Raw genomic sequence first — 144,179 nt, forward strand, 5'->3', positions numbered from 1 at the left:
AATCAAGGACCTAGGGAACGAAAGAAGGACATCGATAGAGATTCGTATCGACTAAATTTTACTATGTTTAACTATGAAAATAAACTATATGGTGACTGTTTTTGAATTTAAAATTTGATCTCCTGCTAAGTCTCTTTAAAGACGAATAAGATAGCAAAATCGATTATATTTATAAGTTTCAACATGACGTAATTTGGATATAGGTGCTATGATGAAGGTACAACTGATTTTCGTTATCCATTTCACAGATGATGTCGGATATGTCCGAATGTCTTTTAAAAAATCCCGTCCCCTTTCTACGAATGTGAACTACTTTTTTAGGCAATGGCATTATCAGTTTATTTTTTATCTATGAGTTTGAATGTCGCTCTGGAATATTTTGCTTATTTGCCTAGCTAAATTTTATGACATAGATAGTAGTCCAAAAAGAGATCATAATTATTTTACAGAATTGAGTAACGGAATGTAAAATGTTTAAATTGTAAAAAAATAACCTTTAATGAAACAAAGCCGTCAGAATGATAAATGATTTTGGTTGATTGAGTGTGTACACCATACGATTAAAGAGAATCAACTCTTGTTCAAAGTTTATCTATGTAATATACAAAGCGCTGTTTCGTGATTATCATCGTTACCATAAGGGGACATACATATCTTATGTGGATATTGATTTTGATCTAGGTGCTTTTTGTGATTTTTCTTTTTATGGTTAATTAGAAAATAAAACATTGTTATGATTTTTTGATTGATGTATTTTTACTGATAAACTTTTTACAATGTTGTATTCATTTTTAAATTAGATTTACGCCTTTAAATGAAGTAAACTCTCATTAATGACTCATTGAACCGTGATAATGTGTGTATTTTGTTGGATTTTATTGTGTTCATACATTTAACACCTGGCCTATACATTTTTCTACACAAGACATGCATTGTGTCTATGCAACACTCATCAGTGAAGCTTGAATTAAAATAATTGAACGGCCAAATTAATCAATAGAAAGTTAGGGAGCATACGCTCTATTTGAATTGTTTTGCATTGTCATTTTATGGCCTTTTATACATTGTAGCTGACTATGCGGTATTGAATTTGCGAATTGTTGAAGGCCGTATGGTGACGGTATGTGGTTGTTAATTTCTGTGTCATCTGGTCTCTTGTGGAAAGTTGTCTCCTTGGCAATCATGCTACATCTTTTTTTTAATACTTAAAGATTTACAAAATGTATGTACTGAAGAATCGTCAAATCAGTGTCAGATTTTAATAAAGCTAAAATTCATGACTTTGTATATTTATTTTGTAGAAGTATATGTTGAAGTTGAACTAAAAGTGAAGTTCTGGTCGGGTTAACAATCTACTGATGATGTCAATTACCAAACTGTAGACAGATGCAAAAGTGGACCTCCGAGAAAACTTTCAAAATTCCATGAATACATTTTCACTTACATGAAGCTACGTCTTGCTATCTCATCATTTGTTTTGGGTGACTTATTTAGTGTATCAGAATATCGAGTATCTCAGATATTTACCACATGGATAAATCTAATGCATATGGTGTTACACCTTTCACTAAGTGGCCATCAAGACGTAACATAAGGAAGTATATGTCTAGATAATTTCAGACCAGCTTTCCCAAAACTACTGAAATAATTGACTGCACAGAAATGTAATTCAAAAGCCAAAATAACCTACAAAAATAGAACCTACAAATCACATTACACTTTTAAATGTCTAGTTTGTATAACTCTCTCAGGAGCTTTTTCATTTATCTCTGATTTGTGGGCTAGTAACACTTCAGACAAATGCATCACAGAGCACAGTGGCTTTCTTGACTCAAATAAACCTGATGACGAAATAATGGCTGACAGAGGATTCACTATTCGTGATTTTTTGACTGATCGAAGGGCAACACAAGTGATTCCTTCCTTTACAAAGAAATATAAATTGGGAAAAGGGTAACCACTTTCTGCAGCAGATGTTATTAATAGAATCCATGTGGAACGATCAATCAGAACGCTAAAACCGTTTCGTATGTTGACTCTGGTGATGGACAAAAAATTAAAAGCCATAGCCAATCAAATGGTCAAAGTGAGTGGATTCATTTGCAACTTGGATAAGCCACAAGTAGTAACTAATTAAATGAAAATTGAAAGATTTTTACTTTTTAACTCTGAAAAAAAAGACAAAGTACATTAAAACATGAACGTGACAAAGTAAAAATTCAGTTTTATATGTTCACAGTCACATTGCAACTATTTATTACATAGTATTTTCTCAATTTATTTTTGGAAAACATTTTAAATTTGGCAACAATTGAAGCAAAAAAAATCTTCATTAAAGTAAATTATTTCACAATTTCACAAATTAACGATTTGTAAGACGTGTAAAAAATAATGTCACACCATTTTATATTGCACACTCCCATTTGTCCCTGAATCTGTGTGTACCATGGCGAACTTTGTTATAGGCATACATTTTGATTTTTATAGAAAAATATGTGATATTTTTTGTCCATATGTCTACATATTTCTTATGGAGTTGAATCTTTAAAAGAAGAGCCACATTTGATTTCAATCAAGCCTTTTCCACAACATTTACAATTAATTATTCCATCAGGTGATGCTCCAAAAATGGTTTAGCTTTTGATACATGAAAACCACATAAAGTTATTTTAGCACATTTATGTTCTTTTTTTATAATTCTGAAAATATAAATGTCTGGCAATTGGTTTATTGATTATTCCATATTCCATTGCTGGTGTGTTTATTTTGTTGTTTTGCTGTAAAATATTTCTTGAAATGAAATTGTCTTTTTCATCTCCAAATTTAAAATGTAAAACGGAATGAAGTAAAGATGCTGTAATTCTTCCAATTTTGTACAAAAACCACTCAGAATTTTCAGCCTTCCTACATGTTCTTGCTTGAATTTGGGTGATAATGTCATCATCATGATACAATTTATCAAAATCTAAAAAGATACTACCATTATCTTTGCACTAATCATCTAATTGTTTCATGGACATAGGGATTTCACCTTCCCCGTCACTTTCGTCACTGGAATTTTCTAATGTGTGTGAAAAAAATCAGATTTATTTATTTTACACAAATTATAAACACTCTTTTCTATCTCATGTTCTGAAAGTTTTAATCCTTTTGGTATGATTGCAAAGAATATGAAGGGTTATTTTTGATATTGATTTTAATAATTGTCAGTGGTTCTTACAATTTTCTTGCTCGATCCCAAGTAGATAGCACATCAGTATCTACTTCTGTATTTTTCTGTGTCTACTTGAACAATTTTCTAATGAGAACAGGAGAGCAGAATATGCTTGCATGTCCAATTATCACTGAAAAAATACAGTACATGTACGTTTACAATCTTACATATAGGATTACTAATGCAAATTCATAAATAATTGGGTGCATTTATTATTGGCATATTGCGATTGTGTAATTTCAGACTAAAATTTGATTTAATTGGTTATCAAAGATACCAGGATTATATTTTAGTACGCCAGACGCGCGTTTCGTCCACATAAGACTCAGCAGTGACGCTCATATCAAAATATTTATAAAGCCAAACAAGTACAAAGTTGAAGAGCATGGAATATCCAAAATTCCAAAAAGTTGTGCCAAATACGGCTAAAGTAATCTATGTCTGGGATAAGAAAATACTCATTTTTTTGGGAAAATTCCACATTATTGATATTCATGTCAACACTTAATCGCTTAAGTATTGACTACTGGGCTGGTTATACCCTCGGGGACGAAACGTCCAGCAGCAGGGGCATCGACCCAGTGGTGTTAATAGTTATCAAAGGTACCAGGATTATAATTTAGTACGCCAGACGTGCGTTTTGTCTACACAAGACTCATCAGTGACGCTCATATCAAACTATTTATAAAGCCAAACAAGTACAAAGTTGAAGAGCATGGCAGATCAAAAATCCAAACAAGTCGTGCCAAATACGGCTAGGGTAATCTATGCATGGGCTAAGAAAATCTTTAGTTTTTTTCGGAAAATTCAAAGTTTTGAAACAGAAATTTATCAAATGACCACATTATTGATATTCATGTCAACACGTAATAGCTTAAGTATTGACTACTTGGCTGGTGATAGCCTCGGGGACCGAAACGTCCACCAGCAGTGGCATCGACCCAGTGGTGTAAATAGTAATCAAAGGTACCAGGATTATAATTTAGTACGCCAAACGCGCGTTTCGTCTACACAAGACTCAGCAGTGACGCTCATATCAAACTATTTATCAAGCCAAACAAGTACAAAGTTGAAGAGCATGGCAGATCGAAAATTCAAAAAAGTTGTGCCAAATACGGCTAAGGTAATCAATGCATGGGCTAAGAAAATCTTTAGTTTTTTTCGGAAAATTCAAAGTTTTGAAACAGAAATTTATCAAATGACCACATTATTGATATTCATGTCAACACGTAATAGCTTAAGTATTGACTACTTGGCTGGTGATAGCCTCGGGGACCGAAACGTCCACCAGCAGTGGCATCGACCCAGTGGTGTAAATAGTATTCAAAGGTACCAGGATTATAATTTAGTACGCCAAACGCGCGTTTCGTCTACACAAGACTCAGCAGTGACGCTCATATAAAAATATTTATAAAGCCAAACAAGTACAAAGTTGAAAAGCATGGAAGATCCAAAACTCCCAAAAGTAGTGCTACATACGCATGATACGGCTAAGGTAATCTATGCCTGGAATAAGGAAATCCTTATTTTTTTTCGGAAAATTCAAAGTTTTGTAAACAGGAAATTTATAACATGACCACATTATTGATATTCATGTCAACACTTAATCACTTAAGTGTTGCCTACTGGGCTGTTGATACCCTTTGGGACGAAACGTCCACCAGCAGTGGCATCGACCCAGTGGTATAAATAGTTATCAAAGGTACCAGGATTATAATTTAGTACGCCAGACGCGCGTTTCGTCTACATAAGACTCATCAGTGACGCTCATATCAAAATATTTATAAAGCCAAACAAAGACAAATTTGAAGAGCATGGAAGATCCAAAATTCCAAAGAGTTGTGCCAAATACGGCTAAGGTATTTTATGCCTGGGTTTAGAAAATCCTTAGTTTTTTCGAAAAATTCAAAGTTTTGTAAACAGGAAATTTATAAAATGACCACATTATTGATATGCATGTCAACACTAAATCGATTAAGTGTTGACTACTAGGCTGGTGATACCCTCGGGGACGAAAAAAGTTTTGCGATATTGAGAAAAACTCTGTTTAATTCATATGAAAAAAAAAAATATACAAAATGCAAGTAAAAGTTACTGCGGTTGTGTATCATGTTGTATTTTAGCAATAAAAACAACACAATAACTACTAAATTTATAGTATTCTATATTTCCAACAAAGCTGTTTTTAAATAACTGAAAATCTTTTCATTTTACATATATGATATTAGTGTAAGGGTTAGAGTTTGAAAATATTTTGTTAAATTCTGTGTTAACTATTACCCTTAAACAGATTAAAAACTATGTGTTTTAATGCTGAACAATATATTTATCAAGTTAACTATTTGTAGTTTCAAATTTCTTGTCAATCAACATCTTTATGAATAATAAGATGTGGAATAAGCACTGAACCCTTTATAAAGCATGTGATGTCCAATTTACAGAGGTATATATATTTGTATTGATATGAAGAAAGGTAATTAAAGCTGCACATGGTTTTGTTAATTTCTTATAATTGTATGACGGTAATAAAAAAATAATATTGGTTGAATGCAGTACCTGATATGATACCAGCTATTTAAGGTAACGCTAATCAGATTTACACAATACAATTGCATCCACCACTTCTGAAATGGCCTTTTGTTCTAACAATAATCCAGGGGTTGTAAGGTTTTTTTTTACTATCTGGTCTCGGGAACACTTGCTGTTCTCACATAGAAATATTCAGTATTTATGATTCTGTGCAATTTAACATCATGAATGTGATTGGATGTTTAAAAATTAAATCCATTATATCTCCTTTAATTTGATAAATGTGACTCATTCAATTGACCAACTTTCATCAGATAGATCAAAATGTCGTATGATTCTATTAAAGGTAAATCACGCAAATCTAAATTCCAGTTCAACTCCGTGCTAACTTCTGGTAAAACACATTTAGCCCCATTCACTTCCACTGTTCTTTGAAACGAGTCCATAACTTTGTAGTCGTCCTGTGTTTGCGTAGCTCCCAACTTCAATTCAATAGCAATTTCACATAGCCTAACCAACTGTTGCTTCCAATAAAGACTACATGTTATTCTTCGTTTTGAAAGGAATGTCTTGAGATCCGGTATGTGCATTCTTTTGAACTGGGAAACATTATTATCCATTACAGCTGACAATATTGATATTGACAACGAAAAACGGGAAATGACACTGTGGAATTTTCTACGTCAGCTATGCTTATCACACCGCCACATACGTATACGAGAGTTAGACTAACCTGAAACACTATATTAACTTATAAATATTATTTTGTAACATTTAAATATTCCGACCGTACAAGATCGTGATGGATGGGCATGGTCATCTCATCTACATTAAGTTTCTAAATCTGATGGAACAAATTATTCTAAAATCATAGATAGAGCATCTTCTCCCAAGATATCATGAAATTATTCCTTTGAAAGCCGTATTCTGGTAATAATTTAAGAAAAAGTCTACTTTTAATTTGAGAAACACTATGGAGATAATTCATTTTGCTGGCAAGAATACACTGATTCATGTTGTGGTTTGCATCATATAGTCTAGAACAGTATTAAGCCTGATACTTGTTACATCATTTGTTGCTTTTTAATATAGTGTATAGAATTATGTCAGAAGTCAAATGAAGCAGCCATGCTATCTTAATTTATCTGAATTGCTCGATCCCGAAAGACAAATATATGAAAGAATTGTAACACCCCCTACCACAACAAACACATACACACAAATACAATAACAGAACACCAGAGCCACAGCTTTATTCAAGAAAAATTTAAAATATGTCAAATGCTTTAGTGAAAAGTTATAATTGGAACCAGCATAAAACATTTTTTACTTTAAAAAAAAGACTATCAATGAAAACTTTATTGAGTTATCTCCCAATAATGATAGATGATTTTGTCATTGTTATTTTTATTAGGGTTATCTTACATTAATCACAGAGAGAAGCTAGCAAACAATTGTACAGCTTGGTTAACGTTAAAACAAGTTTCAACTAAACAATAATGATACCTTATTCATGTATAAGAACTTTGTTAGCTACATCTACTTATCTTATATGATATTGAGATTTTTTATGACAAAAGATGAACTTTTTAATACATCCCCGTCTAAGCCTTTCTGCGGAAAAGCATACTATTATCTGATAAGGTGCATTGAAAATATTCAGTTTGAATCCGGCAACTATTTTGATTTACATAGTAAGAGCCTATAATCATAATAAACTTACAATGACATTGGTTATCTGAAACACTTATTCACGTCCTGCTTATTGCTTAGGAATAATGTATCTGAATCAAATCATTTATTTTCATTTGACTTTGAAGAATTAAAAATTTATTGATTTTTATTTACATCCCTCCAGAAACGAATTAATGGTAACCTTTACATTACGTTTGAACATCAGACAAACGAGAACAATGTACCACATTAAGCTCTACGCAATTTTCATTAACATATGTATGATTCTTATCTCATGACAATCAAGGTCATCCTAAAATAAACTTAAGTAGCTAATTTGCTTGTTTTAGTTATTCTTAGTGAATACATTTTTTACAATGTATGACTATAAAACTTTAACTTTGTCGATAGTCATTGAGGGACAAAAAGCTGGTTTTCATTGGCTCATTAGCTGAGTTAGTTTAATGGGTTCATAGACCCGATTCATAAGTTTGACATGGTACATAAGTATAATATACACTCTTGTCAAACTGCTTATTCATGAGGGCTTATTTCATACGGCATGGAAACTTATAGATTTCATTTGATTATTTTCAGCTCTTGAGACTACTTTCTTATACACAATTATAAAAACTAACGTTTTAACCATTTTGATTTATATATATAAAAAAAAATCTAAGTTATGATAAACATTGAACGCATCTTTTGCAGCTATGGGAAGAACAAAATATTCTTAAATGTATTTAACAGGCTTTTTTTTAATAGTTAAGTCAAGTGCAATATTGACTCTTCTTTGTATTGTTTATTGTTCTGAGTGGAGTCTTTTTTGAAATTCTTGATTGTTTTAATAAATAGCTCTTCACATGGCATTAATGAGTCAAACATATTAAATCTTGAGTTAACTTATATTTCACCGGGTTTGTCACAACCAATTTATTATACAATTTGTTAGTAAAAATGTATTTATAAATAAATAGACGAACTGTAAATGACCGACACAATAACTCATATCATTTAAAGGAAAACTGTCAAAAACAAGATGACTCGCATTGTTTAATACTAAGGTACACATTTTCTTTCATTTAATCACACCACCGTTTAGAGCGAGTTGTAATAATTATTAACTTCGCTCTTCTTCAATACTACATGCTGACCTATAGATGTTTTTTTTTTGTATTTTTTTCGTTGATGTCATGCTGTTTATCATATTTGTTTGTTTGTTTGTTTGTAGTTTTGTATATAAATCAGATCTTCCATACCAAATATTAATGATTTATAATAGTAACAGAGAAAAAGACTAAACATCCACTCCAGGAAAATTAGTTCATTGTCAGATGAAACCGGCCAATCAAACATGGAAACGTTACACTCATTCCATATGCCAAAATAAGTGATCCTATACTATAGTACATGTACAATGTAGCTTATAAATAAAAATAGACAGAACTACAAAATCTCTACACAATGTTCCACGAACCCATTACATTTAGGTGAATGTCCGATGAACCCTGCCAGTCAGACATAGACATTTCAATTGCAATAAAACAAATATAAAACACTAGCTATTAAAATGTCCCAAAACAGATATAATTGTGATAGTTAAACGTGTTCGTAAAAAAAAGTAATGTTAAGAAAATATTTTTGACAAACACTGAATGGCTGTATTTTCGTTCTATTTACTTATTTGGTATGATAATATGACATGTTACTTAATGTGTATATTAATGCAAATTTCTGAACACATCAACAACAAACTTAAGATATTTTGCTTTACTATCCGGTAATTCTAAATGTAAAAAAATATGAGAGAATTGTGCATATGACAGTGAAAACAGATAATACTAGATGTACTTAAAATACACAACCTTTCAACTTTTTACATGTCATACATTCTATTGCTGAATATACTAAAAATACACAAAAGCAGGTTAATCCGTGGGATGTGCTTTTCTTATTGATTCTTTTGCTATTTCATCTCAGATATAAAATGGCACAGTATTTGTTGTTGAAATGTTAAAATCGTGCAAATGAAATTCAATAGAACAAAACCATTATCATAATTATTTGTCAACAACCTGCCATAAATAACAATTTTCTACTTTTCTTAATTGTTATATTTCAGTAAGTAACATGTAAGGAGACAAACATCAACAATTATTGTCATTTATGTGACGAAACGAAAAGGCCAGTCATAAAAATACGGTATTATATACTAATTGCATGTATATATAGCAAGTACTTACATATTTTTTTTCTCCATTTTTAATCATTATGGTTAATTTTATATATAATAACCTGAACAAATGGTATATATAAACATCTGAAAATGTAATTGAAAATTGAAGCTTGGTCAGCCCAAGCAAAAAGGTAAGTTCTTTTTCTCGTACATATATTTTCATAATTACAAATGTATAAGTGTAGTCCAGGACAAATAATTAATTCGACAAAAAACAAATGATACCTGATGAATTTTATTCTTGAAACAGTAGTACTTGTCTTGCGCTTTGTAATGATATAGAACCCGCCACATTCTTTATTTATGTGCCTGTCCCAATTCAGGAGCCTTTTATTTAGTGGTTGTCGTTTATTGATGTGTTACATATTTGTTTTTCGTTCATTTTTTTGTACATAAATGAGGCCGTAAGTTTTTCTCATTTGAATTGTTCTACATTTGTCATTTCGGGGCTTTTATAGCTAACTATGCGATATGGGCTTAACTCATTGTTGAAGGCCGTACGGTGACCAGCAGTTGTTAATTTCTGAGTCATTTAGTCTCTTGTGGAGAGGTGTCTCATTGCCAATCATACCACATCTTCTTTTATTTATATCATTAAAGATACTAGAATTACAATTTGGTATTTGCGCCATACGCCCATTTCGTCTACAAAAGACTCGTACGTCAGTTACGCCCGAATGAAATTTTTTTTTTTTTAAAAAGGCGACATCAAGTAAGAAGTTGTAAACCATTGAGGGCCAAAATTTTCTAAAAGATTTGCCAAATACAGCATTGTACAGCTACGGTAAAATGTTCCTGAGGTAGAAAAGCTTTTGCAATTCAGAAAATTCTAAGTTTTGTTAAAAGTTAATTTTACAATTATGACCATATCAATGATTATTAATGTCAACACAGAAGAAATCACTAAATAAAAACATTTGTAAGGTATCTAAAATCTTGTGAATCCTCAATGCTCTTCGATATCGTACATTATTATTGCCTATATACCTTTTTTTATTTGAATGTTATTGATAAGTCATTTTTGAGACAAAACACGGGTCTTATTTAAGTTCATTTAATTTAATTAAGCGTTCCTGACGAAGACAAATACGCATTCAGTAATGTGCACACACGAAATAAAAATATATAAAAAAGTAAAATCACAAAAATACTGAACTCCGAGAAATATTCAAAACGGAAAGTCCCTAATCAAATGGCAAAATCAAATGATAAAACAAATCAAACGAATTTTCCAAAACTGTCATATTCCTGACTTGGTACAGGCATTTTCCAATGTAGAAAATGGTGGATTGAACCTAGTTTTATAGCGCCTAACCTAGCACTTGTATGACAGTCAAATTCCATTATATTTACAACGATGCGTGAACAAAACAGACATAATAGGTAAAATAGTAATAATATGGGCACAGCAGTCATCACTGTGTCACAATCTCATAAAATGTAAACGTCACATAAGAAAAAATATAAAATAATTTTGTTGTTCAAAGTATTAAAAAAAAATCACATGGGGAATGGTGGTATACAGGGTTAAAAAAATCAAAAGTATGTAAAAAAAATAATATCAGAAACAGACCGAGATTTAAAATTATCTAGAAGTTCTTAAGTATTTTAAAGAATCCATATATGATTATTACCACTACGCGAGTAAAAAAAAATTGTCTTTCAAAGTATTTTCAACTTGATGATAGAACAATAACATAATAAAGTATTAATTAGTTTCTAGAGGGTACTTTTTTGCAAAATGTCTTCTGAATTCAGGAAGAAAATTATTACCACAGGGTTAGCTGCTATTAATTGTTCGATGTGTCGTTACCGATACAAACCAACAAAAGTCTGAAATTGCCCATATATGTACTCAAAAGTTTCGACTTATACTCGACCAGTCTAAACAGATTTACACTGGTGTGTATTGTAAATGTACGTCTCTGTCACATCTGTAATGACTTTAATTTAGTTAACACTGAACTTATGAACGGACTGTTACATGTCATGCATAACAGCGTATGACTTAAGTTTGCTTCACTGTTTACCCGTGCAGACCAACTTTTAATGTAATTGATGTTATTCAATTTTCACTGGAATAGTGTTTTAGTATCTGTTGTTTGTATTGGTTATTTTCTTTTTCTATTCACAAATTTCGATAAGAGACCTTAAGCATTATTGAATCAATGAGCCAACTAATCAATTCAACAACCCCTTTTGTATTACCATACTATTTCACGAATATATTAGAGGAGTCTCAATGTCCGATTGGTCTAATTAGTAACTACTGTTTTCACCAGTCAGTCAACACGAGGTTGTGAGTTCGAACCCCGCTCGTGCGTTTGCACTGGACTCCAATCTTAAATGACTAGGACTGTCATTTTTTTTTCTATCGAAGGTCGTGGGTGTTCTCTTGGCACTCCGGCTTCCACAACTAATACGTGTACCCATGTATTCAAATAATCTATTCAAATTAAATACTTAAAGAAATTTCCTGGCTTCGGTAAACTTTTTTTGTGTTGTTCTTCTGTTTCGAATATTGTTATACTATATAGTTTTTTTTCTATTTCAGAAAAGTAATAACAATGAAGGCTGTAGTACTATTAAGGTGTCTGTTCATGACAGTCAGTGGTAAGAATATTATGTTAATACATATACCAAACTGTTGTACAAACAGTTTTAAGAAACATTCCACAAAGTATTTACGCGGTTAATTTACAATGTGTTTAATGAAAGTATCATATATTCTCTCGTCAATGACTTCAAATGAAGGTATATGTATGATAACGCATTAATTCAATTTATAATATATCTTCTTGCCTAATATATCACGTAGTGTGTTTTCAACTCCATATTTTACTGACAAAGAAAGGTAACAAAAGGCCAGCGAAAGCTGAATTAATAGTTCAGTCTAGGTGGCTGAGTGGTTTAGAGCGCTCGACAGAGTGCAGACGATGTAGTATCGATGTGCGAATAGTGTGAGTTCGAATTCCAGTGAGGGATGAACAAACAATTGCTTCTGCAAATTTGCAGATTTAACACTGTTGTGTTGATATTCAACGTTATTATAGAATATACCAATCAATAAAATTAGGGCGGAAAATTGACGAAATACATGTTCATGAACTCATACTAGCGTTGAAAAGACATCTCAGTTGCGTAGGGTTTAATGCAAATAGTTCATTATGCCTTTGGTATAATACAAAGTGAACGACGTTTCTGAAAACAAAAAAATAGCGGGTGCACATATCGACTAATCAGATTTAGTCATACTTTTCAATCTGAATAACATGCTATCTTCATAAATTGACTAAGCCCTTAAAATCTCTTTTTCTCGGCCAAACTTGACTTTAAAGACAATAACTCTTTATCCAGGTGAGACCAACATGGATGTATCTTGGCAATCATGCCACTTTTTTTTTCATATTGGCAAAATGAAAAAAACTAATAACTTTTTATTAAATTCATTTTGACCCAATAGTAACTTCAGCTGTCAATTTGATTAAAAACATAAAAGGTTAACATATGTATGAGTTATATGATAAGGTATGAATTTTTTTTTTGTAAGATTTTACAGAATATTAATTTGAATTTAAAGGTTGGAAAATGTTACTAAATTTTTACTAAGATGAGCAATGTCAATCACTCAAGCCGGTGACACTTCTGAAGAGTATTTTAGTGTGTGCTTAAATGACATAATAAATTTAATACTTTTACACAAAATCTCTGCAAAACTTTTAACTTGGTTAACATTTTTTTAAATGAATACCAAAATACAACTTTTCTGGGGTTTTTTTTAGGACAGAGCATTCAAAACAGAAATGCAGATCTTGGAGAAATAAATGATGACAATGATGATTTTGCCATTGATACTGTTATGAATTATCTCAGGTAAAACCAAAGTAGTAGTATTTTTTATTCAGCGTGTTTTAAAAATTCATAGCTTAGAATCATTTTAGTTTTCTTACTATGATGCTTTAAACAAAAATTTTGAAACTCTCGTATAGGCTATATATTTGTTTTACATAAAAAGCCAAAAAAGATCAATCTTGTTAATATGGTTTTGGTTTAGTTTCTCAACTCACTGAGTTTTATATACTGAATACTAAATAATACATACAAAATAAAACGATAATGAAAACAATATCGCTTCCGAGTGTGTCATTTTTCTCGACATTGACAATTTCTGCCTAACGTGTCATTCAATTTTAGGAAGTTTTCCTGACACATATATGAGTTTTAATGTCCCCCTTTTATCTTTCGTCTCTCTTTTTTAAAAGACATTAATGTGATACCTTTCATTCAACCTTAGTTGTCTGTTTTATAACGGGCCGTATGAACATAACTATTTTCATTCTTCATCAGGAAACGTGACTGGAACCTTGGAAGTGGGAACAACGGAAATGGTAACAATGAAAACGGGAACGAAAACGTTGGTAATTCGAATACAAAAAATAAAAAAGAAACAAATGTCGGAGGAATAGGAAATATCGGAAGTTATGGATGGAAACGTGACTGGAACCTTGGAAGTGGGAAATACGGAAATGGTAACAATGGAAATGAGAACGAAAACGTTGGTAACTCAAATACAGAAAATAATAAAGAAACAAATGTCGGAGGAATAAGATATTTCGGAGGCCGTGGATGGAAACGTGACTGCAACCTTGGAAGTGGGAACTACGAAAATGGTAACAATGGAAACGAGAACGAAAACGTTGGTAATTCGAATACAGAAAATAATAAAGAAACAAATGTCGGAAGAATAGGATATTTCGGAGGCCGTGGATGGAAACGTGACTGGAACCTTGGAAGTTGGAACTACGGTAATGGTAACAATGGAAACGAGAACGAAAACGTTGGTAATTCGAATACAGAAAATAATTAAAAAACAAATGTCGGAAGAATAGGAAATATCGGAGGCAGTAAATGGAAACGTAACTGGAACCTTGGAAGTGGGAACAACGGAAATGGTAACAATGGGAACGAGAACGAAAACGTTGGTAATTCGAATACAAAAAATAATAAAGAAACAAATGTCGGAGGAATAGGAAATATCGGAAGTTATGGATGGACACGTGACTGGAACCTTGGAAGTGGGAACAACGGAACTGGTAACAATGGAAACGAGAACGAAAACGTTGGTAATTCGAATACAGAAAATAATAAAAAAAACAAATGTCGGAAGAATAGGAAATATCGGAGGCAGTAAATGGAAACGTAACTGGAACCTTGGAAGTGGGAACAACGGAAATGGTAACAATGGGAACGAGAACGAAAACGTTGGTAATTCGAGTACAGAAAATAATAAAGAAACAAATGTCGGAGGAATAGGATATTTCGGAGGACGTGGATGGAAACGTGACTGGAACCTTGGAAGTGGAAACTACGGAAATGGTAACAATGGAAACGAGAACGAAAACGTTGGTAATTCGAATACAGAAAATAATAAAGAAACAAATGTCGGAAGAATAGGAAATATCGGAGGCAGTAAATGGAAACGTAACTGGAACCTTGGAAGTGGGAACAACGGAAATGGTAACAATGGGAACGAGAACGAAAACGTTGGTAATTCGAATACAAAAAATAATAAAGAAACAAATGTCGGAGGAATAGGAAATATCGGAAGTTATGGATGGAAACGTGACTGGAACCTTGGAAGTGGGAACAACGGAAATGGTAACAATGGAAACGAGAACGAAAACGTTGGTAATTCGAATACAGAAAATAATAAAAAAAACAAATGTCGGAAGAATAGGAAATATCGGAGGCAGTAAATGGAAACGTAACTGGAACCTTGGAAGTGGGAACTACGGAAATGGTAACAATGAAAACGAGAACGAAAACGTTGGTAATTCGAATACAGAAAATAATAAAGAAACAAATGTCGGAGGAATAGGATATTTCGGAGGACGTGGATGGAAACGTGACTGGAACCTTGGAAGTGGGAACTACGGAAATGGTAACAATGGAAACGAGAACGAAAACGTTGGTAATTCGAATACAGAAAATAATAAAGAAACAAATGTCGGAAGAATAGGAAATATCGGAGGCAGTAAATGGAAACGGAACTGGAACCTTGGAAGTGGGAACAACGGAAATGGTAACAATGGGAACGAGAACGAAAACGTTGGTAATTCGAATACAAAAAATAATAAAGAAACAAATGCTAGAAGAATAGGAAACGTTGAATGGAAAATGGGTGGCAAAAGATAAATAAGGTAACTTGTCGCAAAATAATGATTTATATATCGATCCAATCACAATTGAGAAGTCGACTTTATCAGTTTGATATCCCTCATAAACCAATTGTTAACAGCGAAACAAAAACTTGGTATCTAATGATAAACTGGATATTTGTATCATTCCAAGCATCTCGCTTTTTGTTTCGGATCTTTTTAAACAGTTTCAATTGAGTTAAGCCTTCCAATTGATATTTTATCGTGTGTTTTTATATGTTGTGATGTTATACTATTGTTTCAAAAAAGGGAGAAGGTTTGGTACATCAAAACGTTTAATCCCGCTGCAAATGTTTGAACCTCGTAAGTCAGGAATCTGATGTACCGTAGTTGTCGTTTGTTTATGTAATTTATACGTGTTTCTCGTTTCTCGATTTTTATATAGATTAGACCGTTGGTTTTCCAGTTTGAATGGTTTTACACTAGTAATTTTGGGGCCCTTTATAGCGAGTTGTTCGGTGTGAGCCAAGGCTCCATGTTGAAGGCCGTACATTGACCGAAAAGGGTTTGCTTTAATAAATTGTTATTTGGATTGATAGTTGTTTCATTGGTTCGTTTTCGACAAACATGTATGAGATTGTTTCTACCTTTGGAAAAATTCTCCTCTCACTTTAGGGTCATTTTGCCTGTTTCATCCCGATTTTTTATAAGGTTCGTTTTGCCAAGTCGGATTTTGTCTTTTTGTATATTTTGTACTGTTGTTTGTCTTTTAATGTTCTTTTTTCCTGTTTTGCTATGGCGTTGTCAGTTTACTGTCGATTTATGAGTTTGAATCTCCCGTCGGTATATTTTTACTCTATTGTTGAGTTATCAAGTTATATTTGTTTGTCTTACTTATCCAGTCTTTGTAGAGTCATTTCAGTAGTTGTTTACCTGTACGAACAACACATCACGAACGTGTCTAAAAATTTACGAAACAGTCCTTGGTTGTCTGCTAGGAAATGCATGAACAGTACTGTGTCAACAACAAGAAAATATCTACAAAATACTTTCAAATCCTAACAAGACTAAACGTTTTAAATTTCAGTCTTTACAGATGATGTAAAGACCAAAAATAATTCATTTACTGTATAGATTATATATAATCCATGTATAGTTGAACATGAATACCAAAAACCGGTACAATATCGTTTTGTAAATCTAAGTGAATGATATAAAACTTTTAACACGACTAAATCCTTTATATTTATAATTCCTACTATATATTTTGTCAACTAAAGAACAAATCAGAAAACAATTGTTTAGTTATTAAATATGAGAACATTTAAACGTTTTGTAAAACTAAAAATACAATATTGGATTCTATTTTTTTTTTTGGTGTTTTACAGGAAAAGAAAAGAAGTTAGGACATTTAACGCCAGTCATCACTTTTTTGTACTTGCGATGCAGATATAGCACATATAACTGAACAGTATACTCGTTTTGTTTATACACTTCTTTGAAATTGTTGTTTGCAAGTAAAATATGATCAACAATTTCACCATATTTAGATAATTTTACGAATATATATTTAGATTGTTTTTTATCAATATGTATAATTTCAGCAAATGACTATTTATTGTAAGTGTTGGTTTTGCTGTAATCGATTTGTCTTCATAAAAATATACTACTTAATTTTTCAACACATGTTCAATGTATTTACGATGTTTGATTGTGTCTTGTTCTTACACAAACAAAAGTAACTTCCCCAATCAAAAACATATTGAGCCTGATGTTTAAAATTATGAAACATTTCTTTCAAAGGCAATTCATGGAAAGGGCAGCTGCAATCCATTTTTACGTAATTTGAAATTTTCAAATTCTAAGAGAGAGAGAATAATCCAAGGGACCTCAAAAAGTCTTAGAAACATTCAATATGACATTCAGATAATACTCAGAGAAATAAAGACCAATACACTAATTTATTTTAATAATTTATTTTGTATAACATATACCCCTATATTATCTTAGTAGTTTTGTCACATATTAATAGAAATGCATAATTTGTGTTATTTCTTTGGCTGAATACTTGCTTTATTTGAATAAATTTGAATTTCAAATAGTATAGTTTATGATGTTTAAGGTTGTTATTGCACAAATACAACGCTTACGGTTTATGTATGTGTCTTCCTTCGATTGTGGTGGGTTTTTTTTCTCCATTTGTTTTAGCAGTTGTACAGCTTGCTACCTTTCTTTTGTCAACAATATTCTACCAAATGTGTAAGCTAAAAGAACGTGAAGAATATCAAAAGTTGATCATGTTTCTAGCTATAAACCAGGTTAAACCTACCTCTTCTAAGGAAATTGAGTGTACTAATAGATATAAGAAGATTTGATATGAGTTCTAATGAGACAACTATCCAAGAAGTCAAAATATGTATAAATAAACTTTTAAAGGTCAAAGAATGGTCTTCAACACGAAGCCCTGGCTCACAATAAACAGCAAGCTATACAAGACACCAAACACGACTGGTATAAACCATTCAAACAAGAAAACCAACGGTCTTATCTATATAGAAAATAGAAACCAGAAACACGTATGAACCACATCAACAAACAACAACCACTGGAGATCAGGTTTCTTACTAACAACAGGTGCAAATAAATGCATCGTGTTTAAATCTTTTGATAGGTATCAACCTTCACCCTTACCTGAAACAATAATTCCAATGAAACAACTTTCATCAAAGTGCCAATTTGTAAAAGTAAACCTTTAAAGTCGAAATGAAGTCGTCAACACGGAGCCCTGGCTCACATGTGCACTGACCAGCAGCTATAGAGGAAACCACACACGACTAGTTTAAATCATTCAAACCGAAAAACTAACTTTCTAATATATATATATACAACAAAACAAGAAACAAGAAAAACTTATGAATCACATCAACAAACAATAACCACACTGAACTAATAAGTCTTCAAAGAAATGCAGCGGGTTTAAGCGTTGTAAGGTAGATGCAAGGTATACCTCCATCTTTGATTGTACAATCCAATTACAAAATCCCTTCAAGTGAATAATTCATCAGCGATGTGTTGTTGCTTTTTTGACATTTCAAAAACCAAAGTGGCTGCTAATAACAAATTATTATTTCATGATTTTACTTTGATAAATGATTGAACCAAAAAAAATCACGTTCAAATTTTGTTCATATCTCTTAGCTTATGCCCCTTCAGTATATGTTTGTGCAAAATTCGTAATCTTCATAACCATAAAAGTAATGAAAAATAATTGAATTTGGAAATGGTAAAAGCTCTACTGGACAAAAACGAATCCTCAAAAATAAATGATGTACCGTGTAAGGTTAACAATACATGGGTTAACAGTGTTGCTAATAGTTTTGATTTGAAATATATGACTTTTCAATGGTGTTCAGCAATGTAAGCTGTTTGCCTGTGTGTGGTTTTTTTTGCCTTGAGCTAACTGATTTTCTGTCATGGACGGATTTTCAATGTTCATCTTTTATTTGTTTTGACACTCTATCAATTTCAATAACAGTTAAGGTTGAGATACAACAATTGTATAAAAATAGTTTTGCATTATCCAGTTTTATTCTCTCTTTTCATGCTCAAATAAAATAAACATTCGATGATAAGGGTTTTGCTACGAACCATTGAATAAAAGTAGAAACTACTATAATCTGCTGGACAATAAAACAAATCTGGACGGAGACAACACGTAATCCTTTTTTATTTCATTGCTTATTGGTATTTAAGGTGTTTTTTACCATTCCCGTCCACGATTTTGATCAACGACAGTTGTTTCTATGTACATGCAGTTCGATACGCCATTGTTTGCAACATGTTAATCAAATTGTACGAATACTACAGTCCTCTCGTGTGCACTTGTGAGAAACGAATAGATATAAGTAATAATTTATGCTGCATTAATAATGAAATAAGTAATTCATGTCGATGTCTATTCAACAATTGAAATGCGTATATCATTAAACTGTGCATTAAATTTTAGCATACTTAAAAAAATTATCAACATGTGATCTGACAGCTACCGACGACCAAACAGCAAATCCGCTGAATCATGAATATTTCAGTAAATCTGAAACAACTCGACTATAACTACATCTGCTTATATACAGGACCTTGTTGATTCGTAAACACCTTTTACTTCTTGGAACCTTCATACTGTCGCATTTAGAAAATGAACACTCTTGAATTATTGAAATGACTGTATAGCTAATAATACTTTGACAGCTGTTTTGAATACCCAGTCCTTAAAATTTTACAGGAAATTGTATTTGGTATTAGTTTTTGAAAAATGTAAAACAAGTTAGAAGTTCTGCAGACATTTGTGTAAGAGTACTAAGTTTGTTTTGTCATTAACACACACACTAAAACTCTCTGAAGTGTCACAGGGCTTTAGTGATTGACATTGCTCACATTAGTAAATATTTGGTAACATTTCCAAACCATATAATTCTAATTGTTATTCTGTAAAATCTTACAAAAAAATTGAACTTATGTCTTATCATATAACTCATACATGTGTTAATTCTGAATGATTTTGTAAAGAATAGATAATACTTTTATATGGACACATTGTAAATTAACCGTGTAACTACTTAGTGTTATGTTTCTAAAAACTGCTTTTATTACAGTTTGGTATACGTATTAACATAATATTCTTACCACATACTGCCATGAAAAGACAGCTAAATGTAATTATAGCCTTCATTATTACTAGCTTTCTGAAATAGAAAAAAAGTACAATATAGTATAGCATTGTCGTTAAGATTGCATGTTATCTAAACACCATTCATATGGCTGTTAAAACATGTTGTTTTTGAGTATATGTGCAAGCTCGTATACAACACTACACGAAATCCCGGTTTTGAAGAGGTATGCAAATGTTAAGTAAATGTATTTAGATACCGACATTTACATATATTTACAAACCGCTGCATTTAGTTTATCATGTCTTTACATGTTGTAAATATCAACATTTCTTGTGATATACTCTTTATGGGCTGTTATAAGAGACCGCGGTTTATAGAATAAATTAACACATAATCAACAAACTCATCATAGATACCATATATTTACGCCAGACGCGCGTTTCGTCTACAAAAGACTCATCCGTGACTCTCAATTAAAATATGTTAAAAAGTCCAAATAAAGTACGAAGTTGAAGAGTATTAAGGATACAAAAATCCTAACAGTTTTGCCAAACACAGCTAAGTTAATCTATTCCTGAGGTATGAAAGCCTTAATAATTTAAAATATAAGTTCTCTTAACAGTTAATTTATAATCAATGATAAATCACGTCAACACAGAAGTGCTGACCATTGAGCTAGTGAGACCCCCGTGGAATTAAAACTCCACCAGCAGTGGCTTCGACCCAGCGGTTGTAAATAAACTGATCATAGATACCAGGATTGAAATTTTATATGTACTCCAGACTCGCGTTTCGTCTACTTATGTATTTGTATTACTCTGAAAATGGAAATCTTTTTCATGTATTTTTCTATGTCGTAAACTCATTAATTTGTTTCTAGAATAAAATTCATCAGGTAACATTTGTTTTTGTCAAATTAATTATTTGTCTAGGACTATATATTTATAATAATTTGTTAAGAAGTTATACGTACAAGAAAAATAGCTTACATTTTTGTTTGGAATGACTGAGCTTCAATTTTCAAACTACATACTCGGATGTTGATATTTACCATTTGGTCTGGTTATTATATACAAAATTAACCTTAATAATTATAAATGAAATAATATGTAACATGTGTAAGTACTTGCTATATATACATTGAATTAGTATGTGATACAGTATTTTTATGAGTGGCATTTTCGTTTCGTCACATAAATGACAATAATTGATGATGTTTGTCTCCGTACGTGTTACTTACTGAAGTATAACAATTAAGAAAATGCGAAAATTGTTATCTATGACAAGTTGTTGACAAATAATTATGATAATGTTTGGGTTCTGTTGATTTTCATTTGCACGATGTTGACATTCCAACATCAAACACTGTGTGTTTTTCCATTTGTTACAGATTCATAATTTAGATATTATCTCAACTATCAACACTACAGGAATATACACAACAGTAAAACAGATGTTCATGAAGGCCATTTAAAATAACCACAATAATACACTTTACTCATCAAAATATCTGAAAAACAAATTAAGGTGGTACCCAACACCTTAACTAAAATAGTTTGGCTCGTTTAATTTTCATAAAATTTTGACCAAGTATTTACTTTGACCCTTCGACAAAGACATAAAAATTTCAAAACATTTGAACCAACCAATTTATCGGAAAAATTACACTGGTTATATAGCAGTTTGGCAAACACTAATTTTGATCATTGAGATGCTTAATAATCCCTTTACAACACAACGTTATTAAAACGTTTAGCTAATTTGACAGAGTTATCTCCCTGTAGTGTTAGGTACCACCTTAATGAACTTTGCAAGGTGATTTTTCTTTTTGTCATTAGAAGGTTCTGAATGATTTCTACTTCATACAAGTATAAAACAAAGTCGATAAAAAGGCGTGCACAATAAATCATTACCCACTACACTACCGAAGACTGTCTGTTTAAAAATTAGTCCTCCAACATGTCCAAACTCAACAAATATATTGTCGATTAAAAAGTCCAGCTCTTTAATAGTATCATATTCACTGTATTTTCTGATAGAATCAGTGTGGCTCTTCACAAAATAATAATACTGTATAACACGAACACGTAATGTATATCCACAATTTATGTTTTAAATGAAAAAGCTTTGTGTAATGTGATGGTGAAGCGGAGCTTTTAAATGAGCAAAGGGAATAGTAATATAAAGCGTAGAACAATCAAAGGCTTTCATGGTGAAATTGCAGTTTGTGATCTGAGATTAAGCAGTAGATCTTTTGAATTTTTAAAAATCCACATCTGATTGGCACCACTGGATGAATGAATATTATCACAATGTTTTGAAGGCCTTATTTCACTGTAGAAAGTATAGAAATCAACATTGAAGAAACATGTTTAGTAAGACTTCCTGACAATCCAGTTATGTATCGTTCTTTATACGGAGTTTTACAAAATTTTGCTATCTAGTATTATATCGGTATATATTTTCGTTTTCTTTATTATGAAAGGAGGACAAATATTTGATTTTGTAAAATTTCATCCTTTAAAAAGGGTGTTTAAGAATATGCATGATTACATTTTTGTACAAGTTGTGCTGTTTATTCCAAGGTCGTTTAAAAGGCATTGCAAATAATGGTTGTTACATACGAAGATAATATTATTGGAGGTTGTGTCTGCTGGAACAACGACAATTTGTCATGCAAAGAGGATTAGGCTTCATTGAATTCTGATCAAATTCATAATGGTAAATCTGAATAATCGAATTTGTGTTTACTAAGCATATGATTACCTTATTTGATCCTTCGGTTATTCATGTTATTGTCGTTTTCCCCAATATTTATTTATTCAAATTTAAAAAAAATTATTTTCATTACGTTAGTGTTTATTCCATATTCATTCCGAGTTTTATAGCATATTTAGATTTCTCTCTTTTTAATTGTGTTAGTTTTTTTTATTAGTCGCAGATGTACACATTATGTTAAAATAGAACGATTTTGGAAAATTGCAAATTACAGTTAAGAAATCAATATTTATCATGTTTATATATAGAAAATAAGTTTTCTTTTTTTCTTCAAAAAGTAAATTTTATATCATGTTTCTCGGAAAATTTTATATGTTTATTATATTAGAAGACACACCTCCAATGATAGTAATTTTGATAAAATATTAACGTTAATTGATAACTCTACTCTAGTAATTGTACTGTACTATACATTGTTCTTAAACATGTTTAACAATGCTTGATTGATAATGTCTTGCACATTATACACATGGTATCAGTGGCCATACAGGTAATAATAAATTATAGAGTAATTTTGTAGATGACCCCGATATCATATTGTATTAATCTTCCATCCAACACGAACGCCAACTCAATAAGCAAGAGTTTAGGTACTTGTGCTTTTGTTTCAATAATCGAGTGGAAATGGTAGTGAAACAAATATGCCAACCCTTCCTGTTTTTAATTTGAAAAAAAACATTTCGTTTAAAAAAAAAATGAAGTTAAATTTCATATAACTGCGATGGCATTCTATTAAATCACAACTAATCAGGCGTCACTCCTTAGGTACTTTTTGAGTAAATATTAGCTTTGATGACACTAATATAGTTTATTAAACAAAATACTGATTTGGTAATATGAAGTAATCTAAACAATGTGTTTAGGAAAACTATAATTACATTACCCTTTGTATAAAAAACTGTAATAACAACCAATTCACACCATATTTGAGCTTAGAAAAACACTGCTTCATATATTTGTTTAAGGTCATATTATGATTAAAGCATATGATACTGTGTTAACATCTTCATTTTTTTTTTTATATATATTATTACAATTGAGAATCGAAATGGGGAATATAGAGAATACATGTATGTCAAAAAGACAACGACTCGACCAAAGAGCAGAAAATAGCCAAAGGTTACCAATGAACTTCAACACAGAGAGAAAATCCTTCTTCGGAGGTGAACTGCAGCTATGAAAATATATACTAGTTCAAATAACATGAATAAAGGGGTTTATCGCACTCTTTCCATGATAAGTAATCACAAAAACCGAGTCCATATGAATGTAATGAATAACATTTAAACTTACTTGTGCTACGGAGTTTAACGATATTATGTTACCACAATTGCAGGCGATACATTTAATAAATGTAATTTGTGTAGTTTTGTTGATACAGTTGTTTTGTTTTGTCTAGTTTGAAAAATAAAAGAAATAGGAGTATACCAATTCAAAAGTCACCAACATACTAAGCAAAAATAAATCCGTTACACAAACAACACACGAGAGAAACACATCAACTACAATTATTAGACGAAAAACAACGGATCAACAGAATCACTGAGTTACAACAAAAACAAACGCCAACATATATGCAACGCACTATTTGGTAACAACTTTCATTTGCTAAACTTGGTTATAGATATTTTTAAGAAAAATGGTGGATTGAACCTTGTTTTATAGCTTACATGGTTACTTGCACACCGATGAAAAAAAGGATGGAAAATATGATTGGTAAAATTCCTTTGATGTGTATTGTCTTACATGCAATGACATGTTATGTGAAATGTACTAAACAGGATAAAACTTAATTTGTGCCAAGTATTTCTTTATTTGAAACAAAGATAAACTTTGCAGAAGCTTTTTTTTTATAAGATTAAATTAAACAAAGATTAATAGAAGAGAATCAATGGTGAAATCACAACTTCTACAAAATCCATCGCTTAAGTTAGATGGGGTGTCTAAATTATAATTTGCCAAAATGTAGTTTATATCATGCTTTTTTTAAATAAGATAATTAAAAGAATAGGTCATGGGGCTTATTTTCACGCTACACGGTTTTCAAAATTAACAGATTTTGCATAGATTATGCCTGGAAAACCTAATTTTCTGCAATAAGGCGTAAACTACACCATACAATTTTGAGATAACTTATGAGAAGATAGCTTTAATAGTATGCTTCCGGTAAAAAAAAGAAAATAATGAGGTCACCGGACCCGTTTTCTTGCTACTTTATAAAATAGGTAAATTCCTAACACATTCTTTTGTAAAATTACCTTAATCTGAATCATATGCCCTCGTATTTGAGTTGCCACCCCTTATGTGGCAAAGTTGGAAAAAAGTGTTCTGTTTTTTGTAAAATACAACCATAAATATGATAAAACATATCATTTTCTATATTGAAGTGAAAGTTCTTACACATGAGTTATATACTGCTCTAAAATGTTGCTCATTTTATAAAAGACCTAGACCTTGTTTTCTGGTATTTCCAAATCCATAATTGAGGAAGACACCCTATCTACCTTAATAGAAACCTTTTAACGGTTTTTCGTACCCAAATAGAATCAAACAAAAGTAGGACAAACCATTGGTGCTATATTTTCTTGATTTCTATCTCGTTTCTTTTACGTGTTTATGTTTAACGAGAGATAATCCAGTTTAAAACATGAAACGTGTCGTTCATTCTCCGTAGATCAAAATGTGTTGTTGTATGTCATACGATTACTTTCAAATAGAGATAAGAAGGTTTTATTCATAGAAAATTATATAAAACAATCAATCGATACATTCTAACCCCTGTTGAACTTGAAAAAAAATACACATCGGTAGTCTATCGGGTAGTTACCTTTGTTGATTGACTATTTTATGTAACGTACAATCGTTTGAAAATAAAACATGTTTGCCCATAACGTTATTTGTGAAATGAATTTTAAAAAGGAGATTTAGTCTGTAAAAGTATAACAAAAAAAAAACAAGCCGCAGATTATATTCAAAAAGGGGAAGTATGTAAACTTAATTAACCACACATGCATATTTTATATCAATCCTAATAGAATTTGACCTTCTATCTATTTGAACTTAGCTCTGCGTTCGCCATAAAAATATATATTGAGGTATATAACCCAAGAAGATACTTTTTATGTTAACATAAATAAAAAAATCTAAGTGCATTGAAGTATCTGTCCCTTGGCGCCATTTTTAAAGTATTAATAGTGCCACACAAAAACAAAGCGCAGTTTTATAGAAATATGTCAAATGCCGTCCAAAATACTCTACTTTGAAAGCAACAACGACGGGTGCCACATGTGAAGCCATCTATTGAGCAGGATCTGCTTACCCTTCCGGAGCACGTGAGATCACCCCTATTTTTTGGTGGGGTTTGTGTTGCTTATTCTTCAGTTTTTTTATGTTGTGTCATGTGTCCTATTGTTTGTCTGTTTGTCTTTTTCAGTTTTATCCATGGTATTGTCAGTTTATCTTCGATTTATGATAAAATTGAGAATGGAAATGGGGAATGTGTCAAAGAGACAACAACCCGACCAAATAAAAAACAACAGCAGAGGGTCACCAACAGGTCTTCAATGTAGCGAGAAATTCCCGCACCCGGAGGCGTCCCTCAGCTGGCCTATAAACAAATATATACTAGTCCAGTGATAATGAACGCCATACTAATTTCCAAATTGTACACAAGAAACTAAAATTAAAATAATACAAGACTAACAAAGGCCAGAGGCTCCTGACTTGGGACAGGCGCATAAATGCGGCGGGGTTAAACATGTTTGTGAGATCTCAACCCTCCCCCTATACCTCTATGAGTTTGAATGTCCCTCTGGTATCTTTAGTCCCTCTTTTATTTTTACGAATATAAATAAGATAACATTTTAATCAAACTTTGTAGCCAAACTGTTTATAAATGTATGTTATCATTAACATCTGCTGATCATCTGCTATAGTATGATTAATGGGATTATTAAAATAATGGACGTTTTCACTTTGTTTTTTTAAGAGTATGTCAAAAAGACAAATTTCAAAATTCCTTTATATGTTTTTTCTATATTTTTTTTGTGACTTCGTTGTCCCTTTGTTCTGCAATTATATGGCTTGTGTATTGTATTGTTCAATATCAATTGACGTTTATTATCTACAGGGGAGATACAAATATTAACCTAATATTACAACTAACCTCTGTTCTCTTTTTGTTAGTCTGTTAGTTATTAATTTCGGATATTTTGAAAGAAAAGAAATCCAAGTAAAGCCAATCCATATAAAGGCTTCAGTAGTACATTGCTGTTCAAAAGTCAAAAATCAGGAAAACTGAGGGAAATATATCATCTATTACAGGAAAACAACAAGACAGCAGAACACTGTAGTGCCAAAGAAATAAAAACGACAATGCAATATACATTTTTGTTGTACTTAGAAACGAACTTTTCGATAGCAACTGCCTTATTCCTGATTTGGAACCGGACATTTATTAGAAATAATGATTGGTTGAACCTGAGTTTGAAGCTATCCCAACCTCCCGCTTTAATGCAATGTTAAATCTACCACTGAAGAGACAACATTACATGACGGGAATAAAGCATGTAAAGTTAAAATAAATGCAAGAATACCCAATACAGAAAAAAAACATAAATAAATAATATAATGGTACAAATCGAAATGTTAAGCTTGAAATTCGTTTGAAATAATATTTTAAAACAAAATAATCAAAAGATAACAAAACTGAAATAAACTAATGCATCGTATTGACTTTCTATAATCAAATGAGCTGCAATACAACTTCTTTGATATAAGTTATAATAATGATAATTCATTATACTGATTACATGTAGCTTATGGTATGTATTCACTAACACATACCTTCATATATTGAACAACTTCGTTTTACCAACGGTATTTTGAGGATAATTTATGTTTAGAAATAACGATTAATTACGTGAGAGTATTTACAAGTTTCTACATTAAGAGAAGCCTTTAATAGGCCAGGAATATTACTTTTTTTTCAATTCGTTTGATGTGTTTGTGTTTAAAATTTTGCAATTTGATAAAGTAATTATCTTTTTGAATTTATTTTTGGGAAGTCGGTATTTGTTATTTGCATGTTTATATGTTTTACATAATCAAACTTTAAAAATACAACAACGGCTGGTCAGCGCTCAATTCGTTAGAAAGCTTTGAGGCACACATACTATCCCATATTGTGTTTGAGGTTTGTGTCAGTCTTTTATATTAAAAATAGAGGTCTGCTATGAAACATGTTGATAACCTGGATAGAAATTTAGTAGAAATTATAATTAACAAGGAATAATGAATCAATATTTGTAAACACAGTTTATCCACATTCCACATTTAGACAAAACAGTCCTTATTGAAGCAGTTGTTCCATTTACAAAACATTATCTAAGATTTAATAGTAGTTTAACAGTAATTTTATAATAGCAACAAGAATGCTAAATGTTCTAAATTTTATAATTTATTCTTGGTTACTGTTGAACATTAATTCAAACAACCGCCTCAAACGCATTGAATCATATATGTCGTATTACTGAATTGGACAGGCGTTTTCTTAAGTAGACAAAATGGTGAATTAAACCTGGTTTTATAGCTAGGCAAACCACTTACGTGTATGCCATTTGCATAATTACTTCTATATTTTCTATCTTTTAACCTGTACATAACTGTGTATGGCTATTTCAATTTGATGGGAGTAAAAATAATTCGAGACCATACCAGAAGCGAAACTCACGATCACACAACCAGGAAAAAGGAGAATACAAATTAAAAAAAAAAAATAATCGCAGAAGAAAAACAACACTATTTAAAGGATTCTTCAAAACGCATGTTTGTGATACATATGCCTTAGCAAACAGTCATCTATTCAAAGTAAATTATATTCTTTTCTTTACTATAGACATTATACTAAAATATGAATTGATAGAAATCAGTACTTGTCAAATAGTCAGTGTTAATCCGTTGTGTAAAGTTTTATTTCTCCTTGACCGGTTACATTGCAATAGTTTTTATAACAATACATACTTATAAATAAGGTAGGTTATCACGTACAAAGCACACGTTTGTTTTTAAATACGAATGTATTCTCCATAGAAGACATTTAGAGCAAAACGCTTCCGTAATATTATACATGTCAAAATTAAAAGTGGTCGATTTATATGTCATTTCTATTTCTAAATATATATATAGTAATAATGATAATATATTTTAAAAGAAAACCAATGACAGTTAAATGATTTAAATTTTCCTAACTGAACATATTGAAATAACAACAGTTATAATTGAACAGCACTAGGTATATATCAATTAATACAAATCAGTTATAGGGAAAAACTGTTGCTGCAATCAGATTTTTTTATTTGTCAGAATTATGAGACAAAACACATTATCTGATATTTGTGCTATCGTAAGCTTCCTTAGTGGTGTGAGAAAAATATTTTTCACCACTGTTGATATATCTGTTTTCAGGAAATGATTGGTCGAAATTTAATTATGACATTACATTTTCTTGATTTCATCTAAATATCCAATTGTTACCCCTATTTAAAGGCGACCATGTCTGATGACGTAATATTAAACGAAGAAAACTTTCTGAAAGTATTTAAAAAAAGAAAGATAAAAATCATTATATATTACGACAGTTCTTGAATCTCAACAGTTACATTTTCATTTTTTTAAACAACTCGCGAGTCTTTCGCTTTAAAATTTTAAAAAGATTACGACACCGAGTGGAGAAATATTGTTACGTACTTATTGCAGTGATTGAATCTATATTTACATATGATAAATCTTTAAGAGTATGATCTAAAGAGCTAAATGGCAAAAATGCTCTCCCAGATTATGAAATGAAAAAAGACCTGAAGTAATTTACGGCATCAATGTTTTTAAAGAATACCATTAGGGAAATAACATATCCCATTTTTTACAGAAAGTGTTACGAAACATAACTCAAACACAAAAGACATGACAGCACAAAACTAAGCACAAGACTTAAGACATGACTATAAACATTTAACAAAATTAAGAAAGCAGTACGAATAATAAAGCATGCAGACAAAAAGTTATCCGAGAACAATAATAAAGATATAAGGTATTTTGTGATAACTTAAAATAAGATTTGAATTATGTAAAATCATTTGTAACAAAATGAACTTTGGCAAAATTCTTATTTATTATTGCTACATATAGACAAATCCTTTGAGGCCTTTACAATCAAGATTTATTTTTAAACATTGTTTAAGTCGGTATCCAACACCTTCACTTAAATTATTTTGGCTCGTTTAGTTTTCATAAAATTTTGACAAGGTATTTACTTAGACCCTTTGACAAAAATATAAAGATTTCAAAATAATTTGAACCAACCAATTCATCAGAAAAGATACACTGGTTATATAGCAGTTTGACAAACACTTATTTTGATCATTGAGAAGCTTAATATTTCATTAATATTTCATTAACTACACATCGTTATTAAAACCTTAAGCTGATTTTAAAGAGTTATCTCCCTGTAGTGTAAGGTACCACCTTAAACAATCGATCGTGCTTCGCACATCATTGAAAAGATACATACGCCAATGATGAAATAATATAAAACCATGAATGTAAGACCTAACTGATTCAAAATCTAATTTTGTTTTTCTTTAAAATGTGATATTTTTCTTTTTAAGTCTGAAACAGAAAAAGTCGCGTATATTACTTAAAAATTTACAATGCATAGAATCAGATATTTTACTTATCATAAAATAGTTCGATACCTATCGTCACTATTTCTTAATGAATCATATACTGTATTTCAAATATAATTAAAAGAATAGCTGTATCGGGAATTATATTTCAGTCACAAAATGAATATGCGACAATTGATACATATAAAAAAGAAGATGTCGTATAATTTCCAATGAGACAACACTCAACAAATGACCAAAATGACACAGAAATATACAACTTTAGGTCACCATCCGGCCTTCACAAAGCCCATGCCACATAGTCAGATATGAAAGGCCCCCGAAAGGACAATGTAAAACGATTCAAACGAGAAAACTTATAGCCTCATTTATGTAAAAAAAAAATAAAGAAAAGAAAATATTTAACTGAAGAACCCGTTGTCGTGTTTTATCATTTTCAAGGATATTCTTATAACATGTTTAAGATCACGATCAAAAGTATTGCACACAAATTTTATGTAGATTGTTTCTTGGTATAAATTAAATTCAAAACTTAAACTGATATATCTAGACTTGCTAAACTTTCTTGTTTTGTTCATTTTGTTTTATTTAACAATAGCAAAATATCTACTTGTGTGTGTCAATAGGAATAATTAGACCAAGAACATTCGAAATATGTTATTGGTTTGTTTAAGAACATAACAGACTATTATATTGATATCGATATATCTATAAGTATATGTAATGTCAAAACAGTCAACTCAAGTTTCATATAATATAATTTTTGTTTAACAAAATGTTGTCCATTTATGTGTATTCTTTTCTAATTTTGATGTACATTTGTTTCTTTTCAAAAGGATTAGCAGATAATGGTAAGTATCAATAGATTGTAATAACAAATGTTAAATGGATATGATAAAAAGTGTTCATCTTGTTTGTTTGTGATTAACAACTATTTATAATTATAATTTAATTGATTACAATTCTGATAGTTGTATTGCAGCTTTGTGTATTTTTGATCAACTACAGGAAAATGTTTTAAGTATTCTCTTTTTTTTATATATATATAGATAACACGTTATTGCTTATATCGGATTCACACACTATTAGTATAATTGACACATCTACCTTGAAAGAGACTATTGTTGCAGAAGGAAATGCACATGCCTTTTATTTAGACTTCCATTACAGAAAAGGGTTAATATTTTGGTCTGATTATTCTGCAGGAACTATATCCAGGTATGTTATTATTAAAAATTTAACTGAGAAGAGAGACAGAGACAGAGAGAGCTATACAGAGACATACAGTAAAATATTTTTTTAAAGGACGTCGAGAGTTCAATTGAGAATAGAAAAAATAATTTAAAAAAAAAATGTCAAAAACTTTTCTTTGAATGCGTAAATAGTTATCAAAGGTACCAGGATCATAATATAGTACGCCAGACACGTGTTTCGTCTACATAATACATAAGGCTTTTTTTAGTGATGGACCGTTTTATTAATAATGATATGACTAAACCTCGGAGAGATTCTGGGACTTGCAGATATTCTCCTGATTTTCGTTTTTGTAACACATATTGTTCTGTCTATAATGATGATGGTGTATACAAATGTATGAATTCTTTTCGATACAGTAACAATTGATTACATCAATATTAATAATTGCATTATCATTTTTTTGTGTAGAATAAGATACCCTTCTAATAAAAGTACCACTGCAGAAGTAATCATTCACAGTCAAACTCCTGCAGGAGTTGCAGTAGATACAGATAACGACGTTTTATATTGGGCAGATCGGAATTTGCATACAATATCAAGATCAAATCTAGATGGATCAAACACTGTACTCCTTGTTTCTACAAATAGACCAGAAGATATAGAACTGGATATCGCGAATGGGTAACAGTATAATATAACATTAAACAAGTTTCACAGTTTTTTATAATGCATTTGTGACAATATATAATATGCATATAAAGTAAACCTTGATATACCTGAAAATAGAAATGATAAACAATAGATATACATATACAACTGAAAAGGATAAATTGGTTTTTAGAGTTTTGCTTAAATGTGTGCATGTACTGCTTACAACAGCCGCGTTCAATTATCTGCTTTATATCATTTACATATTGATCAATCTTTACTATTTCATTAATTTGTTTCTTTCAAACGTTTGGTTTTCTGACATTTATAATCTACGTACAAGATCAGTTGCAGTGCCGAAGTCCTCTTTAGATTAGAGATAAACAATATACAAGAGAGTTATCCGTCAACGGTCCGAAATATTGATTTCCCAGACAAATCAAATGAAGGAAAACGAGGGTACAGGTAAATACATAATCGCATCCAAGACTTACTAGAACTGGACACTTTATCTGCAGGGATAAAAGCGTATTTTTCACTTATTGAGACGCACATTTAAAATGTACTTCATATAATGATCACACTGGTAATTATCTCTTTTAAGCAAACTACAGGTTAAAGATTCTGTCTAAGATAAAAATGTCAGTGTTCCAGCAGACAATGTTATATTTTGAATTATTACTTGAAATTACTAAACCCACAAGTGACATATTCTTACAGTTAACGATCATTAGTATTTCTAAACATGTGCTATAATACATCAAGTTTACCCACCTTCAAAAGATGCCTGCATCAAGTCAATACTATGATATTTGTTGATCATTGGTTCCGTTGGTTTGTGCATACTAACTGGAATTGTTTAGTTATATCAAGTGTATGTTTCGTTTTGAATTCATGCGTCTGTTTTAATTGATTTTAAATTTATTGATTTTTCTTCTTCACAATCTCTGAGATTTGAAGATCGCTAAATTTCTCATAATTAAATTTACCCGTACATTTATATCTTCTATTTGTGCGTTATACAATCATGTGTATATCATTCGTATAACATGACTATGACTTATTCTCTGCCTTTGTTCGTATAAAGATATACTGCTCGATATTGATTTTTCAGACGAAAGTTGTACTTAATATACAGTTGCAGAGAAATGTTACATCGACTGACTATTTCCGTCTTTTGTGTTTACACTATGAAGACTATATCAACAAAATTTTTATTAAGAATTTAAACAAATCGCTATAAATTCCATGCGTTCTAAGCACTTTTTGAGATTTTCACAAAGAACGATCACAGCCGAATATATAAAAGCAAAGGATTATAAGTACCGATACAGTAAGAAAGCTATATGAACATAAAGTACACAAACATAGCCAAATCTAACGGACTTAATACTTTTATGATAAAGTTTGCTTGAGTGAGTTGAAAACTTAGTTTCTTTATAATTTAAATATTTATAAACAGACAATTTGAGAATGGTTTGTTATAAATCATGTCAGTTCGGATGTATTGTTTACTAAGCTGAAAATACCTTAGGGGAGAGACTGGTGTTGTCGACCGGTTTTAAAAAGTGAAAACAACACGTTATAACGTGTATGCATCCAATGTCACGCATTGTCATGTTTTTGCTAAGTTTATTTTAATTTTGAAGCAGAAAAAGATACTAGCATCTTTAATTGGTGAAACCTTATAAACAGTTGGTAAAGTGTTAATATTAATAGGTTTGAAATTTCACAAGATAATACCGCAAAAATTCAGGTCTTTAGGTTTAACTTTAAACAATACATATGTAAATTGGCATTTATTTTTAAAACAGGTGGATATATTATACATTCAACGGTTATGATGCAATAGGCAAAATCAGAGTGAATGGAAGTGAAATACAGACGATCGTAGACAATATTGGTACAACTCAAAATTTGGCATTGGGTACATAAATATATTATGATATTATTACGTAAGTATTTCTGTATTGGCCTTGTTATTGGTGCGAGGCTTGCTGTATTGGCCTGAGGCGAAGCCAAAGGCCAATACAGCTGGCCGAGGACCAATAAAAAGGCCAATACAGAAATACACGTAATAATATCTTTCTTAATTAACTACAGTGTTACAATATTTTTTAATTTCATTTCAAAAGAGATAAATATTTTTACCTTGAAGTGGAACTATCCAAATCTCAGTTTGTTTCTTTTTATTAGATGCAATACATAATGATCTGGTGCTGTTTCCAGGTGTCTTCAGCATTTTCTCATCTGATGAATTTTTCTACCCTTTTCAGTCACTATAAAGTGTTACAACTTAAATTTAGACGCAACACATAAATAGTAATTGGAAAGGTACTGCCATTGCATGTGTTATGCAGAAACTAATTTTAAAATCGATGTGTACAATCGTGAAATGACAAGGTCGTCAAGAAATGAACTTTGTGATAATCTACTCGTTCCCCAAACCTGAAATAGTTCTATAGTCTGCTTTCAAAATACATTTCAAATGAATGTGACCGTCTTTCGCCTGAAATGTATGCCATACTGACATTTTCAGCATGTTTAAGAGAACTAAATGACAACTGCGTCTTTAAAACAACTGTTTACTTTCAGTTTGTGTTTATCGTTACTTTTGATGTAAAATCTAGAGACGTTCCGAAATCCTGCACTTGTGTCAACTCGGCCAATACAGAAAAAAATCTATATTGGCCGAGTTATTCTGTATTGGCCTAGTTTACACATTATATTGCATAGGCAGTTTTCATCATATTAAGTCCAATAACAGTCTAGTTAATTAATAATATACTATAATGACATTTACTCACTACACGCAACACCATGTTATTGAGTTCAAATATATAATTTGCTTTCATTATACAAGCCAACACCAAGATTAGTAGAGAACTCGTACATTGTATTTCAATCGTTTAAATTGATACATAGTAATTATAATGATTTTCTATTGAAGTGATAATAAGATACTATTAATACAATTTATAATGTGAATGAATCAATTGAAGGAATCAGTGGAAGGAATATTTAAACGTTATCTGTTTTTTTAAATTAGTAAATTTACTAATTGTTGCAAACAATTTTGTTTACTTTAAATAGTTGTTGTTATATTATTTCCATTGGAACACATATATAAAAAATAATTATTGTTCCTTGCGGAATAAATGGTATACTAGAACACACCCGCGAAATCGCGGGCTTTTAAAGCGTAGTTTAAAGTATGTAAAGTGTTGTTGGAAGAATTTTGTAAAATATTTAATGACTGGAGAATTTCAGCAAAAGTATCATAAGTCATAGGTTATTGGGGACAGGAAAATGCTTTTTTTTTTATCCCTCCTCCTTTATTTCCAATATTCCCTTTTTTTGGTTTTCTATCAATTTCAATATGAACATACATTTAGTATGTTATGAACATTCAAGTAAGGAGCCTGTAATTCAGTGGTTGTTGTTTGTTTATGTGTTACATATTTGTTTTTCGTTCATTTTTTTGTACATAAATAAGGCCGCTATTTTTCTGGTTTGAATTGTTTTACATTGTCAGTTCGGGGCCTTTTAAAGCTGAGTATGGGCTTTGCTCGTTGTTGAAGGTCGTACGGTAACCTATAATTGTTAATATCTGTGTCATATTGGTCTCTTGTGGAGAGTTGTCTCAACATGGCAATCATACCACATCTTCTTTTTTTGTAATCAATGAATTTTGTAAAAGATTTAATGACTGGAGTATATATCAGAAAAGGTATCAAAAGTTCACATGAATATTTTTAGCGCTTATCTGTATATTATGAACATTCATTACTATATAAATATAGTGTATTTACTTTCAATTCTAAGTTTACTAATCGATCCATAGTGGTCATTGATATAGTATACAGACCCTCTCTATTTAATAAACTCTGTGACTGCCGTGGATAGTAAACTTGAAAATGATAACAGATAGAATTCTGAAAATACACTTTATTCTTTGTTTATGTACGTTCAAAGTATACAGAAAAACCCAAACCGGAAGTCTAATCTTACTTAAAATTTCGTCCAATGACGGGATAATATCCGGATGCCTTTTTTCTCGTTTTTCTCCAAAAATAACTCAATCTGAATAATCATATGAATGGATGACAAATGGCACTATGCACTGTACCTATAGGACACAGAGGCGTGTTGATCAATTAATTGTGGAAAGAAGAGAAGCGACACCCAAAATGAGGTCTTCTCGTTTAATAGTATAGATAGTATTAGTTCCAACAGGAACAGCTATTATGACAATGTTTAAAACAAAGTTTCAAGGGGAACAAAATGCAGTTAGGCGGAACAAATATTTATTGACATATTCTGTCATTTTTAAAACTTTATTTCAGACTTTTATGAAGATCGAATATATTGGACAGAAAATGGTAATCGCATAGTAAGATCAGCATTTTTCGATGGATCTGATTCTAAAATAATAATAGATGGCATATCTGATGGTTATCCATTCGGAATAGCAACCACGAAGAGTAACGTTTACTTTTCTACTTGGAACAAGGGAGAATTATTTCAACTTTTTAAGAACAATGCATCAGCTAGTAATCGTCTTATCTATACAACTGGAACGACGAGCCTTATGAGTATCAAAATCTTCCAATCAACAGGTAAATATAACTGAAAATATATTTTCTTCCTTTGTAATTTATTACTGAATATACATGTATCATTATTTTGTTAAACAAATCAAGATATTATCAATTTATATGTTTCTATTTATGAGCGAATTATATAACTATATTGCCCAGTGAAAGCAATTTTTGACAGAAGTCAAGGTTTACCACAATCACTTTGACACATATTCAAATTGAGAAAAAAAAGTAGAATGAATTTATTACTGAAAAAACGGGATATAAACTTTGTAATGAACTCTATTTAGTTAATTGGTACACACAGTAATTAACCAATGTGGAACTAGAACTGTCATGTAGAATTGAACAGCTCCTTATCGATTGAAAAATAAATTTTCAAATCATGTTTAGTCTTTAAATTATTTCAGACTTATTCAATATCCTATATCCGGTAAATTCAGTTGTGTTCAAATCAATGTACTTGTACCATGTGTACTGTCAATTTCGATATGTTATGCCTTTTATTGTAATGTACACGTACAAAGGACAAACCTTCTGTATTCTCCTTAAAGGTATTAAATAGTACTAGAAAGACTACAAATGGCATGTCTAAATTGCGCTGAATTAACTACAGGAAAATAAACAAACGATGAATAAGACTTTACGTTTTTATAAAAAATGGTTAATTTGCTGCAGTTGATTAGTTGATTAGTCTAAAAAATTGATAGAAAAAAATGTTCAGTCTTTCAATTGGGATAAGATGGAAATGGCCATGAAGCTTAAAATTGTATAAGCGTAGTCATTTTTCTGGTTTTTATTAAAAAAAAGTAAAGTTTCATAATATTACTAGCCATTTTATTTGAAATCAAACCAAACTGTTTTATAACGCGATATTCTCCTCTATTGAAAGTTTGAAACCTAAACCCAAACAGTTTTAAAACATACTATAGAAGTATACTTTAATGCTCGGATTGTATGACAAAGCGGCATGTGTCATACATAACACAAATTACAAACACTTGCATGGGGCAATCACCCATAATAGAGTGAAGATTTCGACTGAATTATCTTCTCTTGCATATATAAACATACAGAGAATTATAACTGATTATGTTTGTATTTTGAATTCATTTTAAACTATTTGTACTCTTCAACCTCTAAAACTGAGAAATATTGAAGAATTTAAAGATTAAACTCTCAACCTTTATTATGGACAAACGGTTAAATTGAATGAAAAGTGTCAAAATTTAAGTATAGATATCGGCTAAGCATAATAATGATACATAATACAATTACAGATTTTACCTGTACGGTCATTAGTAAATGCAGTTGTCCGTACATGGTTTGTTTTCCCATGCACATCCAGAATTGTTTTGTTTCTGTTAATGTATCGTTCAAGCCTTGTGTGTGCATCGTTTGTGCATCGTTTGTATAAATTTTGATATAAAAATAAGACGAATGGATAATACTCGTCCCATTAACTTCATCTACAGACATTTATACATAAACAACATTGTACAAACAAATCCAAAATGTAAATACTACATTGGTCCGTGTACCTTACAATCTTTACGTATATGATGCAATAAGTCTATTTTTGGGCAATGCGAAAAGCAAAAAAAAAAGAGTCTTTGGAACCTGTATTCTAATAGCACCACACATAGAAAAAAAGTTAGTGGCTTTGAACTAGCTGTCAGTGAACTGCAAGAACTCTCAGATCTGTATCTAGTGTCTTTTTGTTGTTAGGATGTACAAGTACCCAGCCATGTCTACTTGTATGTTTGTCCATCTGATGAGTTAAGCATATTTCAACTGATTTTTATAGTTCGTTCTTATTTTGTCTTGTTATTTGATGTACTGTTTCACATGGCCATAAAAGCGGGAGTTTTGCCATGCCACAAAATCAGGTTCAACCCACTTTTTTTTCTAAAAAATCCTGTACCAATTCAATCTCAATCTATTCATGATTTTCGAACAGTGTTACACTACTGTTGCCTTTATATATCACTGTCCCAGGTTAAGGGAGGGTTGGGATCCCGCTAACATGTTCAACTCCGCCACAACCTTTTCCTACATTGAGGATCCTAAAACAGTTATCTGTAATTAAAAACATTATTTTTGATTTAATTAACTAATCCAATTCAAATTACCCCTTTGGACAAAATTTTAAAATGCTAAACGTTATTACATGTTCTATTTATATAAAGAACAGATTAGTAAAGTATAAGTTTCATATATGATCTATCATTTTTTTGAAAACTGAAACCTGTTTTCTTACTTTGGATATTCTGTGAATGACTTATAAATCAGAAAACAACAGGGGAAAAGGGGGCAGGGAGAACATTCAAATTATAATAATATTTTAAGAAATATCAGAAGGAGTCTTTAAGGTGATACATAACATTACAGGGAGATAACTCGGTAACAATCTAATGAACGTTTGAATTTTGTTCTATTGTTAAGCATGTTAAGGTTATATGACAATTCTCATTGATGAAAGTTAGTGTTTGCCAAACTGCTATATACCAAGTGAAATTTTTCCGATGAAGTTTGTGGTTTAATTTAATTGATTTTTTTATATATTTTATCAAAGGATAAAATTAAATATTTTGTGAATATTAAATGAAAATTAAACTATCCAAATTAGTTTAAGTCAAGGTGTAAGGTACCACCTTAATTGGCAAAAGTCGGTGCATTAAGCCCCGGTCACAACAGATCGTACGATGTTTTGTCGTGGAAGATTTTTTTAAATAGTTGGCGTGGCACTGTCGTGCAAAATGTCGAAACAATGTTTCGAGTGATCACATCAGCTACGACACGTCCACTATGATTCCACCAGAACAAAATGTTATTGTACTGTCATGGGTTTGTCGCAAGTTGGTCGTGAGACAGTCGTACGACAATCGTGAGTTATTTTAGGCTATGTTTATAGGTTTGCAATGGATGCGTGTGTTATTGTCGTGTCACTATCGTACGACTGTCGCAAAACAGTCGTGGGTCACTCGTGCATTTGACTCCAAACATTGGGTTAGTGATGTGAGGAGCGACTTTCAGCAAAAGTTCTTGAAACCTGCCAGGCTCCATCCGCATGAGTCCAACGAAATCATCGCCAGCTTCCCGCTTCAACTCTTGCATCAGTGTACTATACTGCCCAAACATCAGGCTCAGTTGGATCCATGGCTTAACCCACCAATGTTGGGCGTTTCGTTGATTCCTATGCTGATCGTGTGCTCGAATCAACGCTAACAGGCTAGGACCATATTTTACTCTTGTTGGATTCCGGCAAGGTGACTATTAGGGCCAAGCGTAATCGTTCTGATGGAATAAATATCCTCTTTAAACGACAGACGGTATGATTTTTTCCAAACGTTCATTCCCGCAGAATTGAATTCTTCTAAATGAAACGAAAATATGTTGCACGACTAACGTACCACTGTCGTACGACTTGCGACAGTCGTGAGATTGTCTTACGACCGTTGTGCGACAGTCGTTTGATTTTTTTTTTTATTAAAATGTTATTTGTTGGCACCCACGACAATGTGTTTATCGCACGACAGTCCCACAACTGTGGTAAGACATTCTCACGATAGCCACAAGACAGTGACACGACAAAAAAGTCGTAGAGCAAAAAAGGGGCATGTCCAATTTTCGTCCCACGACACACGACAGTGCCACGATGCTCAAAATATCGGGACTCTGTCGTACGACGATCAAGAATGACCTGGGATTTGACAAAAATTTATGTCGTGGGGCTGCAAAGATGTGTCGTAGGTTCGTTTTGGCCAGGGCTTTATTTACCCTATATATAGCTAGTTAATAATGAAACGTAAAATTTTGTAAATAGATAGAACCAGAGAACTAGACTTTTTCAGATATTGTCTCAAATATAGATTGGGAAATTTGTTTTCTTACGATACAAGCCTCGTTGGAAGTCTAAACATATTTTTGGTAAACAAAATAAACCGAACGTTTCAGGTCTACTTGATGTAAGATCACAACATTCAAAAATACTACATTTTATGTTATAGAAAGTGAATGTAACAGTTATGTGGAAATACAAAATGGAGAAAAACGATCAACAGGATACCATACTGACCTAGAAATTGACATCCCCATAAGTGATGACAAAATAGATTGAGGTTGGTACAGAATACTGACTGACAACGGTGATGAAATACCTTCTTATCCACCCGGAGTATCTCATTGTGGGACATTTTACCCTATCTGGCTGAATGGTATGTTATAATATTGTTTTGCCTCTAGAGACCTTGTTGATAACGTAGATACATATCTTAAAAAATAAAAAAAGTAATCATAACTATTGTACGATATAAATTAGTGTTATTATGGTTAATGTGTTATTTTCAAATGTTAGGTAATTATGGGAGATAAACATTTGAATCTACTACTTGGTTTTTTTTATAGAATGTTGTTCTCAATTAGATTTTTGCCATCTTTTTAAAACAAATTCAAGATGTGTTCTTATGTTTATTACTATGACTTGTATTTCAAGTCATAACATTGTTAGGAAAAACTGATAGTTTGCCGGTCTTGCCCTTTGAACTAAACATGATACATCGTCGCCTAAAAATGATAACGATTCGAAATTGTATGTAAAACAAATTCTTGAAAAATCATGAATCAGTCTATTTCTATATGTCACATTCCAAGAAAAAAGGTTACAATCAATGGAATATATATGAACTTCTGTGAAACATATACTCTATAACGGTACTTTTATTTCTCCCATAAACATTAAATTGACGGGATGACCTTAACTTTTCCATTTGGATATCTTGGTTTACTTTTTCATTCAATGCAGAAACCGTTTAAAAGTAAGCGCATGACACCAAAATATAAGAATATCGTATCAACTAAAATATATAAGTCAGGAATATGGCAGTTGTTATCCATTCGTTTAATGTGTTTGAACTTTCGATTTTTTAGCCATTTTATTAGGGCCTTTCCTTTCTGAATTTCCCTAGGAGTTCAGTATTTTTGTGATTTTACTTTTTTTTTCATATGCATATTCGAATTCTTAGCCGACTCTCATCGTTACAATCAAGATATATGTCAAGATATGAGGAAGACTTGACTGTATAAGTGGTATCATGTTCGAAGGGAGACATCAACATTAAACTAAACTTTGCAGTGAAATAACATTTTCTACACAACGTAGCGTGAAAACCGCTACACCATAGTCCGTAGACCCTTAAACCATTGACTTTCTTAACACCAGTCTCATTGCCTGCGTCCCTTTTGTATAGCATTCACTATATCTCCTTTGAAAACTATCTACATCCAAAACATTGAAAGACAAAATTAATTTGCATGACATTCCTTATAAAACGAACTATATCTCCCTTGAAAACTATCTACATCCAAAACATTGAAAGACAAAATTAATTTGCATGACATTCCTTATAAAACGAACTTGAATAATAAAACAAATAACAGCACATTAAACATTGTTTATCGAGAATCATTAAAACATACACGTTTATATGCATATTAATTACACCTTATATAAGAATGCTAAATTTTGATTGGTTGATAGCCAGTGTCTTTTTCGCATATTCTAATATTTTTTTTCCTTATTTCAAACGAATTTGCCTGTTTTTCACCATTGCCGGTGAATTAGCCTCAAATACCATGGTATTTGCAAATTTTGAATATTCCCTTTTTACCCTCGCGCGCGTCTTCCCGCAAAAATTATTCGGAACCTTTCTAACTTGATCATGTTCATTAAAAGACAACATGGTTAAGCACTATTGATTGAGTTAAACCGAAAACTTTTACAACAAAAATGTCAGATATAAAGTAGAAAAAAAGACCTCTATACAAATGAACGACTTAATGATGGAATAACCACGGTTTTACACATAGATACCATAACGCTACAAAAATACAGCACTAACGCGTTTATAATTACATGTATAACTCCAGCTTTCACTGACTACGATTTTCCTTTTCTGTACAGACAGGTTCAATTAAAATCTAATCGGTGTAATTAAACAGATATATCTTGTTTTGGAGGGGTATTAGCGGCTTGTGAAATTTTTCAGTCCCTCGACTTGTATTTTTCGCAATTAACTCTCCAGAACATGATATATCTGTGCATTATCTTATTCATTTGTTGTAATCGATTTATTACGATCAAATCAAAAATAGATACGATTATTTGAATTGCTTTTATTGTTGCTTGTTTGACTTCCAATGACAAATATCTCATAGGATCATGATTTGTACGAATAGAGCCTCTGTGGTCAAGTGTTTTTCTGGTTCTATATTATTAGCCTGTTAACACTGAGTTTGGAATTGAAACACTGCACATGGCGTGTTCTTAACTAGGATTGTTAGATGTATTGTTGAATGTCACTCTGATTTCAATGACTAAATGAACACTGACCTATAATATATAGCAAATAGTGTTTAAATGACCTCACACAATAAAAATCAATAAATGAACTAATCGCATGAACAAAATGCCAGATGCAACTGTTGTAGTAGGAGTTCGGTACCATTTGTTTTATTTGTGGTGTTGGTGTTGCTCGTTTCTCGGTTTTCCCTGAGGTTTGTCTATTTAAATAAATGTCATCTGTTTCAGCTTTAAGAATTTTAAGCGCATGGTTTTTGAAAAATTAAATATCTATAAACTGTGTATATGGAGATGGAATATTTTTTAAAAGACAAAACATACATTTTATATAAATCTAATGCAAAAATTTTGTAGAATTAGCGCAGAACGGGAATTGGAAATACTAGTGTAGTATCATATTTCCATTACAAGTAATGTTAATATTTCGTTATGATGTTCTTATTTTCGATCTACGATACTCGTCGTTTAACTTTCATTTACATATAAATAAAGGGTATGTGTGTATACATTGTACGACAATAAGACAGTAATCAAACACTAAGATACTCATAAGATATCGACAGGGTAGTATAGAGACCCGAACAACAGAAAAAAATACAAAAGTACTGCCAATTGTTAAAAAGTATAATAGTTTGGACTTAAATTTGTCAATAAGTTTTTATGTTTTTGATTCACTTCGACAAGGCCACAGTATAATTTTCGATTAGAGTATGGTCAAACAATGGACGTCGATTTAAAAAGACAACTAAAGGAAAGTCGATCAGATGGGCATACATCTTGACGTTGATTTGAAATTTACTTTACGATTCCAGGAACGGACGTGTTTTCAGCACCGGACATCTTTGAGTCCTACATTTTAAGTAGATAACTTTTTCAGTTTCGCATGTTTTACTCATTATTTTATCTGTAGTTTGTAAACTTAAACTGAGTTGTTGAATTTAACCTTCTACATAATCTAAAATTTATATTTCAAGGAAGTTTACCTGCATCGCGGAAAACAAATTCCGTTGAAGCATGTCAACAGACAGCCACTGATATTTGTGAGACATCTTTGAACATTACAATTTCCAACTGCGGATCATATTATGTTTATTTCCTCGACGTTACACCTGAAAATTCTTCGTATTGTTTTGGTAAGGCAGTCATAGACTAAATAGCGAATAACGTCAATCATTAAAAATGTCATTAATTAGAATGAAAGAACAATGTATCATTGATATTCCCTCATTGACAATGTTGTGAATTCAATATATAATGTTGAACATGTCCTCTGATAAATTCAAACCAGAAGATGTCTGAAATTGCCTAAATCTGTACTCGACTGTATTGATTTTTTCTCGACCAGTCTGAATTGGTTAGAAATTTACCTGAGATAACTCGACTGTAACTTACTTAACAGTATGAACTTGTACTCTCCCTTTCCGCGACCAGTACTTCGATATTTGATAAAGGTTTAAATCATACTCAACCTTGGCGTAGACATCCAAGTATGTACTACACAGAAACTTACTGGAAGTGAACAAGTATGTACGAAAAAGGTAAGGTAGTCCTGCTCCAAATGAGACAGTCGTCGGTTGTATTCACGTTGTTTTAGCAAGATATAGTCCAATAACAACTCGCATTCTATAATTTCACAAACGAAAAAAAGAAGATATTGTGGTTACTGCAAGTGAAATGTGACACAGATATTATCATTAATCGAATATTTTTGAAATATAAATCTTTTATCATGTATTTTTCTTACATACAACCGATGCAAATGAAATAATCTATATCTTCTTTTTCATATTTATCGGACGCTCTTAAATTAATTTAGAAGCCTTACATAATGCTCTATTATCTTTATTGTTAAAAAGATTAGATAAACTTTTCCGTGTAACCATGGTTTAAGTTTAAACAAACGAAAACTATTTTTTAAAACATGTCATTACAGTAAAGTACAACTTGTTGCTGTTCAATGGAACTTTTGTAACTGTCATACAAGTGAGAGATTTAGCTAGATATAAATCCAAATTTAATCCACCATTTTCTACCTGGGGAAATGCCTGTACCAAGTCAGGTATATGACAATTAATATCCATTCATTTGGTGTGTTTGTTCTTTTTTTTCTTATTTTGGCATTTAATACATACTCTTCGAATATCAAATTTTGTTAAATTGTATTTTACAGGTGATGGACCTGTTGCCTGTCCAGCTAACACATCGTCAGAGAGTGGATACTTTCCAGGATGTAGTTGTAAGTGTTAACGAACATAAAACATGTATTTCCAGGTTTTGTTTACCGAGTGGGTTTGCCTTCAAATATGTATTTAACATAATGTTGGAAGAGATACCATTATATTACCTCACCTTTCTCTCTCTTTCTTCCAGCTATAATCATACAGTGACATTTCAACGTAATTTTCAAATCAAATGTTTTGAAAATAATGATTAATCGCGAAGTATTCTTATTGTCAACTTTTTAAACACGTAAAACGTTTTAAAAAGTAGTTTCTCACATGCTTGAAAGTTCTAGTATATACAGTCGCAACACATAAGCAATTGTTTGTAGTAGATCAACCGTAGACATACTGTTGTCTACTAATTTTCCAATGTGAATTGACTAAAAACATTGGGATGTCACTTTTATATACCAAAAAGGGAGAAGAACATTATTTGGTTCTACAAGGATCTGAGTACGAACCATAACTAACTTCAATTCGTTTATATGACTATTAGTTAATATAACTACCTTGACAGTGATATCCTAACAAGATGTTCCTGTTGTGGGACACTCGCAAAAATGTGGCGTGGTTTAAGAGATTTCAACCCTCCACCTATACATTTCGCCAATGTAGAATAAACAAACACAAACAGCAATACGCACAGTTGAACTCAGTTTAAAAGAAGTAAGAGTGCGATGCCAAATCAGGTAACACAAAAAAACTAACACACATAACAAAGATATATAAATTAGCAAAGGACTAACAGCAGTTACTAACATGCCAAGTCCAGACCGCAATTAAACTGTATTCAAGATTAATATAAAAAAGAAGACGTGGTATGATTGCCAATGAGACAACTGTCCACAAGACACCAAAATGACACAGACATTAACAACTATAGGTCACCGTACGGCCTTCAACAATGAGCAAAGCCCATACTGCATAGTCAGCTATAAAATGCCCAGATAAGACAATGTAAAACAATTCAAACGAGAAAACTAACGGCCTTATTCATATAAAAAAATTAACGAAAAACATATATGTAACACATAAACAAACGACAACCACTAAATTACAGGTTTCCTAACTTGGGATCGGCACATATTTAAATAGTGTGGCGGGGTTAAACATGTTAGCAGTCTACATGATATGAAAATACTTTACGATTCCAGGAACGGACGTGTTTTCAGCACCGGACATCTTTGAGTCCTACATTTTAAGTAGATAACTTTTTCAGTTTCGCATGTTTTACTCATTATTTTATCTGTAGTTTGTAAACTTAAACTGAGTTGTTGAATTTAACCTTCTACATAATCTAAAATTTATATTTCAAGGAAGTTTACCTGCATCGCGGAAAACAAATTCCGTGGAAGCATGTCAACAGACAGCCACTGATATTTGTGAGACATCTTTGAACATTACAATTTCCAACTGCGGATCATATTATGTTTATTTCCTCGACGTTACACCTGAAAATTCTTCGTATTGTTTTGGTAAGGCAGTCATAGACTAAATAGCGAATAACGTCAATCATTAAAAATGTCATTAATTAGAATGAAAGAACAATGTATCATTGATATTCCCTCATTGACAATGTTGTGAATTCAATATATAATGTTGAACATGTCCTCTGATAAATTCAAACCAGAAGATGTCTGAAATTGCCTAAATCTGTACTCGACTGTATTGATTTTTTCTCGACCAGTCTGAATTGGTTAGAAATTTACCTGAGATAACTCGACTGTAACTTACTTAACAGTATGAACTTGTACTCTCCCTTTCCGCGACCAGTACTTCGATATTTGATAAAGGTTTAAATCATACTCAACCTTGGCGTAGACATCCAAGTATATACTACACAGAAACTTACTGGAAGTGAACAAGTATGTACGAAAAAGGTAAGGTAGTCCTGCTCCAAATGAGACAGTCGTCGGTTGTATTCACGTTGTTTTAGCAAGATATAGTCCAATAACAACTCGCATTCTATAATTTCACAAACGAAAAAAAGAAGATATTGTGGTTACTGCAAGTGAAATGTGACACAGATATTATCATTAATCGAATATTTTTGAAATATAAATCTTTTATCATGTATTTTTCTTACATACAACCGATGCAAATGAAATAATCTATATCTTCTTTTTCATATTTATCGGACGCTCTTAAATTAATTTAGAAGCCTTACATAATGCTCTATTATCTTTATTGTTAAAAAGATTAGATAAACTTTTCCGTGTAACCATGGTTTAAGTTTAAACAAACGAAAACTATTTTTTAAAACATGTCATTACAGTAAAGTACAACTTGTTGCTGTTCAATGGAACTTTTGTAACTGTCATACAAGTGAGAGATTTAGCTAGATATAAATCCAAATTTAATCCACCATTTTCTACCTGGGGAAATGCCTGTACCAAGTCAGGTATATGACAATTAATATCCATTCATTTGGTGTGTTTGTTCTTTTTTTTCTTATTTTGGCATTTAATACATACTCTTCGAATATCAAATTTTGTTAAATTGTATTTTACAGGTGATGGACCTGTTGCCTGTCCAGCTAACACATCGTCAGAGAGTGGATACTTTCCAGGATGTAGTTGTAAGTGTTAACGAACATAAAACATGTATTTCCAGGTTTTGTTTACCGAGTGGGTTTGCCTTCAAATATGTATTTAACATAATGTTGGAAGAGATACCATTATATTACCTCACCTTTCTCTCTCTTTCTTCCAGCTATAATCATACAGTGACATTTCAACGTAATTTTCAAATCAAATGTTTTGAAAATAATGATTAATCGCGAAGTATTCTTATTGTCAACTTTTTAAACACGTAAAACGTTTTAAAAAGTAGTTTCTCACATGCTTGAAAGTTCTAGTATATACAGTCGCAACACATAAGCAATTGTTTGTAGTAGATCAACCGTAGACATACTGTTGTCTACTAATTTTCCAATGTGAATTGACTAAAAACATTGGGATGTCACTTTTATATACCAAAAAGGGAGAAGAACATTATTTGGTTCTACAAGGATCTGAGTACGAACCATAACTAACTTCAATTCGTTTATATGACTATTAGTTAATATAACTACCTTGACAGTGATATCCTAACAAGATGTTCCTGTTGTGGGACACTCGCAAAAATGTGGCGTGGTTTAAGAGATTTCAACCCTCCACCTATACATTTCGCCAATGTAGAATAAACAAACACAAACAGCAATACGCACAGTTGAACTCAGTTTAAAAGAAGTAAGAGTGCGATGCCAAATCAGGTAACACAAAAAAACTAACACACATAACAAAGATATATAAATTAGCAAAGGACTAACAGCAGTTACTAACATGCCAAGTCCAGACCGCAATTAAACTGTATTCAAGATTAATATAAAAAAGAAGACGTGGTATGATTGCCAATGAGACAACTGTCCACAAGACACCAAAATGACACAGACATTAACAACTATAGGTCACCGTACGGCCTTCAACAATGAGCAAAGCCCATACTGCATAGTCAGCTATAAAATGCCCAGATAAGACAATGTAAAACAATTCAAACGAGAAAACTAACGGCCTTATTCATATAAAAAAATTAACGAAAAACATATATGTAACACATAAACAAACGACAACCACTAAATTACAGGTTTCCTAACTTGGGATCGGCACATATTTAAATAGTGTGGCGGGGTTAAACATGTTAGCAGTCTACATGATATGAAAATCTAGCACTTCCTCCCGTTAGGTGTTTAGTACCATACCATCATAAAATATATGAGGACGAATATAACCCGTATTATCAAACAACTGGTTTTAGAACAAATGTGTTTAATCCTCTGAGTGAATCAATATAAATTCAAAAATATTTAATCTTTAATGACCTGATACCATTATCGTAATTATATCCTATCGGTCAGGTTTAGCTGAAGGTTTAATTAGATTTTGAGGTGAATAACGACATCTTTGTGCTTTTTATGCCCCACTTACGATAGCAGAGGGGCATTATGTTTTCTGGTTTGTGCCTCCGTTCGTCTGTGCGTACGTCTGTGCGTCCGTCTGTGCATCCGCCTGTGCGTCCGTCCGTCCGTTCGCTTCAGGTTAAAGTGTTTGGTCGAGGTAGTTTTTGATGAAGCTGAAGTCCAATCAACATGAAACTTAATACACATGTTACCCATGATATGATCTTTCTAATTTTAATGCCAAATTATAGGTTTGACCCCAATTTCATGGTCTACTGAACATAGAAAATAATAGTGCAAAGTTCAGGTTAAAATTTTTGGTCAAGGTAGTTTTTGATGAAGTTAAAGTTACATCAACTTGAAACTTAGTACACATGTTTCATATGATATGATCTTTCTAATTTTAATTCCAAATTAAAGTTTTGACCCCCATTTCACGGTCCACTGAACATAGAAAATGATAGTGGGAGTGGGGCATCCGTGTACTATGGACACATTCTTGTTTATGGATATTACCATATACAATTGGATGTGAAATACCTGAACGTATAAGATGACCGTGTACCGATTACAAAATTTAGTGTATGTTTTGACCACATTTGTAGTTTGTGATATCGAAAATCTTGGTGTAATAATTTTTCAGTAAAACAGATATTTGTTTCGTTAAAATTAAATACGTTGTTACATACACGAGGGTGTTGTGATATGTCAACATCATAAAATGGCGAAAAGGGAAGGTCACCCTCTAAGAAAGGGATAATAGGAAATGAAATGACATCTTTTGAATTAAGGTTCCCTTGAAAAATGTAAATTAAGAAAAGAGGCGTGTCCATTGTAAGTATTCGATTAATCTTAACAGTTCACCAGGATAAATATCTTTAGTCTGAATACTGAAGTCGTCATTATTGAAAGCCAATATTTCATCCAAATGTATAAACATGTTATTCAATGTTTTTGTCAGATGTTGTTTCTAATGGTTATTTATTGATTTAAGTCATAAATGTAATTCGAGGTCCATAAAAAGTCATCCACAGTAAATTCCAATTTGAGTTTCGATATCCTGACTATAACAAAAATATTCTAAAGTACAAATTCTAGTGCCATTATCGTTCTAAAGCAGGTCAAATAAGCATAGTTTTTTTGTCTGTGAGTACCTTAAATAGTTTAAAAATTGATATACACATTCGCTCACTGACTATTACATACCCATTTAGCCATAGATTTGTGCATGTTTTCTTAATAAGATGATTAAGCAAAGTAGTAAATCAGGTAAACAAATCAAAACTTTGAACAGATTCGAAATCACTAATTTAAACATGCAATTAATTCTGCAACAATTTTCAACGAATATTTTACAACTCAAAAATAATGAATACCACTATATGCAAACCCCTTATTTGACAGGCTTTTTATTTTTAATCATAACTAAAATTGTGTATTTGAATAGCAAATTGGAAAATCAATCCAACCATAAATGAGTTGTTAACAATTTTCTGAACAGTATATAAGCAGTTCTGGTATTCATTTTTGGTGTTTTATTATCTACTTTTATAACCCTTTTTTCAAACAGCAACTTTTCCAAAGGAATTTGTTCAAGTTATAGTAAAGCCAGAGTTAGTAAAGGGACCTAGCTTCAAAATTCCAGGATATGATAGAACTCCAAGTTTATTGTCTGTCTTTAGATGTTACTTCGAAGATATATCAAATGGAACCTACGTATACGATATTTTCTGGTATATAAATGGAAATAATGTTACATCAAAGCTGAATGTCCCATTTGAAAACATTGACTCTACATTACTGAGAGGAAATGATTGGGTTGGTCTTTATACAATGAACATGGAGGTAATATTCTTATCAACTGTACTTTGGAACGAGATATACATAAAAAAAAAATGTTAAGACATTTTTTAACAAGTTAATGATGTTATTAAATATAAAGGTAGTTTTCAAAAATGAGATTAGCCGAAAAATAGAAACGAATAATTTTCCACAAAACTTAATGACTACATTAATGAGTTAAAGTCGAAAAACGGCCAATAAAAAAGGTTATTGGTATTTCTATATAGTTATATTGAGTATGTGGCGCAACAATTGAAGACCATGAAAGCTTTCTGTTTTTGGTTCCTGTTTGTGCGTAATGAAATTTTTGTGGAATATTTAATGAGTCACTATACGTTAATCGTTTCTTCCTGTGGGAATTTGGCTTTTTGCTACTAGTGTTTTAAATGTGCTCAATACTGGAATTTCATATTTGTAGAGTGATTCAAATAAAATATAGTAAAGATTTTTATTTCATAAAGGTAAAATGTTCAATAAGAATGAGATATTCTACCAATGCAATACCAGGAAAATTCATTGAAAGTCAAAACTTCCTAGCCGGTTTATTTGTAAGTATCCAGGATATGTATACTCAATTAAAAAAAAAAAACAAAAAAAAAAAACACCACCAAACAAAATTATTTTTGATTTGTCCCTTTCTCTCATATTTCGTTTACTACCTTGTACATTCAATTTGAAATTGTGAACATGAATAAACAGAATTAATTTTTACATACATAAACACCACTCTTGTATACGAGGGTCTTAGCCTTATATAGTCATTTTGATCATAACATCATCTGAAAGTCTGATACTTTAAATATAAAGTCTTGTTTAGATTTTTACTTATTTTTCAGATATTTTTCTTCAAGTGAAATTAGTATAAGTACGACATTATGTGTGTAGTCAATTTTGCAGTCAAATATATATTGTATGTATCAATAATTGTTCATTTTGTTCAAGGTGATTTTTGTTTTATAGTTGTCTTTGTAAATTTTTCATTCAGCCAGAAAAATATGATTACACAGTTATTGAAGGAGAAAAAATTGAAATACAGTTCACGGCAACTGTTCCCGTCAGCTGTATTGCATCACACGAAGGCCTCAAAGTTCATTGTGATCAAAAGTTTTATATATTTCAACCGGAATTCGATCAACAATCATTTTCATGCTTGAATAATATTGTCAGCAGAGATGTCGTGTTTCAATCCAAATTCTGTGGAATTAGTATAGGAACAAATGATTGGCAAGAAACTAAAACACTAGACGTGTATGGATTCAGTGATGGACTATACAACTTTAAGGATAGATCAACAAACATTCGTATTTCCACGGGTACTATTTCAACCTTCAATGACATTTGGAAGAACATCAACATTCATGACATTAAGGTTTGCAAATAATTGTTTTCCTTTTATTCAAATTGATAATCATGTTAATTCTAGTTTTTTGGGATTGTTACTTCGCGTTATCTTCATGCATTTTTTGATAACCATGTTATATGACAAAGGCTACCATGATGGACACTTTCTGATTTTTTATTCTTTTTAATCGCGTTAGGCAGATTATTTTTTTCCCTTTCATATCTATAGTATCCCATAAACAATACTATGAAATGCCATTAAACTGATATTGATTATAACTGTAAATGTATTATATCTACATTGTTCTGAATAATTTCATTACATTTTAAGGTAACTGTACTAGATAAAGATACAGTTTTAACAAATAGACTTTGCCAGTCTGTAAATGATCCGCACATCAGTACCTTTGATGGAAGGTACTACCATTTTATGGACGTCGGCGAATTTGTCATGTACAAAAATGACAGAGGACCTTATTGGGTATTTATTCTTGTTTTCTTATTCTTTAAAAGATAATTGAAATATGATAATAAAAACAAATCGTATCCAGGGCTCAGTGCGGTAATTGACTGGCTCATATTTCCATATATCAAAGAAAGGCAAACCTAAATACTGATGAAAGACATGCAAGGTCACAAACCAATGAAATCGCTAAAGACAGGTGCTCCGAAGCAGTCTACAGCTCCTATTTAATGGGTGACAACCATTATGAGGATCACACAGTGTTCAAGTTCGTTGATCAATTTCTTGCGATTGACAAATAAAGGCAAAAATATGTCGTGGTTTGTATACAATCCCGTCGGCAATGAAGAGCGTACGGTGACATATAGTTGCTAATGTCTGAGTCAATTGGTCTCTTATATATCAACTCTTTATCAATGTTCACTTCGTTAAACGCTTCAATCCATTGTAAATGTGTAAGTACTTTTACTGAGAAAGAATAAAATTTGTTTGTTTGGGATATTTATTATATGAGTTATTTCACTTGACTTGGCGAAGCATAAGCGGTTCGCTTATAATTGACACGTCCATCTAAAGATAGGTGTTTGAAACAAACTTATCAATGAAGTGTCCTTTATGGTAATTAATCCGATAAAAATATGTAACCACCATATGCGTATTCGCAACGTAAAAAGTGAGACACATTATTTGATTTTCTTTTGTAGAGTGTAAAGAATGTCATAATTGTCACATTTCTGAAACTGTCGATTCAAAAGTATAACATATAAAATATGACAACGACAAGAAAAATATATCCTGTAGCGTTATGATATTCTATTTTTTGCTCATTATCTGCCGAAAGTGATTTTTCTGTTAGAATAGCAGATATGAGGAAGGGCTAAACTATGGTTCCTTGACCTTATAAAATTCCTTAACTGTACAGCAAGAATAATTTTCATTATAGGCTTTTAATTGCATTGTCATTGGTTGCTGAATTTTTGACTTTGCAGATTATTTCTTCTGATGTAAAGGAAAGTATCTTCTTTCATTCTGCAGTGATTCGTTACTTAGAAAGAAATACCGGAATTAACAAATGTGCTTTAATATTAAATCTAAAAAACGGGGGAAACTACAAGCTTAAATCGGGATTTCTTTTTTTTAAAGCTGTATATTATGTTCATATTTAATAAAGAGTATGGTATATTTAGAAAGCACTTTTGATTTAAATCACATATTTAGAAATGTTTCAAACAGAATAGTAAAATAGACGATACTTAAACATACTTAGCTATAGTGTATATAAATGTTATGAGTTTTGAACTATACTTTTCTCTACATTCCAAACACTCAGTTCTGTTGTTTATCCTTTTCATTTCCTTGTATAGAAACAGTCATCCTTTTTCGTTTGAGCACATACCCATTTGAAAAGCAAAATAATCAAGACATAAAGTAAAATAGAAATAATTAAAATTTAAACAGTTTTTTACCTTTTTCGTTTGTAGGTTCATGCTTTGTTTACAAATTGTGGTTTTGGATGGGAGGGGTCATCATGTCATTGTGGTATAGCGATAAGAAGTCGAAACTCTCGTTTTGTAATTCGTACATGTAAAACAATTTCACGAACCAGCAAGTCTTTACTTGATGCACCAATCACGCAACTTGACTCTTGCAATGACAACGACTTTTTAATCGAGCACACCGGGAACAAGTACAAGGTATTTATAAGTACATATATCATTTTTAAAATGCTACAGTTAACCAAATAAATATTGTTTAATCTAACTTTCAGACATATCGATTATGTCATGTATCTCATTGTCTTATTATAAAGTGAATTGATGTATTCCAAACTTAAGATCAAAGGTACCGGACCTATATATGTTGCTTGATATCTAGATCATTCCCCAGATATTAACACAGTTAAATGAATTCAAACTTGAATATAAAAAAAGGTATAATGTCAAACTTTTTGGTTTTCCACTTCAAGCTTTTCAACGGTTGCATAACCAAAGGTCATCCTAGGAAATGTATCCTGAATCGTTCTGCACGATTAGTAATTAGTTTATACAAAATTCACTAGCAGGGACATTTGTACATTTTAACAAAACTGATAACCGTGTATTTGGATCATTTATACAAAAAACACATGTTCTTTAAATAGAAAAAAGTGAAAAATGGTGTAAACGATTTAATCGTGAATATATCAGAAGTTGGTGTGTTTGGCTTTTACCTGGTTTCAAGTGATCATGACTATCAGTACTGTTATATTGATTTTTGTTGTATGTTGTATGTATAATGTAAATTGTGTTTCGTGCTGATCTGATTTCAAACTGGTAACGTGCTTTCACTTCTTTGTCTAGGTAAAATGAGAATACAGCACCGTCAAGCATGTCTTAATCCGCAATATTCTATATGTCACATCAAAAGTCATACCACATCCCTTTTGTATTACGATAATTGAAATACAGATTAATCGATTAAATTTCAGATCACCATTCCCTCTGGCACGGAAATTACGATAACTATATCTAGATGGTCAAGATTCATCGGATCCGTTACTATTAAACCTTCTGTGTATGATATTGATAGAGTGAAAGGTCTTTGTGGAGTTCCCAGTATTACAATGGACCCTTCAGATGACTACACTCACCGTACAAATGGTCCAGTTAATGATGATCAAGATTTTGCTCGTTCCTGGAGGTTTGTACACAGGCAGTTATAGTTCTGTTTATTATTTAAACTTTATTATTCTGTCATTTTGTAAAACCAGGTATATTATACAACACAGTAATCACTGTTGCTTCTCGAAAAATATCAGCATTCTGTATTTTGAACAATATAGTCGATTGTCTACACATGATACACTGACTTCAAAATTATAGATTTGAAAAACATGCACCGAAAAGGAATTGAACTTATTACAAATGCAAACTTTTTTGTGTATCTGTTGCCCATTTAAAACTCAGGCACACCAACAACATGTAACACTAAATTGAAACACATAATATCCGTTCTACAATTTACAAGAAAAGTGCATTTTAAATCTTATTTTAAATAATTGTTACGTCGCATCCTACCGTTTAAGACATTTTCAGTTTTTGCCGTAATTGTGTAAACACGTGTCATTATATTCCCTTCATTAATATACAAGTGCTTTTCTTGTACATATTTTCTTACCACATCGAGATACAAAAAAAGATAAAAGGGTCTTGATCATGGATCGAATCGTTTTAACCTTTCTAACATTGTTCAACTTAAAACATCGATTGTCTTTATGTGCTGGTTAAAAATATCGATGAAGACATTCTTTTCTAATAATAATGATGAATATAGATATAGGAAGATGTGGTGTGAGTGCCAATGAGACAACTCTCCATCCAAATAATAATTTATAAAAGTAAATCATTATAAGTCAATGTACGGCCTTCAACACGGAACCTTGGCTCACACCGAACAAAAGCTATAAAGGGCCCTAAAATTACTAGTGTAAAACCCTTCAAACCGGTAAACCAACGGTCTAATCTATATAAAAAACGACAAACGAGAAACACGTATAAATTACATAAACAAACAACTTCTGTACATCATTTGCAGCAAGATTAAACGTTTTAATGGTACCAAACCTTTTTCTTTTTTCTAAACAATAGCATAACATCACAACATAGAAAAACACACGATAAAATATCAATTGGAAGGTTTAACTTAATCAAAAAACATTTGATCTGCCATACCTGAATGCAAATGCACAGTTAAAAAAAAAATATTAGGGACAAACATTCAACTCCAAAAAGCAAACATGTAAGTACAAACAAAGACATGGCAAGTCACCACCGCGAAAAATTGAACCCTTCGAAAATAAACACTTTTGAAAAAAAAACGGTTTTAATAATATCTGCAGGTTAATGAAAAATAACTCTGTCGTTTTATGTATACTACTTATGTGTATAAAATTCTTCCATTAATTAAATGAATTAGGAATACAAAGAAAATTCATATACATTTTGTAAATATATAATTTAACACTAGATACAAATTGGGGTGAATATCAACAATACCACTATACAATAAGAGATAGCTAAAACTTCCCTGTGCAGATTTAAGGAGAATTATCTTTATGTTCATACAAATGCAGTATGAAGAAGTGAAAATTAGTAGATATTCTAAATAATCAATGCTGGCATATGGACAATATCATAATAATATAAAATAACAAAAAAACATTGTAAACAGTATCAACAGGTAAAAAGAAAATACGATTTGAGAGTACTCGCAGTTACTGAAAGCTAGTTAAAAGCCAAAAACAATATTAATACAAAAAAAATCATGCATCAGAGACTAAAATCAACTAAAACACATCCCAGGGATTTAGTATTTTAACGTTATGAACAGTCAGAGAAGACATGACTTGTGCAATGCCAAACAATTAATGTATTGACATGTAGTATGATAGTGAGTAACGACTACTTTAGAGATACAAATTAACGTTTGTGTGTCTCTTTACATCCCTCCTAAACAAAATATAATTTAGTTATGTTTTAATTTGCTAATGACAAAATCGATATTAGTGCTAATGTAAACTATATTCAGAGATCTAATTACAATATTGGTATATCCTATATATGTATGTTATTTTTTTTTATCTCAGAATTACAACTGACATGACAGATGAACAGATGTTTGTGGAAACACCGACATTTATCAGCAATAGTTATACTATTGACACTTACAGCAGTGAATATATTAACAATGCAGGTTCAACGTACTGTGCTTGCGAGAAACAAGCCAAAAGCACTGATTCATTTGACGAGTTTTATACTGTACACTGCAATCTTACTGAGAGAACTGAGTATTGTCCATCAAAATCGTTAGACAACACCGTGAATGCTTATCAAACATCCTGTTCTGTATCAAAAACGACGAAACGATCGACTGCTTCCCGTGAAATTGTCAGAAGGAGTACTAATGACAATGATGATGTGATCGAGTTTCTATCACTGACATTTGATGAAGATGTTAACAATACAGACAAAGTTGTATGTATTAATATATAATGTGTATACTTTGTTATAATTTTGCTTGTAACATGAAAGTATCTAAGATTTCTGTAAGGGTTAATTGTTTAATCGTTATTAGATTGATTTTTTATCACAATACTACAGATTTATTTTTCATTATCTGACCAACAAATAAGATTGAGAAAGAAAATGGGGAATTGTCAAAGCGACAACAACCCGACCATAGAGCAGACAACAGCTGAAGGCCACCAATGGGTCTTCAATGTAGCGAGAATTCCCGCACCCGTAGGTGGCCCCTAAAAATATGTATACTAATACAGTGATAATGGACGTCATACTTAACTCCGAATTATACACAAGAAACAAAAATTAAAAATCAAACAAGACGAACAAAGGCCAGAGGCTCCTGCCTTGGGACAGGCGCAAAATTGCGGCGGGGTTAAACATGTTTATGAGATCTCAACCCTCCCCCTATACCTCTAGCCAATGTAGAAAAGTAAACGCATAACAATAAGCTATATAACAAACAGCTTGTTTTAGTCTATAGCTCCTTTTCTATTCACTTTCGTTGTTTCACATCACAATACGAACAGGGACCTGGAAATATTAAGTTTTAGCGGTGTATTAATAGATCAATAATGTCAATGGCTTTACGTTTATATCTGTAAAATTATTCTCTAGGTTCAACAAACATTCAGAAATGGATGGACAGAAATACATGCTTATCAGGAATGTCTTGCTGTTATTAATAACACATTACCTTCTGATTTATACGGCGATTTTGCAGACTTACAGCGGGCTAATTACATTATTGGTTGTGTGAAAGACATTGAGGTAATATTAATAATTAATGTCGGACGTATGATACAAGCACAGAAAAAATAACATATTCAACCGAACGTTTAAACTATTCTATTTAATCTTATTGTCTTTCTTACTTTTGAATGACTTTTTTTATTTATGTTTAAGTGTTGTTAATTGATGAGACGATTCGCTGTATTTTGCAACTTTCGTTAATGGTAGTATGTAACATACGCGGTGATACCTTACCATTTTTATATGCTAACCTCCAATGTAACAATGGAAATTCTTCTTGACTAGTACATTTATCCCAGTTTTGTTACGGAATGTGTACTCATTATCAATAACAATTGTATGCAAGCTATCAATTTGCTAGATTATTAAGGTCACATTCAAATTTTTTATAATTAACACACAACTCTAAACATAAAAATAATGTGGTAGTATAGCCAATTAGACAAATTTCTCATACATGAATGTCATGTGTGTAAGCATTATTTTCAACACATTGGAAAGAATATCACAACCCATTTTTTTTCATCTGTGTTTGTGTGTTTTTCACACAAGGCTTCATAGGTAACCATTTTCTTAATATTCAAACGCTAAGAAGGATTAACACAAATATCCTTGAAACATATTCTATATCTCAAATTACTGATCTGCAATCTCATATATAATTCATATAAACGAATTAGGTATAGACAATTCACTTGGAAACTCAACATATACCCTCACGACACTTACCAAAGAGGAAATCCTGGATAATCATAGGTCTGTTCTTTGTTCCTTTGGTATTTCAACCAAAGATCAAGAACGGGATCTTCCATCACTGTATTGGATACCTAAACTACATAAGTGTCCTTACAAACAACGGTATATTGCTGGGTCTTCCAAGTGCTCCACGAAACTTCTTTCTAAATTATTAACATCTATTTTATCAGCAATCAAAGACGGGCTTCAAAATTATTGTGAAACTGCCTATTCTAGAGGTGGCGTGAATCAGATGTGGATACTTCAAAAATTCCAAAGATCTTTTAGAGTACATACAATCTAACTCTCTTTCATCTTGTTACAGTATTGAAACATTTGACTTTTCTCTGATTCAAACAAAAAATTCTCTGAAACCGATATTATCAAAATGCTTGATTTCTTGATTGACAACATATTTGTAACGTTTGGAGGACGTGTTTTTCAACAGACTGTCGGCATCCCAATGGGAACAAACTGTGCCCCTCTACTTGCCGACTTGTTTCTTTATTATTATGAGGCTGACTTCATGCAGGAACTTCTTAGGAAGAAAGATAAGAAGTTAGCAATACCCTTTAACTCTACTTTCCGCTATATAGATGACGTTCTTTCACTAAACAATTCAAAATTTGGTGACTATGTGGAACGCATCTATCCCATCGAATTGGAGATAAAGGATACTACAGTTACAGTTAAGTCGGCTTCATATCTTGACTTACATCTAGAAATTGACAATGAGGGTCGGTTGAAAACAAAACTTCACGACAAAAGAGATGATTTCAGCTTTCCAATTGTGAACTTTCCATTTCTAAGTAGCAACATTCCAGCAACACCTGCATACGGGGTATATATCTCCCAATTGATACGATATTCCCGTGCTTGCATTTCCTATAATGATTTTCCTGATAGAGGGTTACTGCTCACAAGGAAGCTATTAAACCAAGAGTTCCAAATGGTGAAGTTGAAATCATCTTTTCGTAAATTTTACGGACGCCATCACGAGTTGGTTGACCGTTATGGAATAACCGTTTCACAAATGATATCGGATGTGTTCCTTACGTCGTTACTACAATCCCCTTCCCTTTCATGAATGTGACCTACCGAATTAGACTATTTACCGGATTTGTAATCACATAAGCAACACGACGGGTGCCACATGTGGAGCAGGATCTGCTTACCCTTCCGGAGCACCTGAGATCACCCCTAGTTTTTGGTGGGGTTCGTGTTGTTTATTCTTTAGTTTTCTATGTTGTGTCATGTGTACCATTGTTTTTCTGTTTGTCTTTTTCATTTTTAGCCATGGCGTTGTCAGTTTGTTTTAGATTTATGAGTTTGACTGTCCCTTTGGTATTTTTCGTCCCTCTTTCATAATAATGTCTTTACCTAATCCACAAATCGTTTGACAGTATTGAATAACTGATATCAGACATGGGTCATATTCGGATAGTTTTGCAACTTAAACATTTTGAAGCATGATCATCACAACAAATCATGTATATTGTTGCAATCACATTTCTACTTTTACTAGTTTTCAAACTACATCTTATCTTTGCAGCTAACTGGAAATACAGTTTTCCTGAAGGATACAATTGAAGCAATGGTTATAAACATCATGACAGAAATTCAGAAAAATGAATCGCTTTATTTGTTCAATTCAACAGAAGGAAATCAAACAATTTTGGAATATATCTCTGCTAAACTGTGTCCAGGCAATTGTAGCGGTCATGGCAATTGTACAATAGGTAGACTTATAACTTATATAAAGTGTGTTGAGTATATCATGTATATTGAGTTCGCTTACTGTTTTGATTTATTTTACGCAGTGCCAGACCATAGTTGCATGTTTTATACTACTGAAATAAATGTTAGTTAATGTATCGAGTGTCCATGGTTACACATGTTTATGAAAGTGATGATGTTTGGAAAAAAAACAGCCCTAAGTATAATTCTTAACTGGAATTGCACTAATCAAGTACAGTTAAAACTGATATGGCCTTTTTTTTTACACAAACTTGTAGAGTAGAAGGAACTAGAAACACGTCGTATTGGGGAAATTTTTATGGTGACAATTGCGCGTCCTGCATTGAAACACTATACAGTTCATTTTATGTTAACTTAATGAAATCAACATCGATTTATCTTTATTTTGTAGTATCATAATACATTGCTTCATACTGAATGTATTATGCACACTCTCGTTAGATAGATATTTATACGGATCTTATACAGTATATGTTTTTTTTATTATTCAGCTGTATGTATCTGTTTTGATGGATTCATTGGCGATGACTGCTCACACAGTGTAGCTTCACCCCCGAAAAATATCAGTCTGCCATCTTATGGATTATGTTCAACTGCTACACGTTCCTGTCAAAAGACAAATGTTTACGTTGACATGCTATCAGAAACAGTTTGGTACAGAATCAGACATTTTCAGGTATATGTTCAAACCTAAATTCCAATTTTTTTAACAATAAAACGTTTCGTTACTCTAAACAGCAGATCATAATTACAAATATACGTATGCTTAATGAATACATGTATTGTACATGTGTGTTAAAGAAATGTCTTATCATGTGAAAAACCTTAAGTCATCACTTTATTATTACATATGTATATGGTTACAGTGATTGTGGTACAAACACCGTAACACTACTATGGACACTTTCATCTGGAAAAAAGATTATATTTAAAAAGGCACATTTTAACCTTTATATCTTGACAGAGTTTGATAAACATATTTTATAATTTGTAATTAGTTTGATTTTAAGTTTGATTTGAGTTGAAAGAAATATAAACTTCACCTGATATTAATGTTTAGTTTTCAACAGTTTCGACTGAATTTAATCTGATAAAACAGAAATACTTTTACAGTGCTAAAAATTGACATCAACCGTTAATTCGTGAGCATGCATATTTCTGCTATGGTGATGTCGATGTGTACTGTTTTCTCTGTCTATTAAAGACAAAGAGAAAGAGCAGAAACCAAACAACAATCAACGTCTGATAGTCGAACACAAAAAAACAACAAAAAAAAAACAACAAAGAAAATAAAACCAAAAAAGTTTACAAAACATTTCTCGAAAAAAAACTACAGGTGAAAAGCACAAGTCCCATGAAAATCCGCTAACCATGAAAGATTAAGAGGTAATATGATCATCGTTTTTTGTAAATGAGCATGTGGTTATGAATGTTGTCTGTGACAATAATTCACTTCATTTGAAGTTGTCACCAATTATAATTTGTAGTATGAAATCAAAATTAACAGATGTTTAAACAATTAAGTTAATTCCTCGACCAGTGACATAGTATAAGTTTCAGAGTTGATGATGCCAGTGCGGTAAGGTAAAAAATGTTCAAGTCAAGAAAAACCTCGACGACGATCCATTAATAATCCTTACAATCAGGTAAATATTGGGATCTGCATTATCATCCAACATCATTTTAAAAGTTTTTTTTTGTCTTGTCATCTGTGAGTATGTATATCTTTGTTTAGTGTATTTTAATAAATGACGAAAAGCACGTCCATTTGTAACTTTCAAGAGTTCACTTGTACAGTATGTGAACATGAGTTGTAAGATAAAGCATTTCCTGGATATAGACATCATTTTGTATATTTTGATTTCAGATATTGGACGACCTAATCATTATCACGTCAGACTGGGAAGCGGATTCGGCCGAATATAGAAGTATGTTTATGGTGTCAGTAAATCTTCATAACAATCGTAAGAGGAGGTCCGTATCTAATGATAAGACTACGGAAGGATATGAAATCAGTCTATCTTATGATAATCAGAATTATGGAGATGTTGTCAGTATCATTATTTATGACGAAACTTGTTATTCCTGTAATTCTACTACTAGGACATGCATTAATCTGGTAAGTGAAAATAAATACAAAACAAAATATGCATAATAAATTTAACCGAAGTACATATAGTTTGTATAAGAATTAAAACTAAAAAAGTACACAAAAAGAACGGGCTTTATTTCGGAGCGATAAACACAGGGAATATTGTTTTCTGCATGACACGGTATCATATTGTAATAAGTCGTATCCGTAAATGCTCGTAACAGGAAAAACAGGACATTAAAGGTTCACATATTTGACAGGTTAAACAAGATCAAAATGTCACATTATTACATGACAAATCCAAATATGTGTATTTTATCAAATATTTGCTATATATATATAATATATAACTAAATGTTGACCACCAAGAACCAATTTGTTAAAGTGATTCAACTCAAGTGTGCTTAAACCCCTTATAAGACTATCTAATCATTTTTGCAAACCCATAAAGGTATTTTGACAACTCGCATGCAGCCAGATGGTGTTACCTATTTTGAGCATGTAAGGCCACAAAGTGGTCGTTTTGGTATTGTTTGTTTCCAGAGTTTGTTTCGTGAACAGTTTTTGTTGAGTATCTGCATATTTTTAACATTGTTCTCATCATGTCGGTCTTTCTTTCATTATTCCATATTGGTTTTGTAACCCAATATGTAACAGTTGTAAATATCAAATTGTGTATAATATGCGCCGATAAATACATACTTGTCATGAACATTGCTTCTAGTATTCGAAAAGGAAGGTGGTAATATTTCACAATTTTCAATCAACGTCTAATTTCCGTTAACAAAATTCCATTTTTGATGGTCAATATCACCTCTACTTTTAAATATTATGTTTGACGCAGACAAATCAAAATTATAAGTATATAGAACCTAGAATTCAAATATTTTAATTATCAAATATAAATTATAGGTTCTGTTATTTGAGCAACACTTGTACTCACTTTAGGTAGTTTCACCATTAACACTTTATTAAAAAAGTGTGTTTATCTTCAATTGGTTAACACTTTCAAAATGTTAATTGTGCATACAATTTCATTTTCAAAAACTTCTCAGTTTAAGTGCTTAAATGTATATATGTTAATGTTTCAGGCTGGTTGCGAATCCTCGAATTTGAAATCGGAAATAGTAAAAGGTAAGTTACAAGACGTTTCATGTTAAATAAATGATTAAATTCGTTAAGGTTGTTTACCTATTTTCCTGAAAAATTAACTGTCCTATGAACTCGTCGGTGACCTCAATCATCAATCTGTATGAGAAAGGATATTCAGTAACGACATTGTAAACAAATCGAAGCCCAAATTTCAAAAACAAATCCTGTTGTTTCTCCAGAACCCGATTATGTTAACAAGATAGTTATGCTGTTAAATTACTATTTGATTGTTATCTTTTGTGATTTCATGCCACTTCTATGCGCTGTTCTTGGGCTACATTTTTGTATTTCATGGCGGTCAGTTTTTATTGATCAAGGAAGCCGGAGAGCAAAGATAAAACCACTGACCTTCGATAGAAAAACTAACAATTCTAGTCAACTAGGGTTGCAGTCGAAAGCTCCTGCACGCACGGGTTCGAACACACAACCTCAGTTTGACGTGCTAGTAATTACAGTAGTAACTGCTTACACCATTTGGCTCCTGAGGCCTATTTAAATCATGACAAATTCTTTTTTTTTAATTTTTATCTAAAAATAAAATCTTAAATACATGTACGTACATTAACGAATATAACGAAGACACGATTCCGTACACATATGTCCGACTTGCAGTACTTAATTTCAGATGTATTTATCAAGATATGATTACAGTCAAAATGCTAAATAGTAAAACAAAACATTTTTTTTGGTTGAGACAAATAGAAACCTACAAATACTATTTCTTATATAATGCAATATTTTTGTAGCACTTGGTGCTTCAATAGGAGTTGTGTTTGTTTTTGTTTGTATAGTGATTGGACTGATTTGCTGCAAGTACGGTAACAAGAGTCAGAGGTGAGTATATTCTTCATTGCAGAATAATGAAAACTATAAAAAGAAAAAAATGAGGCGGAAGTTTGAAATCATAGGTTACTTTGTGGTCATCAACAATGTGCATAATTCATACTGTACTGCAGTTAATAACAGTTCACTACATGACACTTATTTTACAAATCAAGATAAAGCTAACAGTTATATTTATGTTCCTTTCTCCTGTTGAACGATTAATAAAGGCAACAGTAGTATGCCGCTGTTCAAAACTCGTAAATCCATGGACAAAAAACAAAATTGGGGTAACAAACTAAAACTGAGGGAAACGCATTAAATATAAGAAGAGAACAACGACACAACATTAAAATGTAACATATACAGAAATGGACTAAGCATTAACCAAAATCCGATGAGAATAACAAATATAACATCAAAACCAAATACATGAATTTGGGATAGAAAAGTACCGTGACACGTCTTATAGTTATGTGAATTCACGCTCAAATATAAGAGAAAACAAACGACACAACGGAAACACAGCGTTAAAATGTTACACACACAGAAACGAACTATAATATAATAATGGCCATTTTCCTGACTTGGTACAGGACATTTTTAAAGATAAAAATGGTGGGTTGAACCTGGTTTTGTGGCATGCCAAACCTCGCACTTTAATGGCAATGTTAAATATAACATTGAAATGACAACATGATATTACAGGACTACAATATGTTTAAACCTGAAAGTAACTTATTGAGTGTTTTATTTAATAATTATAGGTTACAGTCGAAGGTTTCAATTGAAGATTATTCTGCAAGTAGCAATGATGTGGACTACCAGATGACATCAAGTCAAACAAGGATGAACACAGTTGACGACATTGATCTTCACTTGGATGACGTTAACAAAACTCTAACGAAACAACGAGCACATGATAATCATCAAATCAGTTATATGTAAACCAAACAGTATTGGACTTCTAAATGTGATTAACATAATGTATATTTCAACTTTTATTTTTTCTTTCACTTTAACAGTCATTGGTTTTTGATACTGTAATAACAAGTTTTTGAAATTTCAATAATATACATTTTGTATATCAGGGCTTATTTATATTTTATAAGATTACTTGATACCTTCTTTTAGATTAAAACAAAGCTATTTGTTATCAGTTGAACATAATTGCTGCAGTTAACAATTGGGTTTGTTTTTGTTCGTAAGCATCGTACTTATAATACTAGACAGATGTTCTATGCTTTATATGTTGACATAATCCAATTTGGAAGAACAAATCAAATGTCTTGCAAAAATAATCGTTAAGTTAGGGAGAAAAATATGTTTAGTTAAGTATTTATTGAGGTATTTCTACAAATGGAATACTATGTGTACAAAAAAAATTGCTAGTGTATTTTATTATTGTCCATAAATTTTATTCTGTGCATTTTATTAAATCCAGAACACATCCAACCATTCATTCCAATAGTAAACTAACAGTGGAAAAAATAAAAGAAAGAGAGATTTCGCACTTCTTATTCCGGAATTAAACGAGTAACAAAAGATTTGTCACACTTTGAAATAGGACATATCCATTAAAAATACAGATATTTTTATTGCGTTCAAAGACAACGAATAACGAAAACATTTTGCAACTCGATATGGCTTTTATTTTAGAACTGGGTCTAAACGTCTCTTTGGTATCTTCCCCTTCACATTTGTGATTTTTTTTAAAGAACAGGTGGATATAATGTTTGCCTATTATTTCAAAAATTAAACGTTCGTCGGATTTGTAGTAATCGATTTTGTGATTCTGTCTGGAGGGGGGAGTGCAGTTATTAATCACATTGAAATTTCCCCAACCTAGATATCAATATATCAGCTTCACCTGTATTTGAAATATACATTTCAAAACTTATGCGGTATTCAACAGTTTGTAGCTCATACTCAAACCATGTAAAACGTCACAAGTGTCTGATCAAAGAGTTTATGAACCAGGGATATGCCAAAGTACGTGCCATGTTTAAACAACATCTCGTAGCCTGAACTTGGGAAATGGTTTAAATAGGTTTTTTTTTCTCTCAAAATAGTTATTATTACATATATGTATCATGTCATTAAATTTCCCAACGGTGAGCTTTTAGTCATTTATTCTCATTATTTGAAGATATAAATAATCCAAGACATACTGTGTGGAATAATTCGACCGCAAGTGATATGACTTTCGGTCATTATTGAAGGTTGTTCGGTCAACTTTTGTTGTCTACACCCAGTTAAAACAGTTGGGTTGTCTCATAGGCAATACATCCACATCTACATTCTGATCCAAGATTTGAACAATTCAAGAAACACTATGTGGAATTAAGCAATCAATCCACATCTTCATTCTGATCCAAGACTTGAATATTTCAAGAAATACTATGTAGAATAATATCGGCCGCAGGAAAATAAACAGTAAACGAGGTCTGGCAAGACGATACAAACCGCAGGCATTTGTAATATTGGAAAGAAGGTGCTATTTTGGTAACAGAAGTAACACAAGTTCCTCTAGTGGAATTAGAGTGAACGAGGAGCACGACCCCACACTTACGATAGGCCATTACCTTAATGATGCTTTCCCCGGGTTTTCGGAGAATAAAATAATTCAAAACAGGTAGAAGTAATGAACCGGCTGCTCTGGTATACAAGAGGAGACCTATCATAAAAAACACAACTTTGCTGTGGTACCACAGGCTATATGCTGGCATGTGATCTAACGTAGAATTATAGGGTCATTACCTCTGACTGACAAGTTACCTCCATCGTTTCTGAGCCAGTAAAACACATCTCTTTCTCGAGTTGTTATATTAGAATGGCAAATAACACGGCCATTATTTTTTTCGTCTTTAATCCTGATTATCTAACAAATGCCAAAAGCTACAGTGCAACGTCACATTTCATCCCTCACTGTCAATACATATGAAAAAAACAACCTTTCGACTGTATTCAAAGTTTTGAGCCCCTAAATACTCGATAGACATTTCTGTTGGTCAGATCAACAATAGACGATCTCTTGAACTATTAAAATACGACAGTGTGCAGTTCTACTATGACAACAAATGTCAACAAATGTCTCACCTGCTTTACTTACCACTGATATTATGTGAATAGTGTTAAATTTTAAGCTTTGCAATAAGTATCACAACAATTTAAACGAAAACGATTTCAAGGACTACAAAAACCAAACAGGGGTTATAATATATACACCATTCGGTACTAGTACACCATATACGCTTCTAATTTTTAATGGAACTTTTTTGAAGACAAACTTAACCATGAAACTTAACATTGATCATTAAACCCTGAATATGAGGTTAAGGTCATGTGAATAATGCGAGACTGGCATATACTCCTTACAACCATAATGTGCTTTCAATAAAGTTTACAAATTACATCAAGTATCTAAGAAAAACACTAAACAAACAACACAAAAACTTAAAGATTGATCAATGAACCTTGAAAATAAGGCCATGGTCAGATGAGAATTTCAAGTCAGACATATACACCTTACAATCGTTCAACATCTTATGTAGTTGACCGTTGCTAATAATGTGAGAAAAACAGACAAAATACAAAATAAATCAATATTGATATCTTGATACACTATAAGAACAGGCAAACACTTTAACTTTTACCACTAACTGGTCAGATGATAATTTTAAGTCAGACATATACACCTTGAAATCGTTACATACACCAAATGTAGTTGACCGTTTGCTTACAATGTAAGAAAAACTAACAAATTCAAAATAAATCAATCTTGAGCAATGAAATGCTTCGAAATAAGGTCAAGGTCATATAAAACATGTCAGACTGACATGAATATCGAAAAATAATCTCATAACCCAATATCCTAGTAGTTGACATATTGCTTGATCTCTTGCACACGAAAAAAAAGAACAAGCAAAAACTTTTAAGGTTAACCACTGAACCTTAAAAATTAAGAGGTCAGCCGACACCTACCATTTAAGCATGTACAACTCAAATGTCAATTATTCCATACACCAAATACAGAAGACCTACTGCTTCTAGTAAATTAGATATGGACTTAACCACGAAATTTGTCTGACGGGTACTGGGACCTTTCAAGGAATGCACATACCAAATATAATTATCATATTACTCATAATAAGAGAGAAATTAAGAATGCTAAAAATCATTACACAATTTTATTCACTGAACCATGAAAAAGAAGAGAATGTCCAAGACAGACAGAAACTTTATAACATAAGACATAACAAACAAAATATGAAAAGTCCAGGTATTCTACCTTCTGAAATATTAACATCTAAAGAGGTCGGCTAAACATGCCCCTGACGCCGGATTGTTATCCACATGGAAAGCTTTTTGCGATTGAATTCGTTGGCTCAACAAAAATAAAGTTTTGCTTGAAATTAATACAAAACGTGTAGAATATGTGTTTATGCTCTCCATATCTAAATTATTTACCAAATACGAATGTAGCTGGTGTATGCACCAAACACCCAACTTTTATTTCTGTATCCGACATTCTGTTCAAATGTGATGCTCCATCTATTTTAAAATATTAACGAATGTGCAAGTGTTTGGTCTTTAACACCACGAAAAAGGAATTTCTTATGTATGGTAATAAACCGAAAAACGAGTCAAATGAGACTCATTTAGAATGTTAAACATGGGTTTTTTCTGTAATTTGCATTCACTACAATAAGATATAACAGATAAGTAGTAATTAAAATATTTAAAAATAGATTTATTGGGAGGCTTGGGTGGGACTTTTTGTTATAACAAATTGTTTGTATGAAGCTAAACAGATGCTATGTGAGAATGTTATAACGTGCTTTACACTCTTATAACAAAATGCACGTGATAGTAATCATTCTCAACAGAAAGAGGCGTTCCAAAATGTAAGACAGTATACGTGGACACTTTTGATTTATAATACAAACACATAATCCAAAAATTACATACGCCAGTAGCCTTATTAAATTCAATCATCTGATAAACAATAATTGCTATTCTTAAACGAACTACTGACGCTGAAAAACAGACAATACAAATTGTAGAAAGAATATAGAATATTTATTACTAATAATACAACAAATATATGTACAAATATGTATGTGTGGATATTTGATAGGCCGCAGATAAAATGTTTAACCAGTTCCAGGGAGACAAACATACCGATAGCCAAAGGATTGAAAAGAGCATATCGGTGACCCTATGATAACATAAGTGTCAAAACATCCCTCCTACGAGCAAGAATGGACTGGACAGAGAACCCCCCTCTGTTTACAAAGACCTGTGGATACAACAGTCTCTCTGATTTTTTAAATGCAAACAACCTGAATTATGGTACTGCGGAGATGACACCTCCCTTCTGATACCAGAAGTGGAGGGGATTCCTCTTGATGACAAGAGTGAACCCTAGGAAATTATATGATATCATCCACTAAAGAGCCAGTCGGGTAGATAAATAAAGGCAACAGTAGTATACCGCTGTTCAAAACTCATAAATCCATGGACAAAAAACAAAATCGGGATAACAAACTAAAACCGAGGGAAACGCATTAAATATAAGAGGAGAACAACGACATAACACTAAAATGTAACACATATAGACAAAATCCCACGAGAATAACAAATATAACATATATATATAACATCAAAACCAAATACATGAATTTGGGATAGACAAGTACCGTGACACGTCTTATCGCAATGTGAATTTACACTCAAAAATAAGAGAAAACAAACGACACAACGTTATAATGTAATACACACAGAAACGAACTATAATATAACAATGACCATATTCCTGACTTGGTACAGGGCATTTTTAAAGGAAAAAATGGTGGGTTGAACCTGGTTTTGTGGCATGCCAAACCTCGCACTTTTATGGCCATGTGAAATATAACATCAACATGACAACACAGGACTACAATATAAATAAATTGGAGAACACAATTGACAAAGAATCACACGAACAACAGTCAACAAAAGGCAACAAGTTCAAAATTTTAATACGCCAGAAGTGTATTTTGTCCACACAAGACCTATGTGTGACGCACAGATACAAAAGTTTGAAAGCCGAAACGAGTACAAAGTTGAACAGCATCGAGGACCAAAAGATCAAAAAGGTTGTGCCAAAAACGGCAAGGGTTTTCCGTTAAGTTACCAGAAAATCCCTATAATTTAGAGTAATTTATACTTTTGCAAACAGTAAATTTAATAAAATGAATATTCAAAAGATGTACATGATAAAGCTGAAGTATTAACTAATTACAGGAAACAACTGAAATACATTTACATAACCAGACATTTGAAACACAAAAGTAGACACATCCGAATACGTTTAAACCTCTACGCCAAGTGACGTCCTATTTGAAACTGAAAAATGACGAAAAAATGACGTCATTAGAATTAGTAAAACAGAGCATCAAAAAATGAAAAATGACGAAAAAATGACGTCATTAGAATTAGGATTAATTTAAGATTATATATTAGAACTAAATACTGATATTGCATTTAATAACAAAGCACATTTTAATTCTTATTAATATAAAACTGAGGTAGCAATTAACTATATTATAAAACTATGTCAGGTTTGTTATGAATCTAACTTCAAACGTAAAATATCGTACTGATTACTTTGAACGAAATCAAATCTGATAAATGAAGGCGGTGATTAATTTTCTTTACCATAACACAGAAATATAATAGTAGAGATATGTGCCAGAGGGGGACAGTTCCAAGTCTGTTTATTGTCTCCCTGGACGGCCAAATGAATGGGGGTCTTATAAATCCCCATTCACCGCCAAACATTCTCTGCGCTCATTTATCTGGTGGGAAAACCTTAGCAACACCGAGTACGAAAGTTTCAATGGCACCCTGAATGTTATTTAAGAAAATGCCAATACCGACTTGTGACAGGTGGCAGCTGTCATGTCTAAATAAATTGTGTTCAGAGGCTTTGATAGCTGGATACCTCGAAATATATTGGCCTTCGGTCTTTATAAACGATCTTACGGCACAATTGACTCTTCTTCTAGCTATTTCCACTAACTTTGGCCTTAATGATCCATGCCAATAGGGCCTTGGTAAAATGTCTGACCATATTATTCTGATGTCAGGTGCAAAAACCTTTATTCTCAAAATTGAACATTTGATGTTCTCTATTAGCTCTTTTGATTTCATAAATACTAAATCATTTGCACCTAGATGTATACATATATAATTAAGGGCTGGCCACTTTTTAATTTCACTTTCAAAAGATGAATCCAGATCTTTCCATTTCATTCCTGATTTAGTTATCCATTTAACTTGTACCCCTAGCCTATCCAAATTAAGTTTTTTCCAACCAGATCGGCTAGCAGCTGTTATGCCAGCCCAATGGGGAATATAAGATCCCATTATCCAAACAGTTGACTGCAACTTATGACCTACAAACCAAAAACTATTTAAGGAGTTTGTTACAATGTTGTTTACTTTGGTCTATATGTACATATAAAGAAATTGAAAATTTTGAAATTATTTTCACCAAGGAATCCTGATGTAACGCTCAAATGCACCTGACGACCACCTTCCCCATTTTTTAATAGCTTCGTCATTCATACCACGTTTGCTCGCCTCTGTGGCGGCTCCAATTCTAAATGAATGCGTTTTCAAAAGGTTAGGGTTTGGAATGTTACAAACATTAACTGACTTTATTAGCATAGCTGACAGTTGATAACGGGTTAGCGGTGACCTGTCAAAATGCATAAATAAAAGATTACAGCCTGAAGCCGTAGGACGTGCAGCTAAATATTTCTTTAAGGTTAACACAGGGCAAACGCTCGCGTTATCTCTGTATTTATTTATCACAGTGAACGTTGAATAACCTCTTTGATCTGTTTTACTTTTCTTAATGTTAATTTTTAATTGACAACCTGACACGACCACATCCGACAATTGCAGTGCCACGGTATTAGAATCAGATTTATTTTTTGTCGTAAATTCACTTACACGTAATATAGCGAAAAATGCCCAAAAAAATGAAGATTTAAATAATAAAGATTCATAAGTAGATGAACAAATACTAGGTAGAGCGTCTGTAATCTGTCGTAATGATGGTAATGTTAATTTCACATTGCGATAAGACGTGTCACGGTACTTGTCTGTCCCAAATTCATGTATTTGGTTTTGATGTTATATTTGTTATTCTCGTGGGATTTTGTCTGATGCTTCCTCCGTTTCTGTGTGTGTTACATTTTAGTGTTGTGTCGTTGTTTTGCGAAGTCTGAATTGCTCATCGTATGTTCCCCAACCGTGTGACTTATTTGCTGCAAAACGAATATCTCTCATGTACTTTAGCAATTCTTGAGCCAAAGAACTCTGTTTCTCTAGCAAAATACTCATATAAATCATGAAAGCGCTTGTCCATGTGTGTATATTTGGTAGAGCGTGACATGGTAAAGATTCAATCCGCATGTGACCTCCTTTTACAACTAAATCGCCTTCATGGTCAGGAAAATTTGCCAGTTCTCTAGGAGATTTAATCAACAAATTTAGGTCGATAAATTCATGTTTCCAAATCTTATCTTTTAGTTTCATGGGTACATAACACCCGATTTGGTCAAACAAACCTTCCTCAAGACAGGGAAGGCTTTGTGAAAACTGAATGTTTTCGTTAAATATGTTAGATTCTGTCCCAGTTGACGTTATGGAGGGCCCTGGGTCACTACTAAAATCTATAACCGACTCACCAGATGTTCTTGGATTAACTACACTATCTATAGCTTATTCCTTCTCCTTAGGGTCGGCCATTCTTCGTCGTTTGACCCCCTGCCCTCTAGCTGGAGTCCCTTTCTTTGAATTCCCTCTTTTCATGGTAGATTGGAAAAACTGGTCAGCATATGAAAACTAGGATGGCACTAAAATAAGAAACTGGCAGCAAACAAACAGCTAGGATGGTTCGTAATTTAGACAATGAACGTCACACTTTTATATACGGCTAATGTTTCTTCGTTATAAAAACTCTAAAGTCAACAAAATGTTTGTTTGCGATGATGCTCTGGCAATAATAACTACACAGGTGGAAATTGCACAAAAAACTAAGAATATAGACTAAGTCAAAATTATTTTTTGTTATAATAACAAATTGTTTGTATGAAGCTAAACAGATGCTATGTGAGAAAGTTATGACGTGCTTTACACTCTTATTAACAAAATGCACGTGATAGTAATCATTTTTAACAGAAAGAGGCGTTCCAAAATGTAAGACAGTGTACGTGGACACTTTTGATTTATAATACAAACACATAATCCAAAAACAACATACGCCAGTAGCCTTATTCAATTCAATCATCTGATAAACAATAATTGCTATTAGTGATAAGTGACAACATACGCCATCCAACCATTTTTAGAACATCAAAAAACCGTCGTTCGCATGCTTTGCATATATTTAAATACTAGTTGTCCTTGGCTTTTGACGGTCATTTAAAAATAATTGCAATGTAAATCATTAAGGCCGAATCCAAGTATCTTATTTGCTTAAAAAAACTGGTTACTCGCTATTCACAATACGAGCACCTTTCTTTAAAACACAATCGCTATTCAAGTAGGAATTCGAAGTAAAAAAAGCAGCTATTAAATGAAACAGCTCTCCATTACATTGTTTTTCCTCTATCTTTCTCGGGAAATGTGTCCCAATTGGGTCAAATTTACTAGAAATGTATTTCGGAACGAAATGATCCCACTCGTCAAGTGTGAAATTATATTTAGCAACTCGAGTCTCTTATTTGAAAACAATGGGCCTGGTCAAATATTGAGCTGAGAAGTACGTAATAATTGAATAATTCAACCCTTTCGGACCAGGCATATTAAAAAGGGTGGGTGAATTATTGATCCCCTGTTACTCTATATGTATGTACATACCATTATTATTATTTTTTTCTAAATCAGTGAATCAATCACATCTTGAGAAAATATTATGTTATCGTTATCTGCTAGTCTGCTTACTAATCCGCTTCTTATCACTGTATTGACATCTTGGATAATCTTGAAATTCTGTGCAATGATAATTTATTCTCGACATCGGATTTATCAACATAGCGCCTGTCCTAAATTGGCCTCTGTGTCTGGGGGAAACTCCGCGTGATCATCGGTTTTTGAATGGCAGCATTACACTCGGTTCTGCTTGTATTCCAGCTACTTTGGGTAGAAGAAGTATAGCCACCATATCAATGGTCTACTTCGCACGAGGTGCCACCCTGTATTGTGTCTATTACTACCAACATTTAGTCTTTTTCGCTTCGAAATTGCCCCTTTTCCTAGGCGATACCGTAACTTAATATTAAGTTGTCTTATTTCTCTTTTGAGGCTTCATAACTGGTGAGGACGGAACTGGATTGTGCAAACTTTTGGCAAAAATTTAGCAAGGTTCCTTATTGAACGTTAGAAAAATCTTACATTAAATTTTCCATAGAGTGAGCTTTTAGTCATTGATCCTCATTATTGTTGAGGTTTAAGGTAGATCATAAGTAAATGTTTTTTGAAACGGAATTTTCTTATAATTTGCCAAAATCAAGATTTTACCATGCTTTTTTTCAAAAATATAATAAAAAGTGTGGGTCACCGTGCCATTTTTCAAGCTACGAGTCGTTGAAAATTGCCTAAATTTGGTTAGTTTGTTCATGAAAAAACACATAAGAGTGCATACAAAAAAATCTATGTGATAGAATTTTGAAATAAATTATGTGAAGATAGGTTTCATAGTATGTTTTAAGAAAATAAAAAGACAACATGGTGTCACCGAACTTGTTTTCTTGCCACAAGTAAAAATAAAAAAAATTCCTATAAGCCTAGTATAAATTTTGTACTAAAAGAGGTATCCCCCCTTAAATGGCTCATTTCAAAAAAATGATTTTAAAAACCAAAAAAGTTGATATTTGTTAAAATATTTTGAATAATACAATAAATTAACAAGTTTTCTTTATATAAATAAACTGTCTAACTATTAAATTATAAATCTGTTTCCAAATGTGCTGATTTGGGCAAATACCTAGACCGACTTTGTACTGTGATTGTACAATCCAAGATGGCGGTATACCATGAATCTACCGTAAGCAATATATGAGAGACTTCCTATAAATATATTTCGCTTGTATCATTTGATGATATAACGTTGTCAAATATTTTTAATTCACTGCATTTAAAGCCACAAAATTCACAATCTCAATATTAATATTTACCCAACACGGTTTTGTTACAAACTTCAGATGATGTACAGAGCCCTCATGCAAAGTTGAATTTGGCTATTTGTTTTAGATATTTTTGCCATATACATGTAGCTCTTCAACTGTTTAAGTACTTATACATCTTCGGATTTCAAATGTTCGGCTTTGAGCGTTTCTGATGATGGTAAATCTAGAAAATTACTTAACGTGTTGTTTTCAATTGTTTTGTTTTTTTGCTATGCATCATAGGTTTTACAAAAAAAAATAACCCTCTTCATCATCAACATTTCCCTATGACAAAAACAACATTTTTATTGTTTTTATTGCGCAATCCCTTTACTGAAATAACTGTCTAAAATGTAGCTTTGTCCAATTTTGCATAGATATTTGACATATGTTCACGATCGTAATTGGTCTTTTTTTCTGATAAAATTGCTTTGAAAGAAACTCTTTGTACATTAAGCAATAAGATATAAAAAAGTATTATTCACGATGATTTTTGAAGTTAAGGTATACATTTCCGAAACATGATATAACATACCATATGGATTCCGTGTCGAAGGTATATTTCTTACAGGGTACAATTCAAATATCTGTTGCATTGGTTCAATTCAATGTGTTGTTACTGTACAAAGAATGTATACTCAAGCAAAATGGCATTCTGATTTAGCCTACTATTCATATAAAATAAAAGAGATGAGGTTTGACTGCTAATGAGACAATTATCCGTCAAATTTTTAATACGAAATACTTACAAAAAATCCTTATAAGAAATGTTTGAGAATCTTTTTATATCTAAGCGTCATTCAAAAACCTGAATATCAAGAAAGTCAATTTCGATTGCAATCAACAAGGGGATCAGTTTGTCTCGAATTTTACACAAAAAACTATAGCATGTACAACCGACATGACCTGTTTTCCCCTTATCTCCACATAGATGTTTGGTTGGGTTCATTTTCAACTTTCTTTATAAAATATTGATTTTTGTTTGTTACTCTGGCATGTGCCTTTCTTATAACTGAACGTGACGTTATATGAACATCAGTAAACTACTGACACCTTGAATAATAGAAGTAATTGATATGTCAACCATCGTTATTTCCTGCTTCCGAACATGTCGTTTTAGGAAAACAGTCATCGAATGACCGTTAAGTAATGCAAAGAAGCCAGAAACGGCACACTATTATTTCGATACTGCTGATAACATGCAAAGACACAGTCATGTAAATCGTCATGAACGTCTGAATACTGTCGTCGGAAACGACAAAATTATGACAATGTAAAGACGTTACAGTAGTTTAGTGAATGTCATTTTGTGAATTTAAAAAAAATGAGTTTTATGATATAACCAGTGAGAAATACCAATATGTATATAAAGTTATAACGGTAATGTGTGGCTATATTTCAGACAAATATCGACAGATAAGGTATACTTCTATTTTACTGAGTACACAAAATAAAAATAATTTATAGTATAAAGGATACAAACAAAATGTACCATGTATCTGTATACTTTTTATCTAAATATTGCAGTTTGGTTTTCAGAAAATGTACTTTCACTTTCATTATTGACTAAAAATCCAGTTTTTCTACCTCCAAATAGTAATTTTGTTTTGATATAAATCTATCATGGGAGCTTTAGTTGAAAATAAAACATATTTTTATTATCAATTAATTGTGTTTATCTCAAGGTTATATATTCTTAAATTGCAAAGTTGCACGTTTGGGAGAATGACAGCCTGTATTTCAATCAAACTCACTTTGGTACCATATTGGTCTCTTTAAAGCTTACTCAAATTAAATAAAGATTTCAAAACGAATCTTACATTGGGTGAAGAACATTTCAGATATGCTATAACGTAACTCTTATTCTTTTTTTACGTCGTATATATATATTAAGTTTTACTTCTGAATCAATTATTCTGAAGAGTGAGCATTAATACTCAAACACAAAACTTGTCGAATGTACATTATATCTACAATAAATGGTATATACGATTTTGTAGTTTGACTATGATTTGCCCATATTTCTTTTTTTATTACTGATACAGCAGACTCGTCTCTGTAAAAAACATTAGTTGTATTCGAATTTTAAGCAGTTGGAAGGCCATTTGTGTTTTAATTGAAAGCATTTTAAACTCTAATAATTATAAACAATTGTCCCAAAACCGGCTTACGAATTAAAAATAAAACCATAAATGCTTCAGAGTAGAATATCTTTAGTTTAGAAATGTTTCGAAGGAAGCTTGATGAAAATGAAATACAATAAATAGCTGCTCCATGAGCGCATGATACGCCCTTCTTCTTGTGTGTAAAATTTTATTCAATAATAATAAATAGTTTCTGAGACACAGCGCCACAAGTGAAAACCACCATTTCTTTTTACGAAAAACGCAATAACTCTAAAATGTAATTTTGAATCATTTCCAAAACATATACAGATTAATATAACTAAGAAGTGGGTAAAGATTTCAGCAATTATCAATAAAGGTTTTTGAGATATGGTGATAAACTGTGAAAACTCCCCTTTTTTCAAAAGCTCAATAACTCTCCAATAAAATTTTGAATCATCACCAAAAAGTATACAGATCTTTAGATTAATCTAACTAAGTTTGTAAAGTTTAAGCAATAATCATGAATTGTTTTTAAGATACGACGCAACATGTCCAAAAACACATCCCTGTTTTAATTATGAAGTTTTCTAACTTCAAAAGCTTAAAAATTATTTTCACAAAAAAAACAGATCGTTTGACAATCATAAGAAACGACTACATGTATTTTCAGTTTCATGAAATTTAGATAAGTTGTTTTCAAGTTACAGTGCGACATGTGGACGCCGGCCAGACAGACGGACAAACGGACAGACGGACGGACGCCAGACATTTGTATACCATAATACGTCCCATCGAAATGTTGACAGGCGTATACAATTACTGTATCAATAATATTTAATGCAGGATATGAATGGCAACAAATGAATTTGTGATACCCTTTTCGATGACCCAAACATAGTTTAAAACAATATAACTGGTATATGATGCTTTTCCTAGCAAGAGCATAAAAGAACTTTAACAAAACAGTCACTCCAACAGTTGTTTGGGCTAAATCATTATGTGATCGTGATCAACATGTTGGGTTAATCGTCCCAATTCAATATGTTTAATTCTCAAACACGCCGTAGTAATATTCTGGTTTTTCTTATTGATATCTTTTCTGCAGAAGCTTGTTAAGAGCGGAGTATGATCTCAAAAAAGTAACACAAACAATAAACATGATTAAATAGTGTGTATGATTAAATATAGTTTAGATGGGTACTGATTTATTGTTAGCGTTGGAAGAGCAATCACAGGTTCGACCTCATGTTTTAAAAGTATGGTAAACACAATTTAACATGAAAAAATACCGTTCCTGATCAATATAAATAATTTTTTTTGAATTTCCTTATTTCAAATAAAAATTTGATAACAGATAATAACATTTGTTTGAAGGTCATCAATCGTAACCTGAGTGATATTTGTTTTATGCAATTAAAGCAGACTGAGTTTTACTCTAATTTGAATTTCCCAAAAATAAATTCAACATGATTATGAATAAATGTTTATACCTTGTCGCGTTATAGTTGCTGAATTTAATGACTTTCGTAGAAACTGCCTCGGTAAACATCAAAGAACAACATGCATTCAAACTTAAACTGTTAATTACTTTTAAAATCAAATAGTTGTAAAAACAGAAACCGTCTGATTAAAAAGTATTCATGTGAAAAAAAACGCCATAAATAACAAATCAGTTGATATGTATCCTTTAAACACTCTCATGTTTTTATTTTTATCTTTATGAGTTTTTTTCAAGTCTATATCATATCCATGGTAATAAATATTTAAAACGAATTTACAGAAAAAAGCTTTACAGTTTTGTATTCAAAATCTAAAAGTATGAATAATTAATCAACATTCAATGTCAAAAGAGCTTATAATGTAACAACGACATCAAAACAGTCTGTTCAGTTATTTAAAAAAAATAAACTATTAATCAAATAAGTATGCTAAGCTGCTGACAGTATAATGCTTATTTGCCTTTCCCATTTGAAATTAATTCTTAGAGATGGTATAGTGCATGTAGTAGTGAATATATCAAAACGAAATTATAAACGAAATTGTGTTTGGTATCAAGCGAAAAAAATGAGACGTCTCAGGATTTACTTAGAATACTTTTGTTTTTATCAAACTTTCTTCTATCAAGAGGCTCGAACTCATAGTTTTTTTGTCCTGCATTTCTTTTTTGTATTCATAAACATACACCGTTTGTAGAGATATAAAATCTTGCATGTAGAAGTGATAATATTGGTATTTATTTTCAAAAAAGATATACAAATAACAAATCATTAAAGCAATCATTACGCAAATGCAATACAGTGATCCGTCGGCGTCTACATACTATAGAAACAATAAAAAAGTGTTTGCCGCCGTAATTTAGACAGAGTGATGTATTAAAACTTTTAATTGCACTAAGTCTTTCGGTTTTATATTCAACTATAATATGGCTATCTACTGTTTGAGATGCGGAAGAAATACACCAACTAGAGGTGCAAGGATTATCGTAGTCAGACACAGAAATGGGACGCATCAGACGACAGTTGGTTTTTGTGGAGTATGTGGATCTGAAAAACGACAGTTTATTAACTAAATGTTGTATTGCATATTGCTTATTATCAAAATATCTGACATCTTGAATAACTATATAACATGAAACTTTCAAATTTGTTCTAGTTTTTAAACATGGTATAAAACTTGACTAACACGCAAATGTATATAATCTTTATAATGCAAAAAGTTTATAATGGTTTCTCATTTTTCCTACTGATTATTTCATGCCTTTGTGGTGATCTTTTTTTATCAAAAGGATTTATATTTTGTAATAAACATCAATGATGAACATTTCTTAAAATGAATACATATTTTTGAATATAGTAATCATATTTAGTTATATGTTAAAAATATATTTCATTCTAGATTGATTAAGAACATATAAAACTGAAACATGTTAAATAGCCATAGAAAGTAATTGCAGTTTCAAAAACATTGAAAATATATCAAGTACAAACTTTTTTCGGTTTTGTGACAGAAAAGAGGCTTTTGAATTACTTGATTGGTATAAGGTTGTTTGTGTTTAAAATTGTTTTAGATTTTTTTCAACTTTTGTATCTTTAATTTTTCCGAGTTTCATCATGTGTCTTACAAAATTGTTTTCCTTTTTATGACAGTTTTGTCAATAAAAAAATTCATTAGCGGTGATGGCAGTTGTAACCTTATTAATAGTTGACGAACATTGAAAACGAAAATAGCCAAATATGTGCCTATTATATCTTTATCAATCCAAGCCTGGATTATGGGAAAACATTTGTGTTTGGATTAATTCAACATTTCATTAACAGTAAAAAAGTAACGATACGAGCGTTATACAGCGGCCACCAGATTTTTTATGTTCTTTCTCCATAGTCAGAAAACACATTACAGCCATTCCTTGAATATATTGAATTGTGTAAATAAAGACTATGCAATTTTCCTTAGAAACCGAACACCCTTTGCAGTTAAAACTGCGCCAAAATCTATTATGCGTTTCAAAATCCTCGTTCAGTATGTATTAAGTTCACACTATGTACATTTAAGAAAACAATGGAAGGAAAAGAAGAGCTACATGGAAGGTTGAAGGTTTAACCAATTTGATAGGATTACTAATTTCTTATCATATGATATAAATATGTATTTTATAATACAGATGCAGATCCATTTTTCACCCATTTTACTATTGACTTCCTATATAATAAGAAATCAGTCAAAAACTTTAAAGTAGTCGTACCTGCTTTCTACTTCTTATAACGAAAACGAAAGTAAGATTTTTATGGGTCCAAAAACGCTATTTATGTTTGACACGGGACAAAGAAATAAGAACGAAAAACTACTTTTAAACGATGATGATTTGTTCATAAATAAATCTGTGATACTAAATGTCGATTTAAACAAATTCTATTTTTGTCTTTGTGCCATCGTGGAAATTTGAAAATTTCCAGCTCGTTTCATTAGTGTATGCCTTAAAAATTCCCTGGTTAACAAAAATGTATTTATTTTGGTCTACTGTGCAATTTTTTAAACACATTTACTACATATACAAGCATAACACAATATGAGTGACACACCGTTAAATGAAATAGTGAATGTTGAATCAGTTTCAATATTAATGCGATTACTGAGAGATTTTGGGAGAAACACACTGCCATTACTGGGTCGAAAAGTACCATTTATACAAAAACAGTTTGTAGTCGCCACAATTGTTTCTTTTCGAGAAATAAATAATCAAGATTTCCAGGTCATTGTCGAACCCAGGAATCAAGTGGAACGATTATTGGCTAGAAAGGATACCGATATAAACATGTATGAAAATTATAGTTTATATTTCAATAGAATTGCCGTTTTGTTGAACCTTCAGGAACCAAACATGCATGGCGAAGCAAGATTACTTGATCCAATTGGAAGCATTAAAAACGATATAGGTTTGATTTCTTCTGAAGAATATCATTATACAAACGATATAAAATTTCTCGAAGGAATGAAATATCAGTTTTATCAATCATGTGGACGCAATACGGAGTACATTATTTGTGTATTTTCACATCATGTGCCTTGCACATTAAAAACTCATCAGTGTGCACGACTCATTAATGAATTTTCAAAGCGTACAAACGAATTTCTTATCGTCTCATATGAAGATGTATTTTATGATACAGACGAAGATGTGGCCTTGAACATTTTGTCGCATTATAGTAGAATATTTTGTCTATATCCAGTTTACTTTTGTCCTCCTAAAAAATCAGACAAAAACATTGAAACCTATCTATTACCATGGGACGAAGAGGAAGAACCTGTTTGTAGAAGGATTTCTAGACGGGTAATGAGAGAAGTTTCAAATAAGCGTTTTAGAACAGAAAAGAAAAAACGAAAATCATTTTGTCGTTTTTCTAAATTTATGGATTCCAATGTTCGCGAGGAAATATAAGCGAGAAGTCCATGTTGAATTTTAACGATTTTATAATATTTCTATAATAATTTTTGATTGTATTGGAAGAATTATTTAAGAATTATATTGTTATTATATAAGTTTGCTATAAATAAACAAGATTGTTAACACGAGTATTTCATTATTATTCTTAAATTTAAATGTTATGGGGTAAAGTATTTAATGGTCAGTATTTGTTTTTAAAACATGTGTTTCGTTATTTATTTTCCAGAAATCTACTTTCATTTTCAATATCAAACACAATATTTATTCAATTAATAACAAAAGGTTGAAACAATAGTTCATGCGTGAAATCGTTAATTTAAAACTTGATCTATTTATTATTTACAAATTAACGGAATATATAAGCAAATTATGCAAATAGATAACCAAATATTTCAAATGTAAGCAATTTAGATGCAATGTATTATGTTCTCACGATCAATGCAGTTATATGATATGTGGTCAATTATTACCAAGACCAGAATACGATCGTTTACACTTAAAAAAAAATAATTTCTAAAGTCTATACCGTTCCACATACATGCCGTCACCAATTACAAAATGTTGTTGCACACTTATATAATTAACTCACAAATTCAATGCCCCAGGTAAACAAAAATTAACTCACAAGTTCAATGCCCCGGGTAAACAAAAATTAACTCACAAGTTCAATGCCCCAGGTAAACAAAATATCTTACATTTATTTTATGTTCATTTTAAAAACCTGTTATCATACATATATGAACCATTAATTATATTTACAATAAAATGAGCTTCGCAGACATTCTTGCTCATTATTGTCGATATTAAGCATTATATAAAAAAAAAATTGAAATCACAAAAAGACTGAACTCCGAAGAAAAACTCAAAACGAATAGTCCCTAATTAAATTGGAAAATCAAATGCTCAAACACATCAAGCGAATGGATAACAACTTGTTACAGGGATTTTCTAATGTAGAAACTGGTGGATTGAATCTAGCTAGCTAAACTACTCACTTGTGTGACTTGTATAAGAGACTCCTTAGAAATATATTTTCGTTTGTATAATTAAATGTTATTACCTTGTCAGAAAGTTTCATTCAATCCTTATGAAGCAACATATTTACATTCTATAGTTTTACTGTTCCACATACATGCCTGAAATACATGAAATGGGGAACAAATAAAATTTCGCTTTGTATCTTGGGTTCCACGGAAATACATCTCTTCGTCAAAACCATTTTCTATGGACAATCTGTTCATCCAAATTTCCCTTTGAGCTGTCTGAAATGTAGTTTCGTCAAGTTTTGCATAGACAATTGACATAAAGGTTTACGATGGCAATTGTTTTTCTCAAATAATTGCTTTGGCAGAAACTCTTTTTATATTAAAGTAATACCATACATAACATTTGTGTCGTCGTTTATAATACTCTTATTCACAATGATTCGGGTTGTAAAGGTTTATATTTCCAAAACATGATACAAAATTGATCCAGGGTCAAAGAAGAGTTATGAGGAAACAAATTCAATATCCGTTACATTGTTTCAATCCAAGGTTGCATTGTCGTACAATGAATATCAATTATGGTTAAACGACATTCTATTTCAGCCTGCTATCTTTTTAAGTAAAGTCATTCCCGTGTCAGCCCTCTTTATTTCCTACTGTTTCTGTTTCACATGTTTTTAGTAACACAGTCATCGAATGTTATACTACTGGATAAATTAGATTATTGCGATTAAAAGACTGTATAGCAGTTCCATGAATATCATTTGCTGAATTTAAAAATCAAGGTGCAAATTGAACTGAATTGTATTACATTACCATTGAGGATTTTCAATATGTATCTAAAGTAATCATTGTAAAACATAGATATATTTAGACTGAGTATTCATAATAAAAATCATTTATATTCATATAGGATACAAACGAAATATACAATTTTCCTGCATACTGTTTATCTAAATTCATGCACAATGGTTTTTATAAAATGTACTTTCACTTTCATTATTGACTAAAATAATATGTTGTTACCTCCAAATAGTGATTTTGGCTTTGTTATAAATATGTCATTCAAGATCTAGTTGATGATCACATATTTTTATTATCACATAGTTGTGTGTATCTCAAGGTTATACCATTCAAATTAAAGAAACAGTAATACTACAGGTTGATTTACAGGTATGATATTTTTTGGGTTACGACTTTTATCAAATTGTCGTGTTTGTAATACACGCGTTTTAACATTATTTATTTGCTATTTGCATTTTTGTTCATCGTTAATAAATAATAAATGAATATCAGTATTGCAAGATAAACAGTCTCCGAGTTTTTTTAAATGTTTAAATAGATTCACAAATTTAACATAGTATATCCTCATAGACATTATTAATATACGAGTTTATAGTTTTTTTATCATTCATTATGAAAATGTGTGGACAGTTTTACATAACTAATTAACAGTTTTAGTTTAATTGCCTGTTTGGTTGTTTTGTTTTACCCAGTTTGTATCTAAATTCAACAAACCGTACAACACGACAACTTTATATTTATTTATTCAAAATCATGTTTTGTGTCATTAATAGTCTGACCGATGATCAACCAAGTAATGGTATTTACATTTGAGTTACAAATTGTACTGCCCCATATGTGCATGGGTACGTTAGATTTACTTAACTGTGTGCTCGTAACATTTAAGCAAATGTACTTTGTTTAAAGATTGGTTTAAGTGTTATCGTAAAAAGTAAAATCACAAAATTACTGAACTTCGAGGAAAATTGAAAACCGAAAGTCAAGTCAAATGGCAATATCAAAAGATAAAACACATCCAACGAAAGGACAACAATTGTCATATTCCTGACGTATGTAGAAAATGGTGGATTTAACCTGTTTTGTACTGCTAAACCTCTCACTTGCATGACAGTCGCGTCAAATTCCATTATATTGACGACGATGAGTAAACAAAACAGACACAATAGGTACAATTGTCAAAATAGGGGTATAGCAGTGATCACCGTGTCACAATCTCAATCAGAACAAGAACAAACAAGTATATATTTGGTCGCATAGGTTGATATTATGGGTAAAGATGATGTTGATTTTAAACATAGAATAAAGAATTTTTGGTTAAATAACTGTGATCTCAGGGAAGTCTTTGCTGAATATCAGTATCATGAAAGCTATTTTATATAGTTTATATGGTAATAAATTATTTTATACATGTAATATACTGTGTCTAGATATATTCTAAATACTGAATGTGTCGTATTTTATGCAATTGTCTTTCAAGATATGTTTATGATGTGATACGAATTACTATGAAGGTAGCCTTATCATAATAATTAATTTGCTATTATATGATAGAAAATAAACTCATCATAGATACCAGAATTACATTTTGTATTTACGCCAGACTTGCGTTTCGTCTACAAAAGACTCATCAGTGACGCTCAAATCCAGAAACAAATGGTCAAATAAAGGATGAAGATGAAGAGCATTGAGAACAAAAACTCCTCAATGTCTTGCCAAACACAGCTAAGGTAATCTATTCCGGAGTTAGAAAAGCCTTAGTATTTCAAAAATAATAAAAAGTCATGTAAACAGTAAAAAGTGCTGACTCCTGGGCTGATGATACCCTCGGTGAATAAAAACTCCACCAGTAGTGGCATATATACATGGTGTATTTTTGAACTTGATTAATATGTTGCTTCGATATAAGATATCCTTCCTTGAATAGTTTCTTCATATATATGTTGGCAAACGTAAAGAAAACTTTATAGTGAGATTGCATGTTTTTGTTAGAGTTAACGACAACAATTGATTTTGAAAATGCTCAGAATTAGAATATGTATGTTAATTAAATCAACGGTACCAATTTTCTTGCACCAGATGCGCATTTCGACAATACATTTCTCTTCAGTGATGCTCGTGGCCAAAATATTTGAAATCCAAAGCTTATATAAAAGATGAAGAGCTATAATCCAAAAGGTCCAAAAAGTTTAGCCAAATTAAGTTGTTTAAGAAACTTGAATACTAATGTCTTTAAATGGAAATCATCATTAAACAATGTGAATATAATATAATAGAATAGTACATGTAGTAAATTTTGTATAACCTGATGTGCCTTTAAATTTTTGATGATGAGCTATCATGAGATTTCACATGTTTATCACAAGACCGTACTATTATACGATTGAAATATTATTTACTAAATCGTACATGGTTGACATTTCTTTACTTTGCTATAGATTGCGAAAAATAGAAAAGAAAAGAAAACTTTTCTACTTTAATTGACTGGAGGTGGTGGCAATAAAGGCTTTTTCAAATGAAATTTTCTTGAACTATACATACTTTTAAATTTTGATGAGGGTTAATACACTGTGAAGTTTTCTAGTTCTAAGTCATGAATCTGATGTACAGTATTTGTCGTCTGTTTATGTAGTTCATTCGTGTTTCTGGTTTCTCCTTTTTGTATAGATTATACCGTTGGTTTTCCGGTTTGAATGATTTTACAATAGTAACTTTTGGGGCCCTGTATATCTTTTTGTTCGGTGTTAGCCAAGGCTCCGTGTTTTAATGCCGTACCTTGACCAGTAATGGTTTACTTTTATAAATTATTACCTGGATGGAGAGTTGTCTCATTGACACTCTTTTAGTTTGTATCCATTAACATAGAACCTTTCTAGAAATATGAGATATCGCATTTTCAAGTGAAATTATATGTATCTATATTTTATAATTATATTTAAGATGTTTTAATAAGAAAAAAAAGTTAAGCAATCGTATGTGTGTATGCATTACAGTGATCCGTCAATGTCTTAAAAAACTATTATAGAATATATCAAATCCAAAAGTGATGTATTTCAACTTTTGCTTTCACTTTCAGTTTTAGATTCAATTATAACATGGCTATCTATTGTTTGAGATGCCAAAGAAATACTCCAACTAAAGGTGCAAGGATTATCGTAGTCAGAGACAGAAATGGGACTCCGCATCAGACGACAGTGGGTTTTTGTGGAGTGTGTGGATCAGAAAAACGACAATTCATAAACTGAATGTTGTACTGCATATCTCTTGATAGGAAAATGCCTGACATCTTGGACAATTTTTTTAACATGAAACTTTCAAATTTATTTTATTCTACAAAGAAAGTACCTAATCTTGAAAAACCAACAATTTTATATAAAGTGAACTTTATAATGGTTTTATATTTTTCTTATTGCTTTTTATGTAGTTATTGTGATTTTTTTGTATCAGAATGATAAACATTCATAATCAATATAAGTAGTGATCAAGTGAAAAACATATTCTAAAAAAGATGTATATATTTTGAATATTCGTGCACACTGATGTATTTTGAAATCGGTTTCATGCGAGACTGATTAGGAACATAAACACCGTTCTGGTTGTGCTACACTAGATATGCATTTTCAAAATAAATTCTATTTAGGTTACCCTCAGACTTAAACAAATGAACATACAGCATTGATTACACGTAACATACAATAAGACAGAATATGGCATACTAAACATGAAGATCAAGCTCCATTCGAATTGGTTTTCCTCTTTTTATCATATTTTTCAGACATAGATGTATTTATTAATCTGTATAAAATGGCTTTATAAAAAAAAAAAAGGAACATGAATATATATATAAAACTAATAAGTCGACAAAAGACCCAAAACACCATGTATAAACAAAAACGACGAAACAACAAACAAGTACAAAATCCCAATATTAGAAACTCCAAATCAAGAAACACAAACTTAAATGAAGGGTCATCCCCAGAAAGGTTCAGACAGTGCCTGCTTTATATTCATTGTGTTGATCTAGCATGTTAATCACCAATTATAAGTCTCATATGGTGGCGTCACTATCTAGGGAGAAAAACAGGACATGATTGTGGCCTGACTTTCGGAATGTATCCATGGTTATCCTTGACACAGATTGACCATAACAACAAACTCTCTTATAATGGTATTTCGGAAATTTTCTTCTGCTTGTCAGTATTTCAGTACTGATATTATTTAACAAACTTTACTAAAAATGTTCGTTTATAGATTTATAAATTATTAAGAAACTAAGGTTTCAACTCCCTCAGGCAAAGTTGGCTTTAGATGTATTTGGCTATTTATTTTAGGTAATTTTGACATATAGCTCTTCAACTGTTTCGGTACTTGTACATCTTCAGATTTCAAATTTTTGGCCTTGAGCGTCAAAAAAATCAAAAAAACCCATTACGGTATTTATCTTAATAATAAATTTATGGCGGCGCCACTGGAATGTTGCTATATATAAATTGAATGTTAACAACTACAGAAAGTTAAATCATTCCTTTCGTCGTCGTGGTTTGTTATTCACTATCTATTTCTAAATGAATGCCAAAAAGGATATGTTCACTTTTAAATAATAATCAATTTCTTATGATAAAATTAAAGTTGTTGTCTAGAGAAGCTTTAATTTATGTGTTAAGAATTTAAAATCTCCTTATAGATATAAAAGTTATTATTTAATACTCCATACGACAGTTTTGTCCATAAACGACTCATTAGCAGCGCTGGCAGGTGTTACCTTATTAATAGTTGACGAATATTGAAAACGAAAATAGCCAAATATGTATCTTATAGAGCTTTATCATTCCAAGCCTTGATTGGGGGAAACATTGGTGTTTGGAATAATTCAACACTTCATAAACAGTTAAAACAGTAATCATTTTGTTAATTGCGTTATTCAGTGGCCATCATATTTTTGTATGTTCTTTCTTCATAGACAGAAAACATATTACAGTCATTCCTTAAATAGATTGTAATTCTGTAAATAGAGACTATGCAATTTCCCATGGTAACCCCGTTTGGTGTTAAAACTGTGCCAAAATATAGTTTGCGTTTCAAAATCCTCGTTCATTATGTACTTATTTTGACGTTCACACGATGGAACAACGGCAGTAGAAAAAGTGCTACATTGAAGGTTGCAGGTTGAATCAGTTTCAATATTGACAAGATTGCTAACTTCTTATCATATCATATAAAGATGTATTTATAATACAGATGTAGATGATTATTGGACCGTTTTATCGCAAAAAAGCAGAAACTTTTGGTTTCATCCTTTTTACTGTTGACTTCCTTAGAAATCAGTCAAAGAGTAGTCGTACCTGTTTTCTATTTCTAATAACGAAAACGAAAGTAAGATATTTATGGGTCAAAAAACCCTATCTATTAATTTGACACGGGACACAGAGATAAAATTGATAAACTATTTTTAAACGATGATAATTTATTCATAAATAAATATGTGATACAAAGTGGCGATTTAAACAAATTCTATTTTTGTCTTTGTGCCATCGTGGAAATTTGAAAAATTCCAGCTCGTTTCATTAGTTTATGCTTTAAAAATTTCCTGTTTAACAAAAATGTATTTATTTTAGTCTACTGTGCAAATTTTTAAATACGTTCTGATTTTCTACATATACCAGCATAACACAATATGAGTGATAAACCGTTAAATGAAATACTGAATGTTGAATCAGTTTCAATATTAATGCGATTACTGAGAGATTTTGGGAGAAACACACTGCCATTACTGGGTCGTAAAGTACCATTCATACAAAAACAGTTTGTAGTCGCCACAATTGTTTCTTTTCGAGAAATAAATAATCAAGATTTCCAGGTCATTGTCGAACCCAGGAATCAAGTGGAACGATTATTGGCTAGAAAGGATACCGATATAAACATGTATGAAAATTATAGTTTATATTTCAATAGAATTGCCGTTTTGTTGAACCTTCAGGAACCCAACATGCATGGCGAAGCAAGATTACTTGATCCAATGGGAAGCATTAAAAACGATATGGGTTTGATTTCTTCTGAAGAATATCATTATACAAACGATATAAAATTTCTCGAAAGAATGAAATATCAGTTTTATCAATCATGTGGACGCAATACGGAGTACATTATTTGTGTATTTTCACATCATGTGCCTTGCACATTAAAAACTCATCAGTGTGCACGACTCATTAATGAATTTTCAAAGCGTACAAACAAATTTCTTATCGTCTCATATGAAGATGTATTTTATGATACAGACGAAGATGTGGCCTTGAACATTTTGTCGCATTATAGTAGAATCTTTTGTTTATATCCATTTTACTTTTGTCCTCCTAAAAAATCAGACAAAAACATTGAGACCTATCTATTACCATGGGACGAAGAGGAAGAACCTGTTTGTAGAAGGATTTCTAGACGGGTAATGAGAGCAGTTTCAAATAAGCGTTTTAGAACAGAAAAGAAAAAACGAAAATCATTTTGTCGTTTTTCTAAATTTATGGATTCTAATGTTTGCGAGGAAATATAACCGAGAAGTCCATGTTGAATTGTAACGGTTTTATAATATTTCTATAATAACTATTGATTGTATTGGAAGAATTATTTAAGAATTATATTGTTATTATATAAGTTTGCTATAAATAAACAAGATTGTTAACACGAGTATTTCATTATTATTCTTAAATTTAAATGTAATGGGGAAAAGTATTTAATGGTCAGTATTTGTTTTTAAAAAATGTGTTTCCTTATTTATTTTCCAGAAATCTACTTTCATTTTCAATATCAAACACAATATATTTTAATTTATATAAATAAGTTGAAAAAAATAGTTAACGCGTGAATCTTTAATTTAAAATTTGATCTATTTATTATTAACAAATAACGAAATATCGTAATTATGCACCAGTACATTGAAGCAATTTAGAAGCGATGTATTATGTTCTCACGATCAATACAGTTATATGATAAGTGGTCAATTATTACCAAGACAAAAATACGATTGTTTACACACAAATAAAATAATTTCTAAAGTCTATACCGTTCCACATACATGCCGTGTCCAATTACAAAATGTTATTGCAAGTTTATATATTTAACTCACAAGTTCAATGCCCCAGGTAAACAAAATATCTTACATTTATTAAATGTTTATTTTAAAAACCTGTTATCATCCATGTATGAACCATTAATTGTATTTACAATAAAATGAGCTTTGCAGAGCTTCTTGCTCATTATTGTCGATATTAAGAATAATATAAAAAAAATGAAATCACAAAAAGACTGAACTCCGAAGAAAAATTCAAAACGAATAGTCCCTAATTAACTGGAAAAATCAAATGCTCAAACACATCAAGCGAATGGATAATAACTTGGTACAGGTTCTTATGTAGAAAAAGGTGGAGTTCATCTAGCTAGCTAAACCACTCACTTGTATGACTTGTATACGAGACTCCTTAGAAATATATGTTCGTTTGTATAATGAAATGTTATTACCTTGTCAGAAAGTTTCATTCAATCCTTATGAAGCAAAAGATTTAAATTCTATAGTTTTACTGTTCCACATACATGCCGTGTCAAATTACAAATGTAATGGATAACAACCATCATATTCCGACTTAAAACAGGCATTTTCCTATGTAGAACATTGGGGATTGAGTCTAGTTGTATAGCTCGCTAAACCTCCCACTTCTATAACTTGTATAAGAGATTCCCTAGAAAAGTATCGTTTATATAATGATATGATATTACCTTGTGCGAATGTTTTATTCAATTCTTATGAAGCAAAATATATGTTACAAACCTCTGATGATGTATGGAGACGTAGAGGGATCTGGGATACTTCCTTACTAATAATCTGTTTTCACTTCTCAGATTTCGCATTTTAATTTCTAGAAAAAATGTAGATATTACTGTCAAAATTGTCAAACTGAGAAGAAAAAACCGTAAGAATATGAGAAATTTACAAAAACAAAATTAGTAAAAACTTGAAATTGATACAGTTCTGCCTTTAACATGTTTACGCATTATTCGCTATTTAGAACCAAACAAGTTTTGTAGGTTGTAGATAATTTCTCTAATATGCAAAATGAATATGTTCAGAATAAATTCTTTTAAAAATCTCCATGGGGTCTGTGAAAATGATGAATACTACTTTAATGTTTCCCCCACTTTAAGTATATAAATGTGTTTTTACTGAGTGCACAAATGTCCAGTCTATCAATCTATATATTCTAGATCCGAAATATGTACAAGCTTGGGCTTTATTTTTGTTGAAGGCCGTACGGTGACCTATAGTTGTTAATATGTGTGTCATTTTGGTCTATTGTGGAGAGCTGTCCCTTTGGCAATCATACCACATCTTCTTTTTTATATAAGCTGATTATTTCTGCTCAACACATGTATAATAAAAACATACATACTACATTCTTTATTTGTTTCTTTCTTTATTGCATGAACACATTTGACGCTTATTTGCACAAAGCACTGTCTATCGCACCCAGAATCATATCAAATAAAATAAGATCATATACATGTATTGTTTACTGAACTCACCGGTACCTTTTATATGTAAACATAGAATACAATTAATTAGATATGAGATACTGAATGGTAATTACCGATCTTTTGCCATTGATTAACAGAATGGTATATCATATTAATTAGACATACTGATTTGCACAACATTTGAAGCACCAGTGTGTTTTCAAACACATACTATTTTGAAATGGGGAACAAATAAAATTTCGCTTTGTATCTGGGGTTCCACAAACGATACAATCCATTCGTCTACACCATTTCTAAAGATTTATGTTGTTTTGCTTGGGCAATCTCTTTCTCCAAATTTCTTTTTTTGCTGTTTTAAATGTAGTTTCGTCAAATTTTGCGTAGATAATGAATGACATGTGTTTACAATGGCAATTGTTTAACTGACGAAGTTGCTTTAGCAGAAACTATTTTTACATTAAAGTCATACCATACAGAATATTAGTGTTGAAGTTTATTACATTCTTTTTTTCTTAATGATTGGAATAGTTAAGATTTACATTTTGGAAATATGATCAAAGTTACAAGATGGATTCAGGATCGAAAAAGAGTTATGTGGGAACACATTAGAGATCCGATACATTGTTTCAATAATTCAAGGCAGCATCATTGTACAATAAATGAAAAATGATATTAAAAGACATTCTGCTTTAGCCTGCTATTGATATAAAAACGAGATGAGGTATGACTGCTAATGAAACAACTGTCCACCAAAATTCAAATAAGAATTACGAAAAATCATCACAAGAAACGCTTGAGAACATTTCATAAATTAGAACCATTCAAATACGAAATGTCATAAATGTCAATTTCAGTTGCGATTAACAAGTTTCTCTAGGTTTGTACACTAAAAACTCTAGTATGTATGTGCCAGTTATGCCATTTCGCGTTTTCGACTTATATATTCGATCGGGCGAAAACGCGAAATCGCAAAGTCAAAAAACGCGAAAAGTCTAATTCTATCTCCATACAGTTGTTTGGTTTCGTTCATTTTAGACTTATTAGAAAATATTGATGATTTGTATGTAACCCTGTATTGTCTCTTTTTTGTAGCTCAACGTAGCGTGATTTGAACATTGGTATACTACTCACACCTGTAATAAAAGAAGTTATTCCCCCATGCCCTCGTTATTTCCTGCTGTTTCACATGTTTTAGTAACACAGTCATCGAATGACCTTTATGTAATACAAAGAAGCAAGACACAGCACACTATTAACGCGTTACTGTTGATAACAGGCAAAGACACATGTAAAACGTCCGGAACGTCTGAAAACTACTGCCAGGTAAAATAAAGTTATTTCGATTTAACGACTTTATAGCAGTTCAATAAATGTCATTTGCTGACTTAAAAAAAAACAAGGCGCCAATTGAACTGATTTTTATGATATTACCATTGAGAATTGTCATGAAGGATACAAACGAAATGTACAATTTACCTGCAAACGGTTTATCTAAATTCATGCACAATGGTTTTTAGAAAATGTACTTTCACTTTCATTATTGAATAAAATATTATGTTGTTACCTCCAAATAGTGATTTTGTTTTCTTATACATATGTCATTGAAGTTGATGATAACACATATTTTTATTATCACATAGTTGTGTGTATCTCAAGGTTATACCATTTGAAATTAAAGAAACAGTAATAATACAGGTTGGTTTACAGGTATGATATTTTTTGGCTTACGACTTTTATAGAATTGTCGTGTTTGTAATACACGCGTTTTAACATTATTTATTTTCATTTTTGTTCATCGTTAATAAATGATAAAAAAATGAATATCAGTATTGTAAGATAAACAGTCTTCGAGTTTTTTAACTGTTTAAATAGGTTCACAAATTTATCATAATATCTTCATAGACATTATTAATATACGAGTTTGTAGTTTTTGATCATTCATTATGAAAATGTGTGGACAGTTTTACATAACTAATTAACAGTTTTAGTTTAATTGCCTGTTTGGTTGTTTTGTTTTACTCAGTTTGTATCTAAATTCAACAAACCGTACAACACGACAACTTTATATCTATTTATTCAAAATCATGTTTTTTTGTCATTAATAGTCTGACTGATGATCAACAAAGTAATGGTATTTACATTTGAGTTACCAATTGTACTGCCCGAGATGTGCATGAGTTTGTTAGATTTACTTAACTGTGTGCTCGTAACATTTAAGCAAATGCACTTTGTTTAAAGATTGGTTTAAGTGATATCGTAAAAAGTAAAATCACAAAATTACTGAAATTCGAGGAAAATTGAAAACCGAAAGTCAAGTCAAATGGCAAAATCAAAAGATAAAACACATCCAACGAAAGGACAACAATTGTCATATTCCTGACTTATGTAGAAAATGGTGGATTTAACTTGTTTTGTACTGCTAAACCTCTCACTTGCATGAGAGTCGCGTCAAATTCCATTATATTGACGACGATGAGTAAACAAAATAGACACAATAGGTAAAATTGTTAAAATAGGGGTATAGCAGTGATCACCGTGTTACAATCTCAAACAGAACAAGAACAAACAAGTATATATTTAGTCGCATAGGTTGATCTAATGGGTAAAGATGATGTTGATTTTAAACATAGAATAAAGCATTTTTGGTTAAATAACTGTGATCTCAGGGAAGTCTTGGCTGAATATCAGTATCATGATAGCTATTTTATATAGTTTATATGGTAATAATTGATTTTATACATTTAATATACTGTGTCTAGATATATTCTAAATACTGAATGTGTCGTATTTTATGCAATTGTCTATCAAGATATGTTTATGATGTGATACGAATTACTATGAAGGTAGCCTTATCATAATAATTAATTTGCTATAATATAATAGAAAATAAACTCATCATAGATACCAGAATTACATTTTGTATTTACGCCAGACGCGCGTTTCGTCTACAAAAGGCTCATCAGTGACGCTCAAATCCCCCTAAAAAAAGGTCAAATAAAGGATGAAGATGAAGAGCACCAAAACTCCTCAGTGTTTTGCCAAACACAGCTAAGGTAATTTATTCCTGAGGTAGAAAAGCCTTAGTATTTCAAAAATGATAAAATGTCGTGTAAACAGTAAAAAGTGCTGAATACTGGACTGGTGATACCCTCGGCGAATAAAAACTCCACCAGCAGTGGCATATATACAGAGTGTATTTTTGAACTTGATAAATATTTTGCTTCGATATAAGATATCATTTCTTAAATAGTTTCTTCATAAATATTTTGGCAAATGTAAAGAAAACATTACAGTGAGATTGCATGTTTTTGTTAGAGTTAACGACAACAATTGAATTTGGAAATGCTCAGAATTAGAATATGAATGTTAAGTTTTTTAAGAAACTTGAATATTAATGTCTTCAAATGGAAATCATCATTAAACAATGTGAATATAATATAATAACCTGATGTGCCTTTAAATTTTTGATTATGAGCTATCATGAGATTTCACATGTTTATCACAAGACCGTACTATTATACGATTGAAATATTATTTACTAAATCGTACATGGTTGACATTTCTTTACTTTGCTATAGATTGCGAAAAATAGAACAGAAAAGAAAACTTTTCTAGTTTTATTGACTGGAGGTGGTGGCAATAAAAGCTTTTTCAAATGGAATTTTCTTGACAACATACTTTTAAATGTTGATGAGGGTTAATACACTGTGAAATTTTATAGTTCTAAGTCAGGAATCTGATGTACAGTAGTTGTCGTCTGTTTATGTAGTTCATTCGTGTTTCTTGTTTCTCCTTTTTGTATAGATTATACCGTTGGTTTTCCCGTTTGAATGATTTTACAATAGTAATTTATGGGGCCCTTTATAGCTTGTTGTTCGGTGTTAGCCAAGGCTCCGTGTTTAATGCCGTACCTTGACCTGTAATGGTTTACTTTTATAAATTATTACCTGGATGGAGAGTTGTCTCATTGGAACTCTTTTAGTTTGTATCCATTAACATAGAACCTTTTTAGAAGTATGAGATATCGCATTTAAAAGTGACATTATATGTATCTATATTCTATAATTTTATTTAACATGTTTAAATAAGAAAACAAAGTTAAGCAATGGTGTGTGTGTGTATGCATTAGAGTGATCCGTCAATGTCTTAAAAGCTATTACAGAATATATCAAATCCAAAAGTGATGTATTTCAACTTTTATTTTCACTTTCAGTTTTAGAATCAATTATAACATGGCTATCTATTGTTTGAGATGCCAAAGACCAACACCAACTAGAGGTGCAAGGATAATCGTAGTCAGAGATAGAAATGGGACTCCGCATCAAACGACAGTTGGTTTTTGTGGAGTATGCGGATCTCAAAAACGACAATTTATAAACTGAATATTGTACTGCATATCTCTTGATTGGAAAATGCCTGACATCTTTTACAACTACTTAACATGAAACTTTAAAATTAATTTTATTTTACAAAGAAAGTACTTAATCTTGAAAAAATCACAATTGTAAATAAAAAAAAAATAATGGTTGTCTTATTTTTCTTATTGCTTTTTCAAGTAGTTGTGGTTATTTGTCTTGTATCAGAATGATATCCATTCATAATAAATTTAAGTGATCAAGTGAAAAAAATATATCATAAAAAAGATGCATATATTTTGAATATTCATTAATCAGTCGTGCACACTAATGTATTTAGAAATCGATTTCAGTCGAGACTGATTAGGAACATAAACAAGTTTTTTCGCCATGTATTTTTGTTCATATAAAGGAGTTTTTTTAGTGCAATATGTGTTACACATGTTACAACAGAACAAGAATAACACATGTGTGAGATTCATTCCGTAAAGGAGGTTAGCAGTAATGTGGTTATGCATGATCATCAACAAATTTAAAGGAACAGTTTTAATATATCGTGGACATTTGTTTTTGACTTAGAATAACATAAATATTACAATTAAGAATGCCATTATTCATAAATATAAATGCACGTAATTATATACTACTTCCACATTATCTAGATGATACTCGAATCAAACAAAAGTAGAGAAAGAGCGTAAAAATAACAACAATACGCTGAATACATATTAATTGGATTTGATTGAAACGTGTATAGCCGTAGAAAGTAGTTTCAATTTCAAAAACATTGTATATATACAAAACACAAATACAGGTTGTGTGAGAAATAAATAGGGCTAAAACTGCGAAATGGTTGATTGCCTTTAAAATTGATTAAGATATTTTTTTTCAATTCCTGTATCTTTTAATTGTCCCACTCTCATTATTTTAGATGATATTCAGTTGTATTTTTCATTATGTGAATATATATCCTTGCAGCAAGTATTTTGTATTTACTAGACGGCATATCTTTTATATGTGTTACCTAAAATTCAGCGTTCTGGTTTTGCTACTCTGCTACACTTGATATGCATTTTGAAAATAAATGCTATTTATGTTACCATCAGACTAAAATAAATGAACATACAGCATTGATTTCACGTTACATACAATAAGAACGAACCTGCCATACTAAACATGTTTGTGAAGGTGCAGCTCCATCGTAATTTGTTTTCCTCTTTTTATCATATTTTTTCAGATATAGATGCATTTATAAATCTGTCTAAAACGGCTTTATAAAAAGAAGGAACCGGAATATATATATAAATAAATATGGTGTATTTACTGTCTTCTGATTGGTTGAAAGTATTAGTTTTATATTCAATGTTTTCAATTTTTAGGACGACACGCCCACTCTGACGTTGTGTATTCATACGCCAACATGTGTGTACGTACGTTGTTATTGTTTATATAAATAAAATAAAAAGTTCTTTAATTAAGCCTTATTTTTGATAGAAATTATTTATAATGAATGGCAATAATTTATTTTGAATTTATTGACCCATAAAATGAATTTTTGACTCTTCACATTTTACATAATCCGCTTCAAATTCATAATAAATAATAGCCATTCATTAAATAAAACAAAAAAGTTGACAAAAGACCCAAAACACCATGTATAAACAAAAACGACGAAAAGACAAACAATTACAAAAATCACAATATTAGAAACTGCAAATCAAGAAAACCAAACTTAAATGAAGGTTCATCCCCAGAAAGGGTAACACAGTTCCTGCTTTATATTCATTGTGCTGCTCTAACATGTACATCACCACTTATAAGTCTTATATGGTGGCGTCCCTATCGAGGAAGTAAATCAGGAGATGATTGTGGCATGACAATCGGAATGTATCCATGGTTATCCTTGCAACAGATTAACCGTTACAGCAAACCTTCTTGTGAAGGTATTTCGGAAACTTTCTTCATAAAGATGACTTTAATTGTACAACTTTAAACACTTTGTTTAATGGATTCCTTCTACCAAAATCATGGTAGAAAAAAACAAGCTCTTAATACCGTAGCAATATTAATAATAATACTATATATGGCGGTGCCGCTGGAACGTTGCTATATATAAATTGAATGTTAACAACTACTGGAAGTTAAATCATCCCTTTCGTCGTCGTGTAGTTCTTCACTATTCATTTCTAGAAGAAGGTCAAGAAAGATATGTTCATTTTTGAATATAAATCTATTTCTCATGATAAAAATAAACCTGTTGTCTAGAGAAGCTTTAATTTATGTGTTAAGAATTTAAAATCTCCTCATAGATACAACAGTTATTATTAAATACTCCATACGACATTTTGTCCATACTTATTAGCAGCGCTGGCAATTGTTACTTTATTAATAGTTGACGAATATTGAAAACGAAAATAGCCAAATATGTACCTTATAGAGTTATATCAGTCCAAGTCTCGATTGGGGGAAACATTGGTGTTTGGAATAAACCAACACTTCATAAACAGTAAAAACAGTAACTCTACGTGCGTTATTTAGTGGTCATCATATATTTTATGTTCTTTCTTTATAGACAGAAAACATATTACAGTCATTCCTCAAAAAGATTGCAATTCTGTAAATAAAGACTATGCAATTTCCCATAGGAAATCACTTTGCAGCTAAAACTGTGTCAAAATCTATTATTAGTTTAAGCGTTTCAAAATCCTAGTTCATTATGTACTAATTTTGACGTTCACACTATGTCATGAATAAAACTGATATGTGAATTTTCAGAGAGTTCAAACGAATTCTTTATTGTATCATACAAAGATGTATTTTATGATACGGATGAAAATGAAGCTTTGAACATTTTTTCGAATAATAATAGAATATTTTGTCTTCAACAATAGTACGTTTGTCCTCCTAAAAAATCAGACAAAAACATTGAGACTTATCTATTACCATAGGACGAGGAAGACGAACCAGTTTGTGGAAGGATTTCTCGACGGGTAATGAGAGGAGTTTCGAATAAGCGTTTAAGAACAGAAAAGAAAGAAAGAAAAACATTTTGTCGTTTTTCTAAAGATACGCACTCCTACGTTTCCCAGGAAATATAACCGAGAAGTCCATGTCGAATTTTAATGGTTTGATAATATTCTTTTTTATAATTATTGATTGTATTGGAAGAGTATACAAAAACAAATGATGTTATTGTAAAGTCTTGCTCTAAATAAATAAGATTGTTTACACAAGTATTTCAATATTATTCTTAATTATAAATGTGAAGGGGAAATGCATTTAATGGTCATTGTGTGTTTTTGAAAAATGTATTTTATGTATATAGTTTTCAGAAATCTACTTTCATTTTCAATATCAAACACAATATTTATATATATTTTACAATAGTTGATGCGTGATATTGTTTATTTAAAAACTGTGTCTATTCTTAATTTACAAATTCAATAAAATATCGTAATTTTGCACAAGTAGAGTGAAGCCAATACATAACCAAACTACATGTATTGTAAGTGTAAGCAATTTTGATGCAATACAATATCTTCACAGGATCAAGTAAGGTATATGATACGTAATTGATTAAAAAAAAACGATTGTTTTAACTCCAAAAGTTCTAACTCTATTTACATGCTATAGTCGCTTCAAATTAATTTAATAATTTTAGTTAATTGTACTGCAGGTTCGTATATAACTCACACGTTCAATGACCAAAGTAAACAAATTTTCCTCAATTAATTTTGATTTTAAAAACCTATTATCAGTTTGGCATGTTTGGTCGGCTATGGCCGGTCTATCATATACTATGTGGTTGTGATAATTCCATGATTATCTGCGGATCTATATTATGTTTTGAATAAATGTATGCAACTTTAAAAAAAAAAATGCATAAAAACAAACTTAGATATATTTATAACTTTGAATTTCAATTGTTTTCATGCACAGAATGCGTAACTCACATTTGCATAATTTCCAAAACCGCGTTATGCATGTTATGTTTTAAAATGTCAACGAGGTACCATGTTAATACAACAACTTGTAGTCAGAACATTAGAAATGATTAATAGTTTTCGTTTTTTTTTCTCTCAAAATATTTATTTTATATATATGTACCATTTCATTGAGTTTCTCATAGAATGATCTTCACATATATTTAGGCTCACTGATGTTAAGGTTTGAACAAAGAGACTGCCTATGAAAACATTAAAATTTGTATAATTGGGTGTTATTATCTTGTAAGAATTTTTTTACGCAATCCTCATGAAGCCTAAAGATTAACAAAACATTTCAATTTTATTTTTTTTATAAATACACCTTTGCTACAAACCTCTTATAATGTACATTGTACGGAAACATAAAGGAAACTGGGGTTCTTCCCTATTGATAATCATAATCTGCTTTCATATTACAATTGTCACATATCAAATTCTACAAATACTGTAGCTGTCGCTTAGTAAATTTAGCTAGGTTACAATAACTGAGAAAATAAAACGAAAAGTTACAATAACAAACTTATAGTTTAAAAATTGTACATTGATACAGTACTCCGTCTAACCAATTATCGTTATAAACATTTGCTAAGTTCAGCAATAAAAAAGCTATGTATTTTAGGTAGGTTGTGGTTAATTTTCTGTATGAGAACAAATGAAATAGTGTAAGATAAATTCTTTTTAAAATATTGCCATGTGGCAACTAAAAATGACCCATACTACTGAAACATTCTTTTCCACGTTGAAAGCTGTATTCAGATTGATCAATAAAAATAACTAAATTTCTTTAATCAATCAAAATATTCTAGATCCGGAATAGGTTAATTTTAGCTGAATAAAATTCATTTCATTATAAAATAGGTTTAGATACTTTAATCATTGAATTCAACAGTATGTTGTTTACGTAAATATATTGGATACAAGTTACTTTTTTTTACAAATGATAAACAAAAGATTTCTTGCACTCAATTTGAAGCATCTGATGGGTTTACATATAAATTTTAAAAAAGGACTACTAGCAGATACTGACAAGCCAGCTCCCGACCTCAATTAGACTGATTGCAAGATTATGTTGTCTTCATCATATGAATACAAGCACAATTCCTCCCGTTAGGGGTTTGGTACAAGGTATTAAATCATCCTACAATATACGAGATGAACATAACCTTATCATGCCAACAACTGGTTTTGGAATAAATGTGTTTATTTTCGATGCCAAGACCCAAAAGTGAATCAATTAGCCAAAATATGAAATTTTTAATGATCCGACAACAGTATCGTACATGTAACTATACCCCATCTAAATGTAGCATGTTTCAAATAAATATTAAAACATATAGGTCACCGATGAGATAAATAAAAAAAATAATTGTGTTGCCACAAAATGGAATTGTTAAACCAAAGGGAGATACTTTGGAGCTTTTTGAATGATATAAACATTTTAAAAGTCATATGAGGCCAAAACCAATTGATTCTTATGGGTGATTTTTGTACCATATCATAAAGCGACAACTACTAGTGTAATAAAAAAAATGTAATGAAGAACAAATGTTTAAATTTTGCTGACATTTGTGTACCCTCGAATCTCCTTAAGGTGGTATAGGTGTGTTTCGCCATCTTGGATTGCAAAGAAAACCTAAGGTCAAGATTTTAATAAAGGAGTAGGGCCACGAAGGGTCAAAAATGGCCCTGTCTCAGAAATTGACTAAATTACTCTAGAATGATCCCTTACTAGGGTAGTTTATAAATTGATAACCATCAGACTTGTAACTCTGTCTGTATAATTTTCCTGAACGTCAGAAAAGACCATGGTGAAATCCTATTTTAACAATTTGTGCGTAACGTCAAAATCGTTTTCTTGACGTTCTTATAATAATATAATCATTTCACCACAAGTATTATTTTGCAAAGTATTTCTTGAATCTCATACACATAGTTCGTTCTTGATATATATTAACATAAACTTACTAAAAGCCGGACAGATTAAAGTGGCAAACAATGCTCCAATTACATTAAGTACAATTGCACCGAAAACTCGTTTTCGGCTTTGATATTCACGAAAGAGAAATTGCAAACAAACAAAATTCTATAGCATAGATTAAATTCAAAGTTATATATAGTTTCCAAACACATTAAGGCATATAAGTCTTATATTTGGCAGAAGGCACATTCATTGAAAGCTGTAAAATATCTTGGCGAGCGGAGTACAGCCGATTTAAAATCTTTAAAAATAATTTACGATTGTTGTCTCATTGGAAATCATGCCATATCATCTCTTACATTAATATAAATATAAAACCCGTGATTTCGATGAAACTCAAAACATTTTATTTCCTGAAAAAAAAGAATAATGAAAACAATTCGTATAGACGATACATATAATTCCATATGATATAATCATATAACACATACTATACAAATGTACCACACGTGCACTCATAAGCACCACGCTCGTTCTGAAGGATTTACATGCCTACTCTCAAATGATTTCTCAAATCAGCATTCAGAATAAAAATACGTATGAACGACAATTTCATTCAACACTGCTATTTATACACCAACGACCACTGACACACAAAATATTTATAATTTATACTATCTCTAATTGTACGTACCTTAAGCGCGTGAAAATATGTACAATGTACAACTCTAAAACTAATAAGAATATACCTCAATTATTCAGTGGATACGTTTCATATTTTCCCAAAGGTTTTTTTTTTTTTTTATCTAATAATTGTTTTTAAAAAAAGCTATAAAAACAGAATTGACAAAATGCTCACTTTTAGTTTTCAAAAGCGGATAAGTTCATTTACGGATTTACTTGTTAACTATAGAGTTGATTGAAATGATATAAATTATATTAACGTATAAATGTAAGCTGTGTCAATAAAGTTATGTATTATCGAAAACTATAATTAACTACAATCGGTATACAAAATCTATTATTTTGTCTATATTTTGTTTTCTTTAAAGTTATATGAAATGTCTGATGAATATGTTATATTTTACAATAAATTACTTCAAAATTTTTTTAAAAGTTTGCTTAGTTGAAAAAAAAACAACATTACAATATATTCAAATAGAGTTCACCATGTTCAAATACATTAGCAAGTGGAATACTAAGATAAAGTCAAGGAGACAGAAACCTAACAAGGATTGATACAATATTCTATTTTTCAACAACACTCTCCTCACTGTCACTTTCGTCTACGGCTTGTGGAATTGATGCTGCATCTTCTAGATATGCTCCCCAATTCTGGACTCCATAAGATATATCCTGATTATGCCTTGCATAACCAAGATACCAGAGTATTGATGCAATATGGGCACATACTCCCACAACACGTGCTCCTGCTCTGCATTTACAGTACCATGCGGTAATTTCAGCAGATGTGTATTCTATCCACAAGATGTAGGTTTTTGAAGAAACATGACGGCTCTGAAGTTTCACGCGTATCAAATGTTCATCCTCTTTATGTATAAGAATTTGACAATTGCCTTCTAAGTGTTCCTGAATGTAGCTTGTGCTAAGTTTTAGTTGATAGACACCGCACGTTATGTTTCTCAGATCTTCTTCATCAAGAAGAGGAAAATCGTCTAAAGTATGATTATCTGGCTCTTTCCAAATTGTCTTACGCCTCTCCAAATTTTCTTCTTCTACCCTCTGTTTCAGTGTATTTACTCTTTTCGACAGATAGAGCATTTTTGCAGCCAATGCTTCTTCATTGTCACATCCTTATTAAACAAGAAATTTTCAATTATAATACAAGTAAATAGTTTCACAATTTTTTAATCAAATATAAAAAAAAGTGTGGTGTGATTTCCAATGAAACAACTATTTACAAGTTTACCAAATGACACAAAAATTACCAACTCTTAGTCGCAGTATGGAGAGTTGTCTCATTTATAGCACTCATACCACATCTTCCTATATCTATATGCAAAAGAACAATAATAATTAATGTTTTATATTATCATGTGGTATTATTTATCATTTGTCTTATAGATTTTGTTTAGATTGCTTGTTTGGTTAATTTGCTTTCTAATGAATAGTTTGGGAAAAGTGATTAATACTTTTTAGAGAAAGTTTTTTTTCTTTGTACATTTTCTTAAAAATACAAGGGAAAAATGACAGCTATCACAGTGCGAATTTCCTAGTGAAAAAAATGTGTCTTTAAAATATCGCAAATTCGATTTGATCCGGGCACTATTTATGATTTCATGATATACATATACTTAATTATCACAGTTATCAAGACGAGCTATCTTAGTGAGAATGTTTACCTGGAGACAACGGCGGCAAATATTTATTTGATATTCCACATACAATGCAAACATAATCTCCGATATATGGAACTTGTTTATTTGGTAAAACATGGCTCAGATACTTCCATCTCTTGATTCTTGCATTAGCAGATTCTACTACCCAACGGACCTAGAATGAGAAAAATAGTAATTTAGGGCTATTTTCCTACAACATGTAGGTTAAAGGTTTGGTTGGCTTGCTTGCTGTGTTTATAACTGTTTGCTCAAACATTGTAATAAAGTTTTACAATTGCAATTAATACATAGGTAGGGCTTCAGTTTATATAATGCTATTGGATACTTGAGTAAAACATTTATACGAGCATTTTAAAAGCAAGAAATCCAACCAAACCTTTGACGGAAAACAAGTGGTATATAAATTTTAAGTCGGTACTGAAGCTAGTCGTCTGCTTTTGTTTGTTTTTGTTTTTTTGTTTTGAACATACATGAGTAAAGATATATTACTGCTTCAGCATAGTTGTTTAAAAGGATATTTTTAAGAGGGTTTTCGTAGAATAAATTCGGCTTTAATTTAAAGCTGCCCCATTTTTTTTTATAGCAAAGCCGACCAATCTTAAACATAACATTTCCGGCAAAATCCCTTTTAAGTGTTAAAATAACGTTGTTCACAATGAACTCTTAATTAATTTATTATCTACTAGTCATTTTATTTTCCACAAATTTTTCCTGTGTTTCAATAAAAAAAACACGTTGTAACTACGGGGAAAAAAATCTCCGTCGGCAGTTGACGAAGCTACGGAACTTGTTATTCCAATTTTGTTTGTTATTTAAATCTGTAAATTTATTTTGACTTACCTCAATATGTAATCTCCAAGAAAAGCATACTTCAGTTGCAAGAAAAGATTCACATAATGGTCTACAGTATATGTCAGAGAAAACAAAAATTACCGAATATGTCACCGTACGGCAAAACTGCCTTCATCCATATTTCTGTTGGTAAGTGCAACAAACATGCGCAATGTAATTCCAATACACACACACAAAAAAAACGTAATATAATAGAATGTATTCAAAATATTATAAAAAGAAGATGAACTATAAAAATGGTTTCTATTTTAATATAAGTTCGTGGTAGATTCATTAGACATTTCGCCACAAAATCAATCGTACATCGGAAATAACAGTGTCGAACCCGGATTTGCTTGTTTGCAAAAGTTTATTTTTCGATGTGGCTACAGGCCTCGACCACGCTAATAAATGTTGCAGACGATTTCAAAGTGCTAAACAATTAAAATGAGATTAGAATTACTTTGGTCGAGGCCTGTGTCCAATGCGAAATTTAACCAAGAAGTGTGAAATTTTTCGAAAATTTTGATGTTTTGAGCGTTCCGGTTCGATTTCGGGGGTTACGTCACATAAGTGACGTCATGAAAATATGATTTTTTTTTTAAAATAACAAACAACGATATTAGTAGATATGTTTTAACTATAATGGATCCACCTTGTTTATATTTATTTTTTTGTCATTTCACAGGGCCAATATAGGCACTTCGTGGCCATACTCCTTTGGCAAATTTGATGCTGGAATTCAGATAACTAATGTGAATCTAAACTTAAAAGAACAAATTTATAAGATTATTACTTATGATAAAAAATACGTAATTGTAGTTCCATCGGATAATCACTAGTATATGCACGCGGGAACAATATTAATAAATATTCACAATTTATCGGGAAGAATTATAGTTTATCGGTCGGCGTTAATTTAACTTTATAGTCGATCATCATTGATGATCTAAAAAATATGAAAACAACTCGTTCAATTATTTCCATGCGCCCGTATTAGTATCCTACATATAATCGTTGGAGAGCTATATGACAAAAACAAATCTTGTAAATCAAATATCAAATGTTACAAATGAAAGTTATTTTGTATAAAGTAAATATGGAGGTTTTTATGCTAAATAAACACAAATGAAGCGTCTTATAATTATTTTGATAATAAAAAAAATCGGTGAAAATCGTGTTAACCACCACTACTAAAGTACAACTTTTTTGAAAATTGGATGGTAAATATTTGTAAAACAATTATTGTCTATTTTTATCGTCAGTGATATATTCTACATTTTCATAGTAGAAAATAGCCGTAATATTGTGATTCGTCATAATAATTAGCATGTTAGTGTATCAGTGAATTTTGTTTTATACACTACATAACGATCTAAAAAGCCATTTTTACGGAGATTCGACCATACGATGTTTAAGATATAAGTTTAACATCTATTCTTTTTTTCAAAAACATCCAGGTGTGTGTTCCTTAGGTGCATTAAACTCCTTAGCTAAGCGTCTTTTCAGATTTCGCTGTGCACTACATTGGTTGACCAGTACGATGTGTCATTGTCTCAACTTACTATCGAATGATTCGTGGTCTCAGATCTGCAGATAATAGTGAGGCCATATGATGTGTTACTCGCGCTAGTGTGTCCGACATTGACATCAACATTTGGAACTTGCATGGCAGGTGATAAATATATTTCAGGATACGTTTTCTCTATCGACAGAACTTTTCCTGCCCCTTTTGATCTCTTCGGGTTTCCTTTATGATTTTGATTATTCTATTCCCGAGCGATGGCGTTTGTATCAATACCCTTACATCTTTCACGAAAGAGAAGATTTTAGGAAATCACAAATCACCCTTTTTTTTGAAATCTTTAAATATCATTCAAACAGGATATTCGAGCCCCCTTTCGTTATAATTATAACCTTTTACCTTAAATATGTGTACACTAAATACTTATAAAGAACGATATAACAAATTTAATAAATAGAGATTAAATGCTCCTAACACACATTAAATCTTATATAACCAAGGCGAAGGTCATTGTTTGTGCAAATCTTTGTTTGAATAAACACGGCACACGAATTATTATAATAACGATTGCGTAGATTTATGTGTGTGTCGTTAATGTATACAAAATAATTAGATACATTCGTGATATTTCCAATGACTAAAAACGAGCTTTAAAAATAAAGATATATTTAAATTCAAATAAAAGATATTGCCAGATGATGAATTCTACATCGGAGTTATAAAACCCCAAAAATGTTAAATTATATGCCATTAAGTCTGTGTCAGAGAGTTATCGTACTGGGATCTTTTTATTTCTCTTAAACCGTCTTTTAGATTCGTTGCAAATTTCCCAATCAATCATTTCATACAAAGGTTAAAACTTGTACAAGGATGATGATATTCATCATAAAAATATATGATAAGATAATCTACATTTAATTGAGAATAAATTTATTGACATTTGAAAGCATGATTTTGTAGCAATTAAATTGCTGTAATTTCAATTTATTATGATTATTTATCTGGGCGCATAATCGCCGATGTTTGATCGACCATCTTGAGGATTTATCTGATAGTATAGAAAAGAAGTAGAAACTTATAAGAGAGGAAGGTTGCTGTTTTTTCAAGTATGTATTTAACATTGTGTGGACTGTAATTTGTTTTGAAGATGTGTAATTATGAGTTTAATCAAATTAGGATTTTATATACACCTTTTAAACGTATGAACAGTGAATTTTAGATTTATATTGCTAAATGGATACATAGAGGGTGATTAAATCACGTTTTATTTTAAAGTGTTTTAAACATTGATATAAAGCAAGTGAATGGAAAATGAAACCAAAGGGACATGCAACTCATACACTAGTTGTCATAGGTCGCAAATAAACTTACAACCCGTATTGCTAAAAAAACGAACAGACTTACAACAGAACCATGAACCCATAGAAAACCACTCACTGAGCAACACGAACCCCATTTAAAACTGTGGAAGTTCTTGGTTGGAGGGGTAACAAATCATGCAACACATGTGGCATCTGTCGAGGGTTTCATGTTAGAACAAGCCCACTTTGTACAAATAAAATATATAATTTAAATAATTATGACAAAAACATTTTCGTCATTTTATTGTGTATTTTTTTGGGTATAATATAACATTATTTCATTTGTTTTTCTTCAACGTACAACTTGTCAAGTATAGAAAATGAGCATTACAAAAGCAGCTGTTATTTTTTGTTTCCTTGGAATAGTAGAATCAGAGATAGGTTAGTGATTTAATTGGTATTACATTGTATGTGTTTATTTGTGTGTGTGAGGAGGGGTGTTCTATCGTTCTGACTAATGCTTATTATTTTGTTTGATCAGCTTTCGTCTTTCACATATATTCATGTGTATCATTGGAGCTATCATTAAGGTATAAGTATTCCTCAACCATTAACAGTGTTGTCCTATTATGGTTTGCAGTCTGATGATCTCAGAAATGATCAAAACAAACTTATCTTTGTCGTACATGTAGAGATAATATTCTGAATGTTCTAAATTCGATATTGATAAACAACATTTAACATATTTCAAATGCTAAACCTAATTGTATGCCTTTTAACTTTTAAAAGTATCTAAGTGATAATTTCTTATGTATTATATCATCACATTCTAACTTCATAAATAATGAATTGATTATCACAATTGTTCAGTTCATTAAATTTCATTAAATTATTTAATTTTGTTTTAAAAGACATACATTTTTGCTTTGTTTTTATTTCATTTCTTTGTCAATTTTAATTTTTCAAACTAAATATTTCAAGATTTAAAAGAGTTCAGTGGAATTCAGAGTTATTTGTAGCATAGCTCAATTATATGTTAAACGTACTTTGTATATATATAATTAGTTTTGAATTTACCATATACAAGAAACCTTCATATCTTTGTTCACACAGGGCGTTCGTGTTCAGGTTGGCAGGTGCATTGTGCTGATCAGATTCAATGTATATATGATTGGGAACAATGTGATGCTGAAACAGTACATTGTGTTGATGGATCTGACGAACAGGAGGATATTTGTAGAAGTAAGACATTGTACAATATTCAAGGACGTTTGCTCGTCATGTTTTGAAATTTTTGTCAGATACGGAATCCTCTGGTTTGATCAATGAATGTTTTTTTTAAATGCCCATGAACCCCCATTTCTCTTTTTATAAATCTTTTACGTGTATAGTTATAAGCCATTTGTAAACGTCTTTTAAATTCTTATTCATTTTTTAATAGATTTTGAGAATTTTAAATGGTCAACGATAAAGCTATGAAAATTCTAGAGAGAACATTTCCCCGCCAAATTTATAATGGCTAATCTATAATACTAAAATTACGAGGTCCAATTTGTCAGCCGTCATCACGTAAAAACGACGAATCAAAGAATTCAACTTTATATACAACTAAGATAGTACAAAGGTGTAGATTAAAATTACACCACTCCAGGCCCTTTTGTTTTCCACGTAATTAATATCGCCAATAATTAGGAAGTTCCGAGTCGAGTCCGATATCGATACCAATAGTATAATCACCTGTTACCTATTACCTTATCTGTACGTTCCGCATCTGACAGGCGCACCACCAAACGGTGTATTCAGGATTAATATGCTATATAAACGAGTCATAATCACAGGGTTGGCACTACTAAATTGTCAAATTGTTAGCTATTGTGGTATTTTAATCCGTAAGACTTTCTAAGATAACAATACGAATACTAAAAATCTCGACTAAAAATAAGGCGTATAGGTACAGTTTTCAATTTGTTAGCGGGCATGACGTAAAACAGCGAATCAAAGAATTCAACTTTATTTATAACTAATATAGGACAATGCTGTTGATTAAACAATACTCCATTCCAGGACCTTTTGTTTTCCAAATATTTAATATTACCAATAATTGATAAGTTCCAGTTCGACGGGTTCAAACAGAAAGCAGAGAAAGCAGAGAAAATTGTGTATCTTATAATCGGCATGACTTTATCAGATGACAGTACTAATACTAAGATAAGGCTTGAGAATAGTTATATACTTTAATTCAGTCACGGACCCGCGATATCACGGGTGTGTTCTAGTATCTCTAAAACAAGCACATTGACCTCCATATTGTTTATTATTTTTTTATTCCTCAACCTATCCCCTATCAATATATATAAGTCTTATGAAAAGCTATTTATTTTGAAACTGAGCAGCGAACTTCCTTAATGTTAATTGTTTTTTTTTTTCATTTAATGCATGACTGTTATAGTTTATTCTGTCTATGACAGAGTTGGCAAAGTGTTAACAGCCCGAGAATTCCTGGGTTGGAAAACTATGGTTTTCCTGGGCTGGGCAATACTCCCAGAAATGGGTAATACTGGGCATTACTGGGCAATATGATTTGTTAAGCTTATTTTTACACAAAATAGTAAAGACTTGGTGTAATTTCAAAGTATTACAGGTAAATATACTGTTTATACAGATAACCTTTTACAGTCATCTCTAGAAGAATGAAAAATTAAATTTCATTTTCTTCTCCATTAATTCTATATATGTAGGCAGAATACAAGATTTGCGCATTTAAGGATACCTTGTTAATTACCAATAATTACATATTGCTAAATAAACACCTTAAGGGGTCATGTCATTAACACTTATAGAATTGAAAAGGCTGATTAATTTTACATTTAACAAATATGTGTTCTAATCTAAAGAATTACTTATTAATTATTGACAAAAAACAAATTGTGCTTTATATTCATAGTTTGACCAATCTAGACAAACAAAATAGGTTATAAATATCTTAACATACAAAAAGCGGTGGACACTGGATATAGCACGTAGCCAGTTATTCAAGAGTGTGCACTATATTTCTAATGTTATTTCGAATAACAGAAAAAAATATAACAGCTTTTCCTTATAATTTAATTCAATCTCAATTCAAACGAGAGTAAATCATGAAAAAACGTTGTTAACATCACGGTGACATGACAAAATTGCGTCTATAAGATGATAGGCAAAACACTGCCAGCCAATCAAAAGACGCGTTACATCCAAAATTGAATTATTTGTAAATGCAACGACAGCATGAACGATAAAGCAGTATATATAAAGCAGTATATCAATAAAATTGAACTTATAACAAATATTCAACATTTTTTAACCTATTTTAAGTCGTCATTTGTAAAGTTGACCTTTCTTATAATGAATATATTTTTTCTGATATTTCAAGCAAGAATTTTTCAAAAGCTACGATTATTCTAAAAAATATGTGAGTTTAACTGTAGCATGTGTTACAAGATACACAAATTAAAAAGCAAATGTGAGGAAGACAGAGATGAATAGGGGCACGTCTCTTGCTCTTTTGGTCCAATTATTTATTTTTTTGTTGTCCTTAATTTTCTTGTCGCGATATTAAACGATTGTTTATAGACATACATGTATGTTTAAACTTACCAAATATTGAGTTCAAGAGTTTGAGACTTCTGACTATAATTATTTGTCTCCAAAACGTGTAATTATGCTCTAATACTTAACCACTAGAGAACATATTGTCAAAGATATGTGCAAATAGTCACTTTATTAAAAAAAACAGATATTGGTGATTCAGAACAATACAGTTATATTGATAAACTTTATTGTCTTGCAGTTCTATTGATATACAGTGTATTTATAAAATTTTAATCCTGGTATCTATGATGATTTTTGTTTGTTTGTGAGTCAGGAATAGATATATCATTAGAATGTATAAAATAAATAGTGTTTTTTCTCACTGAACAATAAGGATCTGAAACAGGAATAATCATATTGGGCTTGTTTGAAGTCAAAAAGAAAAGTGACATACCAAACAAAATAAAAGGTTCCCGTTATGTTAACGTGTAATAGAAGCTTGAAAAATTTTCGGACGGTAACCATGTTTACAATTGATTTAAACGGATATCGACTTTTAATTGCTTGCTACTCCGGAATATTGTCCTATGTTCAAATATAAACTGCGGGGTAGACCTTTTTGTCTTTTTTATCTACTAAATAAATAACAGAGTTTCTGTTGTGCAATGTTTATTTCATATCAAGTAAATTTTATTCAAAGTAATGACATTTTTACCTATTATATCTAATTGTTTTATTCATGCATTTACTTTCCTTTTAAAATTGTTCTCGTTGTTCAGTATTGAAATCTGTATTCATGTTATATTAATCTTTCAAGTAAGGTCTTCAAATTATGTGGTTCAAAATTAATATCGGGAAAATACTATTTACTGCAATCCCGTTCCATTTTCACGAATGTGATCTACCGAATAAGACTTGTTATCGGCTTTGTAAAAACATCATCAACACGACGGTTGTAATATGTGGAGTCGGATCTGATTACCTTTCAAGATCACCTGCGATCACCCCAGCTTTATGCGTGGTTCTTGTTGCTGTTGTACACCTATTGTGACTGTTTGTTTTGTTCACATAATGTGTCAATATAAAGTAATTCTATACCCCTGTATTACAAGTGGGAGGTTTAGCTAGCTTTAAAATCAGGTTTCGTCCACTATTTTCTGTATAAGAAGATGCCTGTAACGTTCAGCAATGTGACAGTTGTTTTCTATTCGTTTGATGTCTTTGACGTTTTTTTTACCATTAGGGACTTTCCGTGTTGAATTTTCTTAAAGTAGCTACGCAAACGCATTAACGTAAGAAATTCCATCTTGTTCATCTGGATCGTCTTTTTATGTTTTAAGATTATATATATCTCGAAAAATAGATTTGTTTATAGAATAACTAATCGAAGAATTCAAATAGAGAAAAATATTCAACGAGTGAACGAACAACACATTAATTCACAAATGCGCGTAGCGCATGAGTTAATTATCGGGGTTGGTTGGTCACGAGTTGAATATTTTTCGATATTTGAATTCTTTGATTAGTTATTCTTTTTATGACATTGGCAAATGTTTTTTTTTAAATTAGTGTAAAACATGTAAGGAACTATATCTTTTTTTCACCATTTGTTTTGATCCGCCGTTATCGACGTCTTGACAACGCCTATTGTTGTATGACGTCAGAGAGTAAAATAACTACGTTTATTTCACATGTGATTATCGGTTTTTATTCAACTGGGAAATCAATGCAATTCATTGCAACCAATGTAATAAAATATTTTATTCTTTCTTATTTTCAGATCACACATGCCCAAGTACTGACCTAAAATGTGCTGATGATTTACAATGTTTTCCATATCTTTATCTTTGTAATGGAAGACAAGATTGTTATGATGGATCGGATGAGGCATTTAATATCTGTAAAAGTTGGTATATCATGAATTATTAAGACCATGTTTCGTGCATGTTAATTTTGTTAATTTGAAAAAAAATCACTTGGAAGCGTTTAAAAATAATTCACGTATCTTCAATTTACACTAGTGATATAACATGTCAATTTGCTACTGTAACTTTATGCAAATATAGTTCTTCTTTCAGTGTATACATTTTATACTGCACTTTACCTAAAGTGGATAAAAATATAGCTTTTAAATTTCATCCCCATTGTTGAATAATATTTATAGAAAAAACTGATATTTCAGATTTATATGCAGTCTTGACCTTTTCCACAAAAGGTCAATGTTCGAAAACACAATATGTAAACTTATTTTTATACCTTTAGTAGTTTAAAACATCATTAGTACAGTAAATCGATAGTGTTCTTTACGGAATTTTGTATAGTGTAACGATATGATTCGTTCAACTGTTTGTACACGTTTCCGACAAAAATATAAAGTTATCTGCACATTTTTTTCATATAATTTATGTAATATGTAATAAACTAAAACATAAATATTATTCTATAGACTTTTTGTAACGAGGGTGTTAGTGGCGACGAATTTAGGTTACAAGGATAAAAGCTTCACTCACCAAAAGAAAACAGAAAAAAACCACTATAAAACAAAAAGATGAACTTTTGATGTTGTAACTTTTACGTAATTTCAATTTTATTTTCAGAAAAAAGCTTTTATTGCTGTATTCCCAATGAAGTTTCCAATTATACCTGTTTTCATTTTTCATCAATCCGTTTTGCCTCTTTCAAACTCCTCTTCTTCTATTTGATCAATATAAATCGTTTAATACGACTGTCACGTGAATCAGAAGTTTAGCTAGCCGTAAAACTAAATGTCTCGACTATTCTCTTCCAATCATATCGTACCAAATTAGGAATACATTTGGATTATTGCAGTAGTTGTCGAATCTTTCTTTTGATTCATATTGTCGACTGTTTTTTTTTTTTGTGTTCTGTTTGTTTATGAAAACCCATGATAAAAATGTAAACAAATATAAAGCGAACGGTATTTAACTGCTTCTCACAAAACAAAATGAAATACAACAATTCATTGTTCAACTGTTATGGTAAAGTTTTATAAACAGATTAGAACATATTGAAGATATAATTCTTTTTATCATAACTATTCCTGTTCACTTATTCGCCCCAAGCTCCACGTGCTCTCTGTAAATATTTCAATAATAACACCGTTTAAAGAAACCTTCGGATTCAAATTCGAAAGTGGATTTCAAATATTTTGGCAACAAGCATCACTGAAGAGACATGTATTGTCGAAATACGCATCTGGTGCAGGATAAATGGTACCGTTAATATTATTACTTGATTGCAATCACTAATCATTGAATGACAATATTTGTCAATATAACATTATAGATTCGTAATAGACAACAGGACTTAGTTTTGTTGGTGCTTTACATTTTATGAAAAAAATCGTTTCATATGAATTTGATTCTTTAAATCTATGTATACAATAATAGAATTGTTTGTTCATAATTGATGTTTTGCTCTTTATTACAGCCAAAGAATGTGCATTCAGACAGCGTTACTGTGATAATGGGAACTGTGTTTACATTACTGAGTTTTGTGATGGAAAGGATGATTGCGGAGACAATTCTGATGAAAAAGAACCTTGTTTTCGTAACAACTACTGATGTCATGTCCTAAAAGCATCATTTATAGAACCATTCAATGACAATTCTGATGAAAAAGAACCTTATTTAACTCAAATTGAAAAATCGAAGAATAATTATATATTGAACACCACACGATATAACCTGTAATAAAACATGTTTGACATATTTCATTATACAAATATAACTGTATGTTTCGTCTGATTGGCTAGAATCTGTGACCAATACTGTCTGTAATAAAATACACATACTACCAAAAACTATACAATATGTCAAACGTTGGTTTGAAAAACAGAGTATTTATGTAATGATCTACATCACGCGCTTATTAACAATTATAGCACCACATCTATATTTCAAATGACTTCAACTACGATTTTGTAACGATTTTACGATCTACACATACAAGAAGTTTTGCAAAGTTACAATGTTTAACGAATAGCTAAACTAAAAGATGTCGCAGGTGAAGCTTGTCTAACTTAATATTTCGCAGCACCTAGTTCCACTCCATTATATTTGCGAACTTTTCGTATTGAGATTTTCTCGGAGTTGCTTATGTTTTTTTTGGTTTTTTTTAACATGGAAGTGCATACTGTCCATTGTTCGGTTTTTAGTATTGTGATGTGTTAAATTGTTTTCTTGTGCTTTCGTATTTGCCTTTGTTTTTATAATTAAAAACAAAAAAGGTGTGGAATGATTTCCAATGAAACAAAACTTCAAAACAGACAACGTGACACTGAAATTTAAAATTATAGACCCCCGTATGGCCTTCAACAAAGTGCAAAGCCTATACCACATAGTCAGCTTGTAAAGGCAAAGGAATGAAAATGCTTATCCTTTCATACAAGAAAAATGACGTCCAAATTTATGTTCAAAATAATAAACCACTGTTTCAGGTTAGGGGGAGGGTTTGTATCCCGCTAACATGTTTAACCCCGTCACATTCTGTGTATGTCCCGGTTCAAAATCTGGAGCCTGTGAGTCAGTGGTTGTCGTTTGTTTCTGTGTTACACATTTTTTTTTGTTCATTTATGTACATAAATTAGGCCTTTAGTTTTTATCGTTTGAATTATTTGACATTTGTCATTTCGGGGACGTTTATAGCTGACTATGCGGTATGGGGTTTGCTAATTGTTGAAGGCCAAACGATGACTCATATTTGTTAATTTCTGTATCAATTGGTCTGTTGTGGAGAGTTGTCTCATTGGCAACATACCGCCTCTTCTTTTGATATATAAAATTAAAATATAAACATATTAGATTAACAAAGGACAAATGTTCCTTGAGACAGGGGCAACTATGCGGCGGGGTAAAACATGTTTTTTTTGTAATTTCAACAGTCCTCTATACCTCTAGCCACATTTTGCCAATGTATGAAAAACAAACACACATATATACGCACAGAAAAACTCAGATTTAACACACATTTAATCTTAAATCAGCTTGAGAAAGGTCATCGTGTGTACTCTTTGCTAGAAGAAACACGGCACATACATTACCGTAATAACGATTGCATAGTTTTATTCGTCTTTCCAGTTACAGAAAACGAGCTTTAAAAAGAAAGATAAATTTAATTTCGTAGAAATAAAAAGAAATTGCTAGCTGATGAATTCTTCATCAGAGTTATAAAACACCATAAATGTTGTATATTTCATGCCATGTAGTTCCTGCTAGAGATTTATTTCATTGGCAATCATATTCTTTTTTCTCTTAAACTATCTTTCCGATTCGTTGTCGATGTTACCATTAATCATTTGATATAAAGGTTATAACTTGCAGTACAGGAATGATAATTTTTCTCATTAAAATATACAATAATCTAAATTTAATTTAGAATAATTGACATAAAAGTAATTGACATTTGAAAACATCACATGAGTTTGTGACAATTAAATCATTATAATGTCTATTTATTGTGATTAGTTATCTTGGTACATTATCGCCATTGTGTGATCGTCTGTAATAAAGAAATATCTCATCAAATAGAAGTACAGGTAGGTAGGCTGCTGTTTATTTTTAGGTATGTGTTTAGTATCTTGTTCATTGTTGCATTAATGAGGAGAGCCATTGTGTAGTGGTTAGTGCATCGAAATACTAAAACAAAGGTTCCTTGTTTGATTCCCGTTCCGGGTGGTTAATTTCAGGGACTGATTTTTCGGCTCTCTCTTGACACCATTTGCGAGTGTGGTCTTGCGAAAACGTTGAAAGTCCGTCGGAAGGGGACGATAAATGGCTGATCCGTGTTACGAGAGAACCATGTGTCTTGTACGTAAAAGACACCCTTGTCGATTTTGAAAAAAAAGAAGGCTAATGCCGCTACAAGGCAGCACTCGCACCCGCAAAGTGGAAAGGGATTTATATAAGTTGCAAAACTTGATTCCCAATCCGCTATAGATAAATATGTCCAAATTAAAATTGTTATATAATTTGTTTTTTATGTATGTTTTATCATCAGTTTTTTTAATTTAAATTTCGATTCTATTTACACTTTTCTTTTTCACAGTGAAAAATCATTTTTTATTACTTTATGTATTTAAAGATTTGGAAAATATTTACATATACACTGAACAAAAAAGGCAAGGGATACCAAAGAGGCATGCAACTGATAGGTATGAAATAAATTGACAATGACAAGGCTAAAACAAAGAGAATACAAACATACACATGATTCATTAACTGTTTGCAATACTTTGAAGTTTTGAAGAATTAAGGCAGTTCTCTCTCAGGAATAGATTACCTTTAAAGTTAGTACTTTTCAACTTCGTATTTTATTTGTCCTATTTAACATTTCTTAATTCGAGCGTCACTGATGAGTCTTTTTTAAATATAAAATTTCAATCCTGGTATCTATATTGAGTTAATATACATACAACAGTACACAAAACCACATTGAAAACCAAAGACTGGGTAACATTAACACTCAGTAAAATAGCGGGAGTGATTTCAGGTGCTTTGGTGTGAACCGATCTTACCCAACATATGGCATCCGTCATGTTCCTCGTCTAAGTACAGTTTTTACATACATAAATAAATAGTAATAAAAAGAATATCATTTAATTCATAAGTTCTGTGTACAATTTTAAGTATAGATATAACATTTATTTTATTTTGTTTTCTTCAACTTACAACTTGAAAAATTTAGAAGATGAGCGTTACAAAAGCAGCCGTTATTGTCTGTCTCCTTGGAATAGCAAAATCGCAGAAAGGTGATTGATTAAGTTGGTAGTACATCGTATGTGTTTATGTATGTATTCGGGGAGGGAGGGGTATTCTATCGCTTGGAACATTTTTTAGTATATTGCCGGATGAATGACTATAAGTTTTTGACGTTCACACATATTTCATCTATTTTGAAGTCTATGCAGTAGAAATCTTCCTCACAATCCAACATTATTGACCCATTATAATTTTGCAGTCTGATAATCTGAAAAATGACCAGTACAATACTGTATTGGTCGTAAAATAACATTCAGGATTTTCCTTACTTCGACATTGTAAAACATATAATACGTTTTTGTTGAGTATGCAAACAAAAGTCATAAGCCAAACTGCTTAAATACTAAAAAAATATTGTGTTTTTTCAATTACATATTTTTATATATAAACAAATTTCAATATCAAATACAGAAATTTGTTCATTACAATTGTGTTATCAACAAGTTTGCATGAATCATAGCGGTTATTTTTATTAAACACTATACTTATTTTTATAGATACCATAGCATAGTTTGACCATTGAATAAATGTTCTCTATTTTAGTTTTAAAAGTATCTTATGTCATACAATATTTATCACAACGACTTTAGCAAGAAACTGACATAATTTTTTTTAAACAGGGCTTCGCTGTTTAAGTTGACAGATGCATTGTGCTGATCAGATTCAATGTATGAATGGGAACAATGTGATGGTGAAACAGTGCATTGTCGTGATGGATCTGACGAACAAGAAGATATTTGTAGAAGTAAGATATTGATCATATGTTGATTAGATTATTTAGTTAGACATCATCAAATATATAGAAGTATAAAAGTAAACCAAAACGAATAAAAATATTCACCATATTTGGCTCAATCGAAGTTAAATATAAAGATTAACGATATTTCGTCCTTTTTATTTTCAGATCACACATGTTATAGTCCTGATCTAAAATGTGCTAATGATTTAAAATGTTTTTAATATCTTTATCTTTGTGATGGAAGACGGGATTGTTATGACGAATCAGATGAGACATTTAATATCTGTAAAAGTTGGTATAACATAAATCAGTACACATATGCAGTAAGACCAAGATTTGCACATAATTCAAGTTTTTTCAAAAAAACTCATGATAGTAAACATCAACGATTATGTAAAAGCACATTAATCTTTGAGTTTAGATATTTTATGCTTCATTTTACCTAAAGTGAAAGCAAATATCGTAAAGAAATCATAAGGTTTTTTCGTCACATTCAAGTTGTAACATAATGCATATATGTATAAGGTAGTAAATGTTAGGTGAAACTGATATTACAGTTTTATAATAATAAAGTCTCAGTTTTTTCCACAAACGCTCAATGTGAGAAAACACAATATGTAAACATATTTTCTTAGAATGAGTAGTTTATTACATCAGTGTTCCGGTAACATGATAGTGGTGCTGGTAGAAGTTTGTAGATTGTGGCGGTTTCATTGAGTCAATGATTAATTTTTGTATACATTTTCTTTACTTTGATATATAAGTTCTCTGCATATTTTGTCTTATATGCTTATCAAATAATTCTATTCAATAAAACCTAAATATTATTCTGGAGACTTTTTGTAGCGAGGATGTTGGTGGCTAAGATTTAAGATTACAAGGGTGAATGCTTCCCTCACACAAACCTCAGAAAAATAGATTAACAAAAACAAACTCTTATGTTATAACGTTTTTACGTCATGGACGTATCACAATTTTATTTTTAGAAAAACTTATTTCAAATATGCCTAGTTGACCAATTATGTTTGTTCTCATTCTAATTGATCATGTGTATCTTTCCCACCCATTTCCTTCCATCTGATACATATAAATCATGTTCACATATTCGTCACATTAAGCTCCATGTGCTTTGTGTAAATTGTTCATTAATATCGCATTTCCGTAAATCTTTGGCAACTCGAAAGTTACTTAGCTAACTATCAACAATCATTGAATGACATATTATTTTTTTTAATATTATGTTATAGATTTGTAAAAGACATTCAACAGGACTTAGTTTAGTATATATGCATGCATTGATTCAATCAGTTTTATAAAAATGAAATTCAAAAACATGTGATTTAACACAATTTGATATTTAAAATCTTTGTATACAAAACTATTGTGGGTAATGACAGAATTGTTGTTTACTATTGATGTTTTGTTCTTTATTACAGCCAGGGAATGTGGATTCAGACAGCGTTACTGCGATAATGGGAACTGTATTTACATTACTGAGTTCTGTGACGGAAAGGATGACTGTGGCGATTATTCTGATGAAAAAGAATCTTGTTTTAGTAACAATTACTGATTTCGTGTCCTTAAATCATCATTTATAGAACTAATTATGATTATGTAATCATTTAACTGTTTGTCTTTTTTATTTTTAGCCATGGCGTTGTCAGTTTGTTTTAGATTTATGAGTTTGACTGTCCCTTTGGTATCTTTCGTCCCTCTTTTTTTAACGTTCTGCATAGTTAAAAGTTTTAACGAATGGCTCAAATAATACATATCGCAAGTGATAATTGCCCCACCTAATCTTTTCGAGCACCTGCAGTTAAAGTCATACCATACCGCTCAGTGTTTGGAGCACAGAAATCTTCCTCGAAACATGAAATCAAACCTTTTTATTTGTTGATTTTCGAGTATGAGTACAAAAAATTGACATGAACGTTTTATGACTGCAAGGATTGGTGTCACTCCCATTTGGTTGAGAACATTCCGTTTTCAATTTTCCTCGGAGTTCGGAAGTTTTGTTTTTATTTTTGTTGTTGTGTGCTTACAGGGATGCGCATATTGTCCAAGGTTTCGTTTTTAGCATTGTGTCGTGTATTTTTTTCGTGTATTTTCAAGTATTTCTCAATCTGTATAATAAACAAGATTTGACATGATTGCCAATTAAACAAGTCTTCAAATGGACCAAGTGAAAATGATATACATTTAAAACTAGAAACCTACGTCCCAATGTATGTACAAAATAATAAACGAAATACAAATAAGTTACACAGCACACAAAAAAACTACTGAATAAAAGGATCATGAATTCGTACTGCATATACAAAATATGGAGGGGTTAAACAAAATAAAGACACTGTCCTTCCCCTAGATATGTATAGCGTTGTAACAGTTAGCAGAATAACAAACTATAAAAATCTATTAAGAGAGGCTTCACTCATCAGTTGTTCACAAATATAAATAAGGATAACAATAACAAAGAGTGTACGAGGCAGTTTACATATGCATCCCCAACCATTTAGCACAGATCTGAGAGTACTCACAATTACTAAAAATAATTTAAGTTTGATTTTGTGTATTACTATTTGTCTGTTGCATCAGTATATAGGAGATAATTGAAATTTTGAATTGATGCGATTTTTTAAATATTTGTTCATTTCATATACAAGAAAACACAGTTAGATCATCAACGTAAATACAATTATACATATAAATGAGTAAATTTCAAAGATACAACAAACTGAACAAAGAGCAGAAAACAGCCGAAGGCCATGAATGGGTCTATAACAAAAGAACTAATATTCATTATCTTGAAATATTCAAAACCCTGAAGAGCAGTATGTACGAATGTCATAAAGGAATATGCTATGGAAAACTTCAAATTTTATGGATATGTTCGGGTAATTTTCAAAACTCTTATATGAATATAATTAGGAGTAAAAACTTTGTATTTGTCATTTGTCAAAGTGAATATTTTAATTCAATTATATATAGTTAACATTACTTATCATTATAGCGATTCTGTCGTATATGGCATGTGTCATTTCTATTATTAGAACCGAGAAATAATTCTACACATGTATGTATAATGATTGAAAAGAAGAGACACAATGAGAAAGGAAGAGCAAATATGCAAATTTTCAAATAAACATCAAGATACAGGCTACTAATGAATTCTACATCGGTATTATAAAACGAAAACAGTTGCAGGTTTATATTGTACGATATTTGGTCTCTAGAAGAGAGTTGAATTATTGACAATCATACTACTTTATTATAAAAAAGCATCATTTATAATTGTTGCCGATTCTACCACCCAACACTGAATATTAAGATTATAACTTGTCACTTGTACATGTAGTAGTACAATAATGAACATTTACATCATTAAAATACATGTATATAATTAGTCTACATTAAACAGAGAAAAATTGACAATTTAAACTGAGAATAATGTACAATTCGAATTATCACTGCTTGACATTTGAAACGCATGGTTTGATTTTGTGAGAACTGAATTTTTATAATTGAATTTGTAATTATCTATTTGACCGTATAACCACCGAGGTTTGATATTTAATTTTGACGTTACATGTATATCTTATTGAACAGACGTAGAATCTTATCAGACAGGTTGCTTGCTTTCAAATTGAGGTAAGTGTGATTAATATTAGGTTAATGTTCGTATATAACCTTTTTGATATTTTTTATTATCTTTTCTTTTTTTCTTAATTTGATATTTCAAACAGACATATCTATATAAAACATAATTGGGTGATACTTTATGAACACCAAGAAAGAAAATAACTCACGTTTTTGTTCTAGATAATCGTCACATTTACCCAAAATAGTATGTAAATAGTCATGAGAAGCTATTCTAGTTTATTTGTATATATATATTCAAGGCTTGCGTGTACTTATTCGTTATACACATAACATTCATCTATCTTTTTAAAGCTTACAACTTGCAACATGGAGAAGATGATCATAATCAAAGCGGCTGTTATTTTGTTTCTATTTGGAACAGTAGAATCCCAGTTAGGTTAGTGATTATATTGGTAGTGCGTACTATTGTAATTTATACTTAGTTTAACGTGTATGGTTGTTTTGGTTTTCTTTCGTTAATACTACTTACTATTAAATGATAAGAGCTAATAAGCAACAATACAGATAAATCAGTATGTGCAATACTGAAAACGTTTCACTGTCATTATAAATTAAGGTTTAATATTGCTCTTCGAACAGGGCCAATACAAAAAAGCGGGAAAAAGCCGTATTGGCCCTGTATTGATCACAGTTTGTTTAAGATAAACAGGGCCAATACAGAAAAAGGCGGAGGAAAAGCCGTATTGACCCTGTATTGGTTACAGTTTTTAATATTCTTATCAGCATTTAATAAAAGTGTTATGAACTGGCTGTTTCTGTATTGGCACTGGTATAGATTATCGGTCAGCTGTATTGGCCCTCGACTCTACTTGTCTCGAGGCCAATACAGCATTGTACAGCAAACCTTGAATATATACCAGTGCCAATACAGAAACAGCCAGTTAATAACGCTATAGTATTGTTTCAACTGATGATGGACTTAAGTAAAATGTAAAATAACAATAGCATCGAGCTCCAAGGAACTTCATACTGGAATGCCCTTTATACCATGGTAGAAAAATGTTCAAAGAAGGCCTTTGAAAATTGTCGAATTGATTGCTTCTTAGGTTTCGAATATTTTTTGCAAGTATTTGATAATTTCATGCTTATATTGATAAGTTTTACTACCCTATGTCCTACTTTACCTCATATCTTAATAGGAAAAAACAGTTCCTACATCTAATTAAATGGACATTGAAAACCTGAATGCGAATATATATATATCGAAAATCGTTTACGTCATTTTTTAGATGCAACAAACGTTAACAAAATAACTGTAACAGTTAAACCTGCTTTGATACGATAAATCTTCTTCAGTTTTTACTACACTTCATTTCTGATAAAAAAAAAAAAGAAGAAAGAAAGAAGATAAAGCAGATGATTCTTATTTTCTATTGTGTGTCATCAATTCTAGAATGGTGACGTTTCCCTTTCACCATCTTATAGTCCTAATATATCCAGTCTTTTTCGAATCGCTCGTGTATGTAGCAATGTATATAAGTATAACACGAGAAATCAGTCTATATCTGACAATTAAACCAGGTTTTGCGATATCACAAACAAGTCAAAACATTTATCAAATTTTATTTACAAACACATAATTCGAAAACATATTTCAACATGCAGACATTTTATACCTTCAAATGTTTCACATCTTATCTTTATCATGGTAATATTCTATGCAGAGCACACAGATATCGGCCATTATCTCAAAAGATAATAATGAAACAAAAGCTTACACTAGATTTGTTGAAAAGGAATATAATTACGATACTGTTGTCATGCCATAAAAGGGGGCGTATGCTGATTTTTATATTGGTATGAATTTTGATTGGTTGTTGCTTCTTTGACACTTTTCCAATTTTAATTCTCAATTGATCATTTATTTTTATCCCCGTGAAAACACACATATTTTATCTGTTTTCAGGTACTTCATGTGGAATACTTTATAAGACTAAACAAGTGCATTGTGAGGACAATAGTGAATGCGTATTTGAGCATCATCTGTGCGATGGGTCAAGTCAGTGTCCAGACGGATCAGATGAACGAGAAGATTTCTGTACAGGTGCGGCAAAACATAATACTTATGCATAGATAACTTGTGATTTTTTATAAGGGGATTTGACTTTGTTTTAAGCATACATATCCTTAAATGATCGTCATGTATGCTTGTCTTTTGTTTAGCCACTATCATAAAATATGTCGTATTGCAACTAGTAATACCTGGTTCATACAATATTGCAAAAAATTGTCTTACTTTAAGAATTCTATGATAGAACACAAAAAAAAAAAAAAAAAACATATGTTATATCATTTCATATTTCTCTACGAATGTGTAGATTTCACGAAATTAATATTGGCATGTCAGGGTAAACAAGAAATAGGGCAAAATAATAATTAGATAGAAACAACTTTTATGCATGTTTTGTAATAAAAGGCTTCCTTTATCAGATTATCAGTGTCGTGAAGGAGATGTTAAATGTGCTGATGGTCGCCAATGCATATGGAAGCCTGCATTATGTAATGAGTACATATCATGTAATGATGGGTCAGATGAGAGCGAGGCTACATGTAAAGGTAAAAATAACACATATGAAGTCAGTTCAAAAAAGGGCCATTAGAAACGATGTATAAAAATATGTGTTTTTTTTTAATCATTTACGAAAGTGGCATAGTAAATTAATGATTCGCTTCGAGCAGCCAATTATGTTAAATTTTAGTTGAATAAGAATAAAAAAAACATCGATGATAAATTATGTGCTTTCAAGTAATTAATTTGACCCCATCGAATCCGTATTCAAATGATCTTCAATCTAACCCTTTGGTTAGAGAAAAAGTTAAGCGTGTATTTAGCTATTAGCGAAAGAAAAAGAATGTCAACGTCAAAAGTGAAATAAGGTTTACTGATTTGATCTACACAATGATCAGCATATTTTAATCTACAGTATAAAATCAGATGGACCTATAAATATTTAATTGCACGTGGTCGGTATTTATTTTTATTCAAAGTTGAACTCAAAATGTATAATCGAATCCATGCACTGTGATTTTTTTTACTTTTGTTGATTTGGATATACGTTTTGGTATGTTATCAACTAAATATGAGAATTTTAGTCAAATCGACCAAAATGGCTGTGATAGATAATGCTGCTTTATTGTTTCTATAACAAAACTGGACAACCTATTTGACATATTCCATGATTATATCATTTGCAGTTCGATTCATCTTTAGATATATAGATATATCACAAAAAGTATAAGATAATAGCTCTCCAAATTAATATAAAATAAGGCAATATTCATGTAAACTGGTTGCTGTCTCTTTACCTCTTTTTATTTTCAATCGTATTATCTATACAGAAAATAACTACACAGAATTGAAATTGGTCTTAGTTAATTAGAAAATTAGTTACTGCAGGTGCATATGATATTTGATTTGTAGATATATAGATGAATACAATTAAACTTTAAATTTATTGTACAGTAGCTATTTTAATTGTAACTGATACATTAATTGTTCACTTACGCTAAATGTCTACTGTTACTTGTAAGTAATATGAAAATGATAAACGCGTTTCAAAAATATCCAATGAAAGTTTGTTTTAATGAAATTTAAAATTTCAAGAATTTAATCTAATCTAATGAAACCCACTTTTTATTAATTATCAGCTACTATACGAACTTTGCTTGTATTTAAAGTTTCATTTAGCACACAGCATTTGCAAGAAAACATCACAAATAGTTGTTTATTTAACAGGGCGTCCCTGTTCAGGTACTAAGGTGCATTGTGCAGATCAGGTTCAATGTATAGATATTTGGGAACAATGTGATGGAAAAAAAGTTCATTGTCGTGATGGATCGGATGACCAAGAGAATATTTGTCGAAGTAAGATACTTATCACTTGTTGACATGATTATTGTGTGTTGAATTCAACGACAGATTAAAACATGTCAAACTGACATTTTGAACTCCACGTTAAAACCAAAAATCAACTATAATCACAAGTAAAACTATATAAAACAAAATATATATATACAATAGTATGTTTAAATTCAACAACGTTTGTCTCAATATTTGACGGAGGCCTAAATCCTAATTTTAAAAAAGAGTCAGCACATACCAGAGGGACATTTTAACTCATTAGTCGAAAATAATTTGACCACACCATGGCTCAAAAAGTTTTTAAAAAAAACAGACGAACAAAAGTACACAAAACACGAAATACAAAACTAAACACAAAAAAAAATCAGCACTAATTCCTCCAAAACTTGGAGTAATCTCATGTGCTCCGGAAGACAAATTCTGCTCCAATTTAATTGTTAAACAACATGTTGTTATTTCTAGAACTCAAAACGATTAAAATGATACAAAAACGTTAATCAAAGGCAAAGCCGATTAGTCAATTCTTGGGGAATTCTATAAATGAAAAACAGTTTCCTAGGCAAACTTATAATTGGTTGCTGATTGTTTTATACACAGGATAATATTTTTTGTGGTCTGATATATATCAATAGTTATATACCTATATGGAGTTATTTTCTTTCAGAACGACAGTTCATTCTTTTTCAGAATCAACCCGGACGATACCATGTTTCAATGAAATATGCTTCAAGGCATAAAATAATTACCTGTGTCAGGTCATTATTTTCCTTGATTCAAATGCAATCTTTAATTTACTTCAAAATTTTGTTCGTCCGATTGTTTTTTGTTGCCGATTTTGAAAATTATTTTTTAAAGTTCAATCGATGATAGGTGTAAAAGAAACCGTCATTGTCCGCATTTTAATTTTAGAAACAAATAACGTGAAGACTTGGTAATTTATCGCTACAATAAAGAAACATTATCATATATGTGAGATGAATTTTTATGTAGACTTTCAAAAATAAAAAGCATGATTTAACATATTTGTGTGTAATATTTTGAAAATCTTATTGAGTCACACGAAATAGGTTGATTGCTTTTTGGTTGCTTGCTTAACGTCCAGTGGCAAATACTTCATACATGTTCACGACGATACACGCTGAATAGGAAATCATACTGTGACCTACATGTATTTATATTCGTCTTCGTGTCAGTTCTTAACTTTTTTAAATTTATGTATACCTTTTACTCTATCAAATGATCAAATAATAAGATAATCTTATATTCTATTAAATAACATTAACGTAACTCAGAAAAAGGGTCGGGTGCGTAGGGTATATAATTATATCCCGATAATCTGTTTATAAAATGTACTGCTATTCAAAAGACAATCTTTCTGAATTTTTCATTCGATTCAATTGAAATTGTTAAAAAAAAAATAACCACTTTTCCGCAAAAGAAATGACATTACAAATAGAAAAAAAAGATACCCCCTCCCCCTTTTCAATAAACTAAGTGGTACAATAAATTACTTACAATGTGTCCTGTATTTGTAATACACCGTTATCGGATGGTTACAATACATTTGTGTCTTACTACATGCAATTGCAGTAATACTTTTATTGTGTATGGATAATAACTTTTAAAAGGTTTATATCTAGATTAATTAGTGAGTTTTATTTCACATTCTAAATGAGCCGTAGGGTGTATTAAAACCTGAACGCATTAAAAAGGAATATCCCACTTTAGTGTTGTCGGTAAAATAGGATACTATACTTTGCAAATCTTTATGAAATTTTTTTTTTTTTTTACGGTATATAAATCAGATAATGCATATTTTAAGGTTTTTCTTGTCGTGGAACACACCTCGGGTGTCAGAAGTACTCAAATTGATCAATCCTGACATCCTTCTGTGTGTTCTACGACAAGAAAAACCTTAAAATATGCATTATCTATAACTTATAGATATGTTCCTAAAATACTCAAGCAGAATGACATGGCGTTTAACAGTAGAAAATTATTTTGAATTGTTTCAACTTATGCTAATAACGGTGAAATATGAGGCCAATATTTAGCTCCCTACAAATAAAACAAAAACATCGTTAATGTCTAAAATTTAACAAAGTGTTTGCAACCACAAATCTCCACTAGATCCTTTTATATTCTTTTAAGACCAGAAACTCCAGCCATTGAGTGGATTACAAAAGGAGAATTATAATCAGTTTGTTCTTTTAATTTTTTCAGATCACACATGTACACATGGAAGTGCTGACTTAAAATGTGCTGATGATTTACAATGTTTTTCATATCTTCATCTTTGTGATGGGAAACCAGATTGTAATGACGGATCGGATGAGACCTTTAATCTCTGTAAAAGTTAGTATAGCCTTAATCTTTGAGACCTAGTTTCGCACATGTGAATTTACAAACAAAAAAATCTTTCTTCGGAAGGGATTTATATTGATGTCGGGTCATTTTCCCAATTTAGACCCATGGTTTTACTTGATGATTTACAAGCAAAAATTTGTAACGTTATAACCAACAGTAAACTTTATTGATAGCTTAATTACGTGATACAACGGGGCTGTTTTATACTCCACTTTGGTGCATTATATTTTTCGATATATGCATTCGTATGTTCGACCATCTATCGGTCCGCCCGTCCGTTCGTTCGTTCGTGTATCAGTCTGTCCCGCTTCAGGTTAAATTTTTGGTCAACATAATTTCTGGTGAATTTGGAGTGTAATCAACTTTAAACTCAGTACACATGTTCTTTATTATATGATATTTCTAATTACATTACAAATTTGGAAGTTTGACCCCAATTTTACGTTCACTGAATATATAAACAATATTGTGCGTGTCGGGCATCTATGTATTATGGAAGTATTCCTGTTCTATTAAGTCTGAAATCTTTATTCAAAAATTTTAATGTGAAAAAGATATTATTTACATTAATATAAATAGCTTGTATAGCCTGCTGGTATAATGATAGTGTAAGTTTTAGATAATTTATAAGAAGCAGTGGGTTCGTAAACGATAATCGACGAGTTGTTTAAGTTGATTAACCGTTTTCTAATTCACTACATTTCTAAACTATTTCTGTTAAAACGACCATCTGTTTTCTATTTTGACAATAAATCAACAGATTTTTTTCAGATACTTTCATGTTATGTCTTTTCCATTCTTTGATATTGTTAAAATATTTCCAAACGGGACACATCTACACTTAAAGATTCGAAAAGTAAACAAAAGTTCGATTACAATTTGCATCAGTTTTTGGCATATCTGTATATTAATATCAATAAATATTTTCTGGCTGGTCATAGCCATGGTAGTTTAACAAACGTAATAATGGTGATATTTACAGTACACTTTATCCAGGATGATTTCTGTTATTGCAATTTTTCTCGAGTAAAATATTGTGTCAATTTTATATGTATTACATATTTCATTTTCATAAAGTGTGATAATTTTGTATTTGTTTTAAAGAAAAGTAGTTATCCGCTCATATTTTTGATATCACAATCTAGTTATATAAGAGACCGTTTAATGTTAACGAGATTTTTATTTAGACCATTTTTAAACAAGCAAAAAAAAATGATATTATGGTACTTTATTTTGAGGCAATATGGGTAAATAGAATAGAAAAATGATAATAAGTTATAGATAAGAAGTTCTTGGGTTATAACTGTTTCTGATGAATCCTTTTCTGGAAAGTACTTTACCGACAAAGACTTATTACTAGGTTTGTACTAGCATGGGCAATACTATTAGTACAAATGTGGAGCAGGATCTGCTTACCCTTCCGGAGCACCTGTTATCATAACCATTTTATTGGGGTTCGTGTTGCTCAGTCTTTCCGTGTTGTCCTATTTCTAAACCATGGCGTTTTCAGTTTATTTTCGAAATATGAAGTTGAATGTTCCTCTAGTATATATTGGCGTTACTTAAAATTTTCAAAAACACGTTGGCAATAATATTCCCACCATATATAGTTGAAGAGGTCTTCTTCAACTTCGTTAAATATCTGTTCTATCTGAAGAATAAATACTGCCTATTATGGCTGTATTTTTATTGTTTTGTTGATTGATATTATCAAATGCATTTTTTAGATATGATTTTGGATTCGGATATGTTATCATGACATTTTTGTAAACGTCTGCTCAAAGTGTGTTGTGTAAGGCGTATTTCAAAGTTGTGAATATAGGCACGTAAATGTAATCCAGTTAGATCTTTAAATTCTTTGCTACAGATTGATTTTAATTGATGACCCCAATATTGTTCTGTAGCAACTAAGAATGCTTTCTCTTAATTACAGCCTCGTATTGTGGTTGGAGACAACGTTCCTGTGATAATGGAAACTGTGTTTACATCCATCAGTTTTGTAACGGAAGAGATGACTGCGGCGATAATTCTGATGAAAAAGAACCGTGTTTTCGTAACAATTACTGATTTCTTGTTCTTTAATTGTCATTTATAGAATTTTTCATTGAATTTACAATCTTTTTTAATCTCTTTCAGTTATTCAACAAATATTTGAAATTAAAGAATGATAATAAATTCACATAATTTGTATCACGTTTCAACACAACACGATATAATCTATATTAGAATATGTTCTACATAACGTAATATTTATATAGTTGTTTGTTAATATTCACTTCCCAGTGTATGTTTCATCTGATTGGCTTGTGTACAATACTTCTAGGAGAAAAGACACATACTATAAAAAGTACAATGTGTCAGAAATAGTTAAGAGTCATCAATGTATATATTTTATGACCGCTATTTCGAGTAAGTTAACATTTACAGGTACCAGATAACCTCAGCCACGATTACTTATTTAATCATTTAACGTTCTGCACGTATAAGAAGTGTTGCATAGTTGCAAGTTTTAACGAATGGCTAAAATAATACATGTTACAAGTGGAACTGGTTGCACTTAATCTTTCAGAGCACCTGCGATTGAAGTCATAACACACCGCTCACAAACATCATGCTCGAACCATGAAATCCAACCTTTTTATTTCCAAATATGAGTTCAGACTCCTTCCGTTTTAAATTTTCCTTGGAGTTCAGAAGTTTTGTTGGGTTGGTTTTTTTTTTTACATGGTAGCACATATTTTGCACGGTTCCGTTTTTTTAGCGTTGTTTTGTGTATTTTTTGTCTGGTATTTTCCTGTTTTTCGGTCTGTATAAAAAAAAGAAGATTTGACGTAATTGCCAATGAAGCAAGTCTTCAAAAGAGACCAAATGGCAATACTATACATTAAAAACGAGAAAACTAACGACACAATTTATGTGGAAAATAATGAACGAAAAACAAATATGTTACACAGCATAAAAAACGTACTGAATAAAAAGCTCACGAATTTGGACTGCACATAAAAATATGGAGGGGTTAAATTAATTTGAAAACGCTATCCTTCCTCTAGACATGAATAGCGTTGTAACAGTCACAACAAAAACAAACTATAAAATGCATTTGAGAAAGTCTTCACTCATCTGATTTATACCCCAGGATTAGATTACCTTAGCCGTATTTGGCACAATTTTTTGGAATTTCGGGTCCTCAATGCTCTTCAACTTTGTATTTGTTTGGCTGTTTAACTATTTTGATTTGAGCGTCACTGATGAGTCTTATGTAGACGAAACGCGCGTCTGGCGTATAAAATTATAATCCTGGTACTTTTGATAACTAATTATACACATAGAAATACACATAACGATACACATAGAAATAAACATAACGATAAAACAAAGTGTGGACGAGGCAGTTTACATATACATCCTCACAACAACAACCATTTAGCACAGATCTAAAAGTTCTCACATGTAGACGAAACGCGAGTCTGCGTACTGAATTATAATCCGGGTACCTTTGATAACTACTCACAGTTACTAAAAATAATTGTGTAAGTTTGATTTTGTATTCTGCTATTTGTCTGTTGCATCAGTATACAGGAGATAATAGGAATTTTAAATTGAGGGGATTTTGAAACTTTTACATTTCATATGCATGCAAACTCAGTTAGAATCATAAACGTGAAAAAAAATTATACATATAAATGGGAAATAGTCCAAAGATACAAAAAAGAGCAGAAAACAGCCGAAGGCAACGAATGGAAATATAATCAAAGAACTAATATGTAAAGACTCGAAATATTCAAATCCCTAATGAGCAGTATCTACGAATGTCATAAACTGATATGCTATGGAAAAGTTGAAATGTTATGGATGTGTCTGGTACATTTACAGTACTCCTATATGAATATAGTTAAGAGTTAATACATTATAGTTGTCATGTAAAAGACCAGAGCCCAATTTTGCCGGAATGTTAACTCATGCCACAATCATTGCCATAGACCTTCTTGGAAAACTACAAAAAGTTCTAATAACTCCATTTTTTTTTTAATTCAACATAATTCATTTGTCTGAGAAACTTTTGGGGAAAGGGAAATAATCACCATTTGGGTATAAGTTCTTATGTCTTCTTTCTGAATCATATAGTATGACATTTTTGCTGTTCATTCATCATTTTCATCAATACTAGACACTAATATGCATGTATGGATATCCTGTTGCAATGCCTAGGAGCTGACACAACCCTGTTATTGTCAGCAAAAATATACCCTCTTGACGCAACTGCTAAACATAGAATACATGTATAGGTATTCAAGCATTAAAAGCAACGACTTCTCGAAGTAACATGGCTACTGATCATTTCAATTTGATATTGATATTAAAAAATGTAAAGCAAAATATATGTACACGAGGTAAGCACTTCCAAATTCAATTTAAGTAGTTGCACTCTAGTTTGAACTAAAAGTCTGTTTTTCTTGTCATATTGTTCTCTTGATTTTTTTTATTTATAAAATTCCAAAACTTGATACCTAAACTTAGAAAATTAACTGTTTTATAAGTCATTTAAGAGTTGATCATGACATTTCAAACATTTAATCCCCTTTAGTGAATATTTAAATCCAATTATATATATTTTACATTAAATAACATTACAGAGATTATGTAGTGTCAAAGTGAATATTTAAATCTAATTATATATAATTGTAAGTCACAACACCAGGTTCAACCCACCATTTTTTCTTAAAATGTCATGTTCCAAGTCAGAGAAATGGCCATTGTTATATCATGGTTCGTTTCTGTGAATGTTACATTTTAATGTTGTGTTTCTGTTGTGTCGTAGTTCTCCTCTTATATTTGATGTGTTTCCCTCAGTTTTAGTTTGTAACCCGGATTTGTTTTTTTCTCAATCGATTTATGAATTTCGAACAGCGGTATACTACTGTTGCCTTTATAAAGCAATTAAATACAAGTAGTATTTGACCTGTTTCGTTTTTTGAGAACCAAGAAATAACTGAAAAAGAATTATTATCAATGAACAAGCATTACATAGAAAATATGATTTTTTTAATAAGCTTCAAGATATTGACTGCTAATTAGTTGGTATATTCTGAATTTTGAAGACCTAGTTTCCCACAATGCAGACGCATGATATAATTTGTCAAGAAAGCAGCAAAACGTTCATGAAAATTGACCTGAATAATTGGATTTATAATTTTAAACTAAACTTTACCCTAATTTAATCATAGTATCGCAACGAAACGGACTTTTTGTTTCTTTTAAGTTGAAAAGTAGTAACTAACAATAAATTATATAAGTATCTTGATCACGTGATATTAAAGGACTGTTTTTATATAAAGTCGGAGATTTTTTTCCATAGAAATGTAATGTAATAAATATTGTGTAAATTTATATTAGTAACTTTAGTAGAAACATTTAGACTGCTGGTAAAATGATAATATTATGATCTATATAATTTAGAAGAAGCAGTGGAGTCTTAAACGTTGATGATCAACTAGTGTATTAAGTTGATTGATGTTTTCAAGTTCACTACTTTTTCTAAATTCTCTAGCTAAACATATTTCTCGTAAAACGACTATCTGTTATATGTTTTGACAATAAATCAACAGATTTCCATAACGATACTGTCCTAAAGTTTTTTTTATTGCAAAATTGTGAATATATGTGCTTATATGTAATCCAGTTTGAGCTTTAAAATCTTTGCTACAAATTTATTTTGGTTAATGACCACAATATTGTTCTGTCGCAACTGACAATGCTTTCTCTTTATGACAGCTAGGTATTGTGATTGGAGACAACGTTACTGCGATTATGGGAACTGTGTCGGAAAGGATGACTGTGGCGATAATTCTGATGAAATAGAACCTTGTTTTCGTAACAATTACTGATCCCATGTCCTTCAATCATCATTTATAGAATTGACCACTGACTCGACAAACATAATAACATGTCTGAGTTATTTTACCAAAATTGAAAATAAATAATAAATTATTCGCAATAACTTTCATCGCTTTCAACACCGTACGATGGAATCTTGTAGACGAAACCCGCGTCTGGCGTATATACAAAATTTAGTCCTGGTATCTATGATGAGTTTATTTACAACCACTTGGTCGATACAACTGCTGGTGGAGATGTATTTCCCCGAGGGTATCACCAGCCCAGTAGTCAGAACTGTTTGTGCTGACATGAATTATCATTGATATGGTTATATTTATAAATTAACTATTTACAAAATTTGGATTTTTGAAATACTAAGGCTTTTCTAACTCAGGCATAAATTACCTTAGGTGGATTTGGCAAAACTTTTAGGAATTTTGGTCCTCAATGCTGTTCAACTTCGTACTTTATTTGGCCTTTTTAACTTTTTTGGATTCAAGCGTCACTGATGAGTCTTTTGTAAACGAAACGCACGTCTGGCGTATATAATTTAGTCCTGGTATCTATGATGAGTTTATCTATGACAAAATAAATAATGTGTTAAAAAATATCTGCGTTCTGGTGTATGTTTCGTCTGCTGTGCTAACTTGTGGCCAATGCTTTCACAACAAATACGATATGTCGGCCATAGGTAAGAGCCATCAATATATAGATGTTATGACCGCCATCTCGAGTACGTTGACATTTATAGAACCAAACAAACTAAGATATGCTTATGTTATCATTTAACGTTCTGCAAGTTTTAGCGATTGACTCAAAAATTACATCTCGCAAGTGACACTTGCCGCACTTAATTTTTCGGAACACCTGCAGTTAAAGTCATAACATACCGCTCTATGTTTGGACTACAGAAACTTTGCTCGAAACATGCAATCAAAACTTTTAATTGTTGATTTTTGAGTATGAGTACACAAAATTGACATGAACGTTTTATGACTGCAATGCTTGGTGTCACTTCCATTTGGTTGAGAACATTCCGTTTTCAATTTTATCGGAGTTCGAAAGTTTTGTTTTTGTTTTTGTTGTTGTGTGTTTACATGGGAGCGCATATTGTCCAAGTTTCGTTTTAAGCAATGTGTTTTTGTCTGGTGTTTTCCTGTATATCTCAGTCTGTATAATTAACAAGATTTGACATGATTGTCAATTAAACAAGTCTTCAAATGGACCAAGTGACAATGCTATACATTTAAAACGAGAAAACTCACGTCCCAATTTATGTACAAAATAATTAACGAAAAACAAATATCTTACACAGCATTAAAAAAAACTGAATAAAAGGCTCATGAATTCGGACTGTATATACAAAATATGGAGGGGTTAAATAAATTTGAATACACTATCATTCCACTAGATATGTATAGCGTTATACAATACAATACAAATATGTTTATTATAGTGACATTGTGTATAACAAAATATGTACAATATTGAAATATTTCAATTAAATTACACCCGGCCCAATGGACCTATAAGTCACTTCAAATATATACTAAAGTATTAATTCAGATTGAAAGCAGGAATTTTTTATACATGTTAATTATTTAAATATAAGTGTTGTCTGTGTTTTGTTAATAACTGTTCTAAGTATCGAGCTGTTTTTCGAGGATATCCTGACAATAATGAATTTAAATTTTCACTGTTATTTAAATTCAATACGGTTTCACTAAGTCCAGAGAATAATTGATTACGTAGTCCATTTTAAAATTGGCATTCAATAGAAAGTGTAGTTCATTTCCAACCTGTCCGGAGTCGCACATTCTACATTACCGTTGGTATTCTGGCTCACCTACAAAACGTCCTGTTTCTAATCTTAGAGGAAGAATGCCGCATCTAAACTGGGCCATTACTGATCTTTCTCTAAGTTTTAAATTTTGTTTAACATATGTTTCTGTTGAATATGTAGATTTAAAAGTTCTATATGTACGTAGTTTCGGAAAGTTAGATATGTTTGTATGGTAAGTGACCATAATTTATTAATACAAAAGGGAAGATACCTAAAAATACCAAGAGAAGAAAGATTATGCAAAAACTGTAAACAAATTGAAGATGTAATTCATTTCTTATTTTGATATTGTAATAGAAACCATAATAATAAAAAAATATTTATTTTGATTTTTTGATAAATGAGAATATCCACTTTATAAATTTAAATGACATAGATAAAATAACATATACACTCAACCCAATTTCACACATTCAGGTAAATAAGCTAGGATCCTTTTTAAAACAGTCTTTTGATCTGAGGACAGGGGACTCTTAAAATATTTACTGTTATTGTGTATATTAATGATCTTGTTGTTATTTTTATTTTCATTTTGTTGAGTTGTGTCACATACTATAAATATGTAGTTGTATGGCAATAAAGATTTGAATTGAATTTAATTAAATTGTATGCCATTTTGTTGCATATATATCCATAAGATTGTTTCTGACGCTATAAACATCATATTTTAGCACTTGTTGAAAGTTATCATCCATACCAACTAAAGACATTATTGTTCTTACACTAGATGACCAATTGTTCGTAGATAGTTCGTTGTCCCATAGGAACACCTTTTTACAAAGTCTACCATTGTCCATATCCATCAATCGGTTCCAATATCTAACCATATTACAACTGCGACGATCTTTTGAAGGTGACCATCCAATTTTTCCGTTGATAGCCAGCTTTGGGGCAAACTTGTGAACTCTCAAAAAGTATCTTATGGTCTTGTTTTGAACAGTGTCGACACAATCAAAGTCTTTATAATCCCACATTGAAGAACAGTAGTCGAGTATGAGTACGATACAAGAGACATACAGTTTTTCATAAGTCTTTATACCAAATTCTTTTAAACTGTGTATCTTCGATATAATAGCTCTAAGTCTCTTCCACCAGCTTCAGAAAGATTTTCAGCATTCGATGTATAATCTTTTTTCTCATTGAAAACAACCCCAAGGTATTTATATTTGTATGTAATTTGCAAGATGTTCCCTCCGATTTTGAACTGAAATTAACTCCGTTTTTTGCCAGATGCTCTGAAGTGTACAACTTTTGACTTGTCTGTATTTATTAAGACATTCATTTTCGGTCATCAAAACAATATTGTCCGCATATAGAAGTAAAGACAATTTCGGTTCTCCAATAATAATACCAAGTCCAAGTTCATCTACAAGATCATAAAAAAAAACACCAGATAATAATGTCGGAGATAAATTATCACCTTGTTTTACACCAGAGTTACATAAAAACCAATCTGACATTTTATTGTTTATTCGAATACTTGCGGTTGTTTGCACATATAAACCTTTAATAGAGGTATATATTTTCCCATCAATATTATTAAGCAACAGTTTGTACAGCAACATATCACGATCTACGAAATCAAAAGCCTTTTTTAGATCAATAAATGTGGCAATAACATTAGGATTGTTTTTTATTATGCTGTTAAGGGTGAATATATGATCCTAACACAAACGATTTTTACGAAAGCCGTTTTGTTCCTCAGAAAGTAAATCATTGTCCTCCAGAAAAGAAGACACTATATTGTTTATTAATCCACTGTACAGCTTCGAAACGCATGACAACAAACTGATTCCTCGATAATGTAGTGAAATTCGTTTATCTGATGATCTGTCTTTAAGTATCGGACAGCTAATTGCTTGGTGCCATAATGATGGTACAATGCTCGTGTCGAAAACTAGTTGAAACATAGAATAGAGGACAACGATAACGTTTTCTGTCTTCAATACTTCATAAGGGATATTATCAATTCCACACGATTTACAGTTTTTTGTTCTTGAGATAAGTCGCCTAATTTCATCTATCGTTATAGCTGAATTCAACTCTTCATTTTCAATAAACAAATGATCGATTATTTTCTTGTAATAAGGCTTTATGACTAGAGGCATATTTTAAAAAATTACCATCGAAATTGTTCGCTGAATTATCCATATTATACATATTTTGAAAATCTGTTTTCCATTTTTCCAAAACAACCTTCTCATCACAAACAATCTAACCATCTTTGTCATATATTTCCATTGGAATAAAGGAAAGTCTACGAGGCCCTACCTGTTTGATTTCGTTCCAAAAATCCGTAGGATTATTCGTCGTCATCATGGTCATAGTTTGAATGTCAGTGCACATACTTTGTTTATATTGCCTTTCATACTTGCGTAGCTTGCCGTCAAAGGTTTTTTGCGCTAACTGAAACTTTGTTCTTACATCATTTTTCAAATTGGTACGTCCTTTGAACTTCACGTACTGTTTCATTTTTAAATAAAATTGAGAATGGAAATGGGGAATGTGCCAAAGAGACAACAACCCGACCATAGAAAAAAACAACAGCAGAAGGTCACCAACTGGTCTTCAATGTAGCGAAAAAATCCCGCACCTGGAGGCGTCCTTCAGCTGGCCCCTTAACAAATATATACTAGTTCAGTGATAATGAACGCCATACTAATGTCCAAATTGTTCACAAGAAACAAAAATTAAAATAATACAAGACTAACAAAGGCCAGAGGCTCCTGACTTGGGACAGGCGCAAAAATGCGGCGGGGTTAAACATGTTTGTGAGATCTCAACCCTCCCCCTATACCTCTAGTCAATGTAGAAAAGTAAACGCATAACAATACGCACATTACAATTCAGTTCAAGAGAAGTCCGAGTCTGATGTCAGAAGATGTAACCAAAGAAAATAATCAAAATGACAATAATACATAAATAACAACAGACTACTAGCAGTTAACTGACATACCAGCTCCAGACTTCAATTAAACTGACTGAAAGATTATGATTTCATCATATGAACATCAGGCACAATCCTTCCCGTTAGGGGTTTAGTATCATACCATCATAACATATATGAGAAGAACATACCCCGTGTCAAGCCAACAACTGGTTTTTTAATAAATGTGATTAGTTCCGATGCAAAGACCCTATAAGTGAATCAATATTAACGCCAAAATATGCAATCTTTAATGACCTGACAACAGTATCGTCACTATATCCCTTCTTAATAAGTCTATTCAAAGGTTTTGTTAGTTTTTGAGGTGAATACTGACACCTTTGTGGTTTATAAAGAATATTTCCATAAAAAATTGGATGTGAAATACCTGAACGTATAAGAAGTCTGCATGTTAAGCTATATTTACGAATGATGTCCTTATACCGATGATAAAATTTAGTAAATGTTTTAACTAGTTTGTGATATCGAAAACCCTGGTGTAATAATTTTTCAGTAATACATAAATTTCTCTCGTTAAAATGTAAAACATTGTTACATACACGAGCGAATCGTACAAGTTGAGATATATAAACACCGTAAGATGGTGACAAGGGAACGTCACCATCTAAAAATGGATAATTAACGATAGGAAATGAAAAATCATCTCTTTTATCATAAATTTTAGTATTCAGCTTTCCATTAGTGATATAGATATCAAGATCGAGGAAAGGGCAGTGGTCATTGTTAGTATTAGCTTTATTTAAAGTAAGTTCAACAGGAATGCATATCATTCCATAATGTTTGTAGGTCATCGTTCCAAAATTCCTTTTTCACCTTTAGTCGTTTTTTCGAGGATCCACTTGTGTTAAAAACTGTAATTTTATCGTTCATCTCCTGTATTATTAAATCATGAAGTTTCGTGTATATATTATCTATATTTTCTTGAGTTTCTCTAGTTTGTTCAATGTGACTTATGACATTTTGTGAATGCAATTTTACACATATCAGAAGAAAAAATATCATTTGGCATTAATATCAATTTGAATCGCTTCGTTGATTGAGTAGGGCTGCCTTGAATGTTGTCGGTAAATTTGGATTTTATAGATCTAAATTCTGTTACCAAGACTGAATGATCCGGAAGTTTGCTACGTTCACCAAGGAGGTTGCAAAGATTTGCCTTCTCTACAATAGATCTTGTTGTGATTCTTTCAAACGAAATACACTGGTCTAGATAATCTTGCGGGACACAAGTGTAGTCTACAACGGATTTCCATCTACCCGAAATGAATGTGAAGTTATCTTAATCTTGATCGAATCTTCCATTCAAGACGCACATTTTCGATTCGTTAAAAAATTCCAAGAAGGTGTTTCCATGTTGGTTAACGGTTTTATCAAGCGATCATCGTAACAGTAATTCATCAAAATCAGAATAATCCTTAAGTGATCCTCTTCTCGAGTTAAAATCGCCACAGAGAAATAAAAGCATCCGTATCGCATTGTTCGTATATATCAGATAAGATGTGTGCAAAATATCCTTGATAGTGTCTTCCCATCAACTGAGTTTTCTGAGGTAGGTAACACGAAATACAATAAAGTTGAAATCTGTGCTTTTTGACTGAAATTCACCACACATAACGCCATCTCGCATTATGTCAATCGTTTCATATTTGTATTCTTCAAAAATCAAGTTTTTAATCAAGAGTCCTACACCACCTGATGCTTTTGGGGCATTCCTTTGTATATATTGTCTATTAAATCCTTTCCAGATATAACCAT

The 144,179-nt window shown here is 31.4% G+C and overlaps 7 protein-coding genes and 1 long non-coding RNA gene across 8 annotated transcripts; 7 read left to right on the forward strand and 1 right to left on the reverse strand.

Moving 5' to 3' along the window:
• Window positions 1-9,749: 9,749 nt before the first annotated feature.
• Window positions 9,750-14,688, forward strand: LOC139527956 (uncharacterized PPE family protein PPE21-like). Its single transcript, XM_071323697.1, has 4 exons — window positions 9,750-9,784; window positions 12,208-12,266; window positions 13,436-13,526; window positions 14,001-14,688. The coding sequence occupies exons 2-4, from the start codon at window positions 12,221-12,223 to the stop codon at window positions 14,518-14,520; spliced, it is 657 nt and encodes a 218-aa protein (XP_071179798.1). The 5' UTR covers window positions 9,750-9,784; window positions 12,208-12,220; the 3' UTR covers window positions 14,521-14,688.
• Window positions 14,689-14,696: 8 nt separating this feature from the next.
• Window positions 14,697-15,853, forward strand: LOC139527957 (putative uncharacterized protein DDB_G0286901). The gene is given in 2 exon segments (XM_071323698.1): window positions 14,697-15,391; window positions 15,393-15,853. Coding segments are annotated over 2 exon segments (1,149 nt in total). The 5' UTR covers window positions 14,697-14,698; the 3' UTR covers window positions 15,849-15,853.
• An 8,454-nt stretch (window positions 15,854-24,307) lies between these two features.
• Window positions 24,308-44,858, forward strand: LOC139526509 (low-density lipoprotein receptor-related protein 6-like). Its single transcript, XM_071321663.1, has 7 exons — window positions 24,308-24,422; window positions 31,991-32,159; window positions 32,607-32,819; window positions 34,601-34,713; window positions 37,133-37,405; window positions 41,398-41,604; window positions 44,723-44,858. Exons 1-6 carry the CDS (start codon window positions 24,308-24,310, stop codon window positions 41,505-41,507), a joined length of 993 nt encoding a protein of 330 aa, XP_071177764.1. The 3' UTR covers window positions 41,508-41,604; window positions 44,723-44,858.
• Window positions 41,738-67,564, forward strand: LOC139526510 (von Willebrand factor D and EGF domain-containing protein-like). Its single transcript, XM_071321664.1, has 17 exons — window positions 41,738-41,744; window positions 44,723-44,881; window positions 48,483-48,548; window positions 51,478-51,752; window positions 52,211-52,297; window positions 52,735-53,118; window positions 53,422-53,571; window positions 55,035-55,247; window positions 56,021-56,232; window positions 58,178-58,565; window positions 59,229-59,381; window positions 61,651-61,837; window positions 62,348-62,532; window positions 63,724-63,975; window positions 65,040-65,082; window positions 65,847-65,934; window positions 66,690-67,564. Exons 1-17 carry the CDS (start codon window positions 41,738-41,740, stop codon window positions 66,868-66,870), a joined length of 3,030 nt encoding a protein of 1,009 aa, XP_071177765.1. The 3' UTR covers window positions 66,871-67,564.
• Window positions 67,565-86,205: 18,641 nt separating this feature from the next.
• LOC139527958 (uncharacterized) lies at window positions 86,206-89,628 on the forward strand. The gene is made up of 2 exons (XR_011665496.1): window positions 86,206-86,356; window positions 89,061-89,628. It is a non-coding gene; the product is annotated as an uncharacterized lncRNA (long non-coding RNA).
• Window positions 89,629-105,533: 15,905 nt separating this feature from the next.
• On the reverse strand, window positions 105,534-107,246 carry LOC139527959 (uncharacterized). Its single transcript, XM_071323699.1, has 2 exons — window positions 107,127-107,246; window positions 105,534-106,577 (listed from the first exon to the last, which is right to left on the reverse strand). Exon 2 carries the CDS (start codon window positions 106,543-106,545, stop codon window positions 106,012-106,014), a length of 534 nt encoding a protein of 177 aa, XP_071179800.1. The 5' UTR covers window positions 106,546-106,577; window positions 107,127-107,246; the 3' UTR covers window positions 105,534-106,011.
• Window positions 107,247-111,111: 3,865 nt separating this feature from the next.
• LOC139527960 (low-density lipoprotein receptor-related protein 8-like) lies at window positions 111,112-118,377 on the forward strand. The gene is made up of 4 exons (XM_071323701.1): window positions 111,112-111,221; window positions 111,894-112,022; window positions 116,131-116,256; window positions 117,801-118,377. Exons 1-4 carry the CDS (start codon window positions 111,161-111,163, stop codon window positions 117,932-117,934), a joined length of 450 nt encoding a protein of 149 aa, XP_071179802.1. The 5' UTR covers window positions 111,112-111,160; the 3' UTR covers window positions 117,935-118,377.
• A 7,013-nt stretch (window positions 118,378-125,390) lies between these two features.
• Window positions 125,391-133,856, forward strand: LOC139527961 (very low-density lipoprotein receptor-like). The gene is made up of 7 exons (XM_071323702.1): window positions 125,391-125,516; window positions 125,820-125,904; window positions 127,435-127,572; window positions 127,959-128,084; window positions 129,265-129,393; window positions 131,614-131,745; window positions 133,691-133,856. Exons 2-7 carry the CDS (start codon window positions 125,835-125,837, stop codon window positions 133,822-133,824), a joined length of 729 nt encoding a protein of 242 aa, XP_071179803.1. The 5' UTR covers window positions 125,391-125,516; window positions 125,820-125,834; the 3' UTR covers window positions 133,825-133,856.
• The last annotated feature ends 10,323 nt before the right edge of the window (window positions 133,857-144,179 follow it).

The sequence above is a fragment of the Mytilus edulis genome, chromosome 6, assembly GCF_963676685.1.
Source record: "Mytilus edulis chromosome 6, xbMytEdul2.2, whole genome shotgun sequence".
Classification (NCBI taxonomy): Eukaryota; Metazoa; Mollusca; class Bivalvia; order Mytilida; family Mytilidae; genus Mytilus; species Mytilus edulis.

What these genes read in the sequence shown, in the direction of transcription:
- LOC139527956 (XM_071323697.1), top strand. Translation starts at nt 12,221, where the DNA reads ATGAAGGCTGTAGTACTATTAAGGTGTCTGTTCATGACAGTCAGTG. An exon ending in TCTGTTCATGACAGTCAGTG is followed by an intron (nt 12,267 to 13,435) that starts GTAAGAATATTA and finishes GGTTTTTTTTAG; the next exon opens with GACAGAGCATTCAAAACAGA. An exon ending in ACTGTTATGAATTATCTCAG is followed by an intron (nt 13,527 to 14,000) that starts GTAAAACCAAAG and finishes ATTCTTCATCAG; the next exon opens with GAAACGTGACTGGAACCTTG.
- LOC139526509 (XM_071321663.1), top strand. Translation starts at nt 24,308, where the DNA reads ATGGGGAATATAGAGAATACATGTATGTCAAAAAGACAACGACTCGAC. An exon ending in GAGAAAATCCTTCTTCGGAG is followed by an intron (nt 24,423 to 31,990) that starts GTGAACTGCAGC and finishes ATATATATATAG; the next exon opens with ATAACACGTTATTGCTTATA. An exon ending in CAAAATCTTCCAATCAACAG is followed by an intron (nt 37,406 to 41,397) that starts GTAAATATAACT and finishes TTTATGTTATAG; the next exon opens with AAAGTGAATGTAACAGTTAT.
- LOC139526510 (XM_071321664.1), top strand. An exon ending in GTTGTGTGAAAGACATTGAG is followed by an intron (nt 59,382 to 61,650) that starts GTAATATTAATA and finishes TTATCTTTGCAG; the next exon opens with CTAACTGGAAATACAGTTTT. An exon ending in TACGGTAACAAGAGTCAGAG is followed by an intron (nt 65,935 to 66,689) that starts GTGAGTATATTC and finishes TAATAATTATAG; the next exon opens with GTTACAGTCGAAGGTTTCAA.
- LOC139527959 (XM_071323699.1), bottom strand. Translation starts at nt 106,545, where the DNA reads ATGCTCTATCTGTCGAAAAGAGTAAATACACTGAAACAGAGGGTAGAA.
- LOC139527960 (XM_071323701.1), top strand. Translation starts at nt 111,161, where the DNA reads ATGAGCATTACAAAAGCAGCTGTTATTTTTTGTTTCCTTGGAATAGTA. An exon ending in ACAGGAGGATATTTGTAGAA is followed by an intron (nt 112,023 to 116,130) that starts GTAAGACATTGT and finishes TCTTATTTTCAG; the next exon opens with ATCACACATGCCCAAGTACT. An exon ending in GGCATTTAATATCTGTAAAA is followed by an intron (nt 116,257 to 117,800) that starts GTTGGTATATCA and finishes TCTTTATTACAG; the next exon opens with CCAAAGAATGTGCATTCAGA.
- LOC139527961 (XM_071323702.1), top strand. Translation starts at nt 125,835, where the DNA reads ATGGAGAAGATGATCATAATCAAAGCGGCTGTTATTTTGTTTCTATTT. An exon ending in GAGCGAGGCTACATGTAAAG is followed by an intron (nt 128,085 to 129,264) that starts GTAAAAATAACA and finishes TTTATTTAACAG; the next exon opens with GGCGTCCCTGTTCAGGTACT. An exon ending in CCAAGAGAATATTTGTCGAA is followed by an intron (nt 129,394 to 131,613) that starts GTAAGATACTTA and finishes TAATTTTTTCAG; the next exon opens with ATCACACATGTACACATGGA.